This window comes from Lissotriton helveticus, chromosome 2_1 (genome assembly GCF_964261635.1).
Source record: "Lissotriton helveticus chromosome 2_1, aLisHel1.1, whole genome shotgun sequence".
NCBI lineage: Eukaryota > Metazoa > Chordata > Amphibia > Caudata > Salamandridae > Lissotriton > Lissotriton helveticus.
Window position 1 is genome coordinate 1,282,022,409 of NC_136059.1, and position 144,179 is coordinate 1,282,166,587.

The following is a 144,179-nucleotide window of genomic DNA, read 5'->3' on the forward strand; positions in this document are numbered from 1 at the left end:
AAAGGGTTTCTCTAGTACCGTCCATGTGAAATCTGTTTCGCAATGGTTCAGTTCTATGAAATGTTTAGTTAGTTTAGAAACACTTTTCTTGCACCTGAAGGAACTCTTGTGCTCCAGCATTCTGGTGCGGACTTTCCTAGTTGTCATGCCTATGTATGTCTTAGCACACGGGCATGTTAGTAGGTAGATAACTTCCGAGCTGTTACAGTTCGAAAAATTCTTCTGAATCCATGGGCGGTTCGTCCCTATGTCTATCTGTGTGGATTTAGAAGTCTGAGGACATATGGAACAATTGACACACGGATGATGGCCAGTCACTGCCGCCAGATCCCATAAAGTACCTACAGCCACCTTGGTTTTTCTTGGGGACGGGTATGTATCAGCCGATCGCGAAGGTTACTCGACCTTTTGAAGGCAAACAGAGGTGGTTCTATTTTATCATTGGTACAATTGAGCACTCGCCAATGATGTCTTACGATACGTTGCACTTGGTTCGATTTAGTATTAAACGTACTTACAAAAGTGAGTCGTTCAAGGGGAGCCTTTGGTGGGGCCACCTCCAGTAAGGTATCACAGTGATTATTGGCCGCCCTTTTCAATGAACATTTGATCAGCTGTTTCGGATAATGTCTGGCTCTGAGTTGGTAAGAAAGACCCTTAGCATGTTTGTTGAAGGTTTCTAGTGTGGAGCAATTTCTCCGAACCCGAAGAAATTGCCCATAGGGCAAATTATCCTTCAGGGCTCTGGGATGTTGACTGGCATACAATAGCAGAGAATTCCTTGCCATGGATTTCCTAAACATTTCAGTTTGTAAACCTGACGGGGTTACATAAATCGATAAATCAAGAAAAGAGATTCTTTCTTTCATACTCTCCACAGTGAATTTCAGGAACTCATTTTGGGCGTTCAACCACTGGTGGAAAGCCAGAATAGATCTCGTGTCGCCTCGCCATATCACAAGAATATCATCTATATACTGCTTCCACCAGCGGATGTTAGAAAAAAAGTGGGTTGGTGGAAGTCAGGACATGCTCTTGTTCAAAGGAATGAACATATAGGTTCGCCAGACTGGGTGCAAAAATGCTCCCCATGCTGGTACCTGATGTCTGTAAATAGATGATGTTTTCAAACATAAAGAAGTTCTCTTTCATGGCAATTCTAGCTAATGCCATGATAAAAGGGACAGGCGTGATTGATTCCAGGTTGGTGCTCTCTAGGATGGATGTGATAGTATCGAGAGTTTCATCCTGAGGGATGGAGGTATAGAGAGATTCGACGTCGAATGAAACAAGATGGTCTGTTGCTTCATCGAAATCGATCTCAGGGATTACTCGTAACACATCCTTAGTATCCTTTAGGTATGTGGGCATTGTCTGAACCAAGGGTCTAAGAAAAAAGTCCACAAATGCCGACAAAGGCTCCAGAAGTGAACCTTGCCCCGATATTATAGGTCAGCCAGGCGGTGGTCTCTGGACTTTATGGACCTTGGGTAGAGTGTAGAAGTAGGGCACAGTGGGATTCTGTGCTTGTAAGAACAGAGCCTCTTGTTCGGTGATCCATCCTTCACTCAAGGCTTTCATCGACCATGTGTTTAATTTCAGATGTCAATCTGTCTGTAGGATCCTCCATTAGAGGAATGTAAGAGTTGGTATTACTCAGCTGTCGCAAGCATTCATTCCAATACACCTCAGTGTCCTGAATAACAATCGAGCCCCCTTTATCAGCGGGTTTGATAGTAATCAAGGGATCTCTCGCTAGATGTTGCAAAGCTTCTTCTTCAAGTCTTGAAAGATTTCTAAAAGTGTCACTTCTCGTGTGCCAGAGTTTCTCTACCTCATCCTTCACGGCCTTTTCAAAGGTCGCCACTTGAGGTGGTACAGAATGTGCTGGAGGGAGGAAGGAAGATTTATTCCTCAGTCCCGTATTCTTATCAGTCATAGGATTCTCATCGCTCACTTTGTCTCTAAAAAAATAATGTAGACGTAGTTTGCGAAAGAACTGGGCAAGTTCTACCTGGAGTTTAAAAGGATCTCCATTATCAGACATGACAAAGCCTAGACCTTTATTGAGAACCACCTCTTCTAAGGTAGAGAGAATTTTACTTCTAAGGTTCACTACCAAACTTGATTCGATGTATGCCTTTTCTACCGGGGGTTCCCTCTCATCTGGCAGCGCGTCCCTGTATGTGGACCTGTTGATTCCTCCCAATGAACCTGCGGCTGTGTGTTTCTTCGTTTGCCTCTGTTCGGTCGCTGGCCAAACCCTAAAAAAGGTTGATTATTATAGTTAGGGTAACCAGAGAAAGGTCCCATTGGTGGTTGGAAAGGGTATTGGAAATTTCCAGGATGTCCCCACGGGGCAGGTGACCACCAAGGTTGTGACTGGGGATTATGTTGGCCTCTATAGTTCTGATATCAGTTGGGATGCCCTTGTCCTCCACCCATCAATGATGACGGGCCAGCTTGGTCAGAATCACTACCCGAGTCAGTACTAGAACCTGAGTAATTCGAGCCAAAAGCTCTCCCCTTTTTTCTGAACTCAGGTGGAGTATACATATTGCTAGTGTAAGGGTACACCCTCTCAAGTTGGAACTTGGCCAAGTCCTTCTTGAACTTGTCAAATTTTGACTGCAAAGTAGAGTCGTGAAATTCTTTGTTGTTTTTATCTGACTCATCATGTTGTTTTTTATATAAAGCAGGAGTGATTGTAGCTTTGATTTGCCCTTCTAGGAGTTGGATTTCAATCAGAATAGAATCTGCTGTCTTTTTCGCGGTACTGATTATTAGAATCAACCAGTCCCTGGTGCATCGCCATGCAATCAGGGACCAACCCATTAGGAAAGTCTTGTCAGTAAGAAACAAACGTGGGGCATTAGTGACAATTAGGCCTGGTGGTGCACAGCTTGCCCGTAGGTACTCTGCCATAGCTATTCCATGTATCGCAGTACGGGAACCCGCTGATAAAGGGGGCTCGATTGTTATTCAGGACACTGAGGTGTATAGGAATGAATGCCTGCGACAGCTGAGTAATACCAACTCTTACATTCCTCTAATGGAGGATCCTACAGACAGATTGACATCTGAAATTAAACACATGTTCGATGAAGCCTTGAGTGAAGGATGGATCACCAACCAAGAGGCTCTGTTCTTACAAGCACAGAATCCCACTGTGCCCTACTTCTACACTTTACCCAAGGTCCATAAAGTCCAGAGACCACCGCCTGGCACACCTATAATATCAGGGCAAGGTTCACTTCTGGAGCCTTTGTCGGCATTCGTGGACTTTTTTCTTATACCCTTGGTTCAGACAATGCCCACATACCTCATGGATACTAAGGATGTGTTACGAGTAATCCCTGAGATTGATTTCGATGAAGCAACAGACCATCTTGTTTCATTCGACGTCGAATCTCTCTATACCTCCATCCCTCAGGATGAAACTCTCGATACTATCACATCCATCCTAGAGAGCACCAACCTGGAATCAATCACGCCTGTCCCTTTTATCATGACATTAGCTAGAATTGCCATGAAAGAGAACTTCTTTATGTTTGAAAACATCATCTATTTACAGACATCAGGTACCAGCATGGGGAGCATTTTTGCACCCAGTCTGGCGAACCTATATGTTCATTCCTTTGAACAAGAGCATGTCCTGACTTCCACCAACCCATTTTTTTCTAACATCCGCTGGTGGAAGCGGTATATTGATGATATTCTTGTGATATGGCGAGGTGACACAAGATCTGTTCTGGCTTTCCACCAGTGGTTGAACTCCCAAAATGAGTTCCTGAAATTCACTGTGGAGAGTAGTAAAGAAAGAATCTCTTTTCTTAATTTATCGATTTATGTAACCCCGTCAGGTTTACAAACTGAATTGTTTAGGAAATCCATGGCAAGGAATTCTCTGCTATTGTATGACAGTCAACATCCCAGAGCCCTGTAGGATAATTTGCCCTATGGGCAATTTCTTCGGGTTCGGAGACATTGCTCCACACTAGAAACCTTCAACAAACATGCTAAGGGTCTTTCTTACCAACTAAGAGCCAGACATTATCCGAAACAGCTGATCAAATGTTCATTGAAAAGGGCGGCCAATAATCACTGTGATACCTTACTGGAGGTGGCTCCACCAAAGGCTCCCCTTGAACGACTCACTTTTGTAAGTACGTTTAATACTAAATCGAACCAAGTGCAACATATCGTAAGACATCATTGGCGAGTGCTCAATTGTACCAATGATAAAATAGAACCACCTCTGTTTGCCTTCAAAAGGTCGAGTAACCTTCGCGATCGGCTGATACATACCCGTCCCCAAGAAAAACCAAGGTGGGCTGTAGGTACTTTATGGGATCTGGCGGCAGTGACTGGCCATCATCCGTGTGGCAATTGTTCCATGTGTCCTCAGACTTCTAAATTCACACAGATAGACATAGGGACGAACCGCCCATGGATTCAGATTTTTTTTTCGAACTGTAACAGCTCGGAAGTTATCTACCTACTAACATGCCCGTGTGCTAAGAAATACATAGGCATGACAACTAGGAAAGTCCGCACCAGAATGCTGGAGCACAAGAGTTCCTTCAGGTGCAAGAAAAGTGTTTCTAAACTAACTAAACATTTCATAGAACTGAACCATTGCGAAACAGATTTCACATGGACGGTACTAGAGAAACCCTTTATACCCTCACACATTGGGGATGTTACCAGATATCTCTTCACTAAAGAACAAAAATGGATTTATAAACTATCAACTGACACTGGTGGGCTGAATGATGATATTCCGTGGACGACGCTCTGAGAGTATGACTTACTACTAGTATAGGTCCCGAGCCCAGGGTCAGGCTTCGGACATCAACTCTGACATGATGAGGTCTATGACTGACTAGAGTCCCAATTCATTGAGAAGACAGTATACCTATACTAATGTTGGATTTTACATCATGACAGCCCTATAGTTCATCTGGGGGACTATGCTATGGGGTGAGAGCCATGGTGTGAGGCCACAGCCCAATAAACCAGAATGGATCTAGGGGTTTGTGTATACCTCTGATTGACTTTCATACCATTGCAATATATATATATATATCATTACCACAGCAATACATACTATTCAAGTCCTTATCCAGATAGAACAACATTACAGCATTAAGTTCAGATGTTCTGGAGATGTAAGCCACAGCATAACACACTATTTTGGCCTGTATTTAATAACGAAACAACACAACAGTATTACGTGTTGATACCCGGCTGGTGTATTCCGGTCCGAGTAAGGGTGGTCACATGCGGATTAGTTCGTCTTAAGAGCGAGGGTGTTGTGCACTCTATGGAACGTACAGAGTATAAAAGGGGATATGAATCTATATGTTATGCGGCAGTTATGAGTGATATTTTACCGCCATTACACTTAATACGATGACAACTTAGTGCCAACTCATGCCACTTTACCAGATTTTACCACACCATTTTACCGTTCTGCACCTGCATTCCGCTTCCTCTGTTGTAATCACACACGAGGTTTAGTTGTTTGCATAGTATTTGAGAGTGTCAGACTGGCCAATCTCCTACACTTTTAGAAATAAAATACATGATGTGACTTATATCGATTCACTCGAAGTGGTTAGTATCAGTTTAAGATTCGATATAACAAAAACTACTGCGAAGTCGCGTATGACGTCATTTTGTAGTTTTATGGCATACTGTGTCGAAGTCCCGCATTTCATCGTGAGAACTCGCAAGTACAGGGAACTGGGTTGAACTAAGTGATGGACATCGCTGGTTATTACACCATTACTCAGAGTAAGTTTATTGCTCGAGTTTACTTTCTTTTGGCTTTATCTGAACTACTAACATGGCGTTTTCGCTTGGGTATTGACCCGATTGGACAAGGGCCCGTCCCTTACATTTATAAAATAGCTTCCATCTCCTCTCCACGTTGCCTCGCCCAGACTCAGGATCAGTCTGAGGCAACGACGGAGAGGTAGGGAGCTCAGTGTTTGTCACCAATGTTGGGCACAAGTGAAATGTTTGGAGTAATTATAATTATACTTGAGGGACTGCCTCCTAGTGAGGGGTGGTTGAGTTCTTTGACAGTGAGCTGTTAGGAGAGATGGGAAGTTTAGCAAAGGGAAAGGTGGCACAGATCTGTGGTGAACTAGGAAGGTCAATCTTCTTGTTATTGGATCTAGCACCTTCTTTTTTCCTTGCCTTCTTAGCGCTTGGCCTCCTCTACCCTGAGCATGGTCCAGGTGAGGTGAGGTCCGATCCCCTGTTACTATAGGTGAGTTGAATGAATTTTTAAACTCTCTTTTATGTTGCTAGGTCCAACGTACTGACGTCACCATTTGCTTTTGTAGGTGAACATCACACCAAGTGACATGGAGGAATAGTCACGTATATCCTTTATGGTTTTTTCACTTATGACTTTTGGTTTATTGATTCAAATGTACTATACATTTGCAGTTGCAAGATTTATTTAGAACAGAGGCCCTGAAGAAAGCCTTAGGAGTTTTTCCCGTTTGGCAGAAACATGTCGGCCCCTCAGCAGCTATTTGCTTGAACTGCTATGTTTGCGCTGTTCTTGGTTTTAATCTGGAAGAGACTGATAGCCATTAAAGTTTACCCTGCTGTCTTTCTCTATTCATTTTATCCTCACTTATTTCTTTTTGCACTGCACTAGTTCCCACTTAATGATCAAACATATGGTCTACGAGCAACTCGGGAGGTATAACCCTGTCCCTTATGGAGGGTATGGATCCTGTCTCAATGATCTAGAGACCTACCATCCCTACCTTTGGATGACCAAATGATAGTATTGATCATTAACAAGACTTTGATGGGAATCCATCTTTGGACTTTGGGATACACCTACAGTTGCTGGTGGCTATGTGCGTTAGTACATGCACTTCCTGTTAAAAGTTTGTAAGGATTTTTCCTTTGCACCTAAGTGTCGGGCATTGGTTTTATCACTTGTTAGGACAAATTTCTGTTCCTACAAGACTCCCAGGTTTTTTCAGTATTTCATGTTGATTAGTAGGGGACGTAGCCTGGTTGAGTCTTTAAACTTCCCTGAAACCCTTTTACCCTGGATGTTATATGCCCAGGAAGAGAGTCAGGAGATTCTGGAGTCTGGAAGAGTGACCCAGGCATCTGTAATGAAGGGGAAGGGAATTGCGACTTACCTGGCAATAAAAGCAATAAAGGACAAACTTCCCGATTTAACGTTTGACCCCTTGCTTCAGGTATTGCGTGCAAAGTTGCAGTCAACTCTCATGTATGGGAGCGAAGCTCTTCAAGGAAAGGACGCCGTATTACTGGACACAGTGATAGCAAATTCATACAGAGCAATTTTTAACTTGCCAAAATATACCTCCCCAGCACAAATACGGCTGGAATTTGGCCTCTAAAGGCAAACACCGGAAAGAAGGGGCGCCTACGTCATTAGTTGGCATAAGATTCGCAGTGCGGAGACTGGCTCTTTATGTTCCAATCTCTGGGAAGAGTTACTCCGACACAGAAAATCCCGAGCCAGGTATCACCTATTTGACTCACTGAAAGTTCTGTGACTGGGGGATGTATGACATTACAACGCATGCTTTTACAATGCATGCTTTTACAACGCGGTTTTTACAACGCATACCATTACAACGCATAGTGCTTTGGGGCACTGGATAGTGAATAGTTTAATTTACTATTCCAACTCCAGTCCCCGTGGATAGTAGGGAAGGTGTTGGACAGTAAATTACACCTATTCCCTACCCTAGAGCGCCCCCCAGCGCAATGCGTTGTAATGGTTTGCATTGTAAAAGTTGCGTCGTAAAGGCACTGCGTGGTAAAAGTTGCGTTGTAAAGGATGTTTCCCGTGACTGACAGATTTGTAGGGCACTTCTACTGATCTTTCGTCTTTTAAAAAAATCGTGAAAATATCTACACAATTTATATCTTCCACTGAGGATAAGAAGGCACTAGCCAAAAGAGCCTCCGGCTGGATAACGCTCAGTGATTACGTATCACTGCAACCTCAAGCATACCTCAAAATCTGAGTTAATATAAAGACGAAAGAAAAGTTTTTTAAATTATGCCTTGGAGTAATCCCAGTTACCCCTCATTTGCCACCTTGGGAAAGAAAAAACTGCCCGCTGCTCTGCCGTGGAGTTAGCAAGGAAGACATCATTCACGTTGTTTGTATCTGCCCTAAATTAAAGGAAATTAGGCACAGTCTACTACGTCCATCTTTTAAGCAACATGGTATTCAAACATGCAGGCAAGCAGTTAAACTGTGCTTCAACCCAGTTGACATAAAACTAAACTGTTGGGTAATAATATTTTTTGACCTAGTACTAAAAAGGCACAAGAGCCCATAGCGTGAGGTCCAACAAAAACGCTTGACCTGCTGCCTGATGGCAGTTTGAGTTACCTGTAGGCGTGCACAACATAAGTTCTCAAATTCTAGAAACTGTTTAAAATGTACTTTTAACACTGTTTTAATTTTTGTAAAGGCTTTAATTAATCATGTACAATAAACAGTTTACTTACTTACATACTTACCTATTGGAACCAGCATCTGAGGCTCCTGTAGTAACAGTGGAGGGGCGCCAGATGAGGTGGCCCTGGAGCCGACCAGGGAGAACATTTTCTCTATAGGAGACCTGTCTGAGCTTGCTTGAAGGAAGCTGAAAATGGGCTCACCAGGTGGGAATTCTGCAAAGGTGAAGAGAGTGTGCCCAATCCTAGAGGGGCTAAGGAGACATGCCACAGCCAAGGCTGCTGGTGACACCTGAGGAGATTACCTTATTTACTGGAAGAACGACCTCCCTTAAAGTGAGCCTAAGGCCCCCCCCCCAATATTACAGGACCTTTCTACTGGGTTTGGCTCATGAGATACCCCTGGCAGGAAATCTGGGGCAAGAAAAGACCTTTGACAAGCTTGCCACCCACTTCTATTGGCTCCAGATGAGGATAACCTCAGATGCCTTCTCTAGGACTTGCCTCGACTGCCAAGCCAGTAGGAAGACAGGGAAGAAGCTCAAAGCTCCCCTGACTCCCATGCCTGTTGTCGGCACCTGCTGTGAGAGGGTGGGCATCGATGTTGTGTGCTGCCTTCGGCGACAGGTTTAATGTGGATTTGGTGAAACATGACACATAGGCCATCCCTAGAGGACCATAATTGCAGCTCCATTTGCAAGGGCCTTGATGGGGGTTTTTACCCGAGTGAGTTTCCCCAGGAGGTGGTGTCAGACAGAGACACAAACTTCATGTCTGCCTACAGGAAGACCTTGTGAAAGGAATATTTAGCAACCTCCCCAGACTAATGTGCATGTTGAGAGGTTAAACGAGACCATCAAGGGCATGATTATGGGCCTACCAGAGCCCATGAGGCAGAAGTGGGATATCCTACTGCCCACCCTACTCTTTGCTTACTGGGAAGTACCACAGAAAGGATTCGTGTTCAGCCCCTTCAAACTCCTCCCCCAAGGTCCTCTTGTAAGAGCAATTCTCACTTTGGTGATGGAGGGGTAGGAGAAAAGTCCCCAAAAGCCCCCTCAGGATGTGGTTAGTTGCATGCTAGCCCTCTGCAACCAAATCCTGAAGTTCTGGAAGAAGGCCTCTGAGAGCTTAGAAGCTAACCAGGAGATGATGAAGCATGTGTATGATCAGAAAGCCCTATAAAGTGCTTGAGAAGAAGGAGGATGCCCCTTACGTGGTACGCCTCAAGAGCCTAGGCCAGACTCTACGGGTCATATATCTCAATCACCTGAAGCCCCACTATGAGAGGTCGGAAGTCAACATGTTGTTGAGGATGGATGATAGAGTAGGGGATTGAAACTCTCCCTGATCTCCTGTCACCTAAGGAGAAAGATGGGTCAGAGCAGGGTTTTAAACCCTCCCCTAACCGGACCCTAGAGCAGCAGAGGGACTGTTGCCAGCTGTTGGCACAGTTTGCCTCTCTGTCCCCCCCACCCCTGGGCTTACACACTTATGTGCTCATGGGATCAACACTGGTGTCAGTCCCCCTATCCAAAACAAACTCTGCAGACTGTCAGATAAGGAGAGGGCCAGTATCAACAAGGAGCGTCCAAGGTGCTGAGGCTGGAAGTGAATAAGCACTCCAGTAGCGCCTGGTGCAGCCCAATGGTGCAGGTTTTGTGTTCACAAGATCGAGCTCAATTCAGTCAAAAAGATTGGTGCTCACTCCATCCCCAAGACTGATGAGCTCATTGACAGATTATGGACTTCCAAGATCTCAAGTATCTTTAACTTGACTTCTGGGCACTGATGATTTCTTTAACTGAAAGGGCTGAGGAGAGATCAGCATTTTCCAAACCAGAGAGCCACTTCCAACTCAAGATAATGCCCTTTGGCCTGAAAAATTCCCCTGCCAGCTTCAAGAGGTTGGTTAAACAGGTTTGCCTGGGACTGATGCCTTTGATGGTATTTACCTGGATGACATCACAGTCTTCTTCAACATCTGGGCAGACCACCTTCTTCACCTATTTAAAGTGCTTCAGCTACTGCAGCAGGCAGGTATGATTATCAAGGCCAGTAAGTGCCAATAAGGTAGGGAGTCAAAAGGCAGACAGAAGTGAGGGTATTCCTGGGTCTCACTGGATACTAAAGAAGGTTTGTCAAGGTTAATGGCACTACTGTGGTCCCTTTGTCTGAGCTGGCTTTGAAATAGCAGCCAATGAAAGTCATCTGGGCCGAGGCCTGTCAAAAAAAAAACCTCAAACTGGCCATGTGTGCCTCCCCTGTTATCGAGGCCCCTTTCCTTTGTACATAATTTATTGTGCAAACAGATGCCTCAAAGCATGGCTTTGGACAATATTTTCACAGTTAAATGAAGAGTGCCTAGATCATCCTGTAGTTTTCATCTCTAGAGGTTTACTTCCCAGGGAACAGAGATGGAGTTCTAATGAGAGTTGTTTGTTGTGGTCTAGGCACTTAAGAATATGAGACATATTTGGGACTCGCCTCTGGGTTCAGAAAGACCACAGGCCCCTCAGATCGTTGATGCAGATGAGGGGTAAGAATCCCCCAAATTGTTGAGTTGGTCTATCTCTCTACAGGGAAAGAACTTTATGGTGGAACACCGTCCTGGGTCAGACCATGACAATACTGATGGTCTCTCCATTTGTAGCCACATCAGTGTTGAGAACACCCAAGAGGTAAGGTAGTTCTTCCCACTTTCACCTGGAGGGGACAGGTATTAGACCTGTCAGCCTTAGGGCGGTCTTTCCCCAAACATCTTGCCTTTACCCCTCCTATTGTTTTGCTGATATCATTTTTGCTGGCTTTAGGACTCTGTTCATACCACTGCTAATCAATGCTAATGTGCTTGCGCTCTCTCCTCTAAACATGGTCAAATGTCTTACACCCATATGGCACAAATAATTTACCGTTACGTTGCTAGTAATGTGGTACTACATGTACCCAGGACCTGTACATTAAATGCTACTAGTGGGCCTGAAGCACTTGCTGAGCCACCCACTGAAGTATCCCAGCAAACATGTCTCAGGACTGCCACTTCAGTCTGTGTGTGCAGTTTTAAACTTCCATTTTGACCTAGCAAGATACACATTTTGCGAGCGCTATGCGGTTTGTCTCTGGTGCAGGATTGCGCATCACTGCCTTTGGCCTTCCAAGGACCACCACAGTGCGATGCATCCTGAGCGCTTTTCTTCACATTGGAAACCCCTCATTGGTGGCATCCTTGACCATGATGCAGGACCCCACATCGCAAGATCCGTAACTTTTTTAGAACCAGCGGCTGCACAATGCATCTTGTGGCAGGGCTTTGCCTCACAGGCCTTTGTTGACGGCATTCTCAATGATGATGCAGGACCTCACATTGCTGCTTTGCAGCTCCTCGGAATCGCCACTACACGGCACATCCTCAACGTGGGGCTCCACAGCGCTTCGCAACCAGGACTTAAGGTACTTTTGTTCAGAGGGCCTAACTAGGACCTTGATGCTGGCCTACACTCCACCATGGTCGGCCTGAACTTGCAACTTTGTCCGGTTACCGCGTGATCAGATAACCACAGTCAGTGCTTTTTGGTGCCGTTTTCAATTAATTAGATCTTTAAAATTGCATATCTCTAGTTCTTCTGATTGGAGTTTTGTCATTTTAGTCTTAAATTATTTATTATGTTTTACTCAATTTCTTTTAATTGGTGTAGGATTTGTCCTATGTGGTGTTTGACTTGATTGCTTTTTGAAGTGCTGCATACATACTTTACACATTTTTTCTAAGTTAAGCTTCACTGCTTTTGTGCCAAGCTACCAGATGATTAAGCACAGGTTAATTTGAGATTTGCTTGTGTCTTCACCCTGACAAGGATTGGGGTACTTGCTTGAGTAGGGTTCACTTTCCTCAGCTAGCAACCCATTTTTGACACCTAGATATTGAGTGCTTCAAAGGCAACGCTTGATCTGTCAAGTCCTTGTAATGCTAGTTGTAATGTATTTGTGACCACAACAGGCTACTGGAGCATTGCTGCCGTTGGCACTCTCTGGCTGACTGCCTCTTACAATCTCCAGCAAGTACACAAAAAGAATAAGTGCTAGTCACAGGAAGTGTCTCCACAAAGATGGAGTACACTCATTTTACGCTCATTTTTTGTTTTTTCTAAGTGTTTTTCTGAGGGGAAGTAGGAGTCAACTAGGACTAAGGCAGCACTGCAAGTTTCCTCTGTTTGCAAGTGGCAAGGGAAATGAGCATTGTAGAAGAGAACTTGAAAATTGTACTTTTAAGACACTTTGGTGATAGTGTTTTATCCATATATCCATTCTGTGTCTATGTGGAAATGTGTTGATACATAAGGGACCATGTCATGCCTGGCACTAAATGCAAAGCAGAGTCTATGAGAGTTCATTGCTCAGTGTGTCACAAACTATATTGTTCCTTTTGGAATAAATTAATTTTATTATAACTAATAAACAATGAGGCATTGTGTTGTCATTGCAATCAAACCTTTATTCATCATATCTGCTATATATTAATTGTATTTGTAATATCAAACATTATTAGAAACATTCACAGCCAAGCACAACTGCATAACATTTGGAATTGAATCCTTGGAAAGTGTTTAGAAATTGTGAGACACATGGGGCCAGATGTACTAAAACCAGTATAGAAATTACCAAATAGCGATTTTGTGTGCATCACTATTTGATAATATCCATTACTAATGTACTAAAGTTATATCTGGCCGTTATTTCCTAATCAGCAATTCATAGAGGGTCACAAATACAACTACCTCTTGAATATAAATGAGGTAGGTCATAATTTGTGACCCACTAGCATTTGCTGCCATCAGCTGATGGCAGCAAATCCTAGTTTGATGGCCTGCTGTGGTCAGCAGACCACCCTGGAAGTGATTACGTTTAAATAAAGTGATATATTTTTTCATATGCAGCCCATTTTCTTTAAAGAAAAACAGGATATGTTTTAAAAAACAAAACATTTACTTTTCATTTTTATTTTTTGAGAGCAGGCAGTGGTCCATAGGACCACTGCCTGCTCTTAAAAAAATACTTTTCAAACATCCTCAAAGCGGAAGGCATCCCAGGGTGACCCCTTCCCATTTGCGAATGGGTTACCACCAACTTTTGAGTTGGTGGTAAAGTACTATGTTTTGTGAGCGAATTTCGGTCACAAAACATTAGTACATACCATTCAGATTCCCTATTTGAAAGGGACAACCTGAGCATGCCCCATTCAAAATAAAGATTCTGTTTTTGATTGCAAACCCAAATTGCAATGATCTAGAATCGCGGTTTGGTGTTTGTACATTTGAAAAAGTATTTTTTTTTCGGTTGCAAATGTTCTGATTCTGCTATTCGTGCCATTTGCGACTGGAAAAATGCTATATTTATCTGGCTCTTAGTGTTTCATGGTAAATATTCTCACCATAAGATAGTCAAAACACTGACAATATATGTTCTTTAGCTTCATGTACTTCTAAAGAGAAAACGGTATGTTATTCATAGTCGCTTTGACCTTTCATTTCCATTGCCTTCTCAAGACATTACACAAGGATTACGCAATTTCTGGAAGAAATGGAAACTCATCCTCATACTATCATTACATATATTATCCCAAACTGGATGCGGAAGTGAATTATTATTTGAGTGTAGTGACTGTGACCCCAACATCTATGTCCTTTCCCCATTGATTGTTGGACTGTAGTTAGAATAGAAAATCTGACTCCATCTCCCACCATTTCCCAACCTCAATACATGCTCTTTCCCAAAGTTTTAAGAATGGAGTTGCAATAGTAAATCTGACCCTCCTCTCCCTTTACCGGACCCCCATTCTATGCACCATTCCTAATGATTGTTACACTGGAGTTGGAATAGCAAATCTAAATACCCAATATATGCACATTGCCCAGTGGTTGTTAGATTGAAGGTAGAATGGTAAATCTGATTGGAGTTACAAGATTTGTCCGACCCCTACACCAATGTATGCCCTTTCCCCAACATTTGTTACCCTGGCATTAAGAAAAATAAACCTGAACCTTCTTCAATGTATGCAATTTCCCCATGGTTTGTTAAGTTCGAGTGACAATAGTGAATCTGGCCATCTCCAATGTCTTCACTTTCACGGATGTTGTTAGACTGGAGTTAGAACAGTATATTTGAGACACTAGTGTATGTATTTGTCTCAAATATCTGTTAGATTAGACTTTGACTGCAAAGGGGCATATTCTCAAGAACGTGTGATAACCATCGCAAATTTAGATTAAAGCAACTGTGTATCGCAGTCTATAACGAGAAAATAACATCCTCTTAACGTTCAATTCCCAACCTGCCTGCACCATGCAATAGCAGCATGATAACGCGCCAAATGACTGCGCAATATTCAACGCGACTAACAAAAAATGTGAATAACGAATGCCAAAAAAGTTGCGATACCACAAAGCGCGATGCCAAAATCATCGAAAACCAGCAACAGCCCTGCAAAACCCACGCGTCATGGAGGAAAACGCACTATAAAAGCCAAAACAAAAAACTACGCCCAAACCAATTCCATGGATGCACCCAGCCGAGTGCAGAGGACAAGCAGGACCCCACCAATCCCACGGGAGACCAGCATGGAACCCCATGTTCGGGGAAGGACAAGGAGCACAGGAAGAGGAAGGCAGGGTTTGGTCTGCCGGAAGACCGGATCATCGTCACGGAGGTAATAGGACACTACCAACAACTGTTCATCACCTCCACTGCGGCACTGGCAACACACACGGGAATATGGCAGACCCTCATCAGCAACGTCAATGCAGTCGGAGTGGCAAGGAGGTCAATGGAGTTGGTAAGGAGGCGCTGGCATGATGTGCCAATGCAGACCAAACAGAAACCCGCTGCCAACAGGAAGGCAGCAACGGCGACTGGAGGTGGGAGTCCTGCACCACAGGAGGAGCTGGATGAGCTGGAGGAAATGGTGGCCACAGTCACCAGTGTGGAGACGGTGGCAGGAGTCGGAGACCTGGACACAGCATGATATGACCTGACCCAACAGCAACAGGGTGAGTAATGACCAGGGACTGGGGGGACGGGAGGAGATGGGCACAATGGCACACATGCACAATCATGGGTAGCACACCGCACATGCACAATGACAGTGGAACATGTCCCTGGCACACTGCAGCACACATACAAACACCAAGTAGGCCCCCGTCCACCATGTGCACATATGGGCCCCCTCCGAATAACCAACGACACTACCAATCCATGGACATGTGATGAATCCAGAAAAGCAGCAGCTGCGTGAGCCACACTGACTAAACAAGTGACACTGCAAGACCAATAGCATGGCAGCAGCCTAAATACAAGACATGGTGCACAAATCGACATGGAGGTGGCCCAGTGTGGATCACATATGTAAAGGAGCAGGTCACACTCTGACACATCCACGTACACCTAGAACCCATGCCGTCCAAAACACGCAGCAGATAAACAATGAACAAGGCCCCAAAATCTGGCCAAGAGCACAAATGGCCCAAGTCGCAAATATCCCAGCCCCCGAAAAGCACACAATTCAAAGGCACACCACCTCAAAGGGACAAGGATCTACAAAATCAGAGTTGCAGAGTCGACTCCCCCACAATGCAGCACACACACATAGCAACCACAGAACATCACCAATGACGGCAATGTGGGACAAAGTGCAACACCTACACCACAGGACAGAGGACACAACAGGTTCGGCTTGTGCGTAGTAACTGGTCACTCATAACTGGCATTGCCTGACACTGTGTGATGACAATGTACAGGTACTACCACACATCATTCATGTACTCGGAAGACCCACTGTCTGCCATCAAATAGCCAGCTCCACCAAAACAGTCACAATGTGCATTGTCATGCAGTCTGCATGTAAACATCTGTAAAGCGGCAACATACATGGGAACTTCTGTTAACATGCATCTCCCCTTAACATTGCAGAGGGACAATCAACACCTACTGCAGAGCAGACCACAAATCCGATCAGTGATGATGAAGAGGACAGCCTGCACATTTGTTCAGACATCCACCAACGGATAATGGACAGCCTCCGCACCCCACCCACAGGAGCAGGGCAGCCCAGCTGCCTCGAGGTGACACCACCACCTGCACAGACCACACAGCAGGAAACACACACCACCACAGCTGTTTTCCAGGACCCCCACGAACAACACATGGAATTCCAACGCTGTGTGTTGGGATGCAAGGTGGAGTTGGCTGATCATCTGTGGGAGGGTTTTGAGCTAGTGACAGCCAAACTCCATGCCATACGTGGGTGTCTGAGTCCCATCAGGGACCACTTACAGTCCCTAACGGACACACACTCTCCGCACCATGCTCCACGACAATCATTGGCTGACATCGCTGGGGCCATCTCTAGTCAGATAGGCACCAGCGATGACTGCACAGAGTTGGCACAGATGCGCAGGGCAATTGAGACCATGGAGCAGATGCAGGCTGGAAGTATGGCTGCCACGGCAGAACACCAGCGAGATGTAGCTGGGAGCCTCCATGCCTTTCAGTTCATCATCCTGCCATTGCTGCCACTGAGATGATCCCAGATGACTGCAGCAGGGACTGCGACACTCACCTCTCTGACCCCTGATGTGTCAGTGGCACACGGTGAAGCAGCCCTACCACCATCACACCATGATGTGTCAGTGGCACTCAGTGATGCAGCCATTACCCCGCAACACACATCAGACACACCGGACACTGAGGAAGTATCACAGGACTAAGATGTGGATGGTAATTACTATGTGAGGAAGGAGGTAGTAGCATCCATCACCACCATATGACGTGTCCCTCCCTGGTTCTGCCCTATGCAACACCTTCCACTGACCCCCAGAACACCCTGCGACATACACTTGAACCCCGACATGGCCTGGCATATCTTCACAGGTTGACAATATCACAGCAATCCTGCTGCGGACTGCACTCTCCCTCTCCCAAATCACTTTTCAATCCCCAAAGGACTCTGGTTGTCCCACCACTGGGCTTCCAAGTAATGTGGGCTTGGCATGGCCATGTACAGCTCCAGCTCCGGAATTCACCACCGCCTACAGATGACAACACCGCAGAGCACAGCCTCCACTGATGGATCTCCAACCGCACCAACACCCTGGCACCCCTCAAGAAAAGACCAGGCAAAGAACACTCCAAGAAGGCCAACTGGTTCACTTCCACCCTCCGCTAGTCCAGATGCCCTGCAGATGTCTTGAGAAGTGATGGAGCCACAATATCAATCAACTCCACAACAGTCACCCTTGCACCATGGCGCAAGGGTGCCTGCGTTGGCGCATTGCAGCCATTGTGCACCAAGGTAGGGGAAAAAGACAGGGGGGCTTATTCATGGGCCCCTTAAGACAGTTTCACCCTGCCAGTGTGTCATTTTCTTAACGTACTTGTAGTGTGATTTGCAGTGTGATTCTTGCACCTCGTTGTGCTTTATTTGCAAAGTGATGCATCTAGGCATATGAGTGACCTTGTGAAGCCCTGTGCCACATTATACCTGCATCAGGTATGATGTATGCAGGGGGGGCATTCCCACGCAAGAAAGCCTCATAGGAGTGGCACAGTGAAATCCATCAGATTTCACTATGACAATTGTAGGATGCCACTGTGTCAGTACCTTATGGCTGCCTAATTGCAGGCGTAAATGTGACACAGTGCCACAGGAGAAGGCATGGCCCCATGCATAGCTGGAGTTGCACCATGCTTGTGACACAACTGCAGCAATGCGTGACTTTAGCGCTGACAGATACGTCAGGATTCCAGACATATCTGTCATTAATTGGGACATGGAGCTCTGTACAGTGAATTCAGCGCATCAATGGTGTTGCAAGAAGGGCGTAGTGAAAAGTGTTGCACCGCTGTTTTGTTGCAGCGATGCAACACTTTTCATGAATAAGACCCAGGAATGCAATCTATGTTATTGATGATGCGCATTCCTGCCCTGTAATATTGTCGCAGGGCAGCGCAGCAACATTTCTTGCAGCACTGTCCCGCACCAAAACCTTCTGAAATGAGCCCCAAAGTGTTTACACCAATTTTAAGACCAGCTATGTTCTGGTCTTAAGAAACTGTCTCTAACTGCAGTTAGAGGCATTTTTTTTGGTTTGCACCAAACAAGGAATTTTTTGAAAATATCGCGAAGTGGGGTTAGCGGCAGTTTTTGCACAGGAACGCCTACTTTGCATCTCATTTTTGTTAACTTTCGCTAACAGAAGTGGCGATCTTAAAAATCCATGTTTTGGCCAGAAAACAGCCCTAACTGACGTTAGGAACAACTTGTAAATAAGCCGATAAAAAATAGCCACCGTAACGTCAAAAACTGATGCTACAGCGGCGTAAAGTCATTGTGCATATGCCCCTAAGGCTTTCAGGAGACCATAATATGTAAATAGGCAATTAAAAATAATCCATGTATTCAAAATTTCTCTTAGGACCATTTGACTTGATTGTAATATACCTTAGACAATAAGTGGCAGACATTTTTCAGCAGTGGCTAAAAACATTTTCAATTGGCATAACAGCGGAATCGACTCATCAGATAGACATAAAATAAGAGTCTGATGGCCTGATCTTACCCCAAACTTCAAAAATAAGGTTTTTAAAAATATTCATGTGGTCATCCACAAAGTCTACACTTGTCACTAGGCCACTCCTGAATCTAAATTGGCGTGCCCTCCTTAGTTGTATTAAATCCCAATCTAATTTTTTTAAACTTTTTTTTATTGAAGCCGGAAAGTGGGCAATGAGGTATGGCTGGAGGCGCAGAGATTGCTGTGAATTAATCACAGTCTATGCATACGTTTTTTACGCTAAAGCAATTTTATCCGTATTAAAAGATGTATCTTTGATTTGTTTTTTTTTTTAAATTAATTTATTATTGGGCACTAGCAGGTCGTTAAGCCCAATCTGTAAACCAATCTCATGTAAACAAAATAAAATATACGATCTCAAAGTAGCAGTATAAACAGATTTAGTTACTTCAGTTGTTTGCTAAGAAGGCAGTATCAGAGGAAAACATGCAATACATGCATTTCAAAAATGCCCCTTATGACACCAAACACTGTCTTTGGAGACCAAACTCCAATCTTATTTCAGCTTGGCCCACGGACCTGGGGATCCCAAGAGTTTCTTTATAAGCTTAACTACTAAAATATTCAATAGCTTTGCATCTTTCCCCCTGCTGATAGGTGAGTCTTTAAGTAATAAATTGCTGGAGCTTTGTTCTCCTGACTTTTATGAGATGATCATTTGATTGGCAATTTAGTGATTTATACAGGAATTTAAAAGCATGAATTAAGGTAGCAGTTTTTGCCCTTAGATCTTTAAAATGATTTTTAAATGAAACTCTATTATCAAATAAAATCTCTAAATATCTAAACGTTTTTACAACTTCTATTGGCCTACCTCTGGCACTCCATGAATTAGTCTTTAATTTTGTGGACTAATTTTTTTTATATCGTTTTTTTTAACATTAATTTCCATGCTATTCATTAATATGTAGCAAAAGACACACAATTGATGGATGGAATGCAGAACAAATCAAAACATTCACCCCCAGTCAAGCGATCTTGATTAAATCCATCATTCTTTTGCTCACCTTGCCACCCCAGTTGGCCATATGCAAATCAGTCTTGACCCTGTGCCTCATGGGAACAGTCCAGCCCGAAATGCCTAGCCAGGTCCTCACTGGACCGGAAACAAGCATCCTAGGACCGGTTTTGGGGTTTCACCCCTCTTCAGCCAGGATAGCTTGATTCCAGTGGCACAGTGAGCCCGGGACCCACGTCTGGGCATACCCGGCGCACTTAGGGCAAGAAAGCCAAAGACACACAATTGATGGATGGAATGCAGAACAAATCAAAACATTCACCCCAGTCAAGAGATCTGGGTTAAATCCATAATTATTTTGCTCACCATGCCATCCCAGGATAGATCTGGCCATCTGCTAATCAGTCTTGACCCTGTGCCTCGTGTGAACAGTCCAGCCCGATCTGCCAAGACAGGTCCTCCCTGGACCTGAAACAAGCATCCTAGCACCGGTTTTGGGGTTTCACCAAGATTTAGCCACCCAAACTTCTAGTCTATAGGATCATCTTAGTGCCATCATTTTGTCCTGATAGCCATAGTAGGATTGCTGGTATCTATGGTGGTAGGTACCCCGTACAGCTCTATCAAATTATTATTTTAGTTTGAATAATTTAGGACTAAACCATTTATTTGGGGAACTTGATGTGATATTAGTTTTCTTATGAGTTCGTACTGAAAATTTTCCCACCTGGGATGTTGAGATATAATTCCAAACCTAATGAAGATATAAACAGGTTAAAATCAGATGGCTAAATGGGAGGACCGGGTATGAAAGGGAGTATACCTCCTGTGAAGGAACATATCAACATAAATGATAAAGCTCTAGAAGATAATACAAAATGGGAAAACAAATAGGTGAAGTAGGGGAATTTCGTGTCACCATTGCCTTTTGTTTAAATCAGAAACACCGTATTCCAGTGTACATTCAGACCCAGATAAATGATGACAGGAGAATCAGGAGAATATCCAAAATTCCCCCATTGAAGCCCATTGACTTCATGATGAAAAATGGAATTTTGGTAATCAGGTCAACGAGAAGGGGGAAAAGGCCGCAAAACTAGTCCAACATAAATGGGAATTTACCGAAAAGGCTGTATATGGTTAATGACCATAAATCACACAGCGAGTCGCTTAAAAACAAGTGATCCACTGGGTGAGGAATCACAGACATTGTTCTTCCTTGATTTGATCTGATATACTGGAAGTGAAATGCTGTTTTTACAGAACGCACAGCTTGATTATGTAGTCTTAGGTATGGGCAGGGAGGAGTATGCAGTTAGACTAGTCAATTTGGATTTGCACACCTGCCACCCCAACCCCCAGGGTTCACCAATCTAGTTTAAACACAACTTGCCCCCTATGGATTACCACATTACGAACATGATGGAAATGCCCCTCATAACACAAATCAGTGTCCCACAAATCTTACCGTACAAGTTAGAAAGGCAATGGTCTTAATGGGATTGATTGACTTGGAAACAATAGTGCTGAACCATCGAGAGGAAATTTACCATTTTCCTTACACACATTCCCTACGTTAACGTGGGGTCAGGCAAACACTTAATTAGGTACACATAGGAATATGGGTGGCTAGATGAAGCAGGGAAAGGAGTATCAGATACAATATTTGCTCCAGGATATGAACGACAGCTCACAACTTAATATGATCCTGTGGACATTAGCAGGGATCAGATCTAAAGTGCTAGACCCCAAATTTGAAACTTTTAGAGATAAGTTCCACATATGTGTGGTTCAAAAAGCCTGGGCTTTACAAGCTATAGTCAAGGTGAGATACCTCCATTAAGCATAGAAGCTTGACCATCAACCACACTTGTAGGCTAAAGAGACTACATTTTAATGGTGCTGATATCTTGGGTTTAGATATTAATTCAACAAAGAGGCATTTTTTAGTAAGATTGATTAACCCGTATAATTGTCCCTCATACCTGAACCATGACTCAGGAACTCTGGTAGTGATATGAATATGGCATTTCAACCTGTGGATTTTATACAAGACTTTATGCTAGAGGAAGATGAAGAAAGAGGTATCCCAAGTTTGCTGAATCCACCTCTGAAGAGAGAATCTAAGGTTGCCCTTCAGTTAGCATCTATTTCCCTTACATATGGCCTGCATGTGTGAAATGGGTGCACAAAATCAGACAGAGGGACAAATCACCCCTTAAAAAGAGCATATTCCAAAAGCAGAATAGATTATCTATTAATTGACTAATACCTATGGCCTAACCTGTATGATATGGTGGTCATCGATAGAAATAACAGTGACACCATACACTGTCTTTGGAGACCAAACTCCAATCTTATTTCAGCTTGACCCACTGACCTGGGGATCCCAAGAGTTTCTTTATAAGCATAACTACTAAAGTATTCAATAGCTTTGAAACTTTCCCCCTGGTGATAGGTGAGTCGTTAAGTAATAAATTGCTGGAGCTTTGTTCGCCTGACTTTTATGAGATGATCATTTGATTGGCAATTTAATGATTTATTCAGGAATTTAAAAGCATGAATTAAGGTAGCAGTTTTTGCCCTTAGATCTTTAAAATTATTTTTAAATGAAACTCTATTATCAAATAAAATCTCTAAATATCTTTAAGTTTTTACAACTTCAATTGGCCTACCTCTGGCACTCCATGAATTAGTCTTTAATTTTTCTGGACCAATTTTTATGATTTTGTTTTTTTTAACATTAAATTCCAGGCTATTCATTAATATGTAGCAAAATACACACAATTGATTGATGGAATGCAGAACAAATCAAAACTTTCACCCCCAGTCAAGCGATCTTGATTAAATCCATCATTCTTTTGCTCACCTTGCCACCCCAGTTGGCCATATGACCCTGTGCCTCATGGGAACAGTCCAGCCCAAAATGCCAAGCCAGGTCCTCACTGGACCGGAAACAAGCATCCTAGGACCGGTTTTGGGGTTTCACCCCTCTTCAGCCAGGATAGCTTGATTCCAGTGGCACAGTGAGCCCGGGACCCACGTCTGGGCATACCCGGCGCACTTAGGGCAAGAAAGCCAAAGACACACAATTGATGGATGGAATGCAGAACAAATCAAAACATTCACCCCAGTCAAGAGATCTGGGTTAAATCCATAATTATTTTGCTCACCATGCCACCCCAGGTTAGATCTGGCCATCTGCTAATCAGTCTTGACCCTGTGCCTCGTGTGAACAGTCCAGCCCGATCTGCCAAGACAGGTCCTCCCTGGACCTGAAACAAGCATCCTAGGACCGGTTTTGGGGTTTCACCAAGATTTAGCCACCCAAACTTCTAGTCTATAGGATCATCTTAGTGCCATCATTTTGTCCTTATAGCCATAGTAGGATTGCTGGTATCTATGGTAGTAGGTACCCCGTACAGCTCTATCAAATTATTATTTTAGTTTGAATAATTTAGGACTAAACCATTTATTTGGGGATCTTGATGTGATATTAGTTTTCTTATGAGTTCGTACTGAAAATGTTCCCACCTGGGATGTTGAGATATAATTCCAAACCTAATGAAGATATAAACAGGTTAAAATCAGATGGCTAAATGGGAGGACCGGGTATGAAAGGGAGTATACCTCCTGTGAAGGAACATATCAACATAAATGATAAAGCTCCAGAAGATAATACGAAATGGGAAAACAAATAGGTGAAGTAGGGGAATTTGGTGTCACCATTGCCTTTTGTTTAAATCAGAAACACCGTATTCCAGTGTACATTCAGACCCAGATAAATGATGACAGGAGAATCAGGAGAATATCCAAAATTCCCCCATTGAAGCCCATTGACTTCATGATGAAAAATGGTATTTGGTAATCAGGTCAACGAGAAGGGGGAAAAGGCTGCAAAACTAGTCCAACATAAATGGGAATTTACCGAAAAGGCTGTATATGGTTAATGACCATAAATCACACAGCGAGTCGCTTAAAAAACAAGTGATCCACTGGGTGAGGAATCACAGACATTGTTCTTCCTTGATTTAATCTGATATACTGGAAGTGAAATGCTGTTTTTACAGAACGCACAGCTTGATTACGTAGTCTTAGGTATGGGCAGGGAGGAGTATGCAGTTAGACTAGTGAATTTGGATTTGCACACCTGCCACCCCCACCCCCCAGGGTTCACTAATCTAGTTTAAACACAACTTGCCGCCTATGGATTACCACATTACGAACATGATGGAAATGCCCCTCATAACACAAATCAGTGTCCCACAAATCTTACCGTACAAGTTAGAAAGGCAATGGTCTTAATGGGATTGATTGACTTGGAAACAATAGTGCTGAACCATCGAGAGGAAATTTACCATTTTCCTTACACACATTCCCTACGTTAACGTGGGATCAGGCAAACACTTAATTAGGTACACATAGGAATATGGGTGGCTAGATGAAGCAGGGAAAGGAGTTTCAGATACAATATATGCTCCAGGATATGAACGACAGCTCACAACTTAATATGATCCTGTGGACATTAGCAGGGATCAGATCTAATTTGCTAGACCTTAAATTTTAAACTTTTAGAGAAAAGTTCCACATATGTGTGGTTCAAGAAGCCTGGGCTTTAAAAGCTATAGTCAAGGTGGGATACCTCCATTTAGCATAGAAGCTTGACCATCAACCACACTTGTAGGCTAAAGAGGCTACATTTTAATTATGCTGATATCTTGGGTTTAGATATTAATTCAACAAAGAGGCATTTTTTAGTAAGATTGATTAACCCGTATAATTGTCCCTCATATCTGAACCATGACTCAGGAACTCTGGTAGTGATATGAATATGACATTTCAACCTGTGGATTTTATACAGGACTTTATGCTGGAGGAAGATGAAGAAAGAGGTATCCCAAGATTGCTGAATCCACCCCTGAAGAGAGGCTCTAAGGTTGCCCTGCAGTTAGCATCTATTTCCCTTACATATGGCCTGCATGTGTGAAATGGGTGCACAAAATCAAACAGAGGGACAAATCACCCCTTAAAAAGAGCATATTCCAAAAGCAGAATAGATTATCTATTAATTGACTAATACCTATGGCCTAACCTGCATGATATGGTGGTCATCGATAGAAATAGCAGTGACCACAATGCCTTGGTCCTTGATCTGAAGAATGTTCCTTATCTATCCAGCAATCAAAACCAGTTTATGTTGGATTTGCCAATTATATCATATAATGATAGAAAGAGGGTAAAATGGCCCCTCGTTCAAATGAATAACGATACTCTTGCTTGCCTATACACTGAAATTATAAATGACCTTAATCTGATTGGGAACCAAGTGCAAAGTTAGCCAGCTGTTATGCAAATACTCAATGACCTTACTACCTCAGTTAGGAACCTCTTTTATAGAATACCTAAGGCTAAAACAATTAGATGCAAAGAGGCAGAATGGCTTAACTAGGATTGCAAGTTAGCCAAAGCAAAACTGGTATCTGCTGTAAAAGGTGGAAATAGGATTTCTGTACTTGAAGGAAGAAGGCTATACAGTAGAAGAAAGGGGCCTGCTAAGAAAAGCTAGGAGGGTGAAAGGGTCAGGGAGGCTATGTTAAAAGGCAATCATTCCTTCTGGCACCTCCTCTGAAAGGGGCACCATTTATTGAAAATGAAGATGATTTCTACATACAGCCATCTATCTGGGGGCAACTATTCTGTGCAAAGGAGTATAACTTCAGATATTGAAAAGGATGGTAAGATTGGAGACCAAGTTTGGGTAGGATCTTGCCTGCCTTATTCACTATGGTTGAAACCATTTTAGCAAATGAAAGTATGAAAAGGGGAAGGTGCCAGGACTGGACAAAATACCAGGAGATATATATATATATAGCTCAGAGCCAAATATCTGGAGCTATATACTAAAAATGATGTCATATGCTATAGCTAGGGTGGCAGAAATCCAGCACACTTGGGAAGAGGCTGAAATTATCCCCATATATAAGAAAGGGGACAAAGGGGACCCAGCCAACTATAGACCTGTCAGTCTGATAGACACAGCCAAAAAGAATTAGCAAACAGGTATTGACAAATATATAGGCATGGGTTGGAGCAGAAACAAGTTTTATTACATTTACAAGCAGGCTTTAGGGTTCACATGAGCATTCTAGATCAGGTGTTTCAGTTTCTATTGACTTTATGGAGGTGGGATTTCATTAGTAAGGGGCATTTTTACATGCTGTTTGTGGACCCTAAATCTGCTATTGATCCAATCCCCTAGGAAAAATTGTGGGCTGCACTAAAGGAAAGGGGGAAGCCTATGGATTTGTGTGATATATTAACTTGTCTGCATAATGGGAACTATGAACAAGTATGGTGGGGTAGAGAGGGCAAACTGACTGAACGTATTGATATTTCCTGTGGAGTTCACCAAGGTTGCGTCTTAGCCCGACTCTGTTTACCCTTCAGATGAATGGGCTAATAAACATGCTTTACAATTGCAATGCCCACCCCCGCACAATTAGCTGGTAAGCAAATCCCTACCCTCCTCTTTCGATGATACTTTGTTAATATCAGACATTTATGGGTCTACTAAGCATTCTGAATCAGTTCTCAAAGGCAGGTGAGTTGTTTAGGTTAGAAATAAATGGGCTTAAAACTAAATTTATGATCTTCCGGTCCCATACGTCTTTCAGACAAAAAACTAAGTTTGGTTCCTGGAACCTGGAACAAGTCAAGGAATTTGATTATTTGGAAGTAAGTTTGGTATGTAATTTATCTTGGCCTGCCCAGGTTCCTCAGAGTCAAATGACTCACCAACATGTTGAGTTGGTAATTGCAAAGAAACTGAATAGATACAAATATCAACCAATTTCTCCTGCGCTAGAAATATACCATGCTAGTTTAGATCTGGGAATGAAGAATATATCACATATTGCTACACTTAAACCTCTAGTTTATTGGGTTAGGATTTGGACGGGTAAGTCTCAGATCACCATTAGGCAAGCTGCATTAGAGGGCTAAGCACTGGATAAAGAGTGATCAAGCCCTTGACTTAAGAATGTTAAGATTTGGCTGTATAAATTGGGCATAGAAGAAGCATGGTATAGGCCAGAAAATGTAGATGAAGGAATGATAGCCAAGCTAAAGTCACGATATTGTGACTATATTTTAGGTAGTTGATCATTTTTAATGGCACATGGCACTTTAACAAACTGTTCTATTGAAATTACCTTTGAATCATTTATGGATCAAATAGAATTCTCCTCTAGCAAAGTCTGTGATTTTTAAGATTTTGATATGGGATTTTACTGGTAAATTCATTCAAAAGCAAGTTAAAGCTGAGTCCTACTACACCCTCCTGCCTGGCGTGTAACTGTATTTCTGAATCTGAGGAGCACTTTAAGTTCTTCTGCACTCCCTATATGAAAAGTAGGAGGAGATGCATAATCTCAGTTTGTCAATTATTATAGCCTGCTGTAGCGGGCTATACCAGCCATTAATAGTCCGCTCTAGCATTAAAGGCCTGAATCGAAGGCGAGGGCCTTTAACAAGGGAGCGGGACTTTAATGATGGCATGGCCCAGTTACAGAGGGCTATATGGCTATTAGAATACACTGCCACTAGAGGGCAGAATGTTCTAGCACATAATACAAAGGCCTCATGGAGCCCGAGGGGAATCAAATCCCCTGGGGCTCTGTGAGGCATTTGTTCACAGCAACAGCTGTCAACCACAAACATTGGAATTTTGGAGCTTCGGGCTTGACCATTAGAAGCCCTGAGCACACTGTTTTCAATGACATGGCCAACATTCCAATGTTCTAATATCTGTTACACTACTCATATATGCCATCCAAAAGTTAAGATCTGAAATTACTGAATGGGTTGCGTTCTCAGGGTCAAGATATATAATGTAGGCATGGCGTATTTGTTGTAAAATGCTGGATACAACTTAATATCTTATAATACAGACTGTTCTTATGCATATGTATTTATGACAGTTCTAACTTAGCCAAACATAGGTTGCTGTTATAAGCACTTGCACTTTACCGTTGAATAAACTTTTAATCTTACATTGCCTAGATCCCTACTCATATTCCTAACACTATAAACGTAGATTTCTAATGGCTACTGGAATTTAGATAGTGTTTCTATTTTGCTTCAATAGTGATGATTCTTTATTATTACATGGCAATGTATTTAAAACTTTACGAAAAGGTACTCACATTTTACTTGTCAAGGTCATTTAATGCTTACATGGGGCAAAAGCCATACATTTTGGACAAATAAGTACTATTTTTATGTTGTAGGCTGGCTTCATATATAGTCCTTCGTATATTGGTTCATTATAAGTAATTCTGACTACTGCTAAAGCCTCTTGCACTGGATGAATGCGTTTCTAATTCCATTTAATTTATCCATATGCCTTATTCTTGTATTTGTCTACAAATAGAAAAGCCCATTGTTTACTGGAGATAGGTGCTATTTCTCCCTTTGCCTTATTGTGTGTTTTTATCAATTTCGGTAATGTATCTTAAAATTAATAATGATGTACTGTATTTATATTTATATCTTATGATCATATATTGATCGAAAAAATCACTACACTGCTATACAATTAATACTGATTCTCCATGGACATCTAGTTGCAGCCTATTGTCATATGCCCTTAATGTTGATTCCACAGATATTTAGTAATGTGCTACTTTCACTCTAAAATGGTACTCTGGGCATCTAGTACAACTTATAGTATTGCACCTTTTTTGCTACTTTCATAGGAACATCTAGTGAAAACCTGTGGTAATACACCCTTCATTTGTCTTCATAGAAACGTCTAGAGGTGACTTGTGGCATTGCACTCATACTTCTGACTTCAAAGGGAGGGTGCAAAGACATAATATCGAGTTTTTTATTTCGACCTACATAAATGTTGAGTTTTAAATATCGTAAGGACAGAATATCGACATCAAGAATATCGGTGACCAGAATATCGACCTGATGGTAAGAAATATCATTTTTCTTATTATCGATGTTAGTAATATCGATAGCAAAAATATAGATGTTACTAATATCGAGGCATGTTAGTGTTATGTATTTTAGTATGTATTTTATATGCGTGTGTTTCACATGTTTTGTTTTGTTTAGTTTTTTTGTAAAATATATGAATTAAATGTTTAGAAGTTAGTCATTTTTTTAAAGTAAATTTAGCATTTTAGTACCGTAGCCGGTTTTGGTTTTACAGGGGAATGGGGTGAGAAGTAATTTAATTGTAATTAAGTAATGATTAATTTTTATTTATTGGGATTGATAATTATTGTATTGTTAATTAATCATTAATTGGTGATTCATTTTTATTAATTGATTAATTGATAATTATATTAATTGTGTTAATTTTTTATTGCAGCTGGTTGTGGTTTTATAGGGGAATAGGGTGGAAACTAAATTAATTACAATAAATTAATTAATAATGTTTTGTGGTATTTATAGTTAATTTATTGTTTATTAAATGTTAATTGGTAAATAATTTAGATTCATTGATTAATTGAAAAATATATTAATTGTGTCAATTTAGTTTAGGAGTGTTTTTTTTTATAGGTGGATAGGGTGTAATTTATTATATTGAAGTAATTATTACTTAATATGTATTGGTATTGATAATTTATTTATTGTTGACTAATTATTATTTAGTAATTACTGTGTATTAATTATTATTCATTGGTATTGATAATTAATGTATTGTTAATTAATTAATAAATGGTAATTAATGTTTTATTAATGTATTCATTGATAATTGTATTGTGTTGTGTTGGGACAATCTTTCTGCCTGCCTTGCTGGAATATATTCCTGGATGACCAGTTCGTGGCTCAAACTGAATGGAGCAAAAACGGAGATTATGCTCCTGGGCCACCGTTTTATATCTCTCCCCAAATCCATCTGGCCCCCCTGTTTAGGTGAGTTGCCCGACCCTAAAGATAAAACTAAAAGCTTAGGGGTGTGGTTTGAGCCCGACTTGACCTTTAGGACTCAAGCACAGAAAACCGCAGGCATATGTTTTGGCCTACTCCGGTCTTTGCGGAAAGTTCTTCCACTCCTGCCTCTTCACTCCAGGAAATTACTAATCCAGGGGCTAATAGTATCCAGACTGGATTATAGCAACGCCCTGTTTTTAGCAGCTCCTGAAGCAACCGTCAATACCCTCCAATGGGTTCAGAACTCAGCAGCTAGGCTGCTCACCGGCACCTCATTAAGATCTTCGGCCAGACCGGTCCTGAGAGCACTTCATTGGCTGCCAATACGCAAAAGAATCACCTTCAAATCGCTATGTATTACCCATAAAGTTCTCCAGGGTAAAGGACCCCCTATTCCTAGGAGTTTGATTTGCCCCTATAAGTCTTCTCGGGCTCTCTGTTCCGACCTCGGAAATCTGGCCAAGGTTCCCAGAGTGAGGAAGGTGCGCACTGGGGGACGTCGTTTCTCGGTGAATGCGGCAAAGCTGTGGAATGCCCTCCCTGGCTGGATTCGAACGGAACCCTGCCATTTCAAATTCCGGAAGTCTCATAAAACATTTCTTTTTCCCAGTGACCCCTAAGTAACGGTACCCTCTTCAGTTTGCTCTCTGTTCTTTTCTGTTAGCACTGGGGCGCTTTCGGGCAGCCATGCGCTTAATAAATTAAATTTCATTTAATTTCATTTCAATTGTGTTAAGTTTTTTTTTGCAGAGCGGTTGGGGGTTTATTGGGGAATAGGGTGGGAAGTAATTTGATGTTATTAAAGTCATTATTAATTTTATTTTATTGGTATTTATAAATAATTTATTGTTAATTCATTATTTAATAAAAAATTAATTAATTGATAGGTATGTTATTTTTAACCTCTACGCTATCCAACACTTTCCCTACTCTTGCACTCTCTAGAGTGGGAATAGTAATTTTTACCCCTACTCTTTCCAACACTTTCCCTACTGTTGCACTCTCTGGAGTTGGAATAGCAAATATAGCCCCTACGCTTTCCAACATTTTACCTACCTGATTTCTGTTTCACTCACTGGAGTGTGAATAGTAAAATGTACCCCTACGCTATCCAACACTTTCCCTGCTGTTGCACTTACTGGGGTGGGTATGGTCATTTTTACTCCTACGCTATCCAACACTTTCCCTACTGTTGCACTCACTGGCGTGGGAATAGTAATTTTAACCCTTTCGCTATCCAACACTTTCCCTCCTGTTGCACTCTCTGGAGTGGGAATAGTAATTTAAACCTCTATGCTATCCAACAATTTCCCTACTGTTGCATTCACTGGAGTGGGAATAGTAATTTTTACCCCAACGCATTCCCCACTGTCCCAACTGTTGGACTCTCTTGAGTTGGAATAGTTTTTTTTACCCCTATGCTATACAACACTTTCCCTACTGCTGTATTCTTTGGAGTTGGAATGTTAATTTTATTTCCTCCTCTACCCAATGTTTTTCTGTATTATTTTAGTTAATGTTGTGTACAATTTACTTTAAAAAGATTAAAAATAATGTAGTTTTGTGTTATATGTATTTTCTTATATATTTTTTTGTATGTGTATATATGTATTTATAATTTATAACATGTTTTTAACAATGTTTAGGTTATTAAAATAATTATTTACGAATATTATTAAGTAAGTATATATTATATTTTGTATGTATATGTTTAATTTGTTTTAACATTATGGGGTCGATTGCGATTCGGGAAAAAATGCGTCCGTCTGAATCGTATCCGGAGCCCTCTCCGTACGAATCGTACACGTCCGTCCGAATCGTGTAGTACTATCCGTATCCCGTCAATCCGTCCGAATCGTCGCAAACCGTACGAATTGCAAGGCTGAAATCGTACAACATGGACCCTCACAGTGAATCGTACGATTCGTAAACACACCGTACGACCCGACAAGTACGATCCGGACCGGGGTATGAGGACGCGATTCGTACGGTCCACGTCAGGTAAGGGCGATTCGTACGGAGAATCACACAATCACATACACACCGTACGGTGCGTATGCCTGCGATCATGGGGTGTACGCACTGTACCCCATGATCGCAGGGTGTACGCACCGTACACCCTGCGATCATGGGGTACGGTGCGTTCACCCCATGATCGTGGGGTACGTGCTACACCCCATGATCGCAGGGGTACGCAATGTACCCCTGCGAACATGGGGTGTAGGCACCGTACCCGGGGAGGGCCGTTCTGTACCTGTTTTGAGGCGTACTCTGCTTCTCCGGATGTTTTAAGCTCCCGTAAATAAAGCGTCGTACGGTGCGTACCTGACACAAATCGTACTTGCTGGGTCGGGAAAACCTGCTTCGCACCGTACGGATGTCGTGTACAGCGAGTTCCGAGGGAGAATCGTACGGAGATTTGAGTCGTACAGTCTTTGTGCGATTCGTACAGAGTACTGCTCCTGGTACTTCATCGTACTTCATTGCACGTATGGGGGAGGCTGCAGGGTACGACTCGTATGGGAAAAAGGCTCCGTACGGCTATTCAGAGTGGTTTTTCCCGAATCGGAATCGACCCCTATATGTATTAGTTATTATTTTTTACCATTTTTAAATATTTTTAACTATGTTTCTTTTAATTATATGTATTATTTACTTTATTTTACATCATTTTTTAACATTTTTAAAACACGAGATTTTTAACAACGAAATTTTAGACATTGATATATTTTTCCCAATATTATTGTACTTACCATGATGTAGATAGGATGACGATATTCTTGACTTCGATATTTTTGTCACAATATTTTTGTACCTCGATATTGCGGTACTCGATATTTTGTCAGTGATTCACAGGGACATCTTGTAACAATGTGTGCTATAACACCACACACCGTGGTGCATTTTTCGTGTGGACATCTAGAAATGTTCTCTGCCATTGCACCGTTTTTTACTTTGTAGGGACATCTATTAAGAACTTGTGGCACTGCAACTGTGTTTTATGTTAGGAAGTACATCTAAGAGTGACCCATGGTACTGCATCCTTTCTGCAATCTTCACAGGGACATTCTGCAGCACATATGAATAAGCAAATTGTCAACATTTAATGATTGTTTATGTGGAGGAAGGGACACCGTCCTGACCTTAAACATATAGTTAATATCTTTTTGCTCGTTCTGTGTGCGCTGTAGAATGCAGCACACATAGAAAAACAAAAACAAGGAGAAATAAAAGCTTTTCTCCTCATGCTCCATTCTAACACCTGCTCCTGCATGGTGTTAGTTTTTGGTTCTGCCTCAGATTTACACCTCCATGTAAATCTGGGGCAGCTTCAAAAAGCAATGGGTGTTGCGGTGGAACGTCTACTGCAACACCTGTTGCACGCCTCTTTCAAGCAGATAGCTTAACATATTTATAAAGTGGCGTTAAGCCACAAAAAGTGGCTTAAAGTCACTTTGTAAATATGGTGCATGGCATAAAGCCACCAGAGCGCAAAACATGTGACGCTCTGGTAGCGCTAGGGGCTTGTACATATGACCCCAGACCACAGAAATAGCGTTTTATGTTGTTCTTTGGATTAGTGTGTCATACTATGCTTTAGGTGAACATTTTTTTGGGTGGTTGTATGTTATCTTATAAGTTAGATAATATTATGTTGGCATGACACCTCATTACCCGTTGTTATGTTATGTTATGGTACGCTTTGTCATTATGAAATATAACTATTGTATTTTAGCTCACAAGTATTACAGAGAGGTGTCATTGGACCCCAGTAAAATGAAAGCAGCCTCCGTTAGAGTAAACGGTGGTGTACCATTTGTTTACTGAGTTGCTTTTCTCTCTTTAGAAAATATAGAGGGAAACTGCTCTGTTGCATGAAAATAACACTAAAAGCAGAAGTAAGAACATTTCGTGGTTATGGAGGGTTGAAGCTGTGAAACTAAGGGCCTGATGTATCAAAGAGTTTTTCCCATTTTGGAACTCTGGGAAAACGTGTTAGTACATGTGGGCCTAAATATAGTGTCTTAGCAAGATCACGAAAAAAAAGTTCAGTTGTTCAGGAACACCGCCTACTACTTAAAGATGTGAAAAGAAGCACTTAAAAGCTCCCAGATGGAGGCATTAGACGACAAAAGCAGAGAGACAGAACCCGAGGACAATCAAGGAGTCCCAGTTCCATCAAACTGGCCCATTGCCCCAGCCACATTTATAGATACTGTTACTGGAGGAAGGCTGCATTTAAAAGATATTATCGATGTACTCGAAACCTGGGTTAAGAGCAAAATGTCAACTAAAAAATGAAAAGACTGAAAATGATTTGCTTTTATTCAAACCGAATCATCTAGAAACATAATTGATGATGTCTGCTAGGTACTGCATGAGCACGGAAGTTACGTTTCGATTACAATAGGGAAGTAGCTGCAATATTTCACTAGAGTAATTGTTTTTGAGACAATTAAAAGGACCTGGACTTCTGAAAGCCCTGCTTGCTAATAAAATTGAGACAAATTTGGAAAAAACGCCTCATCATGTAAATGTCTTATTTCACAGATAACGTTCCTCAACATTCCAAAGTTTTGTGTGCAGGGTACAGAAGAAATAATGAGACAAAGCAATTTTAGCACCGCATAATCTGGTCAAGCGAGTAAGTCAAAATTAGAATACACGTCGCCAAGTCTGACAGCAAAGTCACTAATACATTCTCTGAACCAAACTTCCTCGCCATTTGCCCACCATCCGGTTATGAAAGTACCTGTCTTTAACTTAAATGTTGCTGTTTCACGATTTCTTTTCTTAGATTATCTTCACGCACAATTCATTCCATCTCAATTTTTAATACTTGCAACTGTTACACCCTTTGCAGCAGGCACTGTACAGAAGTATCATTGGTAGAAACATGGGCAAAAACAAATACTTCATTATTTTTAAATAGCACTTAATGCTGCTCCTCTGCCATAAATACCAGATATTGGAATAAACTAACACTGGTAGCGAATCTGCTTATCTGTTTCTGAAGACTGGTTGGCTGAGTCTACCTTGCTTGCATTTGAACCTGTGTCCTTGAAGATGCCACTTTTGTTAGACGTGACCGTTTGACTCATTGAACCATCCTGCCTGCTAAATCTCATACTGAAAAACATACATAGGGCACAATTGACAACGGTGGCATTGCATACCTAGCCGTGCTTGTCACATTCGCTTTGAGCTCTTTATGTCACATCCCAAAGTAGATGGGAAGGGTGAGGAGAATGCACATATCCTCTTTTGTAGTCAACAATGAGTGAGGAAAGTTTGGAGAATGGCAACACAATCCATAGACTTCAAGAGTGGGATGCTGAGGTTTCTTGGGGCCCCCACACTCCTTTTTCTTTTGATTGACAACATTTTTGAAATAGGTGTCACCTAGAGGAAGGAAAAAAGAGAGCGCGATAGTGAGTGACAACATAATAACATCTCTAGTACATGTAGCAATGAAAATGGGAGCTGTCAATAAGGAGGTTGTTTTTTAGTAGAAGGTTCTAAGTGACATCAAACGACAATGAGTGTGACACTCCATGTGCCAGTTTGTTGCCATCGTGAACCCGGGGGTCAAAAACTCCACCTTGTTGAGAACTACCAATCTACGGACCTGTGAAGGTAGGAGCAGTTGGGCTGGGTCGGGGGAGATTTCGACAGACTACCACAAGGGAAAATTAAGGTGGGGCCTGGTGGAGTGGGATTTCGACAGACTACCACGAGGGACAATTATTTATTTAATTTTCCCTCTTGGTCATCTGTCGAAATCTCCCCCACCTGGCCCCACCGCTCTTACCTCCACGGGCCACGGCTGGATCCGGTTCACAAAGGCAAACTCAGACGTTTGGTCTAAACTTCTAAGTTTATGATGTTGGGAATTCGCAAAGGACATTTACGAGTACTATCTCTATATCCGCACTCGGTGGAGATCCGACCTAAAGATAATACTCGAATACTGGTATATGCCCTTTGTGAATTCCCAAAGTTGTAAGCATAAACAGTTAGTCTAAGTTTAGACCTAATAGCTAAGTTTACCTTTGTGATTCGGGCCTACAATTTTATTTTATGTCTGCTTCCCCACTCCGCATTCCTTCTCAGCTGATCCCATGAGTGAATTGCCCAGAGGAAGAAGAGTCATGGGGAAGCCATGAACAGCATGGCCTTTCTAATCCAGCTTTGACTTTCCACCCTCCTCTGTGACCCTCGTTAGTACCACACTCCTTAATACACAAAATAAACCTGGCATCTTGAGCCCTCCCACACCACCCTCGTAAACACTAGCCACGCTCCATCCCAGGATTTAAAAATACGCAATGCCTGGCATATTGCCACCATCCCACAACACAACATTAACTCTACACCAGTCCAATCCACAAGAGAAGAGTAACCAGTCTACATCAGACCCATCTCAACTAGCTCCCAAGACTTGCCGGCTGTCCACAAAAGAAATTGATTCCTTGATTAATATAACATATTATTATTGATTAAGATTTTTCAGCCTCTCAAAAGCAAAACAGAAGATTTTTCTGAGAAGGCTCTCTTTCTCATCAAGATTTCTAGACTTAAATCTTGAAACATTAGAATCTTTTGATCCTCATGAACCATCCCCTAGTCACTGCTCTCAGATCATGTCCTATGTGCTCTGGAGTTCTGTGAAATATAACAGGCATGCAGAAAAACGAATGGGAGTGTAACACATTTAATGCAAAAATAGCTGGCAAGCATCAACATTTTTTTAAGGGCATTTTTCCATTTTAGTGGACCAGCACTCTGGCATCAAATCTGTTGGCGCGTGTAATGTTAACATCTAGACAGTTTCATGCTTCCTTAATGCACATTTTCTCAACTCAATAAGCAGAGGTCAGCACACGTGCTGATCACACAAACAAGTTCAGTTGGCCCCTAACAAGCAGTTACCATTCTCATCTTGTCAGACAAATGTGAGAAGGCCTTGAAATAAAGATAGAATGCCCTACGGTGAAAGGCTGACTTCACCTTCACTAAATCTGTAGTTCTTGCTTCATTGTACCAGCTTAGATAATGTGCAGTTAATAACAAAGGATAGCAAGATGGCAGAGCATTGAAAATATGTGCAATCATGCAATAATTGTAATGCTCTAGTAATGCGATAAGTATGTATAAAAGCGACTTCATAAAGGTTATTACATACAGCGAGGGGTACATGAAATGTAGCAATAAACAAGGCCAACCCAACAAACCCAAGAACCAAGGTAATATCTATATATTGAGGAACCAAGGCAAGCAATTTCACACTAGGGAACAGCCGTCCAAGGCAGAGAAAAATGAGCAATTATGAACAGATTGGAGGTGTGTCACTAGTAGCCCACACTGTAGCTAGTCAACTCAACAATACATAGCTCAGAAGGACGCTTTTCTTCAGTTACGAATTGTCAGGTGTTAAACCCCCGTTTTAGGGAATTATTTTGACTCCATCTTGTACCGGCAGAGTTTGTGGATATGCTCTCTTCGTGACTCTACAGATTTGGAAAGGGTTTAGATACTCTGGATTTGATTTCACATTTCTTCATTACAATTCGTAGTGGAACTGTTTAGGTTGCTTTCTTTTAAATGTTCCTTTGACAATCTATCTTGATGATGGCCCTGGTCAATTTTACCATTAGGGCTGAAATGTAGGCTTATGCAGCCTGATTCATGTACGGGCCGTTTTGCGTGTCCCTAATAGCGATTTATAGCGACTCGCTATAGAGGAAACGCAAAACGGCATTCATGTACTTTTCGGGGAAAAAATAGCGACTCGCACGCGGGCGCTAAAGCCGTTAGCGACCAACTAAAAACGCAGAAAAATCGCTATTCCCGGCTACCTGCGACCGGGAATGCGACTCGCAATCCCGTGCGACCGGGAATGCGACTCGCAATCCCGTGCGACCGGGAATGCGACTCGCAATCCCGTGCGACCGGGAATGCGACTCGCATTCTCGCGCGATCGGGAAAATGGGAAGACGCATTCCGAGCACCGTGATGACATCACAACCAGGAAGCAGGCAGTTCCCACCCCCAAACACCACAGTGACGCTAACCTACGAGTGAGCACGTCGGAAAGCAGACGCCAAACCACCGATAGCGACTCCAGAAACGCCAGAAATAGCGACCGCCATGTCTGAGGAACCTGTCCCTGGCCCCAGCAACAGCGCCGGACGAAAGCGCAAGCTCAAGTTCTCAGAGCAGGAGCTCGAGAACCTAATTGAAGGGGTGGTGGCCAACCATGACAGGCTGTTCGGCCTGAACTCCAGGAAGGTCCCAGAGCAGGACAAGCGGAGGATCTGGCTGGGGATAGCCTCCAGCGTTAACTCGGTGAGTGTGGCCGATAGGTCATTGGAGGAGTTAAAGAAGCGCTGGTACGACCTCCGAGGTCGTGCCAAGGAGAGGGTGGCGGAGCGGCTTGGTGAGGCTTCGGGCACTGGAGGTGGCGGACCGACAGTCCCACCCAACACACCCCTGGAGGACCAGGTTGAGAACACCTTGGAGAGGGAGGCGTGCGTTGGCGTGACCCCTCTGGACTCCTCCCGCCCCACCCAAGACACCCAAGGTAAGTGGCATGCGACTGCGACCCTGTCCCCTATGACCGTCCCTGACCAAATAGGCTCACTCATTGGCCCTTAGTCATGCCTATGTTGTGCATCAGGAAATGCCCTGCATTGTGGGAGATGTAGTATGTCCACAATGTAGTAGTACCACAATGCAGCCAGAAAGGTTCCAAAGTACGCAAATCCACAGCCATCCAGGGAATGTCACCCAGCATGCATGTAACATCTGCACGTCTGACAGTCACATGCAACTAATGAGTATCCACTTACCCTCACAGGTGGCGCAGATAGCAGTGACAGCGAGAGGCTGCAGATTGATGAGGAGGCCCAGGAGGAGGAATCACTACCCAAAACCCAGGCACCAGCCCCTGCCGCTGCACCAACACCTGCAGCCAGGCCCCCCACCGTACCAGCTCCTGCATCTGCCGCTGCACCAACACCAGCAGCCAGGCCCCCCACCGTACGTGCTCCTGCATCTGCCGGCCAACCGGCTGCCAAGGCCAGGCCCCCCACCGTACCTGCTCCTGCATCTGCCGGCCAACCGGCTGCCAAGGCCAGGCCCCCCACCGTACCTGCTCCTGCATCTGCCGGCCAACCGGCTGCCAGAGCCAGGCACCCCACCAATGTGCCTCCAGTTCCTGCCGCACCAGCAACACCTGCTGCGCCACCACCTGCAGCTCGTGCAACGAGATCTGGGCCTGCGGCAACACAGCGGCCGATCAGCAGGAGGGGCAATGGGCATCTCCATGCCTGTATGAGCGTCGAGCGGCGCATGCTCAGAATCCACCAGCGCCAGTCGCAGCAGCAAGGAGCCATCCAGCTCCAGCTGCATAAAATTGGCCGCAATGTGGCGGGAGTTGGAGACAAGATGGACCGCATGACGGCGGCCATGTGCCGCATGACTGCAGCCATGGAGGATAACACTGCTGCGCTCATCAAACACCGCAGTGTAGCAAGCAGGCGCCACTACCAGCTAATGAGCCGGCTGTCGTCCTATAGTAGGTCGAATTATGTGGCAGCAAATGCCACCACAAAAGTGGTGGGGTATTTCTTTGACCCCACCGCAGCGGCGACAGCCCTATTTAAATGTGCTGATGCTTCCATAGTTTTTCATATTTTAACTTTTCATCGTTTCATAATCATGTCGTAAACCATAATTTGTACACTGCTCAATCATGTTCATTTAAATCGTATCATTTGAACTCCTCATCATGCGGGCGGATGCAAATTTTCCAGGTTTCTAGTGTAATGGCGGGCCATCCGAACCTCTTGCTCACTTCACATCATCCAAGTGAGCAGGTATGTTGAGGGTGAAGATTCAAGAAATAAGTATGAGGGCGGGTAATTACGCGACCACAGGCCACAGGGAAAATGTGAAGTAATAGACGAAGGGTGCCGGAAGGTTTAGTTAATACGTGCAGATTAAACTCTGGGTTGAAAGGGTGTGGAACGTTATCATGGAAACAAGGGATGGAGGATACTGAGTTGACCCCAAGGACGAATGAAGAAAGTCTGTATTTTGTTAACATATGAAGGGAATGATGTTATGCTAATGAATTATATAGAAGGAGGATATTTGTTTAAACGCTGTATGAATAACAATGTCCAAAAAATTTAAGTTTAAATAACATGTAAGTTAACGCGCAGTACGTTTTAGAGAATTGGATATCATGGGTTAAATAAGGGGATATTAAATATATGTTTTATTGTTATTTACAGTATGGTCCCTGACGAAGGACCCAACGGGTCCGAAATGCATTGGACAAATAAACAAACTGCTTAAATGGAACCTTGCGTTATTCGTGTTTTTGGCTAAGAGGTTCGGATGGCCCGCCATTACACTAGAAACCTGGAAAATTTGCATCCGCCCGCATGATGAGGAGTTCAAATGATACGATTTAAATGAACATGATTGAGCAGTGTACAAATTATGGTTTACGACATGATTATGAAACGATGAAAAGTTAAAATATGAAAAACTATGGAAGCATCAGCACATTTAAATAGGGCTGTCGCCGCTGCGGTGGGGTCAAAGAAATACCCCACCACTTTTGTGTTTATGTTTTACACGTGCCGTGTGGGCTTGGCACGAATCAGCGAGCACGCCATTCTTCAGAAGAATAAGGTTCAATAAGGATGGATGAATAAGGAGACGAAAAAAAGTAGGCTTAAAAAAGACGGTGTGCAACTCTTTTTCTTACGTGATATTGTCATAATTTAGCCCTGCAAGGGTTAGCACCCAATGGAGAAGAGTTCTTTGTAGAAGAAAAACGAGGAAACATCGAGCATTGCATGCGAGGCGGAATAATACGGTTCATTCAGCAAGTTTGTTCAGACGTGTCAGTGGAAGATGTGAAAACAATTATTTTACCATGGTTGTCTGATGAATTCATTGTGGACAATTTACATTTATGTGTTTAAAAATGATAGTTTAGAATAATAGAGACATTGTTATGTTAAAACGTTGGCAATCTGGTTTGGACGATATAGCACGTCACCAAAAGGTGATATGGGAGATGTAGTTGCCCTGACGAGTGTCTGTTTACTCAAATGTTTGTTTACTCAGGTGCACGCAATGGGATTAAGTAGAAGGGCGGGTCACAGTTATGAGGGCAGGAGCGTTGAGTTTAAAATGACGAAGAACAACGAAGTAGAGAGAGCGTCTATTCTTACACAGGACAGGAGGATGATGTGAAGTGAGCAGGTATGTTGAGGGTGAAGATTCAAGAAATAAGTATGAGGGCGGGTAATTACGCGACCACAGGCCACAGGGAAAATGTGAAGTAATAGACGAAGGGTGCCGGAAGGTTTAGTTAATACGTGCAGATTAAACTTTGGGTTGAAAGGGTGTGGAACGTTATCATGGAAACAAGGGATGGAGGATACTGAGTTGACCCCAAGGACGAATGAAGAAAGTCTGTATTTTGTTAACATATGAAGGGAATGATGTTATGCTAATGAATTATATAGAAGGAGGATATTTGTTTAAACGCTGTATGAATAACAATGTCCAAAAAATTTAAGTTTAAATAACATGTAAGTTAACGCGCAGTACGTTTTAGAGAATTGGATATCATGGGTTAAATAAGGGGATATTAAATATATGTTTTATTGTTATTTACAGTATGGTCCCTGACGAAGGACCCAACGGGTCCGAAATGCATTGGACAAATAAACAAACTGCTTAAATGGAACCTTGCGTTATTCGTGTTTTTGGCTAAGAGGTTCGGATGGCCCGCCATTACACTAGAAACCTGGAAAATTTGCATCCGCCCGCATGATGAGGAGTTCAAATGATACGATTTAAATGAACATGATTGAGCAGTGTACAAATTATGGTTTACGACATGATTATGAAACGATGAAAAGTTAAAATATGAAAAACTATGGAAGCATCAGCACATTTAAATAGGGCTGTCGCCGCTGCGGTGGGGTCAAAGAAATACCCCACCACTTTTGTGTTTATGTTTTACACGTGCCGTGTGGGCTTGGCACGAATCAGCGAGCACGCCATTCTTCAGAAGAATAAGGTTCAATAAGGATGGATGAATAAGGAGACGAAAAAAAGTAGGCTTAAAAAAGACGGTGTGCAACTCTTTTTCTTACGTGATATTGTCATAATTTAGCCCTGCAAGGGTTAGCACCCAATGGAGAAGAGTTCTTTGTAGAAGAAAAACGAGGAAACATCGAGCATTGCATGCGAGGCGGAATAATACGGTTCATTCAGCAAGTTTGTTCAGACGTGTCAGTGGAAGATGTGAAAACAATTATTTTACCATGGTTGTCTGATGAATTCATTGTGGACAATTTACATTTATGTGTTTAAAAATGATAGTTTAGAATAATAGAGACATTGTTATGTTAAAACGTTGGCAATCTGGTTTGGACGATATAGCACGTCACCAAAAGGTGATATGGGAGATGTAGTTGCCCTGACGAGTGTCTGTTTACTCAAATGTTTGTTTACTCAGGTGCACGCAATGGGATTAAGTAGAAGGGCGGGTCACAGTTATGAGGGCGGGAGCGTTGAGTTTAAAATGACGAAGAACAACGAAGTAGAGAGAGCGTCTATTCTTACACAGGACAGGAGGATGATGTGAAGTGAGCAGGTATGTTGAGGGTGAAGATTCAAGAAATAAGTATGAGGGCGGGTAATTACGCGACCACAGGCCACAGGGAAAATGTGAAGTAATAGACGAAGGGTGCCGGAAGGTTTAGTTAATACGTGCAGATTAAACTCTGGGTTGAAAGGGTGTGGAACGTTATCATGGAAACAAGGGATGGAGGATACTGAGTTGACCCCAAGGACGAATGAAGAAAGTCTGTATTTTGTTAACATATGAAGGGAATGATGTTATGCTAATGAATTATATAGAAGGAGGATATTTGTTTAAACGCTGTATGAATAACAATGTCCAAAAAATTTAAGTTTAAATAACATGTAAGTTAACGCGCAGTACGTTTTAGAGAATTGGATATCATGGGTTAAATAAGGGGATATTAAATATATGTTTTATTGTTATTTACAGTATGGTCCCTGACGAAGGACCCAACGGGTCCGAAATGCATTGGACAAATAAACAAACTGCTTAAATGGAACCTTGCGTTATTCGTGTTTTTGGCTAAGAGGTTCGGATGGCCCGCCATTACACTAGAAACCTGGAAAATTTGCATCCGCCCGCATGATGAGGAGTTCAAATGATACGATTTAAATGAACATGATTGAGCAGTGTACAAATTATGGTTTACGACATGATTATGAAACGATGAAAAGTTAAAATATGAAAAACTATGGAAGCATCAGCACATTTAAATAGGGCTGTCGCCGCTGCGGTGGGGTCAAAGAAATACCCCACCACTTTTGTGTTTATGTTTTACACGTGCCGTGTGGGCTTGGCACGAATCAGCGAGCACGCCATTCTTCAGAAGAATAAGGTTCAATAAGGATGGATGAATAAGGAGACGAAAAAAAGTAGGCTTAAAAAAGACGGTGTGCAACTCTTTTTCTTACGTGATATTGAGCAAATGCCACCACCCAGTTGTCGCGGCGCTCTCTCACCCAGCAGCACCAACTGGTCCAGTGCTGCGAGGACATAACCAGGGTCCTCGAGCACCTAACCACCGCCGTGACGGCACTTCACACACCTGTGCTACCGGCCACTGTAGGGGGAGACGATGCCAGTGAGGGTGCCTCCAGCGTGAGCAGCCAATCTGCCACGCAGGTCCCGCCACCTAGGCGCAGCACCAGGGCAACGCCTGGTACAGCTGCCCAGGATGAGGATGAGCCTCACAGGCGCCTGGGCATTACGCGCCGGAGGCGCCTTTGACACTGTCTGAGGGACACTGCCACAGGCTGACGCTAAGCCTGCCAAGAACCTTCTTCACACTGCAGTATGCAGGAATACTGTAATTTGTAAATAGTTGAAACCATAACCTTATTCTTGTGAATGAAACAAATACATTTATTTTGCTGCACACATTAGCCTTGTGTAATCATTACATTTTGCATGCAATTGTGATATGTGGGTTGGGGGAAGAGGGTGGGCTAGAAATTGTTCGCTGTGATGTGGTTGCGACGTCTGTGGCCTTCAGCTGGGTTCTCCCCGCGTGCATGGTGCGCATGTGCTGGTGGCCGGTCGTCCCCCTCAGATTCACTGCCTGAGATGTCAACAGGTATCCGGCGCTTGGTTGCAATGTTATGAAGCATTGCACAGACAGCCACAATGCGGCAGCACGCTGCAGGACTGTAATACATCACCCCACCTGTCTTGTACAGAATACGGAACCTGCTCTTGAGCAGGCCAAATGTCCTTTCTATACAGTTCCTTGTCCGGATGTGCGCAACATTGTAGCGCCATTGCTGAGGTGTGGCAGGGTTGAGGTAAGGGGTCAGGAGGTATTCCCGTAGGGCGTAGCCACTGTCACCTGAATGAGAGGAGCAGATGTTGATTGCCTGTGCAGCGCAGTTACTTCATAGCAATGTGACATTGTCGACAAAGTGTACTTACCAAGTAGGTGTCCTTCCCCAAACTCTCCCCTGAGCAGTCGTGTGTGGAGTCCGCTGTGCCTGAAGATAAAGGAGTCATGGGTACTCCCTGGGTACTGGGCCACAATGTCAGTGATGATGGTCTTGGCATTGCAGACCATCTGTATGTTGAGGGAGTGGTAGGACTTCCTGTTGCGGTACATATACTCCGTGGCAGCTGGTGGGCAGATGGCGACGTGGGTACAGTCTATGCAGCCGAGGACATGGGGAAAATGGGCGACATTGTAAAATTGTAGTTTTGTCAGGTCCAATTCCTGTTGGCTCGTGGGAAATGTGATGTGGCGGTGGAGCTGGCTGAGCATGGCGTCAACAAAAGTGTGGAGGCAGCGTGACATGGTGGGCTGGGATATCCCCCCAGCAGCGGCTACTATGCCCTGGAAACTGCCGGAGGCCAGGAGGTGCAGGCTGCACAATACCTGCACATGTGTAGGCACAGAATTGTTTCGCCTTGTTGGGTGCTGCATGATGGGGTCGAGTTCTTGTATCAGCCAGGTGATCATTTCCCCATTCAGCCTGTATTTAGCATAAATCTGTTCTCTGGTTTGGCCCAGCAAGGTGACCCGCTGCCGGTAAATCCTTTCCTGCCTCATGCGTCTCCTCCGTGCTGCTCGCTGTAGCATTCGCCGCCTCACCACCATGTACATCCCTGGCATTGTGGAACGCCTACTGCTGCTGCTGAATGTCCTTATGTGTGATTGGTCAGGCCTGGACCTGTTGGTGATTGGCCAACAGTTTTTCAAATTTTACTTAATCATGGCTTTTATGGTTACCACCTGCTTTGAGTTGTCCTTAAATTGCGCCGCGCAAACGTGCAAATTTGCGCTTTTTCGCTATTGTATTATTTTCATGAATGCCGATTGAGACAATATTGCGTTTCGCTATTCATTTAGCAGATTCCGTGGTTGGTCGCTATTTCCGTATCGCTAATGCTCGACTACCCGGAGTCTGCGACTATTATAGCGTAATCGCAATTTAAATCGCTATTCTGTGTTTGCGAATTCGCTATTTTGTACTTGAATGCCGATTCCGTGTTTTGCACCCGCAATTGCATTTTCTCAGCCATTGCGGGCGCAATTTCGCTTCATGAATCAGGCTGATGATTTCTAATCTGGACTGCGGTATCTGTTGGAATAATTTGAGATATTATTCAATATGTTCAATCAATCATTTGATATTCACATTTTTGTTTCGTTGCAGCCTATTCTCTTGAATCTTACATCAGTTCTTGATTGCGTCCGAGTGCCTTGACTTACTTTATCACTGTATGGTGTATATTTTGTGATTTTATTTCTGTAATTGTCTTCTGATGATGATTTGTGCATTTAAACTTCGTACTTTAATTTGTGTGCACCAAAGGCGGCTCCTCTGCTATGGTGGACGAGCGCCGTCCCCTGCCCGCAGAAAGCTAATTATAAAATATTATTAGCTTTGTCAGGGTTGATGACGCTCCTCAGAAGGGGCCGCCCATTTTCATGCAGCCGAGTCTTGGGAGTCGGGACCACAGCACTGCAGCAGGGGTAGGATGAGTGGTGTGAGTAGCGAGCACTGCTGTCCAGGGCCGAACTGACTACTGGACAGTTTGGAATGCTGCTGAGCTGGGGGGTGATTTCACTGCAGTGGGGGCTGATTTTGTTCATGGAGACCTGCATGTGCTTCGAAATAATGACAGCAAAACGAATTTCGTTTAGCACATGCAGGTCTCCATAAACTAAATCAGCCCCCAGCTCAGCAGCATGCCAAACTGCGGCCCTGCTGCTGTCAGTGACCATGACGGTTTGGCCTGCCATCTTAGGATGGTCAAACCGTCATGCTCACTGACATCTCTCCAACCCAGGCTGTGTTGCTGGGTGGCGAGACCAGCAGACACAGGCTCCCAGCTCCCGACGGTGCGCAAATGAAGCTAGCTGCACCCAATCTGACACTGCTCTCATGGGTATGAGAGCAGGATCCTGATTTGTTGTAGAGGGGTCTGGAAGCTTCAGCCTGTGCCTAGAAGAGCTAAAGAGCAGCAAGCAGAAGACCAGAAAGTACATTATTGTTGTTTATTTTGTCACACCCACTCTGCAAAGCTACCCCACCACATTTCCATGACAACAGATGCTACTGAATATTAACTCCACTAACTGTTACATTGCAACAGTATGTAATCTCCGTTGCTTCCACAAAATTAAAGAAAGCATAATCAGAAAGCAATCAGAAAACGACCTTATATAATACAAGTCTCTTAACAGCGAACAAGCAAACTCGCTCGGAGTGGCGGCTGGTGACATTTAAAAGTGATAGGGCGACACACATCTATTGTACTCTTCCATAGCCTGATAGTGTCTGCACATGGAGCGCTTTTCCAAAGCGTGCTGATGTGCACGAAGTGTGCATAAGCAAGGCACGGACACTTGAGCGGTTGTACATAGAACAAACTTCATGCATCAAGAGCAATTACAACAAAGGACAATATTCAGTCAATTCCAAATGTTTCAATTAGTGATCAGCTTCGTGACGAGATCCAGCTTGCCTATATTCAATAGGAAATGCTGCTTTGTAGCTACACTTTCTGCTGACACATCACTCACTGCAAATCGTGCACAATGACCGGCATCAAATTCAGAACTGTGAAAATTTGGCCATTCTCTATGAGAAACCCCACACGCTGCCGTTCGTTGCACAATCCTCGTATTTTACACACATTTCACTGGTCTAAGGGTCTGCAGCAGACACGCGTTCATTGCTAAGATGTCAGCGACGATTGATGTATGTTTGTAAACTGTGTTATCTATTTGGTGATTTAATTGGTTGTCATTCACTGAATAGCTCAGACGGATTATACTTTCAAAGTGCCGAAAAGCACGCTGCATTAACTCCACTCCTTGACAGTGGTGCTTATTTTAATTGCATCTAGTCACGTCGCTAGCAGCCTCAGAATACAATTTTAAGAGCCTGCAGGGTCCATAAAGTAGCCCTGTCCTGTATTGTCTGTGCAGGGAGAATGTCATTTTTTTTAATATATCACACTGCATGCACTCTCCTCCGCCGTTCCATAGCTATCTCTAATACTTAGTGTCAGTCGCAGCCGGCATTACGGGCGGGTGGGTGGGGGGGGAGTAGGTGGGATAAATAACAAAAGTAAAACTTACCCCGAGACTGTAGACTCCCGTCTCCCGCCCTCGCTGCGTTTGAATTCCTGCAGGGCACTCACGTCATCAGGAAATCTGCAGGCAGCCTCCCTCCCCTCCACTGCGGCGTCTTTCATTGGTTCGGCCGGCTGCCCTACTTGTGTCATTTCTCTCTGTATGCTGTAGCATACAGAGAGAACAGGGAGAGTGGGAGGGGTTACTCGAGGGCCGGGGGGAGCGGCTTGCCCACTCTTGTTAATAATGTCTGTGAGGGCGGCCTGAGGCTGCCCAAACAGACAGTATTAACAACAGTGGGCAAGCCGATCCCCCCTGCCCTCGAGTAACCCCTCCCACTTGCTCAACCACGAACTTCTGCTTTCTCCGTGCGAGAAGGGAGAAACAAATGGTAGTTATTATGGTAATAACTACCATTTGTTTCTGCCTTCTTGCACGGCGAGAAAGCAGGGGGGGCGGCGCCCAAACGCCCCCATAGAGGAGCCGCCACTAGTGAAAACTAACAATACTAAGGGTATATTCTCTTTTGTCGACAATCATCCCCCTAACCAACACACACACACACACACATACACATGCATGCACACACACAGACATAAACACACAATCACACAACCCTTCTCTGGATTCAGGATGCCTCTTTAGTGGTGAGGCTATACAGCACTTTAGCACAAAGGGCATGTGTCCTTTCTATGAGGCCTCTGTATCAGAGGAATATATGACGTTACCACGATATCAAATACAACGCATGGCTTTACCACGCGTATTTTACATCGCTAGAGTCTTTATCACGCAGAAAAATAGAACGCAGCATTTTACCACGCATAAATACGTGAGTATTCATCCTGCGTCGATTATGCAAAAAAAACACTTAAATAAACATAATGAAACTGATAGGCCAAAAAAATACGTCTTCACTAGTGACATTGTTTGTCTTTTTTCTCTTTCACTGACCCTCAAGCAAGATGGCTGAATATTTCGTCAAAGAACATAATTTGTTAATTAGTAATACACGTTTTATTTACACAATCATTTATCTATTTTAATTATTTTTTAATGTAGATTTATTAATGATTTTTGTTGTTTGTTTGGGGGGGAGACCCCCCAGCCCCCCTTTTTTTTTTTTTTTTTTTTTTTTTTGGGGGGGGAGACCCCCCCAGCCCCCCTTTTTTATATTTTTTCCTTTTACACCCATCCCTTTACTACTTATCACGTATTTAATTTATGCTTGAAAAAACCTATCAAAATAAAAAAAGGACTTTTCTTTTTAGTACACCCAGAACGTAGGATTGTTGACCGGAACGTTTCTTTCGTGGTAAAGACGATCGTTGAAGGCATACGCGTGGGAAAGACGTTTACGTGGTAAGTGCCTCATTGTAAACGTTACGCGTAGTAATGCCTTCGTTGTAAATGATGTTTCCCGTATCAGAGACGTAAAACCACAAAAGCCTTATAGCATCATCTGACACTGGTCCAAAGTAGATCATTGCAGTCCCTACTTATGGGTCTTCCTGAAAAGTACATACACATGTCCAGAGGCAAAGCTAATCACTTACCAATCAGACTTATGGGTTGACATGACCCGACTATGTCTTAATAGGTCTGCACTTGTTACATATTGAACCTGGAATCCTATTCAAAATGTTAACCATTGTCAAAAGAATGGTTCTGTAAGCCAGTCTACTTATTCAGTAAGCCAGTCTCCTTATATCCAATCTAGCATCCAGCTCTGCATTCAACAAAACTGGTCAAGCCAGCTGCAGTAGCGCAAGCCACTACTTAGAATGACCCTTCTCATCTGCCTTCTTCATTCGGTCATCTTGAGTCTTGAGCACTCTCATGAAGCCTGTGGTGACAACTGTACTAAATAAATTCAATTAATAAGTTAATACAACTTGGAGGACCAAAGTGAAACATCACCTCTTCAAGGGTCAGAGTTTCCTCTAATTATATGAGAACAGCCTCTACAATAAAATAGTTGCTGTGTTCACTGAGGGAATGCTCTGAGATAAAAATGTCACGTGGTTATAACACCATAACCCACTGTAGAAGACCCTACTGGTCGTTAAAGGCCCTCTCCCTGTGCGAGGGCCAATAATGAGGAAAATGCCCTTTAATGACTGGTACAGCCTGAAATAGAAGGCTGCACATTGGCTGTAGACTCTGATAAACTAAAGAGAGATAAATAAATAAATAACATTGAAATGTCGGAGTAGATGTCATTAGCAGTTGTTGATGGCCTTTAGCAACTCTTATTTTCTTCAAGGGAACGCTCAAGATTCCAGTGTTATAAAAGGTCTCCCAGTCCTCTTCTTCCGTATTGTCACCCATTCATGAATTCCGTTGTGTGTACATCGGTTGAAATCACTTTCCAAATGACTGCTTCTGCACCTGCTCCTGTTTTCTTTTACTCTTCTCTCTTCAGCAGAGCCCCGTCTTTTTCTACCAGCGGACAAGGGCTGGTGCTGACGCGAGGCGTCACTGACACTGGCCACTCTATGGTATGGTGTGTCCCAGCAGTGGCTAGTCACGGTGGGAGGGGCGCGCGGGACGTGCTGAAGGTCAGCGCTGACAGGAATCCATTTGAAAGTGCACTTCCCAATAAAGGATCGAAAGTCATCAACATGGCCGCTTTAGATGGTCAAGTTAAAAACACATTTGTCATCTGAAGCCTGTTTACGCATCACGTGTAATTACAATAATCCCTCCTTCGGTGCTGTGCAGAGGATCGTTAATGTGTTTGTTTAGACACCAGTTGTGTAAATTATCTAATGCAGGATTAGGGTACTGTTTCGCAAATCGACTCTCAATATTTCGTCTTGCAATGGGACAATTAATGAAGTTATAAAAAAACGTATTATACTAAAAACCAGAGTGTGCATTTAGTAAAATATTTGTTGAAAAGATGCTCTGGATTCAGACGTTGTTGTACGGTAACATTCTGTATGGAAAACTTAGACTTTCGTGGTGGCTGCTGGCCTGAGTGAGGAAAGCTGGGTGAATTCAATTCAATTCAATTTATTACGATTCTGAACTCAAAGGATTTCCACATAAAAAGAAAGGAATATTTCCAATATACCATATCATACTGATCTAACAATTAGAACTTTCACTATGCAATACAAAATGTAAAGCAGTATTAAGAAAAGGTAAGAATGACTCCATATATAATCACAGTACATAATGTATAAAGTGCAAGTATCTATTTTTGGATACCCATTGTGTTTAATAGACCATGGTCTAAATAAACAGAGTTCTCTCTCTCTCTCAAAGTGGGCATATGTTGTTGTGTAGTTCCTGTAAACCTATATAAGATATGCACATTTAGACAACATAGACTGTGGGATTGGTGTCCAGACTGATTCCAGACACCACCACCGGGTATGTTTGCCTGTATACCAGCTAGCTCACAGTGCCATTGTAAACTCCTCTTACCAAGGAGAGAATAGTTCTTGGCAACTATCAAACATGACAACTCTGTCGCATCAGGGATCGTGAAAACAGTACAGTACTTTTTGCTAAGTCACTCGTGCTCACTTTGTCTTAGAGAAATACTCACAATAAACGGTGGGGACGTTTTCCAAGAAGCATTTATTGAACCACCGTCATTCTTGTGTAAAATAGGTGTGTTAAAACAACCATGAGGTAGAAACAGATATAAATGATTGCAAGCACCAGTAGAGTCAAAGGGTGGTAGATCACTAACGTAGTGCTAAACAATGAATACAAGCAAGTATAAAAAATACATGCCAGTATAAATGTGTACTCCTATGATGCAATCCTAACTAGATGTATTTACGAGTACCTAGCGTGTATGTAGGTGTAGAGCCAAGAATTCCTCTAGGGTAAAGCCAACACCATTACCACAAGTGAGAGACTGCGGGACCCTGTCTCGGGATGGACACCCCGCAAAGGATGTCAGACCACTGCGACTTGGAGTGTCTGCATGCAGGAACCTCAGCGTCTAGCATCAGTCTGTCAGCATGGAAGTACTTTTTCTCCTTTCCTCGCCTCAGCAAAGAAATGGTGTTTATATACCCAAAGTGATACCCTATGGGGATCTACTTTGCTGTGTCATGTCAGACTAGGATGACAGAAGGAATGACCCTTATACATAGTTATTATGCAGGAGATGGTAGTCCTGCTGAGATTCCAAGAATCCTCATGCATCAATAATGAGGCTAGTTTTTCGCAGAAAACCCCTCATCATTTAAGCAGTACCATAACTAGGTAAAAGGGTATTACCAACAACCGTTCTGTATAATGGCAGGGGAAATATAGGTGAAAGGTTTAGTTACTACCTAAGCCTATATCGGGGTACCCATATGAAACAACAATGTTGAAACCTTTACGCAATTGGATATGATACAGTGCAAAATCCACAAATTGCTTTATCCTAATAAATAGTCTAACAACTTCATTTATGCAATTCAAGCACCCTAAATTATAGTTTATAATATGCAAACTATGATGCCCAGCAGGGACCATGTTTCACATACCAAAGCTAAGCACAGCATAATAAGCCTCGCTAAAAAATAATTCGAAATTGTTTGAAAAAGCTAAACATTTTAAAACATATTAATTCAGAGCTAGGTCCAAAAGAAAAATCTGGGCCTCCTGTGCAGTGGTGAACACTGGATCCGTAGTAGCTTCGCTTTCACAGTTAAAAACGTTGCCAGTATGTCGAATTTGGCTGAGGGAGTGTTACACGTGTTTTCTCCATATTTAATTTGAATCTGCCGTATTAGTCAAGGTGCTTACGATTGAAGAAAGGCTAGAAACTGTGACCGTCCTCAAATTAGAAATAGAACATTGGAATAATTATACTGACGACTATACTGCGTTGGTGTATATAAGGACCTACGAATTAGGGGGTTTTCAATTTATTAAACACTGACCCGCAAGATGATGCGCTTTAGACGTAATGGCGTTTGCGTCATTCATGGAAAAGTATTGCACACAGTGTACAAGAAGGGGCTGTGGGCTGGTCTGTAGAACTGTATTGCCATCGGTTAATAGAAAAGGTGTGCAATAGGCATGACTTAGAGGGAGATTTTCCACCTCTCCCATGCAAGTTCATCGATTGTTCATCAATGGTGCCTCACGAGTGACCCCTGTCGGTGTTTGGGTGGCAGATGGTAACCACCTCGTTTTCAAACCATGACCCCCCCCCCCCCCCTCCCCTCGCCTCCATCCACCCATTCGCCTTTTATCGTCAATAACTGCATGCATACACCTGTCAGAAAGTAGAATAGATGCAAATAGTACCGCATGGTAATATACATAGATGCATATTTATTTATGCCTGTGGTATTTGCGAAGTGCAAAAGATACTTTTAGGTGGTGGGAAACCAGTAACGTGAGATTAAGACACCAGAGCACAGTATGATGCTTAGGACAGTAAAGGAGCGTAGCACAGTGTGACATTTTGAAATTCCAAGGTGCATTTAACTTCAAATCGTACATTTAAAAAAATGTCAATTTGCAGCTATCGAAAGTTGAGCAGTATGTTTTGGTAGTGGGCTTCAGTGGTTTGAAATCAGTGAATGGAGAGAGGTGTAGTCTTAATGTGCTTCTTTTAACATATGGTTTTTGAAACAGTGATTTGTAAATGAAAAGTGCAGGACCAGATGCACATTTGAAGTAGGTGGAGTAATCCAGTAAACCCACTTGTGTCATATGTATTTTTTAAATGCATTGAATTGCAGCAGTACACTTCAATAAAGAGGTCAACGATGGAATGGGCATCACAGGGAACACTGCCTTGTTACCAAAAGGTTATTATTCCAAAAGTGGGCATTGACTGCACAGGCACTGAGATTCTCTAGAAAGACGTCATGGCATTGATACCAAACATTTCTCTAGTCAGTGCTTAATTTGAGCCAGTGGTAGCAGATGAGGCCCACCTGCACTCATTTTTGGTGACCCTACTTATGTTTCCTCAGTAAAGGTTTAGCTATAGCAAGAAACAGAAAAAAAGAAGGATGAAGGGAATGACGGAAACACGGTGACAAAGGGAGAAAGAAGGAATGAAAAAGATAAAGCGTGAGCGTTAGATAAAGAGGCAGGGGGTGTCTGATGGAGGTCTAAAAAGACATGAGACTATGCAGCCTTTGTATTCAGCAAACCCATCAACAGTATAGCGGTCTTCTGAACAAAACATGGCCTCTGGCACTTTTTTCTCCAAAACATTACGGACGGTTTTTACCTCAAAATTTAGTTTGACAACAAATGGCCTATGAATTAAGTGGAGATAAAACCTGCTTCAATATATCAATCTTTACTTCTTGTTGTCTGTTCTTCCCTCATGTCTCTGTGTGTCCCTTTCTCAGAGTTGTCTGTACGACTCATTGTTTTGCAGGATTTTGTTTTTGTATACATGTTTGTTGTCAGTGGCGGCTCCTCTATGGGGGCGTTTGGCCGCCGCGCCCCTCCTTTCTCGCCGTGCGAGAAGGCAAAAACAAATGGTAGTTATTACCGTAATAACTACCATTTGTTTCTGCCTTCTCGCACGGCGAGAAAGCAGAAGTTCCTGGTTGGGGGTGGGCGGTGTTACTCGAGGGCAGGGGGGAGTGGCTTGCCCAAACAGACAGTATTAACAACAGTGGGCAAGCCACTCCCCCCTGCCCTCGAGTAACACTGCCCACTCTCCCTGTTCTCTCTGTAGCATACAGAGAGAAAATGACGCGGGTGGGGCAGCAGCCTCACTAATCAAAAACGCTGTGGTGGAGTGGAGGGAGGCTGCCTGAGCCTTCCTGATGACGAGCACCCTGGGAATTCGAAACCAGGACGGCGGGAGTCGGGAGTCTGGAGTCTCGGGACTTAAGAAGAGCGGGAAGGTAAGTTTTACTTTTATTATTTATCCCGCCTCCCCCCCCCATCCCCTCCGTGGCGCGACAACCCCATCTCCACCCCCCACCCGCGCGTAATGCCCGCCGCGACTGCTTGATAACATGGAGACACCTGTACGTTTTTTCTTATTTAGAAGGTCACAATGACACACAATCCATTTAAACTATTTTTAGCGTTCGGTTTTAGAACAGTTTATAATTACCAACTCAACCCATGCTTGTGACACTCAAATGCGTTGTCTCACTCTAACCTCGTTGCATTCTAAGATACTGCTGTTAACTTGTTTTGAAAAAGGTGACTTTTCATTGAAAAGCATGTGTTCGGTAATTTTACATATTTAGTAATGACGCACGAGAAACTATTTAAGTTGTTTTGGCAAATGTGGGACGCAGAAGATCAGGAGGTTCATGTGGTCAGGTAAGTTTTCTAAATGGTATTCTCCCTCGGCCACCCACCCCCACGCGACCCCCCAACTGCGAGAGAGGTCACGCACCCTTCTCTGCTCGCAATTCTAAAGTTTTCATGCAGCCGCCGCAAGCCCTGACATGCCGCATTGATGAAATACACTCACAACAGAAAAGCGCGCACTTTAGTTGTACACACAATGCTGTGTTAGCCCTCAACGTGCTGTATCACAGTGATGAGTCTGTTGGCATTCCTCCAGAAACTCTGCATTCTAGCTCTCCAATTAAAAGCCCACTGCGTTTTCATTCCTGTGCGAGGCACAACACAATCAAGCTGAGAATGTGCAAAGATGCTGTTTGAAAAGCCGGTGATGTGCCCCTGTATGGCAGATCATTTTCAAATGCCAGCACGAAGCTAAGTAAGCTTGCGCTACATAAGCCATGGTATGGGGCAAAGCCTGATTATGCATTTAATATGTGTAGCGCAGTGGCGGTCAGAGCACTGGGACTCGTAAAAGTGGTCTCCACAAACAGTTTTATTAAAAAATGTACTTACCACCCTTTGCTATATAAAAATGTTAAAGTCCATTCCATTCCCCAAATTCCGTTGAACCACAGAAACGATGCACACATGGTTCGGCGGTGGATGCCTCAACTCGTCTACAGGAGTAGTCAATACCACTAGAAGCGAGACTGGTCGAAATGTCAAACCGTCACTAAGCAGACACTGGTGGGCCAGCCAGTGTACCGCTGGTCACTTAGTAGGAATTCAGTGGGGCAGCAGGTGTGGTAATGGTGGACTTCACGCCTGCTAATGCTATCCATCGCCATCTGTGTATTTTGGTGTTGGAGAGTTACAACAATCTAGGGCCCCAGACAAACCCCAACTTAGACCACTGATGCACTGTGATGACACTGTTTACAGCCACTGTTATTACCATCGGCGCTGCTTTGTGTTCTGGGTTCTTGCATGATCGCCTTGTCTCTGAGAGACCAGATGTGGCAGTGGGGCATGTTGGAGCTGTTAAGATAGTGCGCCTGGCTAACACCAGAATCCCGGCGAACCCTCCCCCCCCCTTTGAACCTCCCCGTAGATTGTTTGGTCACGCTCGCTCGCTCACCACGGTGCAGTACGACAATCCTTTTACGCCCTACCACCTTCAAATGTCACCAGCCGCCACTGTTTGTTGTCATTGTGTGTCAGCCTCTAGGTATTGGTTTGTGGGTATTTATACCCAGGCTTGCATTTGCATCTCTCAATAGTGTCCCACTCCTAAATCCCCTTCAGGCCTTCATTGCTAACACGGTTTGCTCCCTGAATGTATACATTCTACTCCCATACTTTTGAATTATCTCCAGCAGCTTATTTCCTCTCCAGCTGCCTCTTTCTCTACCAGGAGCCTACGGTTTGCCAATAAGCACTGATCTGTTTTGAGGAAAGACATTCCATTCATAAGCTTCCTGTCTCATTGTCTCCCTTGTTTCATCCTTTCCAGTCTCTTGTTGCATCTATCAAGTTGACGTGTTCTTGGGGCAGTATAATCGGCTAAATGTGGACTCATTGTAATACAAGTCTCTCTCTCTCTCTTTCTCTTTTCTCTCTCAGTATATGGGAGATTTTATCTCTAGACGTTTGCACATCTGATGCATGGATTCGAGTTTGTACGTGTGGATGGCAGTAGATGTATTGATCTGCATGTTCATGGATTTATTTATAAAGTTTTTGTCTGAAGGTATTTTTCTACGTCTGTGCATTCGCTTGTATGTGTCCTCAGTGTCAATGCGTGCATGTATGAGGTATGGCTTTCATTTTTGAGAATGTACTATAAAAAAATCAAGTCTACTATCTTTGTCAATGCGTGTTATTTATGAAGCCCATTTATAAAGATTGATATAAACCCAAAAAATATTCATATACATTGTCTGAACCCATGTGGGGGCCACAGTGCTTTACCCCAACGGTGTGGGTTGGCATTGTTTACTGCTGATGTACTGGGGACTATCCTACTATGGCACTGCAAACTGGGCCAAGTCTACCTATACTGAACTTGATTCAGTGTAGCAAGCAGTGCAAAGCCTCTTAGGGAGGTAGTGTGGGGTAGAGATGCAGAACTCAACAGTCACACAACAGACCAAATAAGAACATTTCCAGTCAATGCTAATCTCCTTGAAAAGAGAAGTATATTAGTCACACAAAAAAATAATACAGTATATAAAGTAGAGGGTAGTACTACTGGAATGATCTCTATGGAATCTAGGGGGGACTAAAACGCAGGAAAAACAGCAAAGCCTCAATTTAAGTGGCGGTACAGGCCCACTGTGGCTAAAATGGACAGATTTCCAGCAGACTATAACCTTTGGGGGCACCGTAATCTTGAATACACAGTTCTTGTTTCTGGTTTCAAGGGTAATGAAAAGTCTCACCAAGTACTTCATTTCATCAAGTTCCTAGACAATGTTTCAAGTGTTGCCGTCACCTGGTTGTCGATGCGTGATCGAGCTATCACAGCCTGGGTGTGCAGGTGTGCTGTGGTGAGCACCGGGGCTCACTTCACCAGTCCCACCTCCTTCTCTCTGCATCGGCCAGCAGCAGCTATGCAAAGGTCACACAGTCTATGATACTGCAGTTCGGTGACTGCTCCTTCTGGTCCAGGTACTGAGATGCAGACATAGGCTACAGTGATGGTAGAATTAGCACAGTGCCTTAAGCTTTTTCTCTGCAATCAGATCAGACGGCACTAAAGGGAATCACCTTGATGACGAACCTGGTCTTGGGTTGATCAAGCAGGTCAGGAACTCCTCTGGTTCACTTAGGTTAACTCAGACACACTCCTCTGGGCAAACTTGGTCTTCTGAACCATTCCTTTCCCAGGCTTGACAGCTAGGCTTCTCCTCAGACAGGCAGCTCCTGTAGGACACGGCTCTCACCCTTTTCCTTGTTAGAAAAAAGGCATGTTCCCAGCTGTCAAGCAGACCCACTGTTTCTCAGTAAGAAGCCCTGTTTTTGTCAATGCCCTCTTGCCTATGGGGGACTTCCTGACGGTAATACCTTCACAGTAGCTCTTAGAGTACTCTGGGGAGTACACCCATCCTCTGTCAGCAAAGCAGCTTGGAACTGGAACAAAGTGAGAAGTTTGGGTCCCACTTTCATACAAATTTTCCAACTGGGGATGTTGATCCACTAGCTACTGCTCAGAAACTAGTTTGTGATGGTTCCTATTCAGATGTTGTGTTCTTCTCCTGTGCAGACAATTATGTTTGAAAAGTGATGGCTGTTCCTGCAGGTAGTGATGATATTGGTTCCGAGCATGAGTTCCCATAACATGAGCGCATGAGTGTTAAGCTCTGTACCTGTCTGTCATCAGCCTTCCAGAATTGGCAACTTAGGGGAAGACAAAAGGCCCAGGCTCTACCCAGAAACTTCTCTCCAACTAACTAAATATACTGCTGACACACCACAATTGGTCTATCAGCACCCAAATGGCAGAGCCCAGGAAGGACTAATCAGCAAACCCTGCTAAATTGGTCACATTGAATTACAAAGTGCAGCCCTACCTCCATCTTTACACAATTATTTGTCTAGGTGTTAGACCTGACAGCCTTAGGGTGGTCTTCCCCCAACATTTTGCCAGGCTTCTCCATTTTTCTGACCTTTTTTTGCTGGTTTTATTCCCTGAAGACTTTACCACTGTTGATCAGTGCTAAAGTGCTTGTGTTCTCTCCACTTACATTGTAACATTGGCATAACCCAAATTGGCACATTTAATTTATTTATAAGTCCCTAGTAAAGTGCACTACATGTGTCCTGGGCCTGTAAATTAAATGCTACTTGTGATCCTGCTGCATTGATTGTGCCACCCACATAAGTAGCCCACTAACCATGACTCAGGGCTGCCATTGCAGAGCTTGTATGTGCAGTTTACACTGCCACTTCAAACTGGTACGATAACCCTCTTACCAGGCCCTCACCTTCCCTTTTAATACATATGTCATCTTTAAGGTAGGCACCGTGCACACACAGGGCAGGGTGCAATGAATTTAAAAGGCAGATACATGGATGTATGACGTTACAATGCATACTTTTACAACGCATACCTTTACAACACATTTTTTACAACGCAACATCCATTACAATGCATTCCATTACAACGCATGCCATTACAAAACTTCAAAACTACCTTTACAACGCATTCCATTACAACGCATATTACCTTTACAACGCATAACATTTACATTGCATGTATGGTAAGTATTGGATAGAGTAGGGGTAAAAATTACTATTCTAACTCCAGGGGAGTGCAACAGTAGGGTAAGTGTTGGATAGAGTAGGGGTAAAAATTACTATTCTAACTCCAGGGGGGTGCAACAGTAGGGTAAGTGTTGGATAGTGTAAGGGTACTATGCATTGTAATGTTATGCGTTGTAATGGTATGCATTGTAATGACATGCGTGGTAGTGGTATGCGTTGTAGTGTCATGCGTTGTAATGGTTGCGTTGTAATGACATGCAATGTAATGGATGTTGCGTTGTAAAAGTTTTGTTGTAATGGTAGTGCGTTGTAAAAGTTGCGTTGTAAAGGTTGTTTCCCCAGATACATATACTCAAGTTTTGCATGTCTTGGTAGTGAAAAACTCCTAATTTCATTTTTCACTACTGCAAGGCCTATCTCTCACATAGGTTAACATTGGGATTACCTTATTACATCTTTTAAGTGCAATTCCCAATTGTGAAGACACATACTTTTCAAGTTTGGTGTCATGGACTCACAATTCAAAATCACAACTTATGGTGCGGTTGGATTGAAAGTTACAGTTTAGCAAAGGCCACTTTTAGAAAGTTGATAACAAGGGGAGTTGGGCCCGGTGGGCCAGGTTCTGACTGGGCTGTATATAACTGTGAAGCAGGGGAGAAGGCCAGAAGCTGTATTTTTGTGCGTCTTTAAATTAGCGCTAGACCAAACTTTTTTAGTTCATTTGATCTGGTACTTTATTTATACCTTTACTTCAACTTCTTTTTAAAAAATGTTGTTGCATATTCAAAACAGGAAGAGACAATAATGTCTATATACAGAAAAAGCTTATGTACATGTGATTAACAAAACATTGAACAACAACATTGTGTTTTTAAATACACAATATAGACAAACATAAATGTGAAGAATAATTAATGAAAAAATCATCAACAAATCATCCCACTATCTTAGAAGTCTTGTGTTATCTTTAACTTCTAAATCGAGATCCTATTTCATATATAGATATTATTTCATAAATATTCTACAAATGTTCTACATTTCAACATTTCAATTAAGGAAAAGTGGGAAAACACAGGGAAAACATTGGTGTCATATACGTGGGACTTCTCTTCTATACATAGACCAAAAATGAATTCATAATTCCTCCATGTTCGTACCGTGAATCATGATAAAGTCAACGCGTTTCGAGTCTCTGATATTAAATATACGGACTCTCATCAGGGCTCTTGGTTTTTAGCAGCACTGTGGGTTTCTGGACAATAGTGTGTATTTTGTCTGTTCCGTTTTCTTTATCTTTATTCTTTGCCTATTTGTCGTTTCTTGTGCCGGCTCTTTGATAGTTTCATGTGTAGGCGTTCGTCTTCGTGGTGTGCTCTTGAATTATCAAGCGCTTCTTTCTTGTTGTGATTCTATTCTCTCAAAGAATCAGATGAGAGAGAATAGAATCACAAGAAAGAAGCGCTTGATAATTGAAGAGCACACCATGAAGACAAAGGCTGTTTGCTTCTAAGTGAGAGGGTGCCACTGCATGAGCAGGACACCCTGCAGCCTACAGAGTCCATTCTCCAGGGTTGTTAGTGAAGCAGACATTTATGACATTTAAAGTGGCATTATGAGACCGCGTGATGACCAACTCTAAAAGGGCTGAAACAAACCCTATTGTGGTTGGTGTCAAACATTGTGGAATCATACCCCCACAACAGTGTGGTAGGTAAGGTTCCACCCGTCAGAAGCGAGTTTCTTTGGGTCCCTGGTGTTCCTGGTACCAGCCTTCTAGCCCCAGGCAGCACAAAAGGGTAGCTGCCAACCAGAGACACATTTCTGCCCTCCTGCCGCTGAGCCAAGCTTGAGCAGGGAATGCAGAACAATAGGTACCCTGGTACAGGGATGTGTAAACACCTCCCAGGCAGGATTTAGTGTTTAAGGGCTGGGTGGGTGCACTTGCCAGCAACCGAAAGTCTGTATGAGGGGCACAATTAGTGTCTGTGCATAGTCCAGTTTAAACCAGTCATGGGATTCGTGGCTCCTGCTCGGGTGCAAAACTGGACAAAGGACATGGGAGTAACCTCCCCACTGTCCAGACCCTCCCCTAGGAGGGTCCCCTGATTCTGTCCGACCCTCTCCCATCGGTACAAAAGGGCTTACCTGGCTGTAGGACCGTAGATTCGACGTGGACAAGATTCTGAACAAGAGACCACTGACCTTCCACTGTCTGGACACTCTGGATTTCGCTGGACTTCGTTTGGGCCCGACTTTGTCTCCTTCTCAGTTTAAAGCATTGTCTGTGCCCGTGCACCATACAGGTTCTGTGCAGGACCTGTGGAGTATCAAGGACAACCATAGATATCTCCCTTGGAGTGAAGGAGTCACTCTCCTGCATAAGCAGGCACCACATCACGACTCACCGGTCTGCTGCTCCTGAGCTCCTATGGACTCCAAAAGCTCCAGCAACACAGGAGGTGGGTTCCTATGTTCCTCAAGCTGTCCTCTTACCAATTTTGAGGCCAGAATACCACGTGGGGGCTGCAATAAACATATCCCTGTGCACTGCATTCATTTGCAAGTGCATATACTTGTTGGCGTTTCCCCAGCAAGTGCATTGGGCTCCGAGTATTCTTAACCTCTGGCACCACTTCTACCAAGAATTCTGGCCTCCTTGCACCAAGTGCTCCATGGGCTGCTGTTTGATTAAATCATTGAGGTCCTCTTGTGACGCCTGTGAGTCCACTTGAGGGAAAACAATGCTTTCCTTGGGCTCCTCTGGTTGCTCGAGGCCTGCCCTAACTTCCCTTGCTTTGATAAGTCTCCTGGACAGCCGTGGCCGGTAGTGGGAGTACCGGCCGGGTGGTGATGTGGGGAGGGGCAGGGTGGGGAGCTAGTAATGTATGGATTATGGACTTAAACAGGTAAGTAAACATATAAATAAATAAAACAAATTTCGTTGCGCGCACTGCATTGCATTTGGTCATGCAGTGCACGCAACGAAATTCGTTTTATTTATTTATGTTTACTTACCTATTAAAGTCCGTAATCCATACATTACTACCCCCCACCCTGCCCCTCCCTCTCCCCACGTCACCGCCCGGCCGGTACTCCCACTACCGGCCGCGGCTGCTCCTGGACCTTGCTGGTCTGAACCTTAACCTTCTTTGACCTCTGCATGGGTTGCCTTTGGCAAGGCTTGTTGGTGCCCCCGGACACCGACTCCTCATCACTCGACATCCTTTGTAGTACAGCTCGTATACGGCTTCTGGTTGTCCTCGACATCTCTTGGTCCCCTTGGCTGCAGAGTCAAGAACCCCCTTAACGCACTTGAAGCACCCGACATCGGTGGGCATTCGTCTACCGAGCCCTTGGTCACTTCTGAGTGACCAAGACTCTGTTCCCTTTGCTTTCAGGTACTCTTCAACCTGTAATCCACCTTTGGATTCCAACTGACACTATTTTCATTCCAGCAGTGGCTCTTCTTTGAAGTCCTCCATTGAGATCGACAGCGGTTTCCGACAATACTTCAGATCCATGCACCCGGCTCCCCTGAGATAGGTAATTCTGGTACTATGGTATCCGCGCGTAGGGTGGTTCTCCAACCTCCAAACTTCCACAGGGTTTCTTCGAAGTCCGCTGGGAAGGGTCCCTAAACTCAAAATCTACAACCGCAACTTCCCCATACTATTGTACGGAGCACGTGGTCGTGTTCCCACACTGAACCTGTCCTCTGTGGGGTCCTTACTTACTCAACTTGGGTGGGTCCTTGGGGTCCCAGCGATTCTATGTCCTCTAGACACTGTCTTGACTCAAGTTGCGGTTCTTATACCACTATTTTAATGTATGGTTTGGTCCCCCCCTGGGCCTCACTGTGTATTAGTGATATTTACTAATGTTTCTATGCTACAGTATTGTGCGCTTTGTGAGTATCTTTGTGTAGAAGATACTGTGGCATACTAGAGAGTGTTATATTAATAAATACATATTTTTGTTAACTACTAGGTGATGCTCCTTTCATTTAACCAGTACTATAAGGCTGCATTCTGGTAAAACAAGCTGCTTAACATTCTTTCAAAACTAAGCCTGAAGGCTGCTCTCGACGGCTACCACTTGGATACCTTTCTAAGGTTATCTTTGACCTCCTAAATCACCATAAGGGTGGTTTGAACTGGTGCAAAGTGCCAACTTTAATTAGTGGATAGCATATACCAGGCCAACTTCTCACATTGGTGTGCAGAGGTTGGGATTCAAGCCTGCATTGTTTTACCAGATATATCTTTGTATTGATTATCTGAAAAACCACTAGTACTAGGTACATATAATAATAGCTTAGAATAAGTAAGTTCTAATGAACTTAGGGTTGGGTGAGTCAAGGGTTTAGCATACCCTTTCTCCATCCTCAAAGAGGTTAGTTCCCACTGGGTTAGGTAGGTGCAACGTCTCACCACACTTATATCTAGATCTAGATCTCCCACTGCAGAGTCTAGTCACTCAGGAGGACTGTCTATAGGGACCTCTGTATCTAGCAAGAGGGACCACTCTTGTGATAGTGAATACCAATTTCTTGAACTTGAGAAAGCTACACTTATGCTCAGGCAAGAGCAATTGGCACTTGATAAAGAGACCCTCGAAGTCCAGAGAGCTAGAATAAAGTTGGAGCTAGAGCTCCATGGAGGCAGCCTCAGTGTCCCTAGAGTTAAGGAACATTCCTATGATAATAGGAACCTGAGCAAGTACTTCCCTCCGTACCATGTTGGGGATGACATCCATAAATGGATAACTGCTTTAGAGAGGACCTGTAAAATTTAGAGGGTCCCTCAAGAGCAGTGGGAAGCTATCTTGTGTCTCTCCTTTTCTGAAAAAGGTAGAGATAAGCTCCTTACTGTTAGAGAAGAGGATGCTGACAACTACTCAATCTTGAAGAGTATTTTGATTGATGGGTTTGGCTTAACCACTGAACAGTATGGGATTAAGTTCAGAGACACCCAGAAGACACAGAATCAGGATGGTGTAGACTTTGTGGATAGTGCCATTAAGGCTCTGGAAGGCTGGTTGCTTGGTAGCACAGTGAATTATTTGAAGGGATGGTACAATTTGATTATGAGGGAGCAGATCTTTATTAATTGTCAAAATAACTTATTGCATCAATACCTGGAGTACTCTCATCTGACTTCTCCCCAAAAATTGGGAAAGGAGGCTGATAGGTGGGTCAGAACTAAGGTGAAGCAGAAAAACCAGAACAATGGTGGTGACCAAAAGTAGCAAGATTCTAAAACTCCAGATAAGGGTGGGGACAAGGGTAAAGACAGTCTTCATCAAGGCCCCAAAAACCTGCATCTGCGCGGGCGTCACAATCCAACAAAGGTAAATGCAAAGAGAAACCTTGGTGTTACATCTGTAAACAGAAAACACATTGGATAAGAGATGCTGATTGTCCAAAGGCCAAGGTAAACCCGACTACCACCACTGACCCTAAGGCTACTGCGCCCCCTAGCACGAGTACAGGTGGTGGTACAAGCAACAAAGGATTAGTAGGGTTAACCTTGGGCTCTGAGATGGGTTCTGGCCTAATTAGAACTCCAGCTCAGGCTGTGCTTGTCTGTGATGGTGGCATGGATCTTGCCACCGTTATTTGTCAGTCACAGTAATCTAGGCAAAATACAGACAGCAGCCTTTAATCAATGGTACAGGGACACAGGTGTAAGTGTCACTATGGTGCCAGAGAATCTTGTGGACCCTGACCAAATCATACTTGGAGAAATGTACCAAGTGGCCAATGCTAACAATGTCAGGACTGACCATTCCTTGGCAGTTGCTAATTTCAGCTGGGGAGGGGTAACTCGCCCTAAGAAAGTTGTGGTTAGCTCAGACCTTCCAGTGGAGTGTTTGTTGGGAAATGATTTCGAAACTTCAGCTTGGGCTGATGTGGAATTAGGGACTCATGCAGCAATGCTGCGCATCACTGCAGATGTGTTTGCTGTAACCAGGTCATAGGCCAAACTGACTAACACTGAACAGGCCTTGGATCCTGGAACAATGGACCAAGGGCCTTCCAAGAGAAAGAGCAGGAGGGGTAAGGCTGTGTCTTCCCCTCAGACTCGGAGTGAGGATCAGTCTCTGGAGAGAAATGATCTCAGTCCCTGTGAAGGAACTTTCTCAGATGAACTTGAACCTGATCAGGTTGAGGTCTTGGGGACAGGGAGCCCATCCAGGGCAGATTTGAGTTTGGAGCAGCAAACCTGCCCCTGTCTTGAACCCCTTAGACAGCAAGCTGATGATGAGGCTGCTAGGAGTGTTAGTGGATCCCACAGGATCTATTGGGATGATGGACTCCTCTACTCAGAGGGCACAGACCCCAAGTCTGGTGCCACCAGGAGGTTGGTCATACCGCCGAAGTTTTAGGCTTCCTACTCACCTTGAGACATGATTTTCCCTTAGCAGGACACCTAGGCCAAAGTAAGACATGGGACAGACTTGTCCCTTGCTTTTACTGGCCTCACATTTTTGAGAACACCAAGGAGTTTAGTCACTCCTGTACTACCTGCCAAGCCAGTGGTAAGTCAGGTGGTACCACATTGCCCCCTCATACCACTATTGGGGTGGGGGTTCCCTTTGAAATGGTTGGGATTGACACACTTGTCACATGAACCCTCCAACAGCATCTGGAAATAGTAATATTCTAGTGGTTGTGGACCATGCACTAGGTATCCAAAAGCAATACACTTGAGAACCACCACTGCCCCTCTGGTGGTTAGGGCCCTCCTGGGAATCTTTTCCTGAGTGGGATTCCCTAAGGAGGTCTTAACTGACAGAGGTACAAACTTCATGTCAAGTTCTATCACTACAATGTTGAAGGAGTGTGGAGTGAACTATATGTTCACCACATCCTATCACTCACAAATCAATGGGTTAGTTGAAAGGTTCAACCAAACCCTCAATGGTATGATCATGGGTCTCCCAGAAAAGCTTTGGGGAAAATGGGATGTCCTGTTGCCCTGCCTTCTCTTTGCATACAGATAGGTCCTACAGAAGGGGGTTGGCTACAGCCATTTTTAACTTCTGTTTGGGCATCCAATTAGTGGCCCCTTTTGTTTGGTGAAGGAAGGATGGGAGTTAACTTCCAAACCTCCTATGCAAGACATAGTGGACTATGTACTTGGTCTCCGCTCCAGGATGGCTGAGTACATGAAGGAGGCGAGCAAAAACCTTGAGGCCAGTCAAGAATTACAAAAAGGTTTGGCATGACCAAAAGGCTATTCTGACTGTTTATCAGCCGGGGCAGAAGGTGTGGGTGTTGGGGCCTGTGGCCCCAGCAGCTCTCCAAGGCCCGTGGAATGGACCACATACCATTCTTGAGCAGAAGGGAGAGGTCACCTACCTGGTGGACCTTGGTACTCCCAGGATCCCCCACCGGGTGCTCAATGTGAACAGGCTCAAGCCACACATAGACAAGGCTGACATGGGCTTGCTCATTGCAACTGCTGAGGCACAGGAATAATAGAGTGACCCTCTCCCTGATCTCCCCTCAAACCCCTGATGATGGGTCACTTGATGGTGTAGCTTCGACAGGCATCCTCACTGACCAACAGCAGATTGATTGCAGGAAGTTCCTCAATCAATATAGACACATGTTCTCTCTGACTCCTAGTTATACCACCTGGTGCACCCATGAAGTGGACATAGGTGAGAGTCTACCTATTAAAGATAAGATTTACAGGCAGCCTGACCTTGTCAGAGATTGCATCAGGACTGAGGTCCAAAAGATGCTAGAATTGGGAGTCATTGAGCCCTCAGACAGCCCATGGGCTAGTCAGTGGTCCTGGTACCAAAACCTCACACCCAGGGTGGTAAAAGAGAGATGAGGTTGTGTTGACTAAGCATGGGCGTAAAATCCGCTCCGATCGCGGATTTTTCGGATTTTCGGCAAATTCGCAATCCGCGAACTCTCGCGAATTTGTCGAAAATCCGTGAATCCGCTCGCGGCGGATTTTTTGCTTGGTTGCGGCGCGCGGCGTGGTGCACGGCGTTCACTTTCCGTCATTTTAGCGTTTGCCGAGTTGTTTTTCTTTGCGAATGACGCGCCATTTTAGATCTTGCTGCGTGTTCCCGCGGGAGTTTGTCGCCCGCGAATACGTACTCGCGGCTTGCCACCTTGCACAGCACACCTCGCGAGAGTTCGCAATTGCGAACACGTAGTTGCGGCGGAAAGGAACAATCTCGCACTTGCGAAATAGAGATTTTGCAATTTCGCACAAGAAAATCACCAGCAAACAGGATAAACCTTCAGAAAATTATGATTTTTATCAGAATCACTCCTCAGGTTGACATTTGCATGGCCTTTTTTTTTGCAAGGAGTCCATTTTGGGGGGGGGGGGAGGAAGGAAGTGCCCCACAGTCTCCAACTTCCTGTTCCTGTCCAGCAGGCTCCTCCCAGTGCTTTGTCCATCTCCTGGTCACTTTCATTTGGATCTGGAGCTGGAAGGATTACTTTTTGTGGGTGCTGCTGGATATTTGGATTTGAGGCCTTTTTGACTGTCTTTGGATCACTTTTGGATTAGAAATCAACTTTCACAAGTAAGTTTGTTTGGGGCATTACAGTTGCTGCAAGTACAATTTTGGAACTTTTTCAGAAAATTAAATAAATTATATTGTGGGTAGCCACAGTATCCAGTAGGACCAGGGTTGGTTATGGGTGCATGATACAACTGTTTTGTTGAATTTAAACACCATTGAGGCCATGGATGGGCTGGGATTGTGCAGATTTTATTGTTTTTTGTCGTTTTTTTGGGCCTGCTGGTGTGGCCCTTTGCCCAGGGGTGGTGAGTGTTGCATGGGCCTAGTCTTTCTGTGGGGTGTCTTCTTGAATTTAAACATAATTGAGGCCATGGATGGGCTGGGATTGTGCTTATTTTATTGTTTTTTGTCGTTTTTGGGGGGCTGCTGGTGTGGCCTTTTGCTTGCCCAGGGGTGGTGGTGGTGCATGGACTGAGTGTGCCTGTGGTGTTGTCTCACTCTCTTTGATGTAAACATCATGGATGGCATTGGATTATGGTGATTTCTGGCTGTTTTTCTGTTTTTTGGGGGTGTACTGTTGATGTGGTCTGGCCATGTGGGTGGTGGTGGTGGCCATCTTGAGTGCTGGCTGGTACAGGCAACATGTGCTTGGGGTGTAAGGGGGCCATTTTGAGGAGAGGCAGTGTCTGAGGCCTGCACTTATTTTGCCTACTTTTCATCCCTTATGCCCAGGGGTAGTGAGTGTTGCATGGGCCTAGTGTTTCTGAGGGGTGTCTTCTTGAATTTAAACACCATTGAGGCCATGGATGGGCTGGGATTGTGCAGATTTAATTGTTTTTTGTCGTTTTTTTGGGCCTGCTGGTGTGGCCCTTTGCCCAGGGGTGGTGAGTGTTGCATGGGCCTAGTCTTTCTGTGGGGTGTCTTCTTGAATTTAAACACCATTGAGGCCATGGATGGGCTGGGATTGTGCAGATTTTATTGGTTTTTGTCGTTTTTTTGGGCCTGCTGGTGTGGCCCTTTGCCCAGGGGTGGTGAGTGTTGCATGGGCCTAGTCTTTCTGTGGGGTGTCTTCTTGAATTTAAACATAATTGAGGCCATGGATGGGCTGGGATTGTGCTTATTTTATTGTTTTTTGTCGTTTTTGGGGGGCTGCTGGTGTGGCCTTTTGCTTGCCCAGGGGTGGTGGTGGTGCATGGACTGAGTGTGCCTGTGGTGTGGTCTCACTCTCTTTGATGTAAACATCATGGATGGCATTGGATTGTGGTGATTTCTGGCTGTTTTTCTGTTTTTTGGGGGTGTACTGTTGATGTGGACTGGCCATGTGGGTGGTGGTGGTGGCCATCTTGAGTGCTGGCTGGTACAGGCAACATGTGCTTGGGGTGTAAGGGGGCCATTTTGAGGAGAGGCAGTGTCTGAGGCCTGCACTTATTTTGCCTACTTTTCATCCCTTATGCCCAGGGGTAGTGAGTGTTGCATGGGCCTAGTGTTTCTGAGGGGTGTCTTCTTGAATTTAAACACCATTGAGGCCATGGATGGGCTGGGATTGTGCAGATTTTATTGTTTTTAGTCGTTTTTCTGGGCCTGCTGGTGTGGCCCTTTGCCCAGGGGTGGTGAGTGTTGCATGGGCCTAGTCTTTCTGTGGGGTGTCTTCTTGAATTTAAACATAATTGAGGCCATGGATGGGTTGGGATTGTGCTTATTTTATTGTTTTTTGTCGTTTTTGGGGGGCTGCTGGTGTGGCCTTTTGCTTGCCCAGGGGTGGGGTGCATGGACTGAGTGTGCCTGTGGTGTGGGCTCACTCTCTTTGATGTAAACATCATGGATGGCATTGGATTGTGGTGATTTCTGGCTGTTTTTCTGTTTTTTGGGGGTGTACTGTTGATGTGGTCTGGCCATGTGGGTGGTGGTGGTGGCCATCTTGAGTGCTGGCTGGTACAGGCAACATGTGCTTGGGGTGTAAGGGGGCCATTTTGAGGAGAGGCAGTGTCTGAGGCCTGCACTTATTTTGCCTACTTTTCATCCCTTATGCCCAGGGGTAGTGAGTGTTGCATGGGCCTAGTGTTTCTGAGGGGTGTCTTCTTGAATTTAAACACCATTGAGGCCATGGATGGGCTGGGATTGTGCAGATTTAATTGTTTTTTGTCGTTTTTTTGGGCCTGCTGGTGTGGCCCTTTGCCCAGGGGTGGTGAGTGTTGCATGGGCCTAGTCTTTCTGTGGGGTGTCTTCTTGAATTTAAACACCATTGAGGCCATGGATGGGCTGGGATTGTGCAGATTTTATTGGTTTTTGTCGTTTTTTTGGGCCTGCTGGTGTGGCCCTTTGCCCAGGGGTGGTGAGTGTTGCATGGGCCTAGTCTTTCTGTGGGGTGTCTTCTTGAATTTAAACATAATTGAGGCCATGGATGGGCTGGGATTGTGCTTATTTTATTGTTTTTTGTCGTTTTTGGGGGGCTGCTGGTGTGGCCTTTTGCTTGCCCAGGGGTGGTGGTGGTGCATGGACTGAGTGTGCCTGTGGTGTGGTCTCACTCTCTTTGATGTAAACATCATGGATGGCATTGGATTGTGGTGATTTCTGGCTGTTTTTCTGTTTTTGGGGGGTGTACTGTTGATGTGGACTGGCCATGTGGGTGGTGGTGGTGGCCATCTTGAGTGCTGGCTGGTACAGGCAACATGTGCTTGGGGTGTAAGGGGGCCATTTTGAGGAGAGGCAGTGTCTGAGGCCTGCACTTATTTTGCCTACTTTTCATCCCTTATGCCCAGGGGTAGTGAGTGTTGCATACTTGCATGTCCCTAGTCTTTCTGTGGGGTGTCTTCAATGTAAACATCATGGATGGCATGGGATTGTGCTCATTTTTCTGTGTTTTGTCGATTTTTTGGGGTGTATAACTGAACTGATGTTCCTCTGTCTTCCATTGCTTTTAGGTGCACAAGAAGACTCAATAGAACCACCAGTGCCAGGAAGAAGTCCTGCAGCGGTGTGTGCAGCATAACGTCACGCGACGTCACGTCTGGACACAGAACCCTCTGCAACTCGTGCAACTGCTGCCTGCTGACCTGCTCTGAAGAAGATGGCCCCAAAAAAAGTAACCCGTAGCTCCTCTAGCAAGAAAGGTGCCAGTAAGGAGCAGAAGAAGCAAGTTACCAAGGACACTGGTGTGCCGCCCGCCCCTTTTTTTGTGAGTAAAAAAAAAAGTATGCCTGCAGCAGCTGCAGCGGGATCTGCTGGGGACCAAGCTGGCAGCAGCACCCCCGCTCCATTGGGCTCAGTGCCACCACCACCACCACGCCAACTTAAGTCCAAGCCCTTGAGTGCTGCAGAGGCAGCCAGTATACTTCTTCAATCACCATCGACCAGTGATGTTGGCTCATCGCAAGAAAGCAGCAGCAATGTCCCTCAATCAACACAGGTTGTTGTAGCTCATCTGACGAGTGTTGAACAACCACAGCGGCAACAACAATCACATGTGCAAGTACAAGCCCAAGTACATGTGGAAGGAGAGGCAGCGCAAGGAGATGCGCAAGCAGAGGTGCATGGAGGGTCACAACAAGTGCCCACAATAGTTGTTCCTCCCGAAGTAGGGGCACATCAGGAAATCGACAATCAAGGCGAGGTATCATTTGAGGAAGCCACTCCTCCTGATGATCCTTCATTGTCTTCCACACCCCTAGCAAGGAAGAGATCAAGGGTGGTGTCTACATCCTCTTCAAGCACACCTCCTTCTGATGATACGGATCAAACTTGGGAACAAACAAAGGTAGTTAAGCGTAAAAGGAAGCTCGTCCAAAGTCTCAGAGTTATGGAGTGTGATGAGTCTCAACAAGAAGTGGCGGATACTGCTGCTGATGAAGACTCTGCCAACGACGACCCAGTCATCATAAAGGTCACTGCAGCCCCAGCGGGCATGCAGCAAACAGACATTTTGACCCTAGCCCGAAGAGCTGCTGAGCGTGATGATGATGTTGTCGATGAGGAGGCAGTGGAAACACCACAATCATTGGAGTTAAGTAGTACACCAACTCGTCCCGCTTCCATATTTCTTTCTGGCAAGAAGAGACCTCCGTCAATCTCGACCTTAATTAGTGGCGGTGAAAGTGCAAAACGTACAAAAGTTGGGCAATCCACATCCTCCACTTCATCTGGCATTAGCTTCATGACCACCACCACCAGTATCGCCGCCTCCTCCATGTCCCACAGACACTTCAAGTCCCCAGTTTGGGACTTCTTTACTGTTTGTCCAAAAAATCCAAAGTTTGCCATTTGTACCATTTGTAAGCAAGCAGTTAGTCGTGGTAAGCCAGGTACCAACTATGGTACCGGAGGCCAGAGAGGTCATCTTAGGAGACAGCACACTGTCAAATGGTTTGCGCACCTAGATGCGATCAAGAAAGGCCAAATTCAAGGAAACGTTGATGTTTCATCTGATGATGACGAGCAGGAAGAAGACGTGTCAAACACTTCCCTTACACCCAGTACCCCTGTCAGCAGCACACCCAATGTGAGGCACACTAAGAGTGTTGGAGCGAGTGAGACACCAACGCACAAAAGTTCACCAGCGAGCAAAATTGGGTCAACGAAGTCATTATCAGCCCGTAAATGCTTGGTCCAGGGCAACATTAGAACAATGCTTACTTCAGACGTGCCATATGAACGCAACCACCCACTGACGCGTCTGTATAACACTAAGCTGGCTAAAATGCTAGCTGTGGACCTTCTACCTTTTTCTTTTGTAGAAGCGGTAGGTTTTCTTGAATTAGTGGCAACGCTCTGCCCTAAATGGAAGGTTCCGAGCCGGTTCTATTTTGCCAGAGTTGCGGTTCCAGCACTACATGAAGATGTGCTGCAGGAGATTGGGGCAGCTTTGCAGAAGAGTGCTGTTCACACAATACATCTGACAACAGACATGTGGACCAGTGGCCCAGGCGATGATTACATGTGCATCACTGCACACTGGGTCTCTTTTTCAGGTGTTATAGCAAAGCTAAACGCAGGTGTTGACCCGGACCAAGTTTTCAAAGCTGCTCGGAAACATGCAACACTAGCCATGTTTGGCTTGGAGAAAAGTCACACAGCAGAAAACCTTTTGGAAGAGTTTGACAAAAAGGTCTTGACAATGCTATCCCCCCTAAAACGCAAGATTGGTTATGTTTCCACGGATAATGGCGCCAATGTAGTTAAGGCCATGTCGAAGGGTGACCATGTTAGAGTGCCGTGTTTTGCGCACTGTATCAACCTGGTAGTTCAAAAATTCTTGAGTGATAAAGAGAGTCCAGCGTTCGAGGTAATGGCCACCTGCCGCAAAATGTGCAACCATTTCAGCCATTCTTTTAAGGCCCGGAAGCATCTGCGGAGACTGCTACTTGAACGTGGAATGCCAGTGAAAGCACTCATCCAGGAGGTGGCAACACGTTGGAACTCAACCTTCTACATGCTTGAGCGTCTGTATGAGCAGTATACGGTACTCGATCACTATTTCTTGACAGAGGCTACATCTCAGAAGGAGGACCTGCGGATGAGTAAGGCGCAATGGGCCATAGTTAAAAGCCTGACAGACATGCTTCGTCCTTTTGAGTTCTTCACGCGTGCAGTCAGCCAGGAGGACTGTAATTTGGGAAAAGCTATCCCATTGTTGTGCATACTGGAGCACCAACTGATGGCGGTTTCTTCTGAGTTTCAAAAAGATGAAAAAAAAAAAACCCATTTCATTTTGTCTGAGAAATTATTACATCGCCTACGTGGTGATGAACGTCTTAAAAACATCAACTCAGATCAGCATTACATTTGTGCTACTATTCTGGATCCACGCTACAAAAAGGCGCTGGCAGACAACGCATTCTTTCCTTTCGCTGATGCAGATGTTCAAAAGTACAAACATTGGTTAGCCTGGTCAGCCAAGAGGTTTGAAAAAGAACGGCAGGTTATTGAAGGAGAAGCCAGTACATCAGCATCAGCATCAGCAGGCCATCCGCAGTCACAAGAATCCACTTCTGCACCTGTGGCTGGGGCACAAGTGACCTCTCAGCCGTTAAAGACACCGGCAACTGGATCATCTGCACCACACACAATGACAACACTAACAGTGGCTGGGGAGGAGGATTGGCTAAGTTTGATGGGGTATGGTTCTCGAAAAAATGTCACAGCCAGCACAGCAAAAAGTAAGCAAAGTGGAGGAACAGTTGATGACCTTGAGTCGATGGTGCAGGACTATCTGAATGACTCAACAGTGGTCTTTCTTAATGAGGAGCCATTGCAGTATTGGCATGGCAAAAAACAATTGTGGCCACAGCTCTACAACCTGGCTATAAACTATTTGTCTTGCCCACTCGCAAGTGTGTCTTCTGAACGTGTTTTCAGTGCTGCTGGTGGCATTGTAACTCCCAAACGGAGCCGCCTCTCGCCCAAAAATGTGGAGCGGCTGACAATGATCAAGATGAATCAGCACCTCATACCACCAGATTACAAAGTACGAGAAAGCACGCCGCATGAAGACGAGGAGGACAGCAACGTAGATGAGGGGATTTTTTCTCTGTTCGGTGCCACTGACCTCATCCAGCCTGAATTCGCAGAGTATGATGACGAAATCTTGTTCTTATTCCCTGACACCGAGCCCTGAAAATGAGACAATCAATCAAGAACTTTCTTTTTCGTCCTTATTCACTTTTATTCCTGTGTGCTTTGTGTCTCTCTTTCTTTGTTTTGCACAGTTAATTTAATTCAAACTTTAATCACCTAATCCCAAAAACAAGACCATCATCAGAACTGTCTTCACTTGTTTGCTTATTGATTTGAAGGTGCCGCAGTCTACATTCCTCAGGTTCACAAGTTCTGAAGAACATGCTCCTCTATCCTCCTCCTCCAGACTGCGATTTCCCTCCAAGCAGAGTGCTGGATTACGCACAATGAAGAAAGACTCAGCACTTGTGGGGGTGTTGTACTTCTTTGCGGGTGAGTTGACGGTTTTGGGCCCATTGCTGTGAAGCTCTAATAATGGACAAAAGTGTTTTGGACCAAATATGAGGTGGAAATTTCTTGCCGTTTTTGCTGACTTGCTTGCCTTTGAGGTGCTCTTTGGCGGGGTTCCGGGGGTTTGTGTGTAATTTTTGGTGTCTGTCGAAGCACTGCTGCGACAGTCTAATCTTGATTGCATTTGCTTTTCAGGAAATCCGTGGTGGAAAACAGGAGTTATGATGATTGATGATGATGACGACCTAGCTGCACAGCGCCGCGTTTGGACCGAAGGCCGAGAGACATTGTAAGTATGAGATTTAGCTTTTCCGCTGTTTGGGGGTGTTGTGTCGGGTGTTTTTTTGCGGGTGGGTTGGCGGGTCTTGCCTGGGGCATTCCTGGGAAGGTCTAATACCGGATACAAGTGTTTTGGACAAAATCCATAAGGAACAGCCTTTTTTTTGCCATTTCTTCAGACATCTTGCTCAATGTAGCGTTTTGGGGGGCTTCCTGCTGTTCGTGGGTGGGTTGCGGCCGGGGTCTCTGTCGAAGCACTGCTGCGACAGTCTAATCTTGATTGCATTTGCTTTTCAGGAAATCCGTGGTGGAAAACAGGAGTTATGATGATTGATGATGACCTAGCTGCACAGCGCGTTACTTTGGACCGAAGGCCGAGAGATATTGTAAGTATGAGATTTAGCTTTTTCGCTGTTTGGGGGTGTTGTCGCGTGTTTTTTTGCGTGTGGGTTGGCGGGTCTTGCCTGGGGCATTCCTGGGAAGGTCTAATACCGGCTAGAAGTTTGTTGGACAAAATCCATAAGGAAACACCAGTTTTGGCACTTTTTGTAAGTTAGGGTTCGTTAGGGTTAGCCCTAGCAGCAGGATTGCATGTGTTTAGGGGGGTTCTATTGCAACGCGGTTCTGTTGTTGTAGAGCACTGTTGGAGCGATGCTGGCTATGGATACTTTTGCTTGCAGGCAAGTGGTTTGAATACAATCCACGGTCTGTATTTGGGTCTACTGTTACTTTCAAAGTACGTTTTGTAACCATTTTTCTGCTAGGCATCGTTTTTGGAGATATGATTGGGTTCTTCTACATTTTTGCGACTGGCTTTAGTAAGGGTCTTGGTGGGAGCATTGCTGGGAAGGTCAAATTTTGTTCTAAAACACAGTAGTACACCCACCTTGAGGGGAAAGATCCGCTATAATATTTTGGCCATACTTATTGATCCTTAAAAAGGTGACTCAGACAGAGCACGCAATTTCAAAAATATTGTACTGTCTATTAGGGAAATCAAAGTGTCACTTTTTGAACCACACAGCGTACATACCTTTTATTTATTTATCAGTGGTATTGTAATAGCACTTCCTGTTTTCCGTTCAATAATTACAGGCCGGGTTTCAGTCAACATCCGCCAGGCAGGCAGTGGACAGGGTGTCTCTTCTGTCAGTGGTCACCACCACATTGATGGACGAAGCGTCAGCTGGAATGGAGGAGTGCCGCCAATAAGAGGAATTGTTTGCTGCATGCAACTTACTTACCAATTTCAACAGGACAACTCCAACAACATACGCAATACAGATACAGTATCCATTGTTGTCTTTTATTCTATGAGTGTGACTGCATGTGCTTACCTTTAGTTTGTAACCAAAGATTGTCTGTAAACTCTGTATCTTCAATTATTGTTTGTCCATGCTCTGCTTTTTTTTTCTTCTCTCAACAAAACCTACCCAAAAAGAAACCCCCATTCCAATCCATTTTACAAACCCTAACCCTCTTCCCCCGGGCTGTGTTGTTTTGCTTGATGTCTGACTAAAATGACATCAATAATTCCACACACTTGCTGGGGAGGATAAGGTGATAGCAGCAACAGGCTGGTGAAGGAATACGAGGATATCTTCTAGACTTACTCAGCTTCAGTACTATATCTTCTAGTAGTAGTAGCCAATGTCAAATAAATTCAACGCAAGTACTAGTTATACTTGCAATACTTTACCATTTGTTAGGCTACATTATGGCACTGTTCTAGTGTACTGTCACCTGCTATTTTCTCGATCGTACCGTAACCGTTGTAATGCTACAGTAAGGAGTACAAACAAGGTTTCGTTTTCTTTTTTTCCATAGGCATGCAACTGCCACTGTGTCACACCACTAGTACCACCGCAATGAGGAAATGTCACCCGCCCAGGAATGACAACGTTAATCCCCATTTCACCTGGAGCCAGCCCTGGGCCTAGCCCTAATTTCTAACACAAATTACAGGTAAGATAAGCGTTTGGTGGGAGGTAGTATAATGGAGTATTATTTCGGAGTAGACAAGAGATTGACGGTTGTACTACTAAAGTCCTACGACTGTTCAGGAAAACAAAGTTACTGTTACACCCCCGCCCCCCACCCACCAGACTGAAAAGCAGTAAAAAACAGGTATGGTCAGATAAAGTTGAAAAATATATTTATTTATCCCTAACAAAATAATCTCCCTCACCCACCCTAACCCCAACGATTGTCTCTGAAACGTCCCAAAACGATCCCAACTCCCAAATCCCACCCCCCAAAAGTCTATAAAAAAAGGGCAAGGGACACTCCACTACTGGAGGGTGCTGGTGCTGGTGCATGATGCGGCATGGGCATCATACTCCTTGCGGAGGGTGGCAAGCTCGGAGCGGAGGCCCTTAACCAAGGTCTTATACCTCAGGACCTCCTGCTCCAGGTTGGACATGCGGACTCGTAGGCGGCGTTGGCGTTCCTTGCAGCTCCTGTGGGGGGCAGCTGGTATTTCGGTTGCTTGGCGGTGGCGGTCGGCTTTCTTAGCCCGGCTCGGTCCCGCTGGCTTAGTCACGGAGGAGGATGCAGTGGTCACAGTCGAAGATGTTGCCCCGCTCGACTGCGTGTCCTCCTCCTCCTCCAGGGCCACCAGCCGCCGATACTCGGCGACTGTGGCCTCCAGCCTCCGTTGCCGGGCCAATCTAGCCTGCTCCCTCCTTGTTGTTGATTTGGAAGGAGCAACTATATGAAGAAAGAAAGACATAGTCTGTAACCAATGCTCCTTATTAATAACACAAAGTGATTGAGCCGAAAGTTGGGTCACAGAGTACAAGTAGCAAATTGAAAGCACAGTACATAACTATTGAGGACAGTATCTATGTAACCTCCCACTTCTGCATCCTTGCTCTAACAGTAGTGGTAGTTTAATGAACTAATTCTACGACCACTATGGACTTCCATTACAGTCGACTATGACAGTACACCAGTCTTATTCTTCTTCTTCTCTCTTGTTTAGGGAAATGGGTACGTTATCTTATGCAAGCCGGCAGAATGACATGGACACAGCACAGTGAAGTTGCACCCGAGAAAAAAAGTTGCACACCATGATGATGGAGACAGACTTGCGTTACTGTACCGGTCCAGTACATGCAGGTGGTGAAGCTATTACTTTTCTATTACGGGTGGCACTGAGAATACTCTGTTACAAGGGCTACTGCTTAATTAATTTACCTTTCACCCTACAGTGCAAATGAGTACTAGAAAAGGAAACTGAAGAAGCTAACTAATTTGATTATCTATCACTTCACATGGGACGTATTTAATGACAGATGAGATGACTTTAGGTGCTTTGCTTAATATTGAGTGAACAGTGATACACCCACACATGAATGACGTACTACAAGTAAACTAAAGTTATTAAGAGAGGTACGGAGTGTCCACCGTAATAACCAGATATATGCTGTGAATGCAAACGCAATACAAAGTACTGCTACTATTCATGGTAGTATTGGACACATTTACAATTTCTTTTCCTTGCCTTCCCTGCACTGGGACGGACGTGCGGGTGCGGTGGTACATGCTCTTCAAGGTAACACTTACTTCACCTGGCGACCATCTACTCTCTCTAGATACACATGTGCTATGTAAGAGTCAGAGAATACCATGCTCCAGGCATCCATTCAGTCAAAGTATACGCACACATACAGTTTCTGTTTCACCCACCCAGGCTGCTGTCCTTCCACCCATCCTTGCTTCATCATTGACCCAGCCATGCACCATACCATATTCTTTCCTTCCCAGCCACCTCTGGGTCCAAGCAAACACATATCGTTCTTCTTTGCCAGCCATCATACAAGTTCGCGTCCCACTTACTTACACCCTTCTTTCGCTTTTCGTTCATCCCATCCATCACGTTCGTCTAAGAACTTATTGGGATTCTTCTCACCAAAAACTTCACAGCTAAGTCGAAGTACATTTCGAGGAGGCTACTACCTGGTTGATTTGTAATTGTAATACACCCGTGCAGAAAGCACACTATGCAGTCTTCAATCTCAATAAGTAAGGAATATATAGCTTACCTGTTTCCGCCACCACCGTTTGATCCCCCACAGGAACGGCCACCAGCTCTTCTAACGCCGCCTCCTCCCCAGAGGCCTCCGAGTCCAAGTCCAACACAGCCACCTCCGCGCTGGCCCCGTCACCAGATGTTACACCTACAAAGTACATTTAAGAATGTTAGAATACACCACTCACTACTATATAATATTTGGTCTAGGAGAAATGTTAAAAAAACAGAATACAATGTAATAATTTGTGACTGTCTACTCCATAGTAAAAATGTCCCATTTTCCAGGGAAGGCTGTTGTCTTGCTGCACTTTTATGCACAACTGATGAATGCTTGCTTTTGATTTTTAACACGCACCACTTTTTCTCCTAACAGACAGAAGCTTGACTCCTGAGTCCTAAGAACACGACCAGGATCAAGTTCAAACTAGGTGAGAGTTCGGCTCGACCACAAGAAATGTGTCCAATTAATCGTCAGCACTAACCACTTTTCCGTTTACAGTTAAATAGTTTTATGACAAAGTAGATTTTAATAAATGTGTTTACTTTTAATAAAGCTTTTACACTTAAATAGACTCTGTGGTTTTTGTTCCTCTAGACTAGAGTGGATGAGCTAAAGGTTTTGGAATTTTTGCAAGCATGAGTGCCTCTGACACTTCTTGACTGTGCTGTGACTCCGTACTACTCTCTTGTCCTGCGTACGATAATCTAGAGATCATTGGGGATCTATAATCGGTGACTTCGGGAGCTGAATGACTCTGCCACACTATCTAGTCAGTAAGGAGACAGTGCATAGAGGTATTGCTGAATATAATGGGAGTCCAATGGAATTGCCAAATGTCCAATCTTAGTTAGCTACACAGACAGACTAATAAGAATAGTCTAGTAATACCACAGGGAGTCATATTCGAGGCAGGATAAGAATTTATATCCAGTCTACAAGAAGATCAAAGACGATTTAGAAAAAATCGAATGAGGAACGCTAGGAAAAAATAGGTACTGTTTATTAAAATGTAAACTTACTGGGGCCAGCAAAGGAGCCCTCGCCTGCCCGATCCTGGCCTGCATCCTCAGCACCCTCCTCCTGTGTCCTCTTGCCCTTGGGGGGAGCTGATGTACAACATGAAAGAAAGAAAAACCAGAAAACATGGATGAGATTTTTCAACCAAATCAAACATTTCAAAAGAACAATAACAACATATTTTGGAAAAATAGCAAATAGATAGACAACTATTCCACGGGATCTATCTCATGTGGTATACTACGTTATTCGTATTGCCTGATTTGCGGAACGTTGACTTAGAAAGTTCCTATGTAACTCAATAAACAGACTACTAAAGAGGTTTGCCTAGGCCTGGCACTGCAGGCAGCAGTGCGCAACAGGTGACAGACAAAGTCTATCCTGCTTGCAGATCAGTGAATACTCAAACTATCAATCCACCCGCCACCACCGCCACTATTTCTTCTGATAGCCATGTGACTGTCTAAAGGAAGGACTGGACTTCAGTCTGTTGGGGCTGATTTATAAGTCCCTTGCGGAAGTTGCGGCTGATTTTCCTCCATTGTTGCGTGCCTTTTCTGACGCAGCGGCAGAACAAAAGACTCGCCATGGTGTTGGTGCGGCGTATATATTAAAAAAAAAACCACATATGGGCATATGGGCGATGCATCACGTTGTAAAGCCCTGCGCCATCAGGGGGCGTTCCGGCGCAAGGGAGGGCGTACCTGCGCAGGAACGAATCCTAAAAGTGGCTGAGGGAAATCTACAAGATGTCAATCAGTCATTTTTAGGACAATGATGCATGACTCAAACCCTGCGCGCTTGAAGCCGACGTACGGCTTGATGCAGCATTGGGGAGATAGGGTACCCCAGAGCATTGCTGGAGCTGCGCCATCGTTGGCACGCAACTCCAGCAATGCGCTGCCTTTACGGCACAGATGCGTAAGGCTTCTGTGACGTTTTGGGCCAATGGGTGGTGGTGGCATGGCACACAATTACTGCCGCATCCCTGCTACTTTGCAGGGATGCGCCGGTAATTGAAAATATGACCCTTACTGTCTAGCATTACGCAGTTCTTTTCTTTACAGTACACTCATACATAATTTCTCAGGCCAATGAAATGCTTCTGAACACAACATACAAAACAAAGAAGCATAGTAGCAAGCAAGGCTACTGAGAAGGAGAGCAGTGCACCTGAAAATGAAATGCATAGAAGATTTTGAAATATAATTTACCTCAATGTAATCGGCAGCATTATTGCTCTTGGTAAAGAACAAAGATTTGCAAATAACAGAGCAGGATAAAACAGAGTAGTAAATGTACTACTACTACTACTCACCAAGCCCGAGGACCTCTACGCCGAGCGCGTCCAGCAAGTCCCGCTCCCGGTCCATGACATCGGTCCAGCGGTGGGTGGCCTGGTTATATGTGCGCCGGACCCCAGAGATCTTGTACATGGCCCGGCACACCTTCTCCCACCGCTGGCGGCGCTCCCGGATGCCATAGCCGGTCGCGATCTTGCCGCCTCCCAGGATCGTCTTGGGGAGGCGGCGCTGGACGTGGAAGATCAGTGCCGCCACTTCCTCCGCGCTGAAGATCTCCCTCGGGACCACTTGCTCCCCCCTTAAACGCCCGCACGGGAGCCGGGCACGGGGTGCGGGACCCTTCCCCTTCTCAGGGTGCTTCCCGGCTCCCTTTACCATGGTCTGGGCAGAAATAAACTTAAATGATAAAGAAGAAATAGAATAGTGAAGAAGAAAAGAAAAGAGTTTAAAAAAGTAGTTTAAAAGTAAATAAAAGCTGCAGAAAACACAAAAATATAGAGCTAGAAAAATAGAGGGTTAGATAATAAGTAAAATTAGATCAAAAAAACTTCAAACAAGCAAAGGATGGCAGAGATTGAGAGAGGATACAGAAAGCATGCCCAGAACCATAGCAATGAATGAGAAACAAGATGGCCGCGCCCGTTCACGACCGCGTGGGTAAGTTCGCGCGAGATTTTCCTTGCGAGTACGCGCGAAATTGTACTAGCGAGCAGCACACTTTGCGAGATTACACATAGCGGGCGGAAACGGAATTACGTCACGCCAACAAGATGGCCGCGCCCGTGTACGACCGATAGGGTAACTTGGCAAACGAATAGCTAGAAGCGCCTCGCGAACACGCGCAAGATCACGCGAACATACACGTCGCAACAAAAACAATTTTGTATTCGCACGTATTCGCGGCTTCCGAAATCGATCTCGCACGGATTCGCGCCCCAAATAACGCGCGAAATTGCAAAAAAAACGATTTTAGCTAAAATGAAAGCAATGAGCAGGTGCAAAAGTTCAAACTTAACATTAGTAACATTCAAGGTAGTGCTTCCTGATGGGCCCCTCCAGAGTTTGCAACAATTCTATGACCCTGCTATGACCCAAACAGCAGGCTCATAGAATAGCACCATAAAGGTCCTGTAAAAAAAAAAAAAAAACTGCAACAAAAAGCAAATTACAGATAAGGAAGGAAGCAGGTGCCAGCCAGACTGGAACTTTCAAAATTACTGACACATTAATGAAACACAAATTAATTGATGGCAGTTGAAGAAGGGCAGGTGTGCTTGCTTTTTTCAACCACCATAATCTACAGTGATAAATAAACCTAATAGGTGCCAGTGAGGATGTACTAGAGGGTGGCATGGGTGTCCCAGAGGGTGGCAGTGGTGAAACAGAGGGTGCTGTGAACCTGTGATGATAAACCAGACGTAGAAACAACATAGTCGCGGCCGTTGCAAGCCGAAAAGTAAGTTCGCAATTGCGAACTTGTCCCAAAATCGGCGCGAACACGCGCCAACACAAAAAACGGAAAAATCCGCAAATCCGCTAGAGTTCGCGGATCTTCGCGGATTGCGAATCCGTAAATCCGCAATTTCGCGTACGCGAGATCCGCTAGATCCGCCCATGCTTAGTGTTGACTACAGGATCAATGTAGTCACTAGGACTGATGCTCATTCAATGCCCAGGGCCGATTAGCTCATTGACACTTTGGCCTCAGCCAAGTTCTTGAGGACATTTGACCTTACTGCTGGCTATTGGCAAAGCAGACTAGCTGAGGATGCCAAACCAAAATCAGCATTTTCATCCCCTAGTGGGCATTATCAGTTTATTGTAATGCCCGTTGGTTTGACAAATATACCTGCGACATTCCAAAGGCTGGTCAATAAAGTTCTTACAGGCCTGGAAGCCTACAGTGCAGCATTTCTTGATGATATAGCTGTCTTCAGCTCCACCTGGGAGGATCACCTGGTCTACCTGAAGAATGTTTTGGAGGCTCTGCAGAAAGCAGGCCACACTATCAAGGCTACTAAGTGACAGATGAGGCAGAGCATGGTTGTGTTCCTGGGCCACTTAGTGGGCGGAGGCCAGTTCAATCATTACAGAGCAAAATCCAGATCATCATGGACTGGGTTGCTCCAACTACCCAGACTCAGGTCAGAACTTTCTTGGGCCTGATTGGGTACTACAGAAGATTTGTGAAAGGATATGGGTCTATAGTGGCTGTCTTGAATAATCTTACATCAAAAAGAATGCCCAAGAAAGTTCAGTGGACAGTTAGTTGTCAGAAGGCATTTGGTGATCTCAAGCAGGCCATGTGTTCAGACCCATTCTGCAGAGTCCTTACTACTAAAAAGCTATTTATTGTTCAAACACCTGCATCTGAGTTGGGGGTAGGGGCTGTGTTGTCGCAACTTAATGCAGAGGGTCAGGATCAACCAGTAGCTTTTATCAGCAGAAGGTTGACCCCCAGAGAGAAACTTTGATCAGCTATAGTAAGGGAAGCCTTTGCTGTGGTCTGGGCCCTGAAGAAGCGGAGGCCATATCTGTTTGGCACTCACCTCATTGTTCAGACAGACCATAAGCCCCTCCTATGGCTAAAACAGATGAAGGGTGAAAACCCCAAACTTTTGAGGTAGTCCATTGCCCTACAGTGGATGGACTATACAGTGGAACATAGACCTAAGAGTAACCATGCCAATGTAGATGAATTCTCCAGATATTTCCACTTAGAAAATGCAGACTCAACTGGGGAAGGTTAGTCTCATCTCCTTACGTTTGGGGAGGTGCTTGTGTAGGAAAGTAGGATCTGCTTCTTATGGTTACCCCCACTTGTTGCTAAATGTGATACAGTTTTTGACTAGTCTGACTTGGATCCTGCTAATCAGGATCCCAGTCTATCTGCTTTCTCACTAAACTGTTATGTTATGTATTTAGGTACACTCCTGATTGTATACCGGGGTACCCTTATCAGTCCCTATTATATGGTACCCATGTATCCAGGGCATAGGTACCCCAGAGGCCTCCCGTGGGCTGAAGCATGTACTATGCCACCCATGAGAGGCCATGCAAAATGACACTACAGGCCTGCCATTGTAGCCTGCGTAAGATGGTGCTTGCATCACTTACTTAAGATATAGGTTTACTATATCTAAGGGTCACTACACTTAAAAATTATAAGTCACCCCAATAGCAGTCCTTAACAATCCTGAAGGTAGGCTGTTTGGTTCTAAGTGAGAGGGTGCCACTGCATGAGCAGGTCACCCCTGCAGCCTACAGAGTCCATTCTCCCTGGTTCTTAGTGAAGCAGCCATTTAAGACATATTGAGTGGCACTATGCGACCGTGTGATGACCCACTCTAAAGCAGCTGAAACAAACCCAATCTTGTTTGCTGTCAAACATTGTGGAATCATACCTCCACACCGGTAACCGGTGTCGGGGTATGATTCCACCCCTCAGAAGGGAGCTTTGTTGGGTCCCTGGTGTTTCCTGTACCAGCCTTCTAGTTCCAGGCAGCCTAAAATGGTTGCTGCAAACCAAAGACACATTTCTGCCCTCCTGCTGCTGAGCCAAGCAAGAGCAGGGGAAGGCAGAATAATAGGCATCCTGTGACAGGAAGGTGTGACCACCTCCCATACAGGATTTAGTGCATATGGGCTGGATGGGTGCACTTGTCAGAAACCAAAAGTCTGCATGAGGGGCACATTTGGTGTCCCTGTGCATAGTCCAGTTCAAACCAGTCCTGGGAGCCATTGACAACTACTCTGGCTCGAAACTGGACAAAGAACATGGGAGTAACCTCCCCACTGTCCAGACCTTCCCCTGGGAGGGTCCCCTGAATCTGTCCAACCCTCTCCCATGGGTACAAAAGGCCTTACCTGGTTGTAGGACCCTAGAATCGATGTAGATAAGATTCTGAACAAGAACCCACTAATCTTTGACCACCTGGACACTCTGGACTTCGCTGGACTTTGTCGGGCCTGACTTCATCTCCCTCTCAGTCTGAAGCATTGTCTGTGCCCGTGCACCATACAGGCTCCATGCAGGACCTGTGGATCATCAAGGACAACAAAAGATATCTCCCTTGGAGTGAAGGAGTCACTCCCCTGCATTCGCAGGCACCACATCACGACTGACTGGTCTGCTGCTCCTGGGTTGCTACGGACAGCAAAGGCTACAGCAATACAGGAGGTAGGTTTCTATGTCATCAAGATCCAAGCTGTCCTCTTACCATGTTTGAGGTCAGAATCCGTAGTGGGGGCTGCAATACCTGTACCCCTGTGCCCTGCATTCATTTGCAAGTGTATATGCATGTTGGCATTTCCCAAGTAGCCCCAACTTCTTGCACCATTTCCTACCAAGAACTCTGGGTTCCTTGCACTGAGTGCCCCATGGGATCCTGTTTGGTGAAAATGCTTGAGGTTCTCTTGTGACTCCTGCCTGTGAGTCCACCTGAGGGTCAAATTTGCTTTTCTTGGGTTCCTCTGGTTGCTCAAGACCTGCCCTGATTCCACTTGGTTTGGTGAGTCTCCTGGACCTTGCCGGTCTGAACCGTAATCTTCTTTGACCTTCTGCATGGGTTGCCGGTGCCAAGGCTTGTTGGTGCTCCCGCCGCACACTGACCCCTTAGTACTCGATATCCTTTGTGGGACAAATTGTATCTGGTTCCTGGTTGTCCTCAACATCTCCTGTTCCCCGTGGCTGCAGAGTCAAGAACCCCCTCAACGCACCTGAAGCACCTGACATCGGTGGGCATTTGTCTACCAAGCCCCTGGTCACTCCTGAGTGACCCAGACTCTGTCCCCTATGCTTTCAGGTACTCTTCAACCAGAATCCACCTTTGGATTCCAACTGACACTTTTCTTCCTTCCAGCAGTGGCTCTTCCTTGAAGTCCTCCATTGAGATCGACTGCAGTTTCCGACGCCACTTCAAACCTATGCACCCGGCTCCCCTGGGATAGGTAATTCTGGTACTATGGTATCCATGGGTGGGTTGGCTCTCCAACCTTCTAACTTTCACGGGGTTTCTTAGAAGTCCACTGGGAAGGGTGCTTAAACTCTAAAACTTGAACTGCGACTTCCCCATAGAATTGTACGGAGCACGCAGTCGTGTTCCCACACTGCACCCGTCCTCTGTGGGGTCCCTACTTACGCACCTTGGGTTGTTCCTTGGGGTCCCAGCACTTCTACATCCTATAGATAATGTCTTAACTGAAGTCGTGGTTCTTATACCACTATTTTAGTATAAGGTTTGGTCCCTACCTGGGGCCCCCTGTGTATTAGTGCTCTTTACTATTGTTTCTATGCTACAGTTGTGTGTGCTTTGTGACTATCTTTGTGTAGAAAATACTGTGTTGTACTAGAGAGTGTTATATTAATAAATACATATTTTTATAACTACTGTGTGGTTCTCCTTTCATTTAACCAATACTATAAGGTTGTATTCGGGTATTACAAGCTGCTTAATATTCCTTCAAGACTAAGCCTGAAGGCTGCTCTCCACAGCTACCACTTGGATAGCTTTCTAAGGTTATCTTTGACTTCTTAAATCACCATCAGGGTTGTTTGGACTGGCGCAAGGTGGCCACTTTAATTAGTGGACAGCTTATACCAGGCCAATTTCTCACACATACCCTGACTAGGATAGTGGTCCATGATTGGACAGTGTGCATACCCCTGTCAACCAGAAACCCAATTTCTAACACAAGGCCTACACCTTTGAGCTCAGGAACCTAGAAAATACACTTCTAGTGATCTGGGGCATAACCCAGGTCCCTGCAGCCCATGTGTTGCCCACCCTTCATGGGCCCCACATTCAGCCAACAGGCTAAACCATGAGTGCAGGCTCACACGTTCTTCTTTTGATGCTGCTCCCTCAGCAAGGTAAATGATCTGTCCTTTCACTACTTTCACATTACTACTGATTGGTAGCTGATTTGTATGCAATGACTTATAGCTGCTTATGTGTAAGGCATTATATGTGTCTTTTTCACAGCTCTTAGTTTTTGTATTGTATTCAGTGTCACTTGCCTGTTCGTAATGCGCCTGGAAGCCAGTCCACCTCTCATTCACAGAAGTAGTACAAGACACAGACCACGTCCCTAGGTGTGAGCCTCTATATGCTTAGATAGGACGGCTTTAGTGGACTGTAGAGGGCATCAGATGCATTAGGGTGAACCTTTCCCCAAACACGAAGCTATTAACAAGGACTTGTCTTGCCGAGGTTCACTGGCACCAGATGTGGGTGGAGTCACCAATGAGACTGCTGGGCTGAGGCATGGGGGAAAGTGCAGAAAATGTGAGCACTGCTAAGCAAGTGCCAACAAACCCTCCATGGGGATTTAAAAAAAGTCACATACGGAAAAGTGAAACAGGCTGCCCACCATTCCCAACACTCATTGTCATTTCAATTAAAGCATATTTTCCAAGATTACTCCTGAGACCTCCAAGCATGATGACTTTGAGCTCTGCGCTGAAACATGCGTTGTTAACTATTCAACTGCTAATTTAAACCGGTCCTATTTTGATTTCTGCTTTGCATTCTGGCACTTCTAGTCAAGGGTGTATCATGGCAAAAAACAATGCCCAGATTTACAATAAGTTTACATCTGGTTTGTGTCCCTTTCTCACACAGCTCCGATGAAAAATAATGTTTGACATAGGCTAAGCCACGCAAGCCACTTTGCATGGTTTAGTAATTACAAAATACTTCTCTGCACATCGCTCCCATGCATCCACCCATGTATTTTGATGCAAACCCAGATGTACAAAGACTTGTAAACCTGGATGTGAGTCAAAATTACGCACCTACCCGGCAGAGGTATAATGAGGAGAAATAATGTTGTTTCTCCACATTTTTTCCTCTTTCCATGTGTGTTGCATTCAGCAGCTCACGTGATGGAAAGAGGACTATGCTTCTAATGACGAATCCCTTCCTGCGCAAAAACAATTCTGCCCGCAGTACAGGTACTCTTGACTATGGAACAAGGGGGCCTGCGTTTGCGCTAGGCAGCACAGAGTGAACCAGCACAAGGAGAGAGCAGAAGTGCTCCAAATTGTCGTAAATATGTAGCATTTCTGCTCTCTCCCTTTCATGGAAAACAGTGCAGCAAGTTTCCTTGCTATGTAGCGTTGTTTTAAATAATAATAAATATACCCTCAGATCTACAAGTATCAGAATTCCAAGGAAAGTAGGAGACTGGGGACACTGTAACAACATGAGTATTAAACATACTACATGGAGTGGCCTCTTGTATTGGACATGGGGCAGATGGACGTGTAGATGCCAGGACTGACTATGCTGTTCAGATCTGACTTGAGACCACTAGGGTCTGGCGGCATAGACCCTGGAAGTAGGGTGCAGGGGTACTGTGGCAACCCCAAAATAACCATGTTAAAGTTCCAAAGGGGAATGAACAATAAGCATGCCTTTAGAGTTCGGGTTTACTTTGTCAAATTTGCTGCACAATCAAAGGTAGAGGTCAAATGTCAGGATATATTTTCTGACAAATTGCTGCTAATTCTTTTAACATAAAGTTGGATTTTACTTTTTTTCTCTGACTGGAAAATTAGACAAATTTGTAAAGAGGACTATCTGCTGGAGTACAAGACGTGTGAAAAGAAAGATAGTGGGATGTCAGTTTTGTTTGCACCACACATAATTAAAATTCATGTAAATGAACTGTACAAATATTTTTTTTAAATAGCAACAGTTAGAAAAGCGCAAATTAAGTTATTTTTCATGTAATTGGAAAGTGAGACACAAACTAAGATTTTGATGAGATCAAAACAAATTAAGACACTTGATGATGTGCAAATGATAAATATTTGCTGAAGCCCAGTTTCCACACATTGTCATTTGTGTTCTATGCAGTTTTCTCAGTTAAATTGCATATCAGTGCGAAATTTGTTACCATTTCAAATGAAAATATAAACAATAGTTTGTTAGAACACCGTGCTTTAGTAATATATGTGCAACAGTGTGCTCCAAACAGCTAAATACTACGGGGCAGATTTACAAGAAACTGACGCATCTGTAGAGATGCATCAGTTTCCCTGCGCCAGCCTGCGATACCCTTGCACCACCATGGATGTAGATGGCGCACCATGGCCAAGGATTGACAGATGCTGCAGAAATTCTGACGCATCTGTTGGCCCAAAAGTCAAGCATTGCTGTAGTTGTGTCAAAGTCACGACACAACTCCAGAAAAGCATGCTGACGCCTATACTTATTGTACTGCATCACTTACGCCTGCTTTAAGCAGGCGTAAGGTTTTGACGCAGTGACATCCTAGAAGTGGCGCAGTGAAATCTTGAAGATTTCACTGCGTCACTTTTACGAGGCTTTCCTGCGTGGGAACACCCACCCTGCAAATATTATACCTGATGCAGGTATAATGTGATGCAGGGCTTTACAACGTGACTCATCTCCTTGGATGCGTCACGTTGTAAATGGTCCGCAATGTGGCCCATTGTTTACGCCGCAGCTGTGTCACAAAAGTGACGCAACGGCGACACAAAATGTTGCAAGGGGCTTGTAAATCTGCCTCCACAACCTTACCACTCTCCTGCTAAATGGCCTTGGCTCTTTTGCTCTACTTGTTCTTTGTGTGCGACCTTGACTTTTCACAATCCCTATGACTTCAATGGTGTAAAACCGATGGCAGCACTCCTACTGTGAAAACTGTTCCAGCACCACTGGCATACGGCCCTGATTCACTAAGAATTTGCATCAGGTTGCATTAGTTTTGTGGTGCAGGCCCGGCACAAAATATATTAGGCATTTACTAAACCATGCAAAGTTGATTTGCGTGACTTTGAGTGGTTTAGTAAGTACAAAGTAATGCAAGACAGCGTGTAGCGCTGGCTTGCGTTACTTTGCGTCAGGGTAGGGTTATAAGAGTGGAGCATGGGTGTTCCCATGTATCTCGACACAAACCCAGATTTAAAAACACTTGTAAACCTGGATTTGCATCACAATGGTGCCCCTACCACAGAGAGGCATTACACAGACCTTAATTTCTCCTTGTTATGTCTTTCCCTGCAGCACACATAGAAAGAGGAATATGTCTGTAAGTATTATTTTTGTGCAGGAAGGAATAGATCCCTGCACAAAAAAATCTTGCCTGTAATGCTTACCCTCTTGTGCCATTGCTGAAGACAGCTCCCCTAGGGCAAGGGAACCGCAAGTGTGCCAGCACTAGGGAAAAGTTGAACTGTGGCACATCTATGTAAATATTGTGCCACTTAGCACTCTCCCTTACATGCAATGCAGCGCAGCAACTTCGTTGCATGACATCTTAGTAAATGTGCCCCTCTGTGTATTAGCTATGAATTAAAAATGGAGCAACTAAATTCTAGAGCCAAGAAGGTGTTGTGCATTTGCTGGAGCATTGTTCTATAAACAATTTCCATATGGAAAAAAGAAGGGATGGGGAAGCAACGTGAGAGGATAGTGATGTAGGGAAAGTGGTGAGCAAAGGAAAAAGGCACAGAAGCAAAGAATCAAAGAAAGCAAAAAAGAACAGCAGATGCTATAAAATAAAGGAAACCCCATGGCAAACACACTCAGCAAGACCATAAACACCAATAGCACAGAAACATAGGGAAGAACCATTCAGTCACACACACTGGTGAAACACACATAGCCGCTAACCATGCAGGCACAAATACACACAAGCAAACCATACAGACCAACTAGATGAAGAGGAACAAAAACACGTCAGACACGTGCACAGACCCATGCACAGATATATTTTCCTTTGAGAGATAGTAGCCTCTCGGTGCTGTCTGGCAACTGAGACAGTACCCTCTTTTATTCCAGGTTCATACAAATCCTGTGCTGTCAAACACGGAGATGTTTAAGGCCATGATTACAGCTTAGGCAGAATTACATGCAGAGAAACCCAGAGGCTAGAATTTTACTGGTATCGATCAGTATCTCCATATGAAATAACACCTTTATATTAGTTGAACCTCCTTGAAATGGGGAATACCTGTGCAGCCACAGAATAACAGTACAATAGTATTCTGATTTCTCAGGGGTTTAACACACATATTTTTCATGTGGTCAAAGTAGGGAGTAAATGTGTGTGGCAGCATCCTAATGGGGTTGAGGTGGGGGAAGGGAAGCAGGGAGAGTAAAGAAGGGAAGGATAAATGTACTTCCGGCAGGGTTCACGTGAATACTCCCCTATTTGCCAGAGAAAAATGTCAAGGTGGAGCAGGGGGTGAGCCTTGGCTGCTGAGGCTGTCAAAGCCTCATGCTGTTTTATTAGATGGGATTACAGGTCGGTAAAATTGGTTCCAGTGTTCTTCCATACAGGAAAACTGGGTGCAAAAACACTGGACCAATTGTGATCAGGCAAAATAGAATTCCATGACGGAATTCTGCTCCATCTGATCCATATTCAGGGAATAAGAGGCTAAGTTGGCACCTCAACGCATATTAACCAGAAACCAAAAATGTGAGGCAGATGACAAACACTGTCTCTTGAGAATAAAAAGTGTGCACACTGGACATCCATATGGACAGTGGCATAGCTTCTACTGGTGCAGCAGATGCAGTGATGCTGAGACCCAGGTGCATGAAGGGCCTCCAGAGTCATGAATATTGCTACATTATATCATATTTCCAGCAGCCAGGGGGCCCATTTCCTTTCTTGCACTAGAGCCCATGACACAGTAGATATGCTACTGCATACAGACTGAATGAGCCCAACGAGAACCGTAAGTAAATGCCTTTTTATGCATGCTCACTCCCACATTTTCGGACTGATGCTGCTGGTTTATCAACCCTGAGAGTGCATTGAGGCCTGCTAATCAGACCTCAATGCCAGTGTTCTAACCCATTACAACGTATATGTCAAATTAGTTATCCCCAGTTGACATGTACTGACTTATGTATACGACCCTAGTATATGGTACCCAAGCTACCTACGGCATGTAAGGCAGAGTGTCCACCCAGTGCTTCAGCACTACTTGCGCCATCCTGTGTAACCACAGTGTACAAAATGGCTTGCACCCTGCCTCTGAAGATGGAAAGGGCAGTTGTAACACTACTAGTTCGACTTTGCCATTTAAACTAATGGCAAAGCCCTCTTTATATGTGTCCCCTAAGGAACATCTATTGAGCCCAAAGGCAGGGAGCTGTGTATTATTAAGTTTGACATGTACTTTTATATATGTCTTAACAGCAACACTTCTAAATTGTCATTTTGCTGTGGAAGGGCTAGTAACCCCGTTGGCTAACACAGGTTTACCGGCTGATCCTTCAGCCTGGCTAACTTATGAATTGGATTACCTAGCTGGGAATTATATGGTATTAAATTAATTGTAGCATTAAGTCCAACTTGATGCCCAGGTTGAATTGAATGCTACTATGGAAAGTTACCATTCTGTGACCCAGCTTCTCTAATGGCCTCACATGGTTACTGGCCAATAGACAGCATTCTGGCCACCTGTGGAGGACTGTGAATGAATCGCAGGCTTAGGAACAGTAGCAGCCTGCTACCGGGTGAGGTGGTACCACCACTTTGCATGGAGCCACTCAGGGTGTTAGCCCAAAAAGTTAGCATCAAAGGTGAAGTCACTATTGGTGGGCAAATAGCCCTCACATTCCTTAGGGGCTGCCTTTGGTTCAGGTAGACAGGCTCGAGACAGGGACAGAGAGGGAAAACCAGTGCCCAAACCGGTTTTCCCGTGGGTGTGTAGCCCATAGGTAGCCACAACTCTAGTGTGGGCTACTAAGCTCCTGACATTCAGGAAGCGTCTCGAAATCTTGATAGTGGACAGAATAGTGTACTCTGGGATTGCTAGATGCCACACTGAGCTGGAAAGTCATCATCAAGAGTGAGAATACCTGGTAGCCCATTGGCTAGTGATTGCAACATCACCCCAGGTCACTTTCTCGGAATTAACATGGCATCCCTGGCACCCTCATGTGCATAGCACATCAGAACTGGAACAAGGACTGAAGAAGGACTGCCCTGCTGCCCTTGCAGTGCACAAAGAGAGGCTGCAATGTCTGCAGAACTGTACCGGCTGCACTTTGGGCTTTGCCTGTGGCATAGAGAAAAGTTGTGCCCCAGACCAAAAGAGTGACTCAAGGGAACAGTATATTGAGCCCCTGGTGCCCGCTCCAGGGTCAGTAAAACTAAAGTATCCCAGATCAGCAAATTGGTATCCTCTTCAGCAGAATCACCACTGAACTGTCACTGTGCACCCCAAAGAGACCAATCCTCCATGGCCAAAATTTACACCTGAGTCGACCAGATCTGGCAGTTTTGGCAGAGTCCAGATTGATCCTCCTTGGAGAGACATCAGCCCTCACCAAAGGATATCTCTGGGACTGCTGTACACCGCTTTCTATATTTTCAAAGAGGACTTTGAGGGGCCCTGACCTCTGTGGGAAAAGATGCCCCACCGGACATGGGGACTAAGGAATAACTTCAAAGGAACCCTTGTAGACGGCACAGTACCAAGGGCACCCTTGGGCATCTTCATCTCATGCATCCGCAGCATCAAGACCACTCCATTGAAGTATATGGCAATCGTGCTCTAAAGGTAGGAATTGGACTGAAAAATGCTCTGGTGGCCAAGGTACCTGTCCAGATCTACCCCCATTGGCCCCCAAGACCTTTTCCCTGTCATATTGGGTTGTCCAAGCTGGGCGGGAGTAATAGAACTAACTTTTACAAATGTTTCATTAGCTTACAAAGTTTACAGTTGCCAATGCTTGATTAGAAATTGTGTTTTCTTTAATACTCTGTCTCTTTGGAACCCTGCAGTGGATTTTGTTCATCTTGGACTTTCTTTTTTGTTACTTAGTAACTGTTAAATACTTTTCAGTAGTTCCTTTGTTCACACCTTGCTGCTCGAAGCTATAGCTACCCAGGATTCAACTTGAGGTTGTGAAAACGAGCCTGAATGGACCCAAGACAGTTTTTGCAAGTGTATTCCATGGTAAGGCCGCACAGCCATACCATAGGATATACTCAAATCCTCACAAGGACAATAGCCTAATTATTTCTAAACTAATTTTAAGATTATATGAGCTAGATGAAGGTTCCCTTATTGTTTGCATACGTCTCACGTCCTTGTCCTAAGAACAGAAGCCTGGTGATCATTTCATTGCTGTAGTTCATTAGGTTGAACTGCCATCTCTGCTGCAATTCGTAGCTAGGCTCCATATGTGCACTCATGTCTGCATCTAGTATGATGACCCAGCAAAAAGCTGCATAAGAGTATTTGTGATATATTTAACAAGTCTCAAATAAATGCATAATCATTAATGAGCAGTTGAAGTTAGATCTTCTAAGGAAGAAATACTGAGTCTGCTTGACACCTGAAATGTCTGCAGGGGCGTAGCTTGATCAGTAAGAATGGAGGGTGTGAGCTTCACATTTTCAAACAGTCACAATGGCATATACTGTTAACCATTATTTCATAAGTTGCAGATGAGGGGGGCTTAATAATAACCATTATTTCAGAAGCAGCAGATGAGGGGGGCTAAAGGGCCAGTGAAAAGGGAAGGGAGTGTGGTTTGTGAGGGGATACTTAAAACACAGTATTTTGTAAAATGACCATGTTTTAAGGCCTTCAACACAGAGCTGACTGTGTGTGTGTGTTTTTTCAGTGAATATTTAATACTCAAGGGTGAAAAACAACAAGCACCATACCATACCCAACTGAAAGCTCCTGTACCAAACTATTTATTAAAAAATACATTTATTAAGGGGGATTAACACCTCGAACGCCCCCTCTGAAGCTACGTCCCTGAATGTTGGCCATGGTGGACCGAATACAGGACAGCGCAGCAGTCTAGCTGCTGACCAACAGGAACTTCCTGGACAAACAGGGAAGGGTACAGGATGTGGCCAGTAGTCTCCCTGGCATTTACTCCTTTAGGCTGTCAACACTTGTTTCCCTACCTCCCAGTCCTGATGAAGACCCGCCTCAGACGCATATTAAGCTGCGCTTCCGCCTAGGGTCGAAACGTCGACGTTGCTGTCACTAGTCCATGCAGCTTCCCTGACCCCAATATAAAGTCAGAAACTGGGTCGTGTATTCATGCTTTAAGGAGTGAACAGTACAACATATATAATTTTTTTCTTATATGTTACCTATTTGTATATTATATGTATAGCACTTTTTTCACGTATCACCACAAGTCACCTTTCTTGCACTTCAATCACTTTATTGCCATGTATTGTATTGTTTTATTGACAGCCATATTCATTAATATGTGTACATAATACTAATACAATACAATTGTCATTTTTTAACAAAAAATACATTGTCTTTGTGGTGTGTTTAATGTATCCCAATTTGGTTCTTGAATAGTGTTGTTGAACCGTTTTTTATAATACGTATGTGACGTTTTGAACAAAGGAATTTTTACTCCCCTGACAGAAACAATTGTTTACATACCAATCCATGCACCATCAGCGAAGTGTTGGTTCTACTTGAGGATACCCACTCAGCTGAGGAGATGCACCATTTCTGCTGGGAATCCACTCAGGCCCACTTCAATGTGTCTAGGAATAGGGTGTCACAACTTGATGGGTAGACTCACAGATGGGAGAGTCCCGGTGCAGATGCAAGGTTGTTGGAAGCCTGGTATGTGCCTTAGGCTTCAGATCAGGAGGCCTGCCAGCTTTCCCTTGGAGTCACTCTGGGTTCTGGGTTCAGCGATACAGCTGTCCTTCTTCCTTGCAGAGTATCCACAGGTCCAGAAGGTTACTTGACTGGTGTTGCCTGAGGTCCAGTACTATTACCCAGTGGTGCCTTTGAAGTGGGGAGACTTCAAAGAGATACCTTTGAAGTGCACAAATGCCCTCCCTTCCTCTCCAGGGTCCAGACTAATACAGCATGGGACTTACGTCTGAGCATACCCATCCCACTCGGGTGACAAATGCAAAAACAACAGTTGATGGACAGAATGTAGAACAATGTCATACATTCACCCCAGTACAGAGATCTGGGCCTAAATCCATCGTTTTTTTTGCACTCCACACCACCCCAGTTCAGACATGGCCATATGTTTTTATATTTGTCACCCCGAGTGGGATGGGTATGCTCAGACGTGAGTCCCATGCTCTCCACACCACTGGAGTCAAGCTATCCTGGCTGAAGACGGCTGATAGCCAGAAACCGGTCCTAGGATGCTTGATTCCGGTCCAGGAAAGACATGGCTTGGCAGTTCAGGCTGGACTGTTCCCATGAGGCACAGGGTCAAGGCTGATTTGCATATGGCCATGTCTGAACTGGGGTGGTGAGGAGTGCACAAAAAAAGATGGATTTAGGCCCAGATCTCTGTACTGGGGTGAATGTATGACATTGTTCTACATTCTGTCCATCAACTGTTGCTTTTGCATTTGTCACCCCAAGTGGGATGGGTATGCTCAGACGTGAGTCCCATGCTCTCCACACCACTGGAGTCAAGCTATCCTGGCTGAAGACGGCTGATAGCCAGAAACCGGTCCTAGGATGCTTGATTCTGGTCCAGGAAAGACATGGCTTGGCAGTTCGGGCTGGACTGTTCCCATGAGGCACAGGGTCAAGGCTGATTTGCATATGGCCATGTCTGAACTGGGGTGGTGTGGAGTGCAAAAAAACGATGGATTTAGGCCAAGATCTCTGTACTGGGGTGAATGTATGACATTGTTCTACATTCTGTCCATCAACTGTTGTTTTTGCATTCACAATGCGGCGCACCATGGCGCAAAAACAGCAGAGATGCGTGACGCATCTGTGCCATAAAGGTGACGCATTGCTGGAGTTGCGTCGCAAGCGTGACGCAGCTCAAACAATGCTCGGGGGTGCCCTATTCCTCCAATGCTGCGTCAAGCCTTACGCCTGCTTCAAGCACGCGCAGGATTTTGACGCAGCATTGGCCTAAAAGTGACTGAGTGAAATTTTGTAGATTTCACTCAGCCACTGTTAGGAGGCGTTCCTGCGCCGGAACCCCCCCCCCTGCGCAGGAACGCCTATTTGTGGTGCAAAGCTTTACAACGTGACGCATCTCCCAGATGCGTCACGTTGTAAGTAGCCCTCACCATGGCGCAGGATTTGCGCCGCAGCTGCGTCACAAAAGTGACTCAATGACAGCGTAAATGAGGCGCAAGGGGCTTGTAAATCTGCGCCTAAAAATATATATGGTGAAGAGCGTTATAAGAGTTTTACAGTGATCTGCCTGACCTTTTAAAGGATAATGTGAGCCCGTGCTCTACCTGAAAGTCATCGGTTGCTGGTGAATTAGACAAGCTGCTAGTTTTTCGCAAAAAGCTCTCTGAAACCCTCGAGCGTGCAGATGCTTACCTGATGAGGAAATCATTGCACTTCATTATACAGGGAGTCATTTGGCTAGACTGCGCTTCTGTTTTTTGTACCTCAAGTGAGTTGCACCATCGAGGTTCAGGCTAACTCTGTAATTATAACAGAGTCTCATCTAATTAGCACCTGAGAGCTTGTTGTGATGGAGCAGATTTCATCTGCAGTCAAGCATTGTTTTATTTTTTGTGCTTCAGACAGGCTGCATTTAAATTGCCACGCACATTTTGGTGCAAGTTAAAAACATGGCACATGAAAAACATGAAAGTGAGGCCTATTCAGTCTGAAATGCTTGTGCTGAATTAACATGTGTTTTTACAGTGTAGAGAAAAGTGGCCTTTTTAGCTTTGAAGATTAATAGAATGTGTTTTTCTCTTCCCTGCCCATCCCATGCAATCTAAAATTCAATATTTCTGTCTTAAAAGACTTTGACTTGTTGCATATTTTGATAAATATTTTCAGTTAATAACACCTCTTTTTATAATGTGTGTGAATTAACAAATGCACCAAACACTACACAGGGGACTAAATGCTTTTTTGCATGAAAAGCTATCTAAAACACTAATGCATGTTGCTGTGTGCACTATATTAATTGTGTGTGCTTTTAAATTTTACACTAAATGCATGAAAATGCTATGTTGCACATTTCACATTTATTTTGCATGTTGTCATAAATAATAGAAAAGCTGCTTTTCACTAATAGCTTGGCTAGGTAAACATTTATAAGGGGTATTAGTATGAGGGAGGGAAACATAATGGGATGATTTACATGAAATTAATATTATCTTTGTGTTTGTTTTATTTTTGGGGCCTTCACAAAACATGGCTGCCTGTGAATCCATCAAGGCTATGGCTTGCAATTTAATGAGAAGGGAGCATGCGCAGACTGTGGCAGCTTTCCTCATGACAAGAAGTGAAGGACATCTTCAACTGTACATTCTTGTGATTCTGCCAATGTACCAGTGTTAGTTAAAAGTGTCCATCATACTACGCTGTGGAAGGAAGGAAGGAGAATTAGAATGAAACATTTTTCCTAGTAAATGTTGCAAATGTTTATAAATGTAGTTATTCATGTATGCTTCTTTTGTTAAAACTGGTAAAGTCAGGATTTTAGAATGAGTCAGGGTATTGAGCACTCATGCCATCATGACTGACCAATCACGTACAAGTTTTCCTTAAAATGCTACATCTTTGTGTAGTCTGCCAATAATTAGGGTATAAAATAATGTCCTCTCTGGATGGGGGCTGGCTTTTCTCAGCTCAGCTGGCTTCTATGGGTTAGGTACTAGAAACGTCCCGGGAGATTGCTGAAGGGGAGGTGCGTCCGAGGAGATTCAGGGGGAGGTTTCTTGCTTCCCCGTCATATCTTGGCACATCAGGCCACATTCCTTTGAGGTCTGGTGAAGGGTGGGCTGTCTCCCTCCTTTTTGCTCTTTAGACACAGAGATGCTCAGAGCAGCAACAGATAGAAAGGCTCTTTAGATTTAGATGCTAAACTTTAAGTTTATGCTTTGACTAATTAATTAGGTCTGAAAAGATTTATTTGACTTATGCATTTATTTCTCTTAATGGGAGATTTTTGCCAACTATTTAATCATTGATTAGCTTTGCAAGACTATTTTTCTTAGAAACTCTTAAAGAATTTTGACTGATATTTTGCGCCACATTTGCTTTCTAAGTGTGATGCTTATATGCAGACTGTAATATGTTCTGTATTAATGCTATTTTTCCTGTTGTCCAAATTATGTAACCTGATTGATATTTTACTAATGAATAAAGGGTCAGAGAAAAAAATACTTTTGACTAGAAAATAAAACCCTTTAAAATACTCAACAACTCTCTTTATTGGCTTGAATAATGATTGCAGTTTTTACTATTCATGATTATTTAAAGTCTCCTGAAGGTAATACATAGTGTGAAGGGCCCAACACCTTTTGAGCGGTAAATTAGAGGTAGCATGAGGGTTTTGCATTGAGAAACTATCAGAAGAAATTACCGCTCCATCAGTTTTTGGTAAGCAGAGGATGGTCATTATTGATTAGTTTGGTGATTAATGATTATTGATTTCACCATCAACTACTCAACTAATGGATCCTTGACCTTAAGAGGGAAGTAAAATAATTGCCCAAGTTAGATAAAATGTCCAAGTCCTGATTCCTGACTCCAATGCTCAGAACCTGAAGACTGGCAAAGCAGTACTGGCAGGTGATGCAAGAAGTGGTGTGAGTATCAATAGGGTTGTGAAATGTTGTTAACATTCTAGCATGTATTTTTTGAAGTGTTGTAAATATTAAGGTTTTTTTGCTATTGGTGAAATTTTGCTCATTTTGAATTGATGGTGTTATTGATTATATTGGTAATTTCATAGGACATAATTTTGTGGTTATTGATTACATGTTTTAACTCTTCATGTTAAGTTAGTGTCTTGTTCTATGTTGTCTGGAACGCGCAGGTATGCACACCTGTGGAATCCCGGGAAGGAATAGCGGGTGGTAAATGGAAGCCACACTGCACTGAGGTTACTCGTCTGTTGGAATTTATTTATTTATTTATTTAGTAGTTTGTAGAGCGCACAGCTACCTCCAACGGAGGTGTCCCGGCGCTAAAGAAATACCCTCTACTGGGGGGAGGAGGGGATTACTGAGATTTGCAAGGTTATTAGATAAGGGAGAAGAGCCAGGTTTTGAGGTTTTTTTCGGAAGAGGGGTTCTGATGTCAAGAATCTTATTTCAGTGGGCAGTTGATTCCAGAGTTTGGAGGTGGTTACTGCAAAGCCTCTTCCACCAGTGCGGGCCAAACGAAAGCGGGGACAGGTCATCAGGCGGAGGTGGTTGGATCGGAGGTTCCGGGCGGCTTGTGAGTGTTTCATTCTGTGGCGTAGGTAGAGAGGACCTCGATCGTTCATCGCTCTGAAGGCCAGGGTGAGGGCTTTGAATTGGATGCGGAGTCTTACCGGGAGCCAATGAAGTTTGATCAGATGAGGGGTGATAGAGTGTCGATATGGGATGTTGCTAATCAACCTGGCCGCTGCGTTCTGTACTCTCTGTAGTTGGTTGATGAGATAAGCTGGGGCCCCTACGTATAGGCTATTTGCGTAATCCAAGTGAGCTGTAATGAGAGAGTGGATAACTGTGAGAAGCTAAGGAGGGCTGGCAGTGTTAAATTAGGGACTATTTTCTGTGTGAGTGATTGATAGCAAAGAGTTCGCTGGTGAAACTTTGGTCTGATATCACCTAGAAAGGGTCACACCAAAGGAGTAGCAGGTTCTTCTGAGCTTGATTGACAGCAAAAGGGTTCGCTGGTGAAACTTTGGCCTAAGATATATCCTGAAGGATAAGTCCAAAGGAGTAGCAGGTTCTTCTGAGCTTGAGTGACAGCAAAAGGGTTCGCTGATGAAACTTTGGCCTGAGATATATGCTGAAGGATAAGACCAAAGGAGTAGCAGGTTCTTCTGAGCTTGTGTGAAAGGTAAGCGGAAGGGATTTACCTGTAGTGTTTGAAGAGTAAACGGAAAGTCTTACTTTGTGAAGGGTAAGCAGAATGTGTTACTCGCAGTGAATATAAATTTTATTTAGCACAACAGACAGAGTAGCGAATGTATTTATGTTGTTTCTAACAGAGTTATTGATTAAGAGAAATATTGAAGTAAGATTTTGTGGAGGATCAGTGGTAGGAGTAAAACTGACTAAAATTGAGACTGACAGCTTTGGAGAAAATAAATTGCATTGAACTATTGCAAAAATGAAAATTTTGAAGGTTTAAAGAAGCTGTTAGGAGGTAAAGTGAAAAATTTGTTTTTTATTGGTGATGCTCCTGAAGGAACACCTGTGCATTTTATGTCTACCAATTTGGGACAAAATACATGTATGTGGGTTCACCAATGGTGCAAGATTACTGAAAAAGAGGGTGCTTTGAGGTTTCCAAAAGATGGTACTTTTGAATTGCAAATTATTGACAAATTAAGGGAAGTGTTATGTGAAATAAAGACACCATCTAAAGCTGCACAATTTGAGGCCTTAAGCATGTGGGAAAAGACAGCAAGAGAGAAAGCAAGTGAGGATGAAAAGGTAAAGCACCTTATTCAGGAGAAGGGAATTAATGCTGATAAAGAGCTTCAAATAAATAATGATTCAGGGGATGAAATAATGGATTCATTGATAACTGAGTGTCCACCACTTTATGTGGTTCCCATGAAAAATACTTAAAATAGTGCACCAGTAAAAACTACAGGGGCTACTGCTTCTGTTGAACAGAGAGAAAATACAGACTGAGAGAACTGTGCAGACATTTTATATCGACCCATTACCTGTTGATTCAGTACTGACAGTGATACCTCCAGGTGTTACTGCTTCAAATGTGCCTGATTCAGTCCAAGAATTACAAACTGCAGATGCACAGATAATGCCTAGAAAAATTATGACTGTCCCAATTAATATGGTCCCTACTGAACAAGTTCAAAGAGCTGCAGAATCAGTGATTATGGCAGGGTTTATTTCACAAACTCAGAATTCACAGATTATTGAACAGAAATTACCCCAAGCACTGAAAAGTGAGGGGAAAATGGTATTTACAACATCTGCAGCCCAGAATAAAATACATATATTTGAAAATTTGATTTTTCAAACCTGCTCAGAGGAAGCAGCAGTGATTAAAAAGATAGAGAACATGGGAGAATATATTAACACAGGCCCTGAAAAATAGAAACAGCTTAGTGTTTTAAATTCAACATGTGAACATGAAGAAAATAACAGTCCTTGTTGTTTAAATCATGAAAATGTGAACCAGTGTCAGGAAAAAGAATTAATTTCCCTGAGTAAGGAAACAGCTACATGTGCATTAACTACACATAATGGACTGACAGATTTGGCTCAAAAATATGAAACTGATGTTTCAGGAAGTTTTCTATTTCAGAAAGGTTTCAGGGTACACATGGATAAAGAGGCAAATGAGAAAATGTGTTCTTCAGGAATGCAATTGCACATTGCAGGAATAAAATATATTTTTAAATGCAATGGGTTTGAGAAATTAGGAAACAAGTGGGCAAGAAAACATGAGAAGAAAAAGAAACCACCAGATCTTGCAAGGAAACTGGCTAAGGAAAAGAAGCCACCAGATCTAGTTGAGAAAAATAATAAGCAGAATGAGGGAGAAGCTTTTGCTTACTCATTGAGAGAAAAGGAGGGAGAAATGTATGTGCATATGCCACAGAATAAAAGTGAACTTGCAGCATTTCTGAACACATTCCCACAATTGAGAGACAACATTATTCTGTGGTACCCACAAGTTGATGGATTTGTTGAAATTTTAAAGGAGTTGTGCATTAATTTGGAAATGTTCTTTTACATTGACTTGCAGACTAAATCGTGGTTTGAATCTAAAGTTGTTGTTCAAGGGCCAGGTGAAGAGACCATGAAAAGGGTTTGCATGAATGCACCATCATTTTCTGTTGTTATGGAGGAAAATATAGCAGTGATTTATTTCCTAAAGGGCAGAGTGCCAGCAAAGGATGTTGATTGGGTACAGATTAAAAGAGCACAGGATGGAAGTAAAGGTGTTTGGGTTTGTGCAAATGTATTTATGGATGTTGTACTGCTGGAAAACTTGTCCATTTGCCATCTTTATAACAGATTTGAGCATTGGAAGAAGAAAAATAAATTTAAACATGAGCACAAAAACATGGAGAAATGCAGGTGCAAAATATGCCAGCCAAGCAAATGCAAATGTCAGTTCAGAAACAGGTACCAATGGCAGGAATTTTTCAAGCACAGATGGTCCCACACAATATGGAAAATGCTAAAATTAATTTAAATAAGGTGTCCAGAGCAAATGTGAATTATTTCCAGAGACAAAAACAGAACACAGTTCAACAGGTTGCTCTGTTTGCAAATGAGAGTTTTACAACTCACAATTCTGAATTTACAAAGTCCATTGTGAAGGCAGTGGAAAGTCCAGATTTAGGGGCCGATTAGGATGGAGGATTTTCCGCCTCCTCCGGGCCGGCGGAAGCCACAGCCGGCCCGGAGGAGGTGGAAAATCCTCTGCGGAGTCACCAAAGACCCACCCCCGCATTACGATGGCTGGTGGGTCTTGGTTTCTGTCCGCTGCTTTTCCGCCGCGGTCGGATTACAACCACGGCGGAAAAGCTCTCATTTGGCTGGCAGTGTCTATCAGACACCGCCAGCCAAATTAGGATGCATTAGTAAACATGCTTTTCCGCTGCGGTTTTTCCGCCGTGGAAAAGCATGTGTACTTTTGATTTTGGGGGCCCGTTGCGGGCCCCCAGGGTGTAGGCGGGTGGGGGGTGCACATGGGGGGTACCTATGGTACCCCCCAGTATTTACATGCACAAAGCGGCAGGCACCGCGCGGTGCCTGCCGCTTTGTGCATGTAAATGTAAAACATGCACTTTTAACATTGCGGCGGGTGCTGCTTGAAGCAGCACCCGCCGCAATGTTAAATATCCAGGATGTGACCGCCAGGGTGGCGGTCACATCCTAATTTGCACGGAGGGACCGCCGCAGCCCATGCGGACGGTCCCTCCACCTCTGGGATGGCGGACGGACGCAAGTCCGTCCGCCATCCTAATCGGCCCCTTATTGCAGGAGTTTTAAAGAAAGAAATTACAAACCCAGTTTTAGAAAAATGGGCACCAAAAATAGGCCGATTTGAGGAAAATTGCAAAACTGTTGTCTGTGACTCAGGCCTACCAGGAAAACAATTATTTTGCAAATTAAGCAGCACAGACTACTGTACATCAGATAATGTTCATTTTCAGGTTCCTGATGAGGATGTACATTGTAAAATGGCAAAACAAGAGACAGCTGTAGCATTATTTTCAGAAAAGACAGTTGGAAAATTACCTTCTGATTTGGAAAAAATAATAAACACAGAAATAAGAGAGTTCACAGAGAAGGATGCCAGATTAATAAAATGTGCAGAACATGTCTTATTAAAATTTGAACCAGATGACATGTATTCAGGAACACAATCAGTTGCAGGAATTTTACCAATAAAAGGATTTTTGATGGAATTGATTGGAAGTTTGTGTAACTTTCTGATCATAGGTACACAGAAAATAAATGAAAAGAACAGAATAGTGCAGGAGATTAAAAGCATATTTTTTCCATGTTGTCCTGTGGTACCGAATCCAGCCAATATATTTTTTCACATTCCATGTGCTGAAGAATGGCTTACACTTATTGATTTTTGCCAAGTTCATGTAACAGTGCCATTGCATGAGAATAGTCAGGAGTACTGTCAAAAAGAAGATGAATACATGGGACACAAAATTGGAAAGGGAGGTAGAAAGGTGTCACCAGAGAAGGTGGAAATAATTTCCAAGATGAATACACCTCAAATTCAGAAAGAAGTCAGGACATTTTTGGGAATGGTTAGCTGCTGTAGAGAGTGGTTACTAAACCTTTCCCTAGTGGCTAAGCCTTTACTGAGGCTGACACACTCAGGTGTGTCTGATCCGCTTCCATTGGACAACAATTGCACAAAAGCATTCCTAGAGTTGAAAGAGAAAAAATGTTGCGCCCCAGCACTAGGAATGAAAGTTTATTTGAAAGAAAATACACTAATTTGCAGTGAGAGGGAGGGCTGCGCTCTCTCATTGCCTATTGAAAAAGATGACTGTATTCAAAGGTCTGTGATGTATTGCCCAATGAACTTTGACCCTAACTTCACAGAAATGTCAGCAAATGAATTGAATTGTGATGAAACTGAATATGATTGTCTAAATATCATGAAAATATGCATAAAGCCAAATTCAGACTTTAAGGATGAACGCCTGAGTCAGCCCAACAATGTCCATTTTGTAGATGGCCCATATTTGAAAGGTGACACATTAAAAGCAGCACATGCTGTGCTCCTTACACATGACGTTGTCAAAGCTTCATGGCTTTTAGTAATTACCCCAGCCCAAAATTCTAAATTGATTGCCCTTACAATAACATGCAGTATATCTGCTCAAATGAGAGTCACTGTTGTCATGGGAGAGAGAAATGCTAATTCAGTTGCACAAATTTGTGTTCTGTTAGCATATACATTCAATGAAATCTTCACAGTTGAATTAAAAGAGGCTCAAGAAAATGTTTTTGAAGCAGAACAACAGGGTTGTATCAGAACTGTTTTTGAGAAAAGTGACAACTGCATAGTGGCAAATGTGTTATTGCAAAAACTGATGCCCAGGTATAGATTGCCAGTTTCTCTGAAATCAGATCATAATGGGCTCTCAAAGATAATGAGTGCAGAACAACAGATTGGACAAGGAATGGATTGTAGCTATCTGCCTGTAGTGTCAAGCATAATAAAGCAACACAATGGCAGCACTGAGTTACCTTTTGCAAAAGACTGTGTTTCAGCAACACTAAAGTGGCTTGAAAATGCATATGCAAATGCACTTGTGGAAAACACTGAGGAGAACACTAGCCATTGCTGTGTAGGTCTGGTTGATGTACAGTGTGCAGTTTCTCACCAGATTGCAGCTGTTACACAAGATCTGCATAATGGATGGTGCAACGGCTTTGGTCTGAGAGATGCTGTTGTGAAACATCTGAATCTGATCAAAGTGAAAATAAGAGTGAAAGGCCTTGGTTGAAAAAGTGCAAAGGATTGATGGTGCTCTGTCAGAGTTTCTCAGCACCTAAGTAGTCTACTTTGCATGGGAAAAGTACAGAATGCCACACTGTATGAGCCATTCTGATGGCAAGCTGATGACAAAGAGCAAAGAAATGCTGAAACTGTCCTGTTGAATTCTCCTTTTATTATTTTAGTTACTTATTTTAAAGAAGACTAACTGTTTCAAGAAGCTACTTACAGATCTCTGCACTAAAACATTTGAGCTTGACTATATATGATCTGATTACAGACCAAACTTGTGTTTGCCTTAGAAATAGAAGTAACATTGTTATATGCTCAGCTTTTGCAATAAAAAAAATATATATATATATATTGTCACTTGTGAAAGGAAATATGTGTGATGAATTATAAATCATTTTATTATGATTTGAATCATCAGAAGGGTGGATTGATGGAGCAGATTTCATCTGCAGTCAAGCATTGTTTTATTTTTTGTGCTTCAGACAGGCTGCATTTAAATTGCCACACACATTTTGGTGCAAGTTAAAAACATGGCACATGAAAAACATGAAAGTGAGGCCTATTCAGTCTGAAATGCTTGTGCTGAATTAACATGTGTTTTTACAGTGTAGAGAAAAGTGGCCTTTTTAGCTTTGAAGATTAATAGAATGTGTTTTTCTCTTCCCAGCCCATCCCATGCAATCTAAAATTCAATATTTCTGTCTTAAAATACTTTGACTTGTTGCATATCTTGATAAATATTTTCAGTTAATAACACCTCCTTTTATAATGTGTGTGAATTAACAAATGCACCAAACACTACACAGGGGACTAAATGCTTTTTTGCATGAAAAGCTATCTAAAACACTAATGCATGTTGCTGTGTGCACTATATTAATTGTGTGTGCTTTTAAATTTTACACTAAATGCATGAAAATGCTATGTTGCACATTTCACATTTATTTTGCATGTTGTCATAAATAATAGAAAAGCTGCTTTTCACTAATAGCTTGGCTAGGTAAACATTTATAAGGGTATTAGTATGAGGGAGGGAAACATAATGGGCTGATTTACATGAAGTTAATATTATCTTTGTGTTTGTTTTATTTTTGGGGCCTTCACAAAACATGGCTGCCTGTGAATCCATCAAGGCTATGGCTTGCAATTTAATGAGAAGGGAGCATGCGCAGACTGTGGCAGCTTTCCTCATGACAAGAAGTGAAGGACATCTTCAACTGTACATTCTTGTGATTCTACCAATGTACCAGTGTTAGTTAAAAGTGTCCATCATACTACGCTGTGGAAGGAAGGAAGGAGAATTAGAATGAAACATTTTTCCTAGTAAATGTTGCAAATGTTTATAAATGTAGTTATTCATGTATGCTTCTTTTGTTAAAACTGGTAAAGTCAGGATTTTAGAATGAGTCAGGGTATTGAGAACTCATGCCATCATGACTGACCAATCACTTACAAGTTTTCCTTAAGATGCTACATCTTTGTGTAGTCTGCCAATAATTAGGGTATAAAATAATGTCCTCTCTGGATGGGCGCTGACTTTTCTCAGCTCAGCTGGCTTCTATGGGTTAGGTACGAGAAACGTCCCGGGAGATTGCTGAAGGGGAGGTGCGTCCGAGGAGATTCAGGGGGAGGTTTCTTGCTTCCACGTCATATCTTGGCACATCAGGCCACATTCCTTTGAGGTCTGGTGAAGGGTGGGCTGTCTCCCTCCTTTTTGCTCTTTAAACACAGAGATGCTCAGAGCAGCAACAGATAGAAAGGCTCTTTAGATTTAGATGCTAAACTTTAAGTTTATGCTTTGACTAATTAATTAGGTCTGAAAAGATTTATTTGACTTATGCATTTATTTCTCTTAAAGGGAGATTTTTGCCAACTATTTAATTATTGATTAGCTTTGCAAGACTATTTTTCTTAGAAACTCTTAAAGAATTTTGACTGATATTTTGCGCCACATTTGCTTTCTAAGTGTGATGCTTATATGCAGACTGTAATATGTTCTGTATTAATGCTATTTTTCCTGTTTTCCAAATTCTGTAACCTGATTGATATTTTACTAATGAATAAAGGGTCAGAGAAAAAAAATACTTTTGACTAGAAAATAAAACCCTTTAAAATACTCAACAACTCTCTTTATTGGCTTGAATAATGATTGCAGTTTTTACTGTTCATGATTATTTAAAGTCTCCTGAAGGTAATACATGGTGTGAAGGGCCCAACACCTTTTGAGCGGTAAATTAGAGGTAGCATGAGGGTTTTGCATTGAGAAACTACCAGAAGAAATTACCACTCCATCAGTTGGATATATATCACGGAAGGGGCTTTTTATGTTTTCTTGTGTTTTTGTTCTGTTTCATGTAACAACTGTGGAATACCGAAGGCGGGGAATGCAGGACATAGTTTCTCATTGCTCGACAAGCTTTGATTTGCCATACGCCATATATTTGTAGCTATCAATAATGTATGCATTAATTCATCTACTTGAAATGCTTTTTGTAAGGACCATGAAATGATTCAGACAAAGGAACCAACAGTCATCAGGGAGTACTATAACAATCATAATTTTATTAAAACAAGATTATTTGCAGTTGTCGGAAATTGCACATTGATGAACATGGGTTTTACGAACACTGTGGAACTAATCAGTCAAATTTAGGAAGGAACGATTTGTTCTGTAGATTATCTTTATTTGTGAAATAGAGTCACACTGCTAATTATCAGACACTCTCTATTCAATTACTGATGAACCTCTATTTCATGAAGTTAGGTTAATCAATTGCACCGTAACAACCATAGAGCAATATGGTGGATACGTTTCAAATCCACCATCCCATTCATGGAGATTATCTGGGGTGAATTTAAACATAAAAATGTATGTTGATACAGTTAGGCTTTAATGTTTTAAATCAAGCAAAGCAAAATGTGTAGATTAAAATGACTATATATATATATATATATATATATATATATATATATATATATACACATACATACATATATATATATATATATATACACATACATATATATATATATTCACTGAAAAAACCATAGGTTATAGACCATATATAGTTAGGAATTAGCATTTAAAAAACCTTATTTTACTCACACAAAACCATTGAAATTCCATATATAGTTAGTTGCACTAACTATATATCGCGCACCCGCAATCCACTGCTGATGATGTCACATATTACATCATTCATGACATGGTCAGTGACATCACTGATGACATCACTGATGACATCTCAAATGACATCACTGATGACATCATCCAGTGACTGTGTGTTTCTGTAAAGTTTAAATATGTTTTACATATTGAAGAATGAGTAGATGTAGAAGTGTCTGGATGAAGGATTTAGTAGGTGCGTGACTGACTGTATGAGTGAGTGATTAAATGTGTCTGACTGAGTGCATGGGTTAGTGACTAAACTGTCTTAATTTGTGCATCATTATGTCTGTTGTTCTGTAAACTGCTGCATGTGTTGATCAGTAGCTATATGAGTAACTATATGGGTTATTGATTGATTGCCCAAGTATTTGTATGGGAGACTGAGTGTGTGTGTGGCTGGCTGGGAGGTGTGTGACTCTGTGCAGATCAATGTGTACTTGTATCAATGATTGTATAAGAGAGTAATTATGTGTTAGTATATGTTTCAAAATGTAAGGTGCTCTATGTTTAACTGTATAGATTAGAAAATGGAAGTGTGATTGATTCTTTACAGGACTGACTAGGTGTGTGAGTAACTCCATGGATGAGTGACAGAGTGTGAGAGTCTGTATAGGTGTATGAGTGCATATGATAGTGTTGTAAAGATGAGTGATTGTATGTATGAATGATTGTATGGGTAAATGAGTGAATGTGTGTGTAAACATAGGAATCACTGAGTGCGTATGTAGTAACTAGTATTGGTGTGTCAATGGTTTCAAAAATTATACTCTGTATTTAACACTGGGTGTAACAGGTTATATTAAAGTGTGAGGAGATGCATTGTATTGTCACATGAATGATATCATCAGTGATGTGGTCATTGATGTCAAATGAGATGTCATCAGTGATGTCATCAGTGATGTCATTTGAGATGTCATCAGTGATGTCATCAGTGATGTCACTGACCATGTCATGAATGATGTAATATGTGACATCATCAGCAGTGGATTGCGGGTGCGCGATATATAGTTAGTGCAACTAACTATATATGGAATTTCAATGGTTTTGTGTGAGTAAAATAAGGTTTTTTAAATGCTAATTCCTAACTATATATGGTCTATAACCTATGGTTTTTTCAGTGAATTTTCAAGGTTTTGTAAATGCTAATTCCTAACTATATATGGTCTATAACCTATGGTTTTTTCAGTGAATTTTCAAGGTTTTGTGAATGCTAAATCCTAACTATATATGGTCTATAACCTATGGTTTTTTCAGTGAATTTCAATGGTTTTTTAATAGCAAATATCATAAGCTGTCGAATGTCAAGTACGTGGTAAGTAAAAAAAAATTCGTGTTTATGCACACTGATCTGCTTTGAATGCTGCCCCCCACCCCTCATTTCTATTAGGAGTACTCTCTCTTTGCAGATAGTGAAGGGTAGTTAACGCAGCCCTTTGCCCCCTTTGTAATCCGTCGTGCCTGCTTCTCTCTCCATTTGATTGATTGTTCTCTTTGGTTCATTCTCTATTTACAAACAAGCACAGAGTCGCAATACTCTGTTTAGTCTTTGCAGATAGCGAAAAATCGTGTAAAAAAACAAAAGGAATCGAGCAAAATCAGTAGGCCACTAATGGGATCTCTTTTTGACCTCGCTAAAATAGAAACATTAGGAACAACCTGTTGAAAATAGCAATGCGTATGTATATAAGCGGCGTTCATTTGTGTTCACAGTACCCCTTGTTGATTGTTTCAATCGAGCATTGAATTGTTCGAAGTTAATTCTCTTAAGGATCTTCTCTACCTGCAAACGAGGAAGAATAGGAATATTCTCTCTCCCTTTGCAGATAGTGAAGGGTAGGTAACGCAAGCCTTTAACACGTCGTACCTATTTCATTCCTCATTGATTGATTGATTGTCCGAACATTGACTGTTTGGGAATTAGTTCTTTTTGGAGGTATTCCCTGTTTGCAAATAAACGTAGGAAAATCTTTGCAAGTAGTGAAAGGGTACGTAATGCGGACCGTTCTCCCCCGTTGTAATCTGTCATGCCTATCTACTCCCCACTGATTGATGCACCTTTTTCACCCGGACCATTTACTAGAGATACGTCATCTGGCCCGACCAGAGAGCACCCCTAGTGAAAAGGACATATGCAATAATAACGAAGTGATCACTGTATCCTGTTAACAGAAACTTTACCATGAAACAACCTGGAAAGAAAAAAATAGGAAAACGAAAATCAGTAGGCCACTGATGAACATGAACTTTTATTAAACAACGAACAAAGAAACGATAACATAACGTAATGATAAAACCTATTAATGTCCTAGAAACAAGAAAACGTTAAAATATGCCAGTGGTGAGAGACCAGAAAAACAGTAAGAGAAACCAAATCACCCCTCGCTGTCCCACCGCCTGCCACGCCAAAAAAATCGATAGACTAGGGAAAATGCAAGTCAGTAGAACATCCACCCCCACTCTGGAAACTTCCAAGGTGGGGCAGGGTTCCGGCTACGCCCAGCCGGGAGCAGCCCATATAAGGCAGGTCCTGCTGCCACGCCTCGGCCAGGAGATCCTAACGTAGGGTGTAGCCGGAGGAGAGGCCGAGGCCAGCGGGACCCGGCCAGGGGATTGCCTTTACAACGCTGAACAGTTGCAGGGGGGGGGAATGTCTCCTCGACCCTCCCCTCTCTCTCCCAGTCCGGCCGCGGTGGCCCTTGAGAGTTGCAGGTAGTCCCGCCACATGCTCTTCCGGTCCGACCACCAACGGTCGGGGGGCCGAGGCCGACGGGATCCGGCTGCAGCCGATAAACCAAGAAACCCGTTCATGGGGCCAGAGCCAGGGGCGTCCGGCCGACATCCACCGGAAGCCCGGCCCGAAGACGGACGGGACACTTCTTTCTTTTATAATGGCTGCGACAACACTGGGGGGGGATGTCTTGCACATGCCTCCGACCCCCCCCCCCTCGTCCTCATCGCCTGGTCCGGCCATAACAAATCTCAAGCGAGACGCCGTGGGGTGCACTGGGAGGGAGAGACGGTGCGAACAGGCCTCTCCCGCCTCCCCAGGTGGAGGCTTCCCAGCTGCACCCTCAGCGCTCCAGGCGCCCGGAAAAGGGTTCTTCCACTGTGGCCATGCTGCAACGTCTCGCCCGGCAGGGTGGAGCCCGTCCGCTCATGTGACCCCGCGATCGCCGGTAGCTGCCGAACTCTCAAAATGGCGGTCGACCTGGCAAGAGCGGGCCCAGCATAAAGAAATGGCCCGGTCACTGGTTGACTCCACCACCGTAGTCCTCCACGACCTTGAAGATTCTAGAGGAGCCGCGGGAGTCTCCGACCCCCGATGGGGAATGACTGCCATGATCGCCCGTGGAGTGACGAAACTGTATCCGCGGGACGTCGGCGCTCCCATGCTGGCGCCAGCCTCACTTTGAATTACTAGAATCCTGCAGACCTCACTTCCGGTGAAAGCACAGTGTGACCCGGTAGGAAAAATTATTGCACCCCCTCCCCTTTTTGACTGATAGTTCAAACCACCGATCCTTTCCTTTGCCCTTTTAACGGAACTTTGGACTGCCTCCCCCTCTTTTACATTTTCTAGAGAAAACAAAACATTAACCACTACATTAGCATAGCAGTTGACACCAGAACTGTTTTCAAATTGAAAACCAACAACATCTTCAACAGAATCCTTTTTGTTTCTGCTGTGACCCTGCTACAGCACAGGCATTGTCCCCAGCAGTAATTCTGCAATGCCGGTAAGAATAGCTGTGGTGCCTACTGGACTCACTCACCCCCGCGGCGCCCCACGCCGTTTTTTGCTGGGCGGCAACTTACTAGACATCACTTTCGTGCCATCTAGATTTCAGCGCGTTCTGCTGCCTTGGAACTATTCGCACAACAGACCGCTACTGACAAGAATATTTCATTATTGGTGCTGTCAATTTCAATAAATCTATTGGATAATTCAAAAGAAATTGCCACGGTCTCTTCGTTGTTTAAATGTTTTTACTGTTTTTGTTTTCTTGTATATATTTATATGTTATTAAAGTTTTATATTCCTACTACTTTGTTGGAGTGCTATATATTTTTAATGTGACACATAATTGTAAAAACTTTGATGTACAAAGAGTCATTCCTGGAATCTTCCGCTTCAGGCTCGGTCCCCTCCCCAATCACAATACAGGATGGTTTTCAGATAGTAGGAACACGTGTGGTGTGACGGATCTCATCGGGTGTGGGCCTTGATCTACTATAACTCCTTTGAAGAGGGGTGATTCTTTACAGCTGGGGCCATAAACTACATCTGCAGGGCTAGCTGATAGCCTGGACAATCGGACACAGAGAAAGAGGAGTGTCAGAGGGTGCGGTAGTGAATAGGGCGAAAGGGAGGTGTCGGGCGGGCACAGAGTGTGATTCTCAGGGAAGAGCAGCGCAGATGGGGGGAGGTTTATTGCCCATGCATAAGACAGAGAGCGGTGGTGACCAGTGCCTAGGGAAGATGCTTGCGTGGGTGAGGAGCCATGCTACGAATCGACAGCGTGCAGAGAGTGGCTCTGGTCAAGACATCTAAAATGGCTGCCGTGCACGACAAAAGTGTGGCATTTCAAAAAAGGCAAGATGGCGCAGACAATGTTTTTCAACACTTCCTCATTTCCTTCGAATCGAACGTTAACAGACGTTGGGGGATATTACCAAAGTTAAGCGATATTTATCGCTAACGATGCTTACCAACCAATTTTTTACCACTAAGCATCGTCAGAAATTATCGAAGATAAACCTTGCTATTATCAAGGTTTATCACAAATGCGATAATAAACGGCCGCAATGCATGAATATCGCTAAAAACTCAGCGATATTCATGCATTACCGAGCTAATGCTCTTAGCCATGTTATCCACCTCCCATTGGATAACATGGCTAAGAACTGCTCAGGGCAGGTGTTACTTTTTGGAGATATTCGCGCTTAGCGCGAATATCTGCAAAAGTTGGTAATAGGAGATAGATATCTTGCATGTTGTAATGCAAGTTATTGTGGTATATGGAACTCATACCATAATCTCTCAGGAAAGCAGAAACTGATCCTTTTGGGACCGCCTAAAAAGGCCTAGGGGGTGAGGAGTACTCTACTTTGCCCCCTTTTCACGTTCCGAACTATTTTATTTTACTCTCTTCTGTAATTACACAAAATAGCAGCGATAAGATGCATCGGAGACACACAGTGAGAGAAAGGAGGCCGGAGATGAAGAAGAGATGTCAAATACACATTGGAGATAATATAGTGGCAGAAGGGAAGTAAATATGAGTAAACTTACCATGTAACATAAAAATTTTGCACTCTATACTATAAGTCTCATTTTATACTACAATCACTTCGCTACAACCTCATAAATTAAAAATAAAAATGAATAATGTCTCAAACAATTTTTGATTTCTAAATATAAATTTATTCTTCAGAATTTTCTAAATTTGAAAGAACTAGTAACATGTCCTCATCAGCAATGTCCTCATTAAAAGTCTCCAATGATGATTCTTGTAACTCTATGGTCTCCAAACACTCGATAAATTCGCCATCAAGAGATTGATCAAAAAAATCATTCAAGTCATCTCCTCCTTGTGACAATATTTCATTATTGGTGCTGTCAATTTCAATCAATGTAGTGGAATCATTCAAGTCATCTCCTCGTGACAATATTTCATTATTGGTGCTCTCAATTTCAATCAATGTAGTGGAATCATTCAAGTCATCTCCTCCTTGTGACAATATTTCATTATTGGTGCTGTCCATTTCAATCAATCTAATGGAATCATACAAGTCATCTCCTCCTTGTGACAATATTTCATTATTGGTGCTCTCAATTTCAATCAATGTAGTGGAATCATTCAAGTCATCTCCTTGTGACAATATTTCATTCTTGGTGCTGTCCATTTCAATCAATCTAATGGAATCATACAAGTCATGTCCTCCTTGTGACAATATTTCATTATTGGTGCTCTCAATTTCAATCAATGTGTTGGACAATTCAAAAGAAATTGCCACGGTCTCTTCATTGTGAGCCATTTTATTTTGAAATTGCTTGCTGTAAATTGCAGAAAAAAATAATCACTTTCATTTATCGTTTTTAGTAATACATAATATAAAACTAACTTTATCAAGTATTTAGTATAACAGAAGGACTGCAAATAAATAACAGAAAACATTTTTCAAATCATCTTCAAGTGTACAACATAGTTCCCCTTACAAATTAACTCACCTTTTTAAAAGTAGCAGAAGTGTTAGTACTGTGTAAATCAAACACCAGAAATTCACCACCAAAAATTCCTCACAAATGTACCTCAGACAGTAGTATCACAAAATGGCTGTGGTTTCCTCTCATTTGACATATATACATAACCAATTAACTTTCATCACACACAAATACAAAACCAAAGTAACATTTTAATTGGTTCTAAATTTCAACACTTTCAAATGTGTTTTCCCCATGCAATTTTCCATAGGACATTTACATACGTCTACAGCCTGAATGGCTGAACGGAATTACACCAAACTTGGCAAAATGGTACATCAAACCTAAGAGGTCAGGAAGGATCTACTATGCCCCCTTATGGTCATTTCCCCCTTCGCTTTGGCCTCCTCTTGTCTCTCAATCCTACCGAGAGACAAGATGGCGGCCGCTACGGACTGTTTGGAATGTTGACAGACGCCGGAGAACCAATCAGCTTCGCAAAGCTCCGTAACGCGAAAAGTACGCGAAGCGGAGCGCTGTTACAGATATATATCTTTTTTTGAACGTTAATTTCTCAAAATCCACTGGAGCACATATATTGAGACCTAGCAAAGGCACATCGGGCTACCAGTCCCTAATATTTTGCCAAGTTTCGTGCAAATCCATTCAGCCGTTCGATTATTATTATTTTGTTTTTTTTTTGCCCCGCGGGGCCCTTTTAAAACCTCCACATCAAACCTAGGGGGTCAGCGAGGATCTACTATGCCCCCTTATAGTTATTTCCCCCTTTGTTTTGACCTCCTCTTGTCTCTCGATCCTACCGAGAGACAAGATGGCGGCCGCTACGGACTTTTTGGAATGTTGACAGACGCCGGAGAACCAATCAGCTTCGCTTCACAAAGCTCCGTTGCGCGTAAAGTACGCGTCCTGGGACGCTGCCAGGTCCGCTGTTACAGATATATATCTTTTTTTAAACGTTAATTTCTCAAAATCCACTGGAGCACATATATTGAGACCTACAAAAGGCACATCGGGCTACCAGTCCCTACAATTTTGCCAAGTTTCGTGCAAATCCATTCAGCCGTTCGGGCTAAAAGTGAGGCCAACCGCCCTATGGAAAACTCAATGTTAAAAACACGTTTTGGGACCCCCCTTTTTTCTCGGCCCCCCCTTGACGAACCCCCCCCAAATTTTCAAGGGCTGCTCAGAAACAAAATGTGCCATTTTCCTGAAAATTTCAGCCAATTCCGTCCACAAACGCCAAAGTTATTAGACATAGAATTTTCAAAAATCCCATAGAGAAAAAATCCTAACTATATATACCTACTGGCGACCGCCAGTAGGTAATATATATATATATATATACATACATACATACATACATACATACATATATATATATATATTTTTTTTTGCAGCAAATGCGCACCTGCGCTTTTCAACAGGCACACGCAGCGCTCCTTAGCTATCCAGCCTGCATGCCTCTCACGCCTCGCAGCTCACCTTTTCTCCTCATTTGTACACATGTGCCCGACGCGTTTCGAGGCTGGCCGCCTCTTCTTCATGGGGCATAGTTCAAAAAGACAGGCAAGGCTCTCATGCTCGTTTGGCACTAGCTTTATTTCACTAGTGAGGGAACGCCCTGAGTGGGCGTGGCTACATTGTCTTGTCACCATCAAGAATGATGGTTGTTGTAGTCCTGAATGAGAGTCCGTATAAAATACCTTAGTTAGGTGGCCTGAAGTGTTGAAAAATTATTATTAGCCAGTGTTTGTAAACCCTTCAGTAGGGGGAGAGCTGGCGAACTGCAAGGCAATTGTTGTCCATAGGAACGCTGCACCAGGAACCTTGCTTCGTGCGAGGAACGGCCTCTCCGCGCTGTGTGTCAGTAGGAAACTGCAGCCGGTGATGGTGCTCTGTTGCACGGCCAGGGGCAGCCATGAGGAATTTTTTTGCAGCAAATGCGCACCTGTGCTTTTCAACAGGCACACGCAGCGCTCCTTAGCTATCCAGCCTGCATGCCTCTCACGCCTCGCAGCTCACCTTTTCTCCTCATTTGTACACATGTGCCCGACGCGTTTCGAGGCTGGCCGCCTCTTCTTCATGGGGCATAGTTCAAAAAGACAGGCAAGGCTCTCATGCTCGTTTGGCACTAGCTTTATTTCACTAGTGAGGGAACGCCCTGAGTGGGCGTGGCTACATTGTCTTGTCACCATCAAGAATGATGGTTGTTGTAGTCCTGAATTAGAGTCCGTATAAAATACCTTAGTTCGGTGGCCTGAAGTGTTGAAAAATTATTATTAGCCAGTGTTTGTAAACCCTTGAGTAGGGGGAGAGCTGGCGAACTGCAAGGCAATTGTTGTCCATAGGAACGCTGCACCAGGAACCTTGCTTCGTGCGAGGAACGGCCTCTCCGCGCTGTGTGTCAGTAGGAAACTGCAGCCGGTGATGGTGCTCTGTTGCACGGCCAGGGGCAGCCGTGAGGAATTTTTTTGCAGCAAATGCGCACCTGCGCTTTTCAACAGGCACACGCAGCGCTCCTTAGCTATCCAGCCTGCATGCCTCTCACGCCTCGCAGCTCACCTTTTCTCCTCATTTGTACACATGTGCCCGACGCGTTTCGAGGCTGGCCGCCTCTTCTTCATGGGGCATAGTTCAAAAAGACAGGCAAGGCTCTCATGCTCGTTTGGCACTAGCTTTATTTCACTAGTGAGGGAACGCCCTGAGTGGGCGTGGCTACATTGTCTTGTCACCATCAAGAATGATGGTTGTTGTAGTCCTGAATGAGAGTCCGTATAAAATACCTTAGTTCGGTGGCCTGAAGTGTTGAGAAATTATTATTAGCCAGTGTTTGTAAACCCTTGAGTAGGGGGAGAGCTGGCGAACTGCAAGGCAATTGTTGTCCATAGGAACGCTGCACCAGGAACCTTCCTTCATGCGAGGAACGGCCTCTCCGCGCTGTGTGTCAGTAGGAAACTGCAGCCGGTGATGGTGCTCTGTTGCACGGCCAGGGGCAGCCGTGAGGAATTTTTTTGCAGCAAATGCGCACCTGCGCTTTTCAACAGGCACACGCAGCGCTCCTTAGCTATCCAGCCTGCATGCCTCTCACGCCTCGCAGCTCACCTTTTCTCCTCATTTGTACACATGTGCCCGACGCGTTTCGAGGCTGGCCGCCTCTTCTTCATGGGGCATAGTTCAAAAAGACAGGCAAGGCTCTCATGCTCGTTTGGCACTAGCTTTATTTAACTAGTGAGGGAACGCCCTGAGTCAGAACCCGCAGCCGCTTGTTTTCACATCTAGCAGCGGCCTACTGGAACACTCTATCATTAGACTTTCTCCTAATTGATAACCATTTGTGGTTCAGAAAAAAATTAAAAACTCAGTCATAAAGACAGGGTGCTTTGTAGCGCCACAGAGTCCGCTAGGGGATGAATGTCTGTATTTTAAAAATACATTAAACAAATAAATATTTGCACTTATTAGTCACTTGTAGAGTGGTACACCTTATAACTGAAGCCTGTAAATTAATTACTACCAGTGGACATGCATCACTTATTGTGCTACCCACTTAATTAGCACCTTAAAGCATGTCCCAGGCCTCCCACTGCAGCCTGAACGCAGCTTTAAACTGTCATGATAACTTGGATTTAAAGCCTCCTTGCTGAGCCTTAAACTCCCCTTTTATTTCACAGAAGATATTCCAGAGCTAGGACCAATGTAGTGTGCTGTGTAATTGAAAGGGTGGACATGTACCTTTAAGTTTTTACATATCCTTGCAGTGCAAAACTCCTAAATTAATTTCTCCCTACTGAGAGGCATCCCCGTCCCTTAGGATAACATTGGAAACTGTTTATTACATTGAAAAAAATGCAATTTCCAATTGGATGCACATAGCTATGTCATGTTTGGTGTCTTTGGAGCTGTGATGACAAACCCTATTTAATGGTAAAGCTGGATTTTGTATTACAATTTTGAAAATTCCACTTTAGAAAGTTATAATTTTTCTTCTCTTACCCCTTTTGTGCCTGTAGTCTGTCTTTGTTTACATGACTGGGTGTAACTAACAGTTAGACTTTTTGAATTCCTCCCATACAGTCACACAATAGAGGGATTGGATGTATCCTTTATTGGCCGTCTGCTTGCAGGATGAGGGGCAGAGCTCATCACTGCCCATACAATGCTAAGCTACTTCAGTACAAACTTGATTTATGATTTTTGACTCTCCACAGATACTTTAGGGACTAGAAGTGTTACAATTGTGAAATGTCCAAAGAAAGGTCACCTGCTTTCAGTGTATGCTAATATTGGAACAGCATTGCAGTATTCATTGACACACATTTATTCCTTTTTAACTAATTGAGAATGAAATGCATGTAGGTTTTAGGGCCTTATGAACACACTATACAAAGGGGATTTTGTTTGATATCTGTTTTGGTAACATTAGTTCACTACTCAAAACTACTAAGGCCAACTATCAGAGGTGTGACTGTTCCTAAAGAGACATAATAATGGATAAATGCATGGAATAGGAGCTATCCTGGGGAAGGACATAACTGTGAGCAAATGTTTTCTGAAAATGTTGCCTAAATCATGAGCTTACGCTAATGTAGAACCAAAGTTTGAGAGCCTCGAAGGAGGTGAAATCTGAAAACTTGGAAACTGCTTTATGATCAAAGGTCATAATCAGTACTGTTTACACAGACACAATAATACTATTGTATATATCATTTCAGCATCATCCAGAGCAGCCAAAGGAGAAGTTGCCAACATAGGCAGTGAAGCAGCTGTGCTCAGTGGTTCTGGTGCTGACACTACAGACAGCAAGGGACCCAGTGGCAGTAAGGGTGAGGGGAGTGCAATGGAGGATGGTAGCTCTACAACATCCTTTTTGGAGGCCACTTCCAATGAGCCCTCCCTAGTAGTAGCAGAGCAAACAGGAATACAGCCACCTTCATCCTTGACTGATACCCAGAGTGCGATCTTCACCCTCCCTCTTGTCCCCCACAGTTGGCGATACTCGCACCCCTAAAAGGGATGGAGTTTCTTTAGCTCTAGGCACCTCACCAGCTGCCCCCGTCCCCCCAGCTGTGCTTAGTGAGGAGGCTATTGACCTCTTATGGAACATCTCTGCATGCCAGACTGCACTACTGAATACCTTCCAGAGGCTTGGCTGCCAATTGCAACAAATATAAACAAACCTGAAAGGCATTTACAGTACTATGTCTGGCCTCTTCACTGACCACAGCTTTCCAGCCATCACAAACTAGTGCCCCACCACCCGCTCCTTCCCCATCCAAATTCCCTATTGCCAGACCTGTCCCAAGAATACTCACACCTTTGCACACTCATACAGACACAGGCATCATTCCCACACAGAAACCCAAATACCACAAAATACACATATACATCCAAACATAAAGATATCACACTCACCACCAGGACAATCACAGCCACCACAGTTACCACCACACACTCATGCCCATCCCCAACACTAGTACACCCACATATATTGCAATCAACAACACATACATGCACTACACCCTGAACCTCCACAGACAACACAGTCATCAATCCACCCATGGGCACAACACTGATACCTAGCACCTTCACGGCACATCTATCCATATCCACTGCACTACACCCACACCCAGCTCCTCCACAGACACCACAGCCAACACCACACTCACATGCACCACACCCAACACCTCCACATGCACTTTAGCCAACACCACACCCACATGCACCACACCCAGCACCTCCAGAGAAAATGCAGCTACCACTATGCCCACATGCACCACACCAAGCACCTCCACAGACACCGCAGCCACCACTGCACCCACATGCACTACAACCACACCCAGCACCTCCACAAAACACAAACCCACACCCACATATACATCAGAATTCGGATCCCACAATGCCTAAGCACCCACACGAATCCAAACAACAGACACCTATGATGCAAGACACACTTAAACATGCCCTACAGGCATCTGCACCCTCAACAGACACATATGCATTAGACACTACCACTAACTCTAACTCCAAACACAACTACCTCCCGAACACCCGACCCATTCTCCTATTGAAAATGTCCTTTTTGGCCTTGCCCTTACCCCTGCCAAACACCAGCTCCCCCCTAGGATTCGCCAATCTACCCCTTTCAGACCCCAACCCACCCCTTCCAAATCTCAAGACAACTCCACCAAATGTAAATACACCCTTTCCACATCCCAATCCACCCATGCCAAATGCTAGATCACCACTTCCAAAACCACACAACCAAACCCAAGACCTCCCCTCCTAAAACCGCCCCCCCCAAACTTAAGGACACCCCTCCTAAACCCATGGGCATCCCTCCCAAACTGAAAGGCCCCTCCCTTGTAAGATCGTGGAGGTGCCTGGTCTGCCCACTAGATTCTGCTTCCACTGGCAGGATATTTAGAGGCAAGCTTTGTGCCACTGCACAACAGTGCAGATCTTTCACATTATGGACTGCCATTTGGCCAAATTGTGGTTTTGAGAAGCTTTATCTCAATTTGTGTAATACATCCATATGTTATTTACTCCAATTTAGTCCTGGTATTATTTTACCTTATCAATTGTTTGATTCTTATCAAAGTGTTTGAAAAAGATGTAGGTACTTAATTTCCTTTAAAAATTAGTAAAAATTAGTAATGGGAGAGGCACTCCAGTTTTTTTAAAATTAATTACTTGCTTAGTTTATCATGACATATTTTTCTAAGCGTGCTGCAGAGGAGGACGCAATGCCCATACTGCGCCAGGAAGACAAAACATGAGAAAGTCAAGCTAAACAGCTTGCCCTCTGCGCACTGTGGCTGTTCCCCTTTGGGTTTCTATATTGTTACTCTAAACAATTTATTTTCAAGATTCAAAAGAAAACAACACAAACTGTAATTTCAGTCACATTCAATTGTATTATTGATCCATAATCACAAATTTTTATGTAACACATATATTGGTCGAACGAGTAAATTCATTAAGTCTTGATGTTATAATCACATCCATGTGAATTTCATCTTACAAATAATTATGGCCACAAGTTGTCATGCCCAATGCATTTCGGGCCCCGCGGCCCTTCGTCAGGGGCAATACCTGAAAAGAGACATAAATCTTATTGTTGCTTCATATACTGGTCTAACATCGTACAGTTGTGCAATGTGCCACAATTACATTTTAGCATATAAAAATATACATCGATACCAAAATATACATCGATACCAAATTCATCAAGAAATAGGAAATGCGTTTGAGAAAACTCTAATGAACCATGGTCATGAGTATAAATGTGCAAAAAATAAAAATATACATGATGCCACATTGAGATAACACGTTGAAAATACATCCAAAAACATGGAGTTGGTTAAATAACCCTTTTATATGAAATGACTCACTTGTGCCACCTAAAGCCAATGACGGAAAAAATGGGGGTTCTGTGAAGTGTCTAATTTGGGAGCGTGGTAAATCAGGTCTGTGTTTGTCAGTTTACTGAAAAAAATAAAATAAAAAGACATATGTGAAAGCACACTCTCAAGTACAGACGAAATAAACGTGCCGACTTAAACCCTGAAAAGTCACACTCACTTGAGGCTTTACTGTGATGTCAGAATATGGCAAACACGAATTTGTCGGTGGTCATATGAAAAAAACTAGTACGCCAGACCTAAAGAAAACAAAATGAGACACGATTTTAAAAAAACGTTCTTTGTCGATTCGATCAAACACCGCGGACTCTAATCAGCCATCGCACTGCCAGTTACGACTTAACCCGACTGTCTAGAAAAAATGAAACGGCAAAACTGAAAGAGCACTTTCGACTAATCGCGCAATTATACGAAAGTGCTCTTTCAGTTTTGCCGTTTCATTTTTTCTAGACAGTCGGGTTAAGTCGTAACTGGCAGTGCGATGGCTGATTAGAGTCCGCGCGTTACATTTGGACCAACAGGAAGGTTAGTTCTAGATCATGTCCGTTCGTATCCAGGCAATGGTTCAACCGTGTGAAGAGTGTGTTACATAGTGCATTGAAAATGGTTCAAAGCGGTGTTTGATCGAATCGACAAAGACCGTTTTTTTAAAATCGTGTCTCATTTTGTTTTCTTTAGGTCTGGCGTACTAGTTTTTTTCATATGACCACCGACAAATTCTTGTTTGCCATATTCTGACATCACAGTAAAGCCTCAAGTGAGTGTGACTTTTCAGGGTTTAAGTCGGCACGTTTATTTCGTCTGTACTTGAGAGTGTGCTTTCACATATGTCTTTTTATTTTATTTTTTTCAGTAAACTGACAAACACAGACCTGATTTACCACGCTCCCAAATTAGACACTTCACAGAACCCCCATTTTTTCCGTCATTGGCTTTAGGTGGCACAAGTGAGTCATTTCATATAAAAGGGTTATTTAACCAACTACATGTTTTTGGATGTATTTTCAACGTGTTATCTCAATGTGGCATCATGTATATTTTTATTTTTTGCACATTTATACTCATGACCATGGTTCATTAGAGTTTTCTCAAACGCATTTCCTATTTCTTGATGAATTTGGTATCGATGTATATTTTGGTATCGATGTATATTTTTATATGCTAAAATGTAATCGTGGCACATTGCACAACTGTACGATGTTAGACCAGTATATGAAGCAACAATAAGATTTATGTCTCTTTTCAGGTATTGCCCCCGACGAAGGGCCGCGGGGCCCGAAATGCATTGGGCATGACAACTTGTGGCCATAATTATTTGTAAGATGAAATTCACATGGATGTGATTATAACATCAAGACTTAATGAATTTACTCGTTCGACCAATATATGTGTTACATAAAAATTTGTGATTATGGATCAATAATACAATTGAATGTGACTGAAATTACAGTTTGTGTTGTTTTCTTTTGAATCTTGAAAATAAATTGTTTAGAGTAACAATATAGAAACCCAAAGGGGAACAGCCACAGTGCGCAGAGGGCAAGCTGTTTAGCTTGACTTTCTCACTTAATTTCCTTTACCACAATGGCAGGTAATACAACTGATTTTTTAAATGTCTACTTTGTGGAATGCATCCACTGGTTACTATAGAATGTGATGGTTATTTGAATTTTGGTGCAGGCTTTCATCATAGTAATGGCCAATACACCAAATAATTGATGTTACAAATGTTATTTTGATGTGTTACTACAGGTATGTTTTTTCTCCTTGCTTACTGATCAGTATGAATATTTTGTGACTATTGAAATGGGATACAGTACAGGACTTGTACTAGAGTAGAAGAAATGTTACATGGGTGAATATGCTGAATATTTCTAATTTGTGACTGAAATTGATTTTGCAGATAATTGTTAAGGTAAAATACACTCCGTGGCAGATTCACAAGCCCCTTGTGCCAATTTTGCATCACTTTTAACATGGAAAAAGTGACGCAAATGTGGTGCAACGGGTTTGTAAATCTGCCCCTCTAGGTTTATCGCAATTTCTGCTTCGTTACATTGCACCTATCCATTTGATATGTGTTGCACATGTTTTTATTGTGGTAAATAGGAATGTCTTTGAACACACCTGTATGTTGACTTTTTGATTTTTAATTGGATATCCTTTTTTGTGAAAGTGTAATTGTTTTTAAAGGTAGCTTTCATCAGATGTATACATACCATGTGTTCATACAGGTGAGTTTATTTTTGTTTCTTAAACATCAACATTACAGACATATGCATTCCGCATTGACATGCTATTGCTTGTAAGAGAGATTTATAAATGCACAAGTCCTGTGCATATGTTGACAGACATTAGATCATAAAATGTCCATGATAGTTGGTAGAAAACATCTGGTCCAAAATGTTTCTTGTAATCGCAAAGCCTGTTCTTTACTGATAGATATATTCTGTTGTTAAAATCCAATGGTCACCCAATTCATTTAGCCAACGCAGTTCGTCTCATGCGAGACTTCTTCAGGGCTAAAAGAAAACATATATACATGGTACTTAAAATATGTACATATATACATATATACAAGCAAGCATAACATCATACACTGTCCTGATCAGAAAGCTAAAATACTACCGAGTTAGCTCATTCAAATGTTGCAAATTCTTCGAGTGACATGATCATAGCAAGTTAGTGCAAACGTAATAAAGATGCACAAACATTCTTCAAGCCTCATGTGACTATATAATTCTTACCGGAGGAAGGTGAGAATAGTAAGTATATATCATTATGTTCATTGGTTCACCAAGAAACAATTACTGCAGTTATGGATACAATTTACTATCAGGTGCTTATAACAAAAGCATTTTCATAATAACTCTAAAATCAATTTTGATCCACAGGTCTGGTATATATAACATACCTTAGTGTTATATATATCTTGTTTGTTCACTTTTCATTAGTAAAGAAAAGTCTGTGTTACAAATAAATATAGTGCCATGGTAATCATCTGTTTAAATTAAACAAGTTATGAGAAATACTTCTCAACCTTCTTCCAGAACAACCTAAGATATTTGTTAGAGACTATCAGGTGTCAAACAGTAAGAAGATATTTGGATGCTAAGTGTGGACTCGTTATGTTGTTTTCCAGTATCACTATATAAACTGTAGAAACATTGTGAGGATCGAATAAGCTCTCACGTTGCAATAAACATACTAAGCAAAATCTCCAAAGTGTCACAAAATATGTTGTATAAATCCCATGATATATTATCATAACTGTCTCCATATTACTGTAGCTATTTCACAGACTTCCAGATGCCATTTATTGTAATAGCCATTTCTATGCTTTTATATTTTTGTCACTGTTATCAGCACTTTTTATTGCCCCAATGGTCACACCAATTGAAAAGCCGCACTCTTTAAGTTATTGTCCCAACTGAGACAGTATAAGGTCTGTTATGGGATCGAGAATATGTAAAGATCCCACAACAACATATTGTGCGTAATGTTTGTCCAACCACAATTATTTCCAATCTGATCATAGTGTAAATGAAACACTAATAAACAAAATAGTGGCAAATGGGCATTCAGTAAATAAATACAGACATCATTGATGCTGGCAGTGTATGCCCCATCCGAATTACCATGCAGTTTTGTATATCCGTAAAGAGACAATTTATGTTTTAAGGCTTAATACTTCGTAAAAGCATACTGTATGAGATGTTGCTTAACCATAGTTATTGTCAGGCCATTCATATAGTCTGTGAAACCTTAGAAAAAGAATAATCAAAAGTAAAAACTCGGTGAGTGAGCCGGGTCGCCTTTTAAAATAGAATTTCTATTAAGGCTAAGTGTTTCCTCACATCACACTTCTTGGAATAATGCTCAACCGCAATCATTATCAAATCGTTCATATAGTCTACGATGCATAAAAAAAGGTTAATTATAATCGCAAATGGGCACTCGATAAATAAATAGGAGCGCCTTTTGCAATTTGCATGTTTGTCTTAAAAGCAAGCCGGCTCAATTTTAGTAACCCAGATGGTACATGAACAGAATTCTTGTTAAGTCAAACAATAAATAGTAATGGTAAAGCAAATACCAGAATCAGACCTCATGGTCATTAATACACATTTCATATAGATTAAAAACAGAAAGCTCCTTAGTACAATGAGAGTGATGCAGGCAATGGCTGCAATATAGAAAAGAAAGAACAGTTTGATAACAATATAGTAAAAGAATGGAAAAGAGCACAACAGAATCCCTTTGCGGTCAAACATACCGTTGAGCAGCAGGGTGGCAGCTAAAGTGCAGTAAGCGTCCGTGCTCGAAGCTTGTAAACTGAGCACTAAATTGCAGCCCTTTTATATTGTAGCCATGTAAGTTATCGCACGTGTACTATTCGAAACTAAAGATGGACCCACTGCCTAATAGTTTTATGCCATGTTATCAAAGTAAAATAAAGATTGTGAATGAAGGCTACGGCTGCCATATTGGTTAAGAGCCATCCCTTCACAAGCAAACTGGCTCCATGCAATCATCTGCCGTGGTTTTATTCTTGAGTTAAGGGAACAGAGAGAAATTATAGTGGCCATAATAGTAAAGTCAGAATTGATTGAAGAACCCGGCACCCATGTTGGTTAAGGTCTATGTCCCCTTAGCAGGCTGAGTTCAACAAATGTACTGCCGTATTTTTAGACTCACGAATGGTAATAGTGGTATGCTCACAATGTTTGTACAATTTATATAGTGATACTGGAAAACGACATAACGAGTCCACACTTAGCATACAAATATCTTCTGTTTGACACCTGATAGTCTCACTAACAAATTTCTCAGGTTGTTCTAGAAGTAGATTGAGTAGCATTTCTCATAACTTGTTCGCGCAAATAAGGACTCTCACACAACTCTGAATATAGCATAAAAGGTCACCTTTATTTTTACCAGGACAGCCAAAGACAGACCCGCAACTTACTTTTCCAAACAAAACTTTTGCCTTTTATTTTTCTCCAAACGTTTTCATATAACATTTCCTTTTCCAATGCTTTATTAACCAATAACCATAACTTGTTTCCATACCATCCGTATGTTTTCCTTCTTCTTTCCATTTCTTCCCAACCTACCCTCCCGAGCCCTCCCCCTTAGAGAAAGTATGAATCCGCTCTAGATTATCCAATCCTCTTCACACACGCCGACAAAACAACAAAAGAATCTGCCTGCGGTGTCCTGAGGTGACATCCTGACCATTTTTTTTAATTTTTTTTTTATCAGAATAGTTATTCAACTTTGTATTATTTATTTAGTTCTGACATACTGTATGTCTTTTTTTTTTTTTTTTTAAACACGTAACAACAAGATCACGTGACCTTTGACAAACAAACCTACCCTTGATTTTTTCAACCAGGGTGGGTGGGTGGGTCAAAAAGCGACACCACCGCTCCTCTCACTCGCTCCGAGTGACGTCAGCCCACCCTCCCCTCCCTTCGCTTAGACCTAACCCCTCCCACCACCCAATCAGGCTGCGTGAGGTCGTCCCTCGCGCGAAATACCCCAGGGGGACATTGGCTTTGCCAAGTGCCCCTGGGGGCCCATCGCGCAAATAAGGACTCTCACACAACTCTGAATATAGCATAAAAGGTCACCTTTATTTTTACCAGGACAGCCAAAGACAGACCCGCAACTTACTTTTCCAAACAAAACTTTTGCCTTTTATTTTTCTCCAAACGTTTTCATATAACATTTCCTTTTCCAATGCTTTATTAACCAATAACCATAACTTGTTTCCATACCATCCGTATGTTTTCCTTCTTCTTTCCATTTCTTCCCAACCTACCCTCCCGAGCCCTCCCCCTTAGAGAAAGGATGAATCCGCTCTAGATTATCCAATACCCTTCACACACGCCACCCAGGAAAACCCCCGAGTTTTCCTGCCCCACCCCAAAAACCTCCCTCTCTCGTCAGAAAATGGACCGCTCAAGTCATAATACCATTCACAATAAAGGAAAACATTGCAGTTATAGTACATCCCCTCATTTTCCTTTTGGTTTGGAGCACCACAAATCAACACACCACAGATTGGCTAAGGTGTCTCTGAGTTCCATAAGGTAATAAGACTGGCCCATCTGCGACAGATGAACCCCATCATCCCTCAACAAATGCAGCATTTCATTGTTAAAATGCTCGTGTGCAATGACCGTGATGCCCATTGCCACACAGTACGTTTTCAAAGCCTTATTAAATTTCTTGCGGGCCCTTTCCACCGCTGTATGAACCCTGGCTCCTCTCCACTGGCTCCTGAACAGAAATTCCGTCCACACTACCCTGGTCCCTTCCCATCTGTCTTTGATCACTGCCAAATCAAGTTTCATTTGCTTAATTAAAGCTAGACCTGACCATTCCACCAGATCATTTTCGCCTAAGTGCAGGATCAGCAAGTCCGGAATGCCCCATGCCTCAGCCATTTTGTTTAAAACCTGGAACAACTCCCCCCATTTCATCCCCCCGACACCTTTCCAAATTACCTCATGGTCATTACCATACAATCCCAAACCTCTCCCACACAGTTGCTGTTCAGCAAAGTTCGCCGCCCACTTTACTATTGAATGGCCGACAATCCAGGTCCTCTTTTTCCGAGGAAAGTCCGCCACTCGACCTGTGGTGGGAAAAGTAACAGTAACCAACCAAAACTTTCTTGTGTGCCATTTTTTTTTTTTTTTAAAAACCTAACATATTTAAAACAACAATTTGACTTCCAACGCCCAATTCGCTGCAACTCCTCTTTTCCCCAACCCAACCTTGCTGCTTCGGTAGCTGCACCGATTCTGAACGAATGCGTCCCAAAACTGTGCGGATTTTCCCCCACCAATACTAACGCCTTCCTTAAAACCGCTAAAAATTGAAAACAAGTCAATTGCGTTTTGTTCTTATGGCAAAATATCCCACCCTCTTGGAATACCACTGACCCCACAAACGCCTCCCACTCCCCAACCGGGCAGCAACCCCCAACCCCACTCCTACCCAGTCGCACCAACATCCCTTTCCCTTTCTGGTCTGTCTTTGACCGCCTCAATGTAATTTGCAATACTCCTGTACCCAGTATTTCAATATCAGCTGTCTGGATCCCACCCTGATTTCGCAACCCCAACAATGCAAATGTAATGGGATTTCTCAACTGTTTCGCCTGCCCAAATGACCTCCCAAAGCCTTTCAACATTTTTTGTAAACGGAAACCCATTCGAACCCCACACCCAAAATACAGTTGACTATAAAACGAAATGCCCGCCAACTTGCCTGAAATGGTTGATGGCGACAAACCTTTGTCTATCAAACTCAAAACAAATTCCCACATAAACTTTTCATCACACACTGCTGTACCATCCCAGCCGTGTAGTGCCGCATATTCCAAAAAACCAGACCATGCCAGCTGATAGCTGCGTCGCATTGAACCTGCTAATGATTGCTCGACAAACTCTGCCATTCTCATTTCCCCAGGTCCCACATGTTCGGTGGCATCGGTGTCCTGCATTGGTCCGCTCCAGGTGCCAAGTCCCGAAACCTCTGCCACTGACAACGAGACAAAGCGTTGGCAATTGAATTGTTGACACCAGGGATGTGTTGAGCTCTAAAAACAATATTCAGCTGCAACACACGCAACATGAAAGCCCGCAACAACTGCAGCACCTTGACATCCTTTGCCCGCTGCCCATTCACCAGACAAACCACTGCCATGTTATCGATATGGAATAACACGCAGCGGTCCTTGAACTCTTCACCCCAAACCTGCAGCGCCACTAACAATGGGAAAAATTCAAAAAAAGCAATGCTGCGACCCTGTTGCAACCATTGTGCCGGCCATTGCTCCGCACACCACCTTCCGTCCCAAAACAAGCCAAATCCCAACGACCCAGCCGCATCGGAAAATATCTGCACTGGCCAAACCGTGTCTTCTGTCACAAAATTGACAGACACACCGTTGAACTCTTCAAAAAATCGCAACCATATGCTCAAATCCTCCTTGATTTTTGACGTCAAACGGATGTGATGGTGTGGCAAGCACGCCCCAGCCATAGCAAAGCCCAAACGCCTACAAAAGGTCCTGCCTGCCCTGACAACTCGACATGCAAAATTCAAGTATCCCAGAAGCCTCTGGACTTGACGCAACTGCACTTTTTTGGCTCCCAACATTTCCTGAAGAAAAAGCTTGATCTCCTGCACTTTCGCTCCAGGCAACCGGGCCACCATTTCCTTCGAATCTATCTCAATGCCCAAAAAAGTCAACATGGATGTTGGACCTTCCGTTTTGTCGGCCGCCAAGGGCACACCAAAATCCCTTGCCACCTCCTGAAAACATGCCAAAACTCTGGCACACTGCCCCGTATCCGCTTTGCCCACAAACAAAAAATCATCCAAGTAGTGACATACCGCCACATGTTCTGATCGCTGGACTACACACCACTCCAAGAATGTACTAAAGGTTTCGAACAGTGAGCAAGAGATAGCACAACCCATGGGTAGCACACGATCCACATAGTAATTTCCTTCAAAATACATGCCCAGCAGCCCGAAATCCGCCGGGTGAATCGGCAAAAGACGGAAAGCAGCCTGAACATCACATTTTGCAAGGTCAGCTCCCACCCCTGCCTTCCGCACCAATTCCAATGCGTCATCTACTGATGAATATGACACTGGTGAATCAGAGGTGGAGATGAAGTCGTTGACTGACATTCCTTCCGGCCAGGACAAATGATGTATCAGGCGGAACTCGCCTTGCGCTTTCTTTGGGATAACGCCAAGAGGCGACACAATTAAATTTGGTAAGGGGCACACCGCGAAAGGACCAGCAATACGTCCTAAATCCACTTCCTTCTGCAACTTCACCCTCACCACTGAAGCCAACTCCTTTGCGGACCTGAGATTATCAGCCCAGCGCGAGACTCTTGGGCCTTGGTAGCCAATCCTAAATCCTAGCCTAAAACCCCAAAACAATTGGCCGCCCCTTCTACATCTGGATACCTCTCCAAAGAACTCAACATGGCCTGCAACCTAATTGGGGTAGGCGCCTTTTGGCATAAGAGGCGGCAATGATCCTCGCCCCCCCCTCTGCCCTCTACCATGATCTCCGGGGTGCTGGTTGGGAAAGCACTGAAAGATGGCATGTCTGCCCCCGCACTGAGCGCATTCGTGCTTGAATTTACAATACTGTCGCACGCAGGAACCTCTATTAAAGCTCCAACATGCTCCAGTTGTGGGCAGCTGACCTCTTCCGACACCACCCGCCCCCATTGTGGCGGGACGCTGAGAAAAGGGCCGGTAAGGAATCGGCAACCCACTTGCTGTATGAATTGTGTTCCCAGAAGAATGACCCGACAACCACTGTAACCACAACTCCTGATCAACTTCCCCCCATGGTTTATCGTGAAATAAACTCATTCTCGCCCGAAACTCCTCGTCGTAGTTCAACCACGCATATCCCCCCGCCTGCAATTGCGCCCTCCTAATGACATCCAAATATTTAAACAGCGAAACCGCCCTCTCAGGGTAACGTTCGCAATAAACGCTGGCATAGATAAGGAACGCCGCTGTCCAGTTTTCTATCGTTTTTGGCTTATTGGGGCGACGTGACAATTCAGCTTCCTCCTCTTTAGACCCTTCCTTTGCCTGTAATTCCCTATGAAGTAAACGGAAAACATCCACGTACTCATGGTTCCAAATACGCTGCCTAGTTCTGCTTGACAAATGTATGCCCAATGGCATTGACACCCCCATATAAGGCAGTTTCGTACCACTCAATCTCGGGGTCTCACTCTGTCCTAAACTAGTAACCGACGACTTTGGGCTCCCACCCCCTTCCTTATCCGACCTCCCCCCTTGCCCTGCCGTGAACTGTAGATTGTCACCATGTCTCACCCCCAAACCGTCACTACCACCCCCCCCTTCATGACTACCCTCAGCAGGCGCCACACCTGTACCACCTGCCAACGGCCGTGTCCAAGCAGCCCACCAGTCTGTCTTACCTGCTGGTAACTGCGCAGCCCGTTGCCGAAAATCTTCTAGACCATCACGCTGATGATGTCCACTCTGATGCACACGTGCCGGTGAGAGAACCGGTCCAGAACTCTGAAATACACTGGCAGAAGTTATTCGACTCCCTCCCCTCCCAGCTCCCACCCTACCACCATGAGACAGTCCACGTCTTGCAGAATACTCATTTTCTTTATCAGCTTCACCAATATTACCTTCAAACTGTTGTTCATTTCCTGACATAGCAAAACTCATACCTGGCCTAGTGCCAGACGCCAAGTTAAGAAATGTACTTTGAACCTCTGACTCAGGCCTCCGTGTAAAGTACCCAGTCGCAGGTAGGAAATCCGCACCAGATCCACGTATTGAACTCACACCTCCCCCAAGCGCCGCGCTCTGCGTCGCCGTCTGAGAGAAAAAGCACTGCTCATCTGGTACCAGACTAGCAGCATCCGGAAGGTACTCGCCGCTCGAGCGAGGACCCATACCATACTTACCCAATAACTTTGAAGATGAGGTACCAGCTTTTTTGCCACTGGCAACTCCGTGTGCTCCACCCATACCCATTGACCTTGCGAAATCGCGGACCCCACATTAAAAGCTACCTCAGGACTCCCAGGCGGGGGCCTGTCCTCTGGAAACAATGCAAAGGTACCCCTCATCTGCCCGCTTCCACCCCTGCCACCCACAACCCCCCACCTCCCACTCTTGAGCTGCCTAACTCGAGGCTTCCCCATCAAACCCCTCATCAGTTGATCATCCTGTGAAAAATAAGCATCATGTGTTACATCTACAAAAACATCCTCATCTATAAATTGCTTCGGGGGACCTCTAGGTTGAGGGACAATAGTGTCCTGGCAATCCATAAACTCCTGCTGGGAGTGATCCTCAACAACTGGTGCAGCTCCCCTTCCATCGTCGCCTTCCTCAACTCCTGATAAACCATATTCCTCTGATGCACTATCACTGGAGTAGTCCACCAAAATCTGTCTCTGCCTGTCAGCCTCTAACTCTGGTGCAATATCCAGTCTCTTGCCTCTCAGCAGCTGGCCGACTGACCTCATGTGCGTTCCAGTCACCACTTCCATCCTGGGTCTTGACCAAGACACTCCAGGCTCCTGTGCTACATTGGCCATTTGCTCCTCACGAGACCTGACAGCCTCTCCCTCCGCCAGCTGCACATGTGACACGCGCATGTCAAACACACTCCCAGCGCTGCCTCCGCGCTTGCCAGCCCCTCGTCTGACTGACGCAGTGACTAATTTACGACCCCCTTGCAACGCGCTTGGGGCCGATGACGAGCGCAGGGGTGGCAATTTCTTACCCCGCCCTCCTCTGCTCGATGATCTCGCTCTCCTGGCTCTCGTTGCCGACACCTTCATACCGCCTTCCTCCTCAGAAAAAGTATCTGGTACATGCTGACAGGCGGCCACTGCTCTTGACACACCTTCCGCTGCCAAGCGACGTGGACGCTTAACAGCTACTGAGGTGTCCAACATTGCGCCAGGCCTCAGCAAATCACTTCGCCCCACCGCCATCAGCGCTCTAACTGCCTCTAAGGCAATTTCCTCCTCCGCCATTCTTCAAGCACTGACCTTAAATCGTCAAAAGTAACTCAACGATAAAGTGACGGCACTAAAAACCGAAACTCCGACACTGAAAACAGCTGACAGAAATCTCCTCACGAGCGCCGCCTCAAAAAGCGACACCACCGCTCCTCTCACTCGCTCCGAGTGACGTCAGCCCACCCTCCCCTCCCTTCGCTTAGACCTAAGCCCTCCCACCACCCAATCAGGCTGCGTGAGGTCGTCCCTCGCGCGAAATACCCCAGGGGGACATTGGCTTTGCCAAGTGCCCCTGGGGGCCCATTCTTTCAACAGATGATTACCTTGGCACTATATTTATTTGTGTCGCAGACTTTTCTTTACTAATGAAAAATGAACAAACAAGATATTTATAACTCTAAGGTATGTCATATATACCAGACCTGTGGATCAAAATTGATTTTAGAGTTATTATGAGAATGCTTTTGTTATAAGCACTAGATAGTAAATTGTATCCATAATTGCAGTAATTATTTCTTTGTGAATTAATTAACATAATGATATATACTTACTATTCTCACCTTCCTCTCGAAAGAATTATATAGTCACATAAGGCTTAAATAATGTTTGTGCTCCTTTATTATTTTTGTACTAACTTGCTATGATCATGTCATTCGAAGAATTTGCAACATTTAAATTAGCTAACTCAGAAGTATTTTAGCTTACTGATCAGGACAGTGTATGATGTTATGCTTGCTTGCATATATGTATATATGTACAGATTTTAAGTAGTGTGTACATATGTTTTCTTTTAGCCCTGAAGAAGGCTTGCATTAGACGAAACGCGTTCGCTAAATGAATTGTGTGACCATTGGATTTTAACAACTGAATATATCTATCAATAAAGAACAAGCTTTGCTATTACAAGAAAAATTTGGACCTGCTTTTCTACCAACTATCTCGGACATTTTATGATCTAATTGATGTGTGCTAACTCCAATCTTCTTTTGTGAATGTGTTTGGGTTTTACCCAATAGGAAGTGGAGAGGGGTGCACTTCCTGTGTTTTTATAACGATCGCCATACATTCAAGCCTCTATCAGTAATAGGTGCAGGATTCTTGCCTCAACCCTCTTTGTGTTTTGTTCTCCATGTTGACAGATGTGTCAATAGATAAAAGTGGCCTTTACCATAAATTGCGTCCGAGACGTGTTAGTTTTATTAGTCATTAAGCAGCAGTGGCAGGACTTGGAACATCGGGTCCACGGTGGAACAGGAAGTGTGAAAGTGATACAAGGTGAGTTCCTGCCTTATATCCCTTCCATTCCGCCAACTCAGGTGTGGAGGGTTTACCACCACAATCACATCGGCGGGAAGGCACATCATGTTTGGCCCGGCTGGGAAACTGTCAGTCCTCCCTTCAACAGCCACCTTTGCCTATCACACCATAGACACGGCTGAGATTTCCTGGTTGTGACGGCAGGATAGCTACGGTCTTTCATCTATGGACCCACTAACATCTCAATAGGGCAAGTAGACCGCCAAGCCGACGGGTGAAAAGATCACCAAAAAAAGCCATGGTGGGTCTCGATCCACCAAGATCTAAATCAGGTATTTAGTTGTTCTTCATTCATTTTGTGGTATAGGGATTTTATTTGTATTTTGTAGTAGTTAGCTACTTTGTAACTGGCACATAGGCTAGGGCTAAAAATTATTTCATACTGAAGACAAAACTCACTATTTGTTACAGAATATACACTAAAAGGACTATTAGTATGGTGGGCGGATCGCCACCACCTTAACGGTGGTGGCGATCCATCGCCATAACAGACCACCTGCATGTAATTTACCCCCACCATATTATGAAAGCGGGGGGGTACTGCGGGCGTACTGCGGCGGATGGGAAGACCGCCGCTTTTCTGCCCGGTCGACTCGTCGACCGGGCGAAAAAGGGTTGAATATGGTGGCAGTGTCTGCTAAACACTGCCATCCATATTACAATGTATGTGGGAAGCAGCCTTTCTGTGGCGGCTTTGTCGCCACTGAAAGACATGCAGTGTTCGCAGTTGGGGGCCCGTTGTGGGTGCCCAGGATGTTGGGTGGTTGGGAGGGGCACATGGGGGGGTACCTAAGGTACCCCTCTGCATTTGCATACACAAGGTGGCAGGCACCGCGCGGTGCTGATACCTTGTGCATGTAAATGCACAACATGCATTTTTCACATTGCTGCGGATGCTGCATAAAGCACCGCCCGCCGTAATATGAAAAATGCGGGATGCGCCCGCCAGTGGCGGGCGCATCCTAATTGGATTTGCGGGACCGCCGCACATATATCAGGCGGTCCCATTTGCCGTTTCGATGGCGGACGGAATTTATCCGCCCTCCATCGTAATAGACCCCTAAGTACAGAATTTGGAGGCTTCTGCAAATGCTCTGATTAAAATGATGTTTAAACCCATTGCTGCTGCCAACTACCAGCGGACGTCGTTTGCACTACCTCGGTAGTGCTGCGCACGTCCGTTGGACGTCGCGGCCCCGCCCGCGCAATAGAACGTTCCACACTAGCGCGGAACGTTCAGTGCAGGCAAGGGGTTAAGGCCTTGTATGGCTGTGTGCGTGTGTGTGTGTGTAGATTTTGAAATTTGTTTGTATCACTGCCTGCTCAAAATCTATAATTATTTTTGGAGTTAGCATTTATTAGTGTGAATTTTAATCTTTTCTAGAATTTCATATTATGTTACACTTTCCTTGCTAGCTTGTAGCCCAAAAATTAAGGGGTACATTACTATTCTGATATTCTCAATGTATGGTATATATTTGTGTGAATGGTGGAGGGCACGATTTGAAGGCACCATCCGTCACCCATGCTGCACATTAAGTAAGTCTGAGTAAGTTGTTTTTCGTTGTATATATGATTTCTCTCTAATGTCAATATTTCTATTGTCATGCAGGAAGGAAGTGTTCTTCACTATGTGTAGTGGTTAGGTGTTCTAGAATATTTATTTATTGAAATTTTCTAAGAACAGTAAGGGATTGTGTTGCGGCTTTTCTAGTGCATGCTATTCATCTATTTATTGATAAGTGATTGCTAGTAGTTGACCTGAAATCAGCTAAGGAACTTGAGACCATATCTTTTATTAAATTCTTCCTGTGGATTTCTGACACCTAGTACATGTTTCTCTGAGATCTTGTAAAAAACACTGTACTTTTACCTTTGTAGAAGCTGGTTGTATTCCCTAATATTAATCACAATATTGCTTTTAGTTGTGGCCCCCCATAAGCGCGAGTGAGACCTCTGACATCTTGCGCTTTACCCGGCAGCTCCGCTGTGCTGTGTGTCGCCTGCCAGTCCAACCATTGCAGGGTTCAACTCCACCCTGATACTAGTCTCACCTTTTTCTTAGTTTGTGCTTCTTTTTTCCTGACTGTGTTATTTTCTTCGTATTGTGCCTGATTCTGATATTTCTTCTATTCTGCCCCACCACTGTTGCCTTCTTTCCCGCCGTTATTTTCCCCCCGATCACGCCCCCTGGCTACTCGTCCCTCCCTCCTCCCCTACATAATAGCAGCCGCTGTGTGGTCACGTGCAGTGGGCGTGTCTAAGGCAAGCCAGTCTGCGCCTGTCCGTGACCTACCATGACCAGTTCCAGGACCCCTGGTTCTCCGAGGCCTCACCGCTATGACTCAACCACCCTCCACGCACTCAACCCCGGAAGACATGCCAACTGCGCAATATCCTCGCCAAACACAACCCAGGGGCAGTTCTCATGCAGAACCTGCTGCAAATCCTTCACCATCCACAGAGCCCCCACGACCGCCGAAGGAGCGCCCGATGCACACACCAACGAAACCCAGACTTGCATCCTTCTCAACATGCGTTCCCTGCATCCACACGCCATTGAGATCAAGGCCCTGCTCGACAGCCTCTCCCCCGATGTCGCCTTCTTCACGGAAACCTGGACCAACACCACCTCTGGTCCCGACATCGTCACCGCCATCCCAGACACCACCAAGATCCAGAGAAAGGACCGTCCATACCGCCGAGGAGGAGGACTCGCCATCACATACAAGACCCTCCTCCGACTCTCCACATCCAGCACGAGTGTCCCACACTCCAACACTTAACACATCCACTTCCAGAACCAGACAATCCCCAGGACCACGCTATGCGGCACCCTCATCTACAGACCGCCAGGACCCCACACCCACCACGCAACTACCATTGACAAGCTCGCCATACCACACGCCATCACCTCCATGAACTACATTCTACTCAGGGACCTGAACTTCCACCTTAACAACGACCCAGACTCCACTATTTTCCTCGACAACCTCACCAACCTAGTGTTGAAGCAGCTCATCAACACACCCACCCACAGAGCAGGTCACACCCTCGACCCAATCTTCTCGGGAGGAACAAACACCCACTTCGATCACACCACCCAGCCCCTCTGGACTGGCCAACACGGCGTCCACTTCACCTTCAACACCACCAATGCACCCAAACCTGCCCTATGCCCGCCACGACGGAACTGGAGCATGGTCACAGAGGAGCACCTCAACTCCACCCTCCGCCAACACTCCCTCATCGTCTCGAACGACATCAACTCCGCAGCCAGAAAATTTCACTGCTGGGTCTCATGCTGTGCCAACAAGCTCGCACCCCTCTGGCCCCACTCCAATCAATGCATGCTGAAAGCCACCAGGTTCACCACAGAACTTCAAGAAGCCAGACGATCCTGCAAACGCCTAGAGAAAACCTGGCAAAACCTGAAAACTACGGAAACATGGAACAACCACAAGAATGCTCTGAAGAAATACCACCAGCACATAAGAGACACTAAACGGACCTTCATAAGAGACAAAGTCCAGACCAACGCCAAGGAACTGTTCAGCGTCATACAGCAGTTCACAAAACCCACCTGCAAAGCCACGGACGTCACACCTTCCCGGGAACTCTGCAACAAGCTCAGCTCCTACTTCCATCTGAAGATCAAGGCCCTCTATGACAACTGCAGCTAACCTAAGACTAGCACCGCCCCCTACCCACTGCTGCCAATAAGCTGACCATCACGTCCTGAGATCCCTCTACCATCAAACTCCTCACCACGACCATGAAGAAAACCCACTCAGGAGCCCCAACGGACCCCTGCCCCCTGCACATCTTCCACAGGGCTGCCACCGCTATCGCGCCCGAACTAGGACACACCATCAACGGCTCCCTCAGATCAGGCATCCGCCCAGATGACTGGAAATGGGCAGAGGTTAAACCCCTCCTCAAGAAACCATCGGCCGACCCAAGAGACCTGAAAAACTACAGGCCCATCTCTCTTCTCCCCCTTGCAGCAGTGGTCACCGAGAGACTCATAAACGTCCAGCTGACCGCGTTCATAGAAGAGAACTCCATCCTGGATGCCTCCCAGTCTGGATTCCACAGCAACCAAAGCACCGAGACCGCCCTCTTCACTGCCACTCTCGACAACCGCATGCTACTCGACCAGGGACATACTGTGGACCTCATCCTTCTAGACACCGTATCACATTGCACTCTCGCTGTCAGACTGCATAACACAGGAATACAAGGAGCTGCCCTCGACTGGATCCAATCCTCCTCTCCGGCAGAACCCAGAGGATCGGACTACCTCCCTTCCTCTCCAAACCCACGGAAATCAACTATGGAGTACCCCAGGGATCATCACTCAGCCCCACGCTCTTCAACATCTACATGGCCCCCTCGCTCCCATCGTCAGACAGCATGGGCTCAGCATCATATTCTACGCCAACAACACCCATCTCATCCTTTCGCTCACAAAGAATCCCGAAGACACCAGTTTCTGTTTCCAGGAAGTAATGAAGAACATCGCAGCCTGGGTGAAGGACAGCTGTCTGAAGCCAAACTCAGAGAAGACCTAGGTTCTCATCCTCAGTTCCTGCACCTACGCCTGGGACAACACCTGGTGGCACTCCACCCTAGGAGCCCATCCACTCCCACAGACCACTCTCAGAACCTCCGCATCCTCCTTGACTCCTCCCTCACCATTAAGCGCAAGATCAACGCTGTTGCCTCCACTAGTTTCAACTGCCTTTGCGTCCTCCGTAAGAACTTCAAATGGATCCCCCCGGACTGCAGAAGGACCGTCAAGCACCACTCATTACCAGCAGACTGGACTACGGCAACACCCTCTACACCGGAATCAACAAAACTCTTCTACACAAACTCCAAACCATCAAGAACGCCGCAGCCAGACTCGTCCTCGGGACACCGTGCCATGAGCACATGACCCAACACCTAAGAGGCCTCCACTGGCACCCCGTCGAGAAGAGGGTCACCTTCAAACTCCTCATCCACGCCTACAAATCCCTTCACAACATCGGACCCAAATACCTCAACAAGAGAGTATCCTTCCACGTACCCCAGAGGAACCTCCGCTCCGCCAACCTCGGCCTGGCAGAGGTCCCCCGCATCCGCAAAAACAGAACCGGTGGGAGAGCTTTCTCCTACATCGCAGCCAAAACCTGGAACGAGCTCCTTATGAAATCAGACGCTCTCCGACCCTGCACATGTTCAGGAAGGACCTCAAGACCTGGCTCTTCAACTGATCCGGAGACTGCCCCCCCCCCCTTTCTCCCAGCTCCTTGAGACCCTCAAGGGTGTCTGAGTAGCTGGCTTTATAAACCCCCGATTGATTGATTGATTGATTGATTTATTGATAACAAACATTAGAATAGTATTTGCTCCTTTCCTGTTTACATTTTCACTGCTTGTGCTCACCTTGTTGTATCTGTATCTCATGTGAGATAGTAGTTGTTTGCATTTCTGCTTGGTGGTGTATGTGACTCTTTATGTCATTTTTTTCTGAAAATGGTAGAGGTATATAGGTATTATTTTGTGTTGAACATTTTATTGTAGTTCTTACTATAATATAAAAATGCAGTTCTAATATTAAAACCTTGTGTCAAAATATGGGTCAAGTGGCACGACTTTACCTGTTAGGTAGAAAATGTTCGTTTAATGTTAAGTAAAAAAAAAAGACTTTAGTTTAGTTTATTCTTCCCAATCGTTTAGAGTATATTTTAGTTTTGTTTTAGGGGTTGTTGTTTGATGTACTTTTCATTAGTTTTACGTATTTGTAACATACCTTTGACTAACGTTTATGTGGATTGTCTGCAGGATGGCGTTTTTCTTTGAAATGTTTAAGTGAAAGCTAATGTTTGAATATATATTTTTTTTGTAATTAATAAAAAACAATTTCTATGAATTACATTGTAATTTGTTAGTCTACTTTGCTTACTTGTAGTGGTTTTGGTTAGTCTTCTCAAGTGTTACTCATGACGTTTTTGTGGAAATCTGGTAGAGTTTTTTTTTCTTGTAGTCGTAGTGTTTTTGCTGGAAACGGAAGTTGGTGTTATAGTGATATAATAGAGTATTAGATAAGATTGCACCGCTTAGAGACAAGCACCTATTTAGTAAGTTAATTACAATTGTTGTACATGATTCTTAAGGATGATGGATTTTACCACCTTGGTTGAATAAGGACTTTTTCAATGTTTAAATTTTCCATTGATAGATAATGAAATTATTATTGAGTGACAACAACATTTCTATGTCTGCTCAAGGTTCAAATTCAATGCACGAAAACGCTTTTCCGTAAAGCACTTTATTTCAAGTACTGTGGCACACTAATCATATGCGTTCCAAAAGGGTGAGAAATTTTGAGATTTGATATGGTGTAAATATTGAGAAATGAAATGTGAACTATTGAGAAATGTCATTAGAACTATGCCCTAAAATGTGCATGTCGAGCAGGTAGACTCCGTTTTTGCTTTCCATATCATATGCAATACTGAAAATGCCCGGTTACTCACCGGTAATATCCATTACTCCGAGTCCTGGTCTCCCCGTCCCATTCCTTACATGTGAGCAGCTAGTCTGCTCTACAGAAACCCCTAACCTAGCTGAGCTGTTTGCACTTCCCCCTAGGATGACGTCACCATCACGTGACTATAAAGGGGAAGTGCTACAGAGAAACATCCTGAGAATACCAAAGAAACCAGAACGAAAAACAGACAATCACCCAAAGAAAACCCAATCCAGGGAGGGAGGGAAGGGCTCAGGAATGGGACGGGGAGACCAGGACTCAGAGTAATGGATATTACCGGTGAGTAACCGGGCATCACCTCCTCGTCCTGTCTCCCCGTCCCATTCCTTACATGTGAGCCCATACCCAAGCACACGGAGATTGTCAGAAAAAAACAGACCAAACAGGTTTCGAGAAAACAAACAGGTCCATTTAATTCACAGAAAACAGTACATATCATAAATCATGCACCGCAGAAAGGACAAGAGCCCCAAAAGTAGCAGAGGCCGCATCCCCAACTGAAGTCGGTAATGGGAAACAAAAGTATGGGGAGAAGCCCAAGTGGCAGCATTGCAAATGTCCCTTAAGGAGGCCCCCTTGAACATGGCCCAGGAGGACGACACGCCCCGAGTCGACCGACCTTGAACAGAGGAAGGCAGAGGACAGTGGGCAGATTCGTAAGAGGAAACCACAGCACCCCGGACCCACCGAGACAAAGTGGACAAGGAAGGACGAAGCCCCAGCCCCGAGAGGCCATAGGTGACAAAGAGGGAATCAACCTTCCTGAAGGCAGCCGTACGCTCCAAGTAGATGCGGAGAGCCCTCAGCACATCCAAAGAATGGAGGAGCACCTCCTCAGGAGAGGCAGGAGCTGGAAAAAACACAGGGAGAACAATATCCTCCTGACAGTGAAAGGAAGACACCACCTTAGGGAGAAAGAACTGACTCGGACGGAGAATCACCTTATCCTCGCAAAAGCGCAAGAAGGGCGGGGAAGCCATCAGCGCCCCAATCTCACCAACCCTCCGCCCAGAAGTAATGGCCACCAGGAAAATAACCTTAGCAGAAAGGAATTTTAGGGCCACGGAGTCCAAAGGCTCGAAAGGAGGACCCGTCAAGGCCCGCAGAACCAGGGGAAGATCCCAAGGAGGCACAGGAGAACGGGAGACAGGACGCTGAAGCAGGATACTCCTCAGAAGTCGAGCCACCAACGGGGTGACAGAGGCAACAGAGGAACCCCGAAAAGCAAGAATGGCAGCCCACTGAGCCCGCAGGGAAGAAACCGCAAGACTCAGGAGGAAACCATCCCGCAGGAAGTCCAACACCCTCACGGCCTCACAGGAGGCAGAAGACAGACCCTTCCCAAGACACCAAGTAGAGAAACTCTTCCAGTGACTGGCATACGACTTCAAAGTGGAAGGCCGCCGAGAAAGCTGAAGACACTTGGCAACCTCCACCGAGCAACCCAGATCCAGCAAACTCAACCTCTCAAGTGCCAAACCACCAGCCGGAGGCGACGTAGGGAGGCAAGGCCAAGAAGAGGAACCCTCAGAGGGGAGGGACACAGGGGAAACCTCCAATGAGGGCAAACAGAAAAGGTCAGCAGAAGGGGGAACCAAGACCTCCGGAACAACCAGGAGAACCTCCGCC